This window comes from Hippocampus zosterae, chromosome 20, assembly GCF_025434085.1.
Source record: "Hippocampus zosterae strain Florida chromosome 20, ASM2543408v3, whole genome shotgun sequence".
In the NCBI taxonomy this organism is placed as follows: domain Eukaryota; kingdom Metazoa; phylum Chordata; class Actinopteri; order Syngnathiformes; family Syngnathidae; genus Hippocampus; species Hippocampus zosterae.
Genome location: NC_067470.1, coordinates 3,410,350 through 3,548,396, shown reverse-complemented (window position 1 = coordinate 3,548,396; position 138,047 = coordinate 3,410,350). Strand labels below are relative to the sequence as shown.

Here is a 138,047-nt window from a genome sequence, read left to right as displayed (position 1 = left end):
GAGGTCCTTTTTAATCCACCCACAGATTTTCTTGTTTTCTTTTTACCCCCACCCCCCTCCGTGGCCATCCCTCCATCCCCTCCCATTACAGAGCATTAAAATGTATATTACCCACACAACTCCATCATCATAAACCACAGAGTCCGTAAGGGGGTGGAATGATGAAACTGTGGAAAGAAATCCACCGAGAGAGAGGACCATGGGAGAGAGTGCAAAGTAATTAAGGGTTAGAAAGGTTCTCATTAAGAGAGAGCTGTCATGGCTCAATGTCCTTCCCAAAAGCTCAGCCGCTGCAAACTTGTGAGTTTTCACTCTTGGCAAAATAAAACAAACCTAATCAAGATAGAAATCCTCGAGTCAAATTTCAATGACGTGACGTGGACCATTTTGGAGATCGACCGGTGCACGTTTCCGCTGTGACGGTTTCCAGCTCGCTCTTGAACACTTTCCAATGTCCTATAAACCGTACGTAGGAAGTAGCTAAACGCACAAATACGACGCAAGTCATATTTTCAGCAGATGGCAGATGACCTAGTTTGAATAATGATTTTCCCAAAAAATTGCATTCACGCAGGAGTGACTGTCATTTTCCCATTCTGTTCATTGTCTGGATTTTTTATTTTTTATTTTTTGACTCAGTAGCAGGTGTTCGCATGCAACAAACTCTCTGAATAATCAAAATGGATATAAAGCATTCGGAAAAAAAGAAGAACCAGCATCCATCTGGTTAGCAGTAATAGTGAAACGCTCTATTCATGTTTGAGACGTGTTGTATATTGTTTTGTATTTATGGTTTACGTATACAGTATCACCAGAGACGAGCAATCTTGTTTTTGCCATTTGCTATGCTTCGGTTGTATTTGTTTCACTCGCATCCTCAAACCGTAAATCACGGGAAGCGGTATCACTGGGGGAGCTAATCACCCACTTGTTCATCTACCTTCATGAATAATACAATGAGCCACACAACACTTTGTTGCCTGTCAGGCAAACTGCAACCGTCCTGTCAGTGCCCACTGCAACGTTGGGGGGGGGGGGGGAGTCAGTAAAGCAGCAGCTATCTTATTCCCTTTCCCTTAGCATAATTTATACCCCGATTGCTATTTTGTTATGTTAGCTTATCAAATGCTAGCATATTAAAAGTTTATAAATCAGCACTTTTCAGAGCACCAGGCTCCATGTATGACAATACCCGACAACAGGAAAATAAAGAAAGTCCTTCTCGATCGGCCTTGGCGCATTTTCTCCAGGTTTTGCTATTATAGTAGCATGCTAACGTGCTACTAAGGAGTTTTGTACCGTTAAATCCTACGATTCTGCTTTAACATCTTCATTTGAACGGATTTGCATGAAGTCAAAAGGTTCAACGGCCCTCCTTTCAAAAGCCGCGGGGGAGAATCAATAACTTATATTCCTGGAAGCTCTACAACTAATCCTCTCACATTCGATCACGTCTTATAATAAGCTTGCAGAATAAAAGGCGATAAGTATTTTCTCCTGTGTCACACTAAATATACGAATGTTTCAGGGAGCTTATAGGGATTGGTTTGACCGGAGCTGAGCTTGTAGCAGGTCTTATCCTTCTACTGATTAGCCAGGACCGCAGTCCTGAGATGTACAGTTATTGTCATGGCTGTCTGGGGGTACCTCAATGGGCTGTTTCATTAGATGGACTTATACTGGACTCCGGAGACTCTGAGGCCATCGGTCTCTCTCTCTCTCTCACAGCTTTACCTTCTTTGTCTGGAGAAAGACTTATAACTGATGAAGAGACCTGGGTCGCACAATCTGAGCTCTTGCACTTAAGGTTTGCTGTTAAGCTGGTTTGTGCTGTCCTTGAATGCTAATTTTTTTGCAAGGGGGCCTTTTAGAACTGATAACAAATAAAAATAAATCCCAGCATGTGGTTGTTGATTGCCCAGTGCTGCAGAGATGCAGTTTGCAGGTATCACCCAGATGCTTCCTGTGTTTTGCTTTTATTATTTTTTTTAAAACAACCTTTAAGCGTTCCAGCACAGGAAAATTGAATTTTTCATCCAGAGTGCACATCTAATATCGCCTGCGCTCCATACGTTGTTATGGCAACTACCGCGTGAATGAGTGAGTTGACGGAATGAACTACACACGCTTCTTGAAAAGCGATCAGGTCCTCACCTCTCATTCTTTCCTACGGTGGTTAAAAAGTCACCAAAACTCATTCAGACTGCAGCGGCTGTAAGCACTTGGGCTCTGAAGCTGGCAGAGTCTGCTTCCCGAGGTGCCCTTTAGCAAGGCAACGAGCCCACGCAGACATAAAGACTCGAGACGTGTCTTCTTTCTGCTCCATTTCATTCACTATTTTTTTTTCTTTTAGAAATAAAATATTAATCATATCTTAATATACTTTTCTTCCATCATCTTCAATACCTCCTCTGAAGAAAAAAAATCCCCCCCCCCACCCCGACCCTCCATTCTTTTTCCATCAGAGGCAATACATTTTGACTGTGAATTCTTCACCTCCAACTTTGGTGAAGCAGTAAGTAATGTGATTTTGTTGTCCCCTGCTGCGAATGTGTATGGGCAAGTCACGCTGGGTTGGTGTCATCGCCGTCCTCGTTCCCCTGCCTGCACCCCCCCCCCCCCCCCAACCTTGTCTGCCTGCAGGCCAGCGGTGCCCTTTGCACCGCAGGTGAGCTGTCACTGCCGATCTGAGCTGCATGACATACTGACCTGCCAAGAATAGACTTAACTTCACTCCTGCAACTGATACACATGCTCGCACTTGCGTATTGACATTCACACCTGCCGGGCCAATACATAAAAGACCAGTGAGTGTTGTCGTTTTTGGAGGGGGTGGAGGGGGGTGTCGTCATTGGGGATGGGGGTGAGCTGTAATTGTTCAACAGATATACACCACGAGGTTTGTGAGTGTTGGTGTCTTGTTGGAAAACTCTATCATTTAAAATCACATAGCTGTTTATTTTAAAATGAAGATGATGATACTTTCATAAGAAGCAGGTATACTCCTCCCACATTAAGGAAAAACCAAACGCGAAACAATGACGTGCTGTAACCTCAAACGGAATGGAAACTCATTAACAGATGGGGAAACAATGTGGAGAGCAATAGATGCTGTGGTAATTAGCAATAATGAAACATTTCTGACATAACAACCCAATGGCACAGCTGGGCCTTGAGACCCACGTTTAGTTCATTCCGCTCTTGTGACTTAAGACACTTTGACGAAATCATATTTATATGAATGGAAATGTCTCTTTTGGCACATTTTTGTTTCATTTCAATTGACATTGTGCTGCTCCGTCGACTGTGTATGCCTGCCCTGGCCACCCAGTGATCGTGAAATACAGACAAACGGATGTAACTGGCCAAGACTCTTCAGTGGGCTGCAGTCATATTAGTCAATCTTTGCAGAGGATAAAGAAGATACGCCTGCGGGTATTGCTATATTGTGGGTCTACGTGTTGCTCCATTGTGTGTATTCAAACACTTGTTGCCCATTAAAGCGACACTGATGATGTCGTTTTGCATTATTTGTCCACATCAATCTGTTTTCTGCTCACTGTTAAGCAAAATTTCTGTTACCAATCTTCCGCCGAGATACCATCCCCAAATTCCGGACACCCTCACTAGTGTATACCTTTTATTTTTTAAACAATCTTTACCCCCCTGTCATCACTCATTTCTCCGGCATCCCTCAAAATGTGTTAAAACCAACATTTCTGAAGTCCCACATCCTAAACTTCATCCGTGCGGCATTGCAGAGAAGGGAATTATTCATATTTATCACTCTTCTAATGGCTCTCCCTCCCAGCCTTGCTTAATTCTTTCCTTTAGTTCGCCCGCCCATCCCTCGACTCATTTGGCATTAACATATTACTGCTGTGAGCCCAGACACGGACACAATGGGGAGGCTCACCGTTCATGCATGCCGCTGTGTAAACTGCGGTGACTTTGATCCGATAAAAACCTCTAATTTGTATGGTTGAAAGAGTTTACATTCTCCCGCTTTTGCTCTCGACTCAGGCCTTTCTTTGGCTACGCATTTACATTTGGCTTCAATCCACAGTGTAAGCCCAACGTGGATGGATTTGGTGCTACAAAAAAAACATGTATTTTTTGCTACTCCTTGCTTGACATTTTTTTTCATCCACTGCAACTGCCTAAAAGCAGCAACAATTTTTCATAGCGAGGTTCAAAAAGGAAAAAGAAATTTTAAAAGGGAGGGGAAAAAGGCATATGTTAAAACACATGACTGAAACCATGTGGTTATTTGAGTTCCAATGTCATAAAAGTGCCGGGTAGCTTTGGCGGGTCAACGAAATAAAAAAAAGATCACATTTTTGCTTTTTGCTTTTCTAAGAGTTTGCTCGACCCATGATGAATGAACAGCAATGTTGAAGGTTGGATCGGGAATGGGCAAAGCTTAGCGATGCTCCGCTTGGGCTCGATGAGAGTCTTCACTCCTCGCACATAAAGGCCAGGCTGCCATGTACAGCCTGGCACTGGACTCTCTGTGATAGAATCCAGTCAATCCAATACTTTTAAAATATTAAACACGGCACTACACTGCAACCGGCAATTTCCCCCGAGCAACCGGTCAATGTGAAGCCTGCGCAGTTTTAGCCGGGGAATTTCCCGAAATGGATTGCTTTTCGGGGAGTTGCTTTCATGTGTACTCATCTCTCGGCGGTTATCTGATCGGAGGAGTGAGGGGTATTCATTCCTCCTTCCGCCCTAAAGCGTATCGTGGTTCTGTTCACGTCAATGAACGTATCTCCGGAAAACGACTGGAACAGATACACAACCGCAGGAACGGATACAGACATACAAATGGCAGCAAGGGGGAGGACTGGTTTGTTGTTCTTGTTCCGCACTGGGCATTGGTAGCGAGTGTCCAGAAATCCAGTGAAGAATCCAAAACATATGACGCTCGTTCACGGACGCAGAGCTCCGCCCTCATCTTTGGGATGATCAAAGATCAGGTGCCGTCTTTCTTCAAAGTTGCGACTGTCGGCGCTAGTGTCGATATTTATGAACTGACTGCCGCCGGCCAAATCAAACTGTGCCCTGAGTAATCCAATAATGGAGTGAATCTCCATCCGATTGCTGGAAGATGAGTGAGCATTGAAACAGGAAACCCGGGCAAGTCCCAGAAACTGGAAAATCACATTCAAATGCGCCGATGTGAGAGGGGTTGTGAGTCTGCGCAGTCCACTGAGGCCAGTTGATATTATTTAGCGGACTGCTTCAAATGCGAAAAAGTAAGATCCGATAATGTATACTTCAAGCAAAGCTGATTTTACATTCAAGATTATATAATGGCAAAAATGTCGTTCTCCAATCATATCATTCCCCACCCCCCACGCCCACCAATTGACATTCAAGCCGCATTGCAAACGTTTTTCTGTCAATGACAGTTTTTTGGGACTTTTGGGTGCTACGCATTATTCATTCAATCGAAGCATCAAGCCTTTTCCGCATGTCCTCACAAGGGTCGAGGGTGTATTTCATCCAATGTACGTTTTTTTTTTTTTTTCTGGACATCTTTTAGGACACCTCATATGTAGGGTTGGACTGTGTCACCCGTCTTGGGGGGTGGGAGCGGTACTATAATGACCATATGTAACTAAAATGGAATTCTGTCATTGTGTGTGTGTGTTTCGTCCATCTGTTTCTTAATTAGCAATCTCGCTCCTGATTAATGACGGACAGGCGGGTGGTGTCATTTTGTTACTCTGAGGCGGGTGGACAGTTCCATTGATGCCATAATGAATTTTTAAGAGTGATAATACAATCCTTGTATTTGTACAATTTCCAGATAATCATCACAAAGTGTCATGTTCTTTATTGGTACATGCACCACCCTTCTACAAATTTGAATAAAACACTGGAGGGGTTGTTTTTTTTTCTCCCCCCGCACATCATCACACTAATATGTCCTACTAGTCACTGTTTTCCTGTTTACGGGATACATATTTGTTCCCGTATTTTGGAAAAGGGTCATCAAAACAACATTAGATTTTTTTGCACGGCCGTCTGTCAGACTCCGAGAGTGTAAAAAGAGTTGCTGTAGCAACGTCGGTGCTTTTCATGCACATGGCAAAAGCAAATGCTGTCCCCATGCTTTTCTTCGTCGTCGCAAAGCAATTGTTTTCCATTGTAGAAATGCAGAGCTGTGTGGCATTTTGAAGTGTCAGAGACCCCATGCTGAGTGAAAAAGACTTCTTTTTTTTCTGGAACCGAATCTGGCCTGCAGAAATGTAATTAATTAGAACAGTGGTTGTTTGGATGTTTATCAAAACATCGCAGTGTGTCCCTACATTCTGCCTCATTACAAACAACATGGAAAATCGGTTGCGCTTTGCAGACACAATACAATGAATTCACACGCAAACAAACAGAGTTTTTGAAAAAGATTATCGATTTGAGTCATGAGCCGCTCTTCAACGACAATGCAGAAGGGAAAATAAAAACGACGTGAGGCTAATCTCAGATGAGCCGCTCGAAAATTTCAAAAAGGCATTACGGCTCATTTTGAAATGTACTACATGTATGGATTTCTATTTTCTATTGTCTCGGTTAACTTTGTGTCAAAAATAAAAAGAAAAATGTGTCTTTGTGTGGCACAACAATGTTTACTTGCCTCTGATACTCATCCTTAGAAGCAGATATTTTTTTCTCGGTGTAAAATTATTTGGCAGCAGGCCAATTAGAGTTGCACACGCACAGCATGGTCATACTTCGGGTGAGCTTTCATTTTCATCTTCAACTTTTCATTTGGCTTTTTATTCATACAGCGCGTCGTCAAATAATTCTGTCCCGCTGGCTTCTTGTCATGCAAGTTGAAAAGATGACCAAAAAAAACCCACCACAAAAAAAAAAAACAGTTCAAGACGAGACTACAAATGTGGTGTTCCACACATTTGCACGTGTTACTCACATTCTGGATGTCGCGGTGGATTAACAAAACTGACACGCCTTTCATGTTCATGTTTACATTCATACGGTTTGTTGTTAAAATACGAAGCATACCATTGATACACGAATAACTTTAGTAGCACACAGTTTGACGTTGGACCCGACCTTGTTTCATGTCCTTCGGGCCTTTAAAATGGACCGTGACACTTTTTAGCATCATGTCACATAATCGGTTGTCACACAAATAAAAGTCATTTGTTTGCGTCATTCTCTCTATTCAACTGCATTTGTGTCAGCTTGTACGTTTATTTTATTTTTCTCCACATGTTCCCTTTTGTATATCGTCGTCTGCGCAGAGTGTGGGTGGCGCATGTGTGTGTTTTGCATTTGTTTGCAGGAGATGGGCTGCAATATGAGGCCTGAGTGGCTCCCTCCAGGCAGATGCATCAAAATGCAAATGGAAGAGTCAGCCATTCAAGACTTCAATGTACTGATATATTCTAATCAACCAGACTTTGCCGGCTCTTCTTGTCTTTTGATTGCATTGCTTTTCCAGCACCGCGCGTGCTGCGCCGGGCCACAAGTTCGAATCTCTTTCCAGTCTCTGTACTGAAATGTGGATGTCAATGGGATTTGGAGATTTTTGCATCGCCGTTTCGTTTCAAAACAGAACATGAACACGTCAAATAGCCAATGAGGAGCTTCGCTTAAGGGATAAAATGGAACTGCCAAATGTATGCTCGCCGCAATAGGCTTACGTATGCTAGGATGTCATCGTTGTCGAGCGGAAACCTCAAATTTGGTCCGTTTCATGTCGGGCTTGGCGTGACTGCACACTTCAGTGGGCACTGCCGGTGGCTGAGAGATGCCCGTACACTCGACAGAGACGACATATACATCCAAATTTCCATTAGCTGTTTCCCAAGATGATGCATAGTGAGATTGATGAACGGATTGTCACAGCAACCGCATTCCCTGAATGATTTACTTCTGTATGTGACCATTTTTTGGGTCTCAAAAAGCCCAAATCATTCAATCAGTGCCCAAGGACGTTCCCCAGGAACTTGATACCGAAGCAATTTCAAGGTATTTATTTATTTAGAGGAGAGCGCTGTGCCAAAAGGCAAAGCTGGCAATCACCCTAACTTGATGATCACAAGCGTTGAATGCTGACAAAAAAAACAAACAAACCCACAAGATTGTAAGTCACTGCCCTAATGAGGTGTTTGGAGCATATCCAACCAGGAAGAGACTTGGAGGCAGTCGAACACGATGCCGGGGGCGATGTCTCACAGCCAGCCTTGGAACGCCTTGGGGTCCGCCTCTAGTGGAACTGGAGAAAGTGGCAAAACAAGCTTGCTCTCGATCCAAGCGACGTTTGGTGACATCACCTTCAGTGCCAAGGCCGCCCCACCTCTGGGGCCTCTCTCCCGAATGAAATTAACAATAAAAGCCTCTCTGGACGTGTGGATTTTTTTTCCACTCAAGCGCCTCTGTACACCAAAGCATACCTTGCATTACAGGACGACATACGTGCTCACTCACCGACCCATTTGCAGTCAATGACATTGCGCACTGACAAATTCACATTTTCCTCACCTGCACTCCAGCCACTCAAATTGACTTGGACTGGAACCTCACTCAAACTTCTCCAGAGAGAGAAACCCATTGATATGTTCTTCTCCTTTTCTATTCCTCCCGTGAGACTTCTCGCTCCGAGGGTATAGGAGAGAGCAGGAGCACAACCCGGCGATACGGCCGAAACGACACATCCTATGGCCGCATCAGTACCATGTGTATAACCCGGACTGATTCTGCTGTCGCAGGAAACTCATGAATAGCATTAGGAATGCATCAGATGTATGGTAGGGCTGCTCGGACAGTGAACAATGGCTTACTTATTTGGGAGGAAAAATCAACCGTGTCTGTAAATTATTGACGCCGCCGCTTCAAATGAGACGGGCAAGTAGCCGGCACATTGAAAGTAAGCCCACTGAATACACACAGTGAGGGGAAGACCACGAAGTAAAGCCGACCATTGCTGCTGTTCGGTGCAGGAGGAGAAAATCTGCAGCCGACTCGCTTTTAAATTAGACTGACAAGTGGATACTGAATTAGCCGTAACTCTTTACTTTGGATGATGACATGAATATTTGAAGGATGAATGTCCGAGACCTTTAAGAGATCTTTGAATGGTTATTAACTGTGGAAAAAAAATTAAGATGTCAATTTGAAGAAAGACGGCACCGATCAAGTTAGTGCAAATCAATCACTGGACAATTAACTCTGTTACAGTCGATGGCAAACTAAATAAATAACGACTACTTTCACGAATGAAACCAGGTAGCCTACGATCGGGTTATTGTGAGGTTTGAGGAGGCCACGCTAAATAGAAACACAAATGCAAACGTAGCTTTTGGGGTTGCTGCCCTGCAGTTTCAAATGCCATGTTGATATCGACGGTTCTAAGGATAAAAGAAATGAACGCGACGACGACATCCCGCTGCGTGCCGGCTACTGCTCAGCGGCACAATTAATATTGCGGAGTGCTATATTGTTTCAAATGTTGCCCACTGGGCCTCCATTGCAGCCTGGTCATCCTGGAAAGGGGAGTCTCCCATCTGCGGCCCCTTCTCAAGGCTTCTCATTTTTTTCCCCCCGGATGGGCTTTTTTTGAGTTTTTCCTTTCCTTCTTGGGAGGGGGGGGGGGGGGGGGGCAGGATAGCCAGGGGATGTGGTGAATACTTGTCAACCGTGATTGAGGGCTATAGAAATAAATGTGACTTGACCTGACCTGATTGCACCACGGCAATCAGAAATTGCAATTATACCACGACTGAATTTCAATCATAATTTACGAATGGGGGGGTGGGGGGGTGAAAGCTCCGTTATTTTGAATTTGTATGTTGACGAGATCTACAACATTTGATACTTCTATCTAATTGGCATGACACTATTTATTAACTTCCCCAGTTGACTCCTGTCAGTATTGATCGTCAGGGTTGCCGTGGGCTCAAAAAAGTTACGAAACTGCGTTCCTGTTTTGTTTTGTTTTTAATATGCAGCAGCCGGCTGTGATAAGTATCACTGCTGTGAGAGAGAAAAATTATGGACCATGCTGAAATACACCCTCTTGAGCCTGCAGCCTCTAATACTGGGCACATAATAGCTCGTGTTTTGTTTGGTCCTAAAAATTGTGGCAGCCCACACAATTCAATTTCTTATTAAATGAACCCAAATCCTCTACAGTATATCTTCAACATAGCAATGTATCAGATCAATGTTTCCTCAAGCGGCGGCTTATAGTTTGCAAAACTTTGAGGGTGAGGCTCTCGTTAATCATGGTACCACTACCTGTTAATTTCGTGGTGAACCTACCACATGGCAGCCCTTATTGTGTGTACACGGCCGAAGAAGGAACACTGATTATTCCTATGGCGTTGTGGTTGGAGCAAGGAGTCACCGTTGAATAAACTAAAATCAACATTACTTGAAAGTAGAATTTCTGGCTTATTTATTATTTGCTTGCTTAAGTCCATAGTGTGAGTCGGGAATAGCTGCGGGGAATGATTTGGTAGACGAATGAAGGCGAGACGCCGGAATGGCACAGAGCCCCACTGTTTAACTGTTTCGTCGCGTGGTGTGGGGGGCGCTTGAATGGCAATAACAACAAATTTGATCAAGTACAGGGTAAAAGAACAGACGAAAGAATGCAACCGCAAGGTATGCTTTTTATTAAGAGCTTCGGGCGAACAGATTAGGTGTCTGCAATTTCTGCCAACGCTGCCAGGTAATTCTGTTCCCCGTCGATTCACAGGTTGACACTAACTGCCAGAAGCCCAGTCATGCCGGAGCGTTGCTATTGAATTTAAAGCCATACTTGGCCACTCCAAACATTTTGGTTTGTTTGAGTTTCAGGTTTTTATCCTGCTGCATAACTAAAGTTTGGTTGAACTTTAGGACACGAAACGGTAGTTTGCTCGACAGAATTCACTGTTTCATTCACTAGAGTATTTCTTTCGTCCAGGTTCTGAAATGGCAAAGCAACCCAGACCATCACACTGTCATCATCTTTTATGACAAATGTGAGACTTCTTGCAAAATGTGTTGTTGCACTTTTACGATCATTTTGGTTGGTGGACCAACCCTGGGAACCTTAAGCATTGTGTCCCTGTTTTCTATCTATCGATAATGGTTGACGGTTTCCTGGATTTCCAAAGCCTTGGAAATTTCTTTGGAAAGGCAGTCACTTTGTCTCTCATTTGTTCAACCTTCTGCCCATCTCCCCGCCTCAGTCTGTCCTAAACCTCTTATGATATAAAAACCTGGATGACATACAACCCACTCATACTCGACGGCAATAAAACAGAGCTTATGGTTGTCGCCCCCCAAGGCATTGCTCGGGATGGTGGAGATCTGCAACTTTCTATCCATGGGTTTACCATCTCATCACCCCCCTCACCCCCCCCCCCCCCCCCCCCCCCCCCCGAGGCCTGCAACCTGAGAGTGATCATAGACTGCACTCTCTCGTTCCAGTCCCATATTAAATCAGTCACCGAGTCAACCTTCTTTCATCTCAAAAGCATCTCAAGAATCCGGCCTTTACTCCTTCACCCAGTTGCTGGGACTGATGCCTTCATTTCAAACCGTCTTGACTCCCGCAATGGTGTTCTGTTCTGGGCTGGCCAAAAAAAAAAAAAGCCCTGGACAGACTCCTGTATGTCCAAAATTTGACTGACAGGCTCCTCGCCCATCAAGTGTTGCATCATCCGGCCAGGTTTACTCCCCAAGCATCCCTTGAATTTAAAACATATTTTATTTTTTAAGGTGATGAGCTCAGTTCTTTTCAGGCTGGATGAAACTGGTATCAGTAAACCCCCCAAGACATGGGTGGATGCTCCTTTAACATCAAGCATCGACCATAAATGTTGAACCACACTTGGCTGATCGATTCATTTCTGATTTGACTGCAGAGTGCTCAGAGGAAGAAAAGTCACGCACAAGCGCTTCCATTTCCGAGGGAGCCTGCCGGGCACGTGGCTGTGGAGTAATTCTTAGCGAGTAAGAGATCAGAAACAAAGCAGGTGCAGTCAAACAAATAAAAGCATAGCCAGACTCATGCGGGCACGTTCACGCTTGTGGTTGCGCATCGTTTGTAATTGGGATACATTGATGTACGCGGGCAAATCAACCGTGATGAATGTAATCACTCACCTTCAACTATTTCAAATCGTTAACGGAGTGAAATGAGATGTTTTTTTTTTTTTTACAGTATTGTTCATTTGGAAACATTACGAGTGAGCCACGTTTTCAAGGATCACTTAACTGTCGCGGTTGCTGCGATCGAGAATCACTGCGTACTCATTCCCAACCGTTCCGTCAACAAATAACTACGGGTCTGCGAGCCCAAATGGGAATTGTTGACCGAAGTCTAAGTTCTTGCTTTATAAAGTTCTGTGACTCATTAGCAGTAACCCGTTAATTCCTTTCTTGCATTTTAATGTGCACTCTGTCACTCGCGTGACTGAGCGGCCACGTAAAAATAGAAAAAATGCCAGCAGAGTATCATCTTTCTTTTCAAGAGCTGAGTAGATAATTCTGTATTATGGAGTATTAACGCTGACACTCGTCACTTTTCCACAAGACGGCGAAATGTTTTTTGTTTGTTTGTTTGGTTTATTTTTATGTCAGGATCTATTAGGATTGGTGGGTGGAGGGAAGATGAATTCCCTTTGAGCTTAATGCCCGTTGCCTTTGCAAAAAGAAAAAAAAAATCAATATTTATAATTTCACCAGATCAGGACAAATCTGCTTTAATGCAAGCAATATGATAACAATACAACACAACAACAATAAAAACTTCACATAGACAGGTACATTTGAAATAACAGTCATTCTACTGATTTGCTTTTTCCCCCCCGTTTTCCCTCCTGAGCAACACACTCCGCTCCGCCTTGTGATATGCCGCTGTAAAGGGAGTGACGATGGCTCTTCTTCAAAAACACCAGCAGATCATTTTAAATCATGCCTGAAACGCAGAGGACTTGTTCTAGATGATCCAACATTTTCGCATGGGTCTGTCTGCTTCATTTCACTCACTTATATTCCACTTAAATATTAAAATGAATGTGATTTTCAGGATGTACCTTATAACGGCATTCGAAAGCCCTTTTATTATTTTTTTTAGTGCCACTCTACCCAAGCTCACGTCGAGTAACTGCTGCTCCCGAAAGGCAGACACGGCTTTCAGTGAAGTAAAGGTCACGTTCATATCATTTCTGATCCCAGTAAGGAGTTAATTGTGAAAAGCGCTGCTTCTTATACCGAGGTCATGGAGATCTTTTATGTTGTCTTCCTCCCATAAAGAAATTACCGCTATTTAAAAGACCGAAAGCTGATGGCGGCGAATTTGGCCTTTGTGAGTGCATTGGTTTGACGAGAGCGAGCCGAAAAACCTTTTGGTGGATTGACCAAAAAGACTTTAGAAAGGCAAGGAGGCATTTCATTGCCTGACATTTTGGGTGACAAAGGAATACTGCCCGGCACGATTCTATTCTTTGACCTTGGCCAGTATCACTTTGAGAGATCCGACTATCGTGTGTGCCCATAACTTAGTTGGCTTGTATTGGAGGAAGCCGTTGCTGTCTAAAAACAGTTTTACATCTTTGACGTTTGCAAAAGAGCAGCGGGATGTTCCGCAGCACTTGGAGCAAGCTATTGTGTGGACAGATGAAACCAAAGTTAATTTGTTTTGAAAAGAAAAGCGCACAACATGCCAACATCAAAACCTCATCCCAGGGGGTATGCTTTGCTCTATCAGGACATGGACGCATTGTTGCCATGGATGGAAAATAATCACAATAGTCCCAAATTGATCAAGAAATGTTGCTATCTGTCTTATTTGAACCTCAACAGAGGATGGGTGATGCAACAGGACATTGAATCAACAAGTGAATGGCTTCAGAATAAATTATACCTTCTGGAGCAACCCAGTGAGAGTCCAGAGACAGACACTGGTTGAGGTTATTACTCCCCACGGAAGGCTCACCTGCTCTGTGGTATAATTTGTTCGTTAAAAACATGAAAACGTCAATTGACTTTGGATATTAGTAAGAGAACATTTTGTGGGCCGACTGTTTTGCCCAAGATCCACTTACATTGTTTTTTTAAATATATGTAAATTTATACAGAGTCAATGTACTATATGTAATCGTGTTCTCTACTTTTTTGTGGTCTGCCGGCATCACTTCTAAGAATGTGAGTACATTTTAAAAAAGGCTGGTAAGATGAGGAACATTTGAGTTAGTGGTCCCTGAACAAATTGCTCTCAATCATATAAAATCACCCTCGTTCTTTTTTTGACACTGCAGTCGCAGCGCTTGCTGTCACAAATAATGTTTCGGTTCATCTTTCATTCCATTCTCCATGAATTGATAAAACTACGTTTCGCTCTTCCTTCTAATGCGGAACGCTTATGACATTGCAACATATATAATGTACCGCGTCCATGTGTACCGGACCGTATATGCGTCCGACATAAGCTCCGTGGTATCAGTGAACAAAGTTCAAAGTTCATCCCATACCTGCAATTGAAGCTCGAAATACATTTCACAATTTTAGAAATGCAGTTTTTTTTCCATTTCACTCACTTATCACTCGTTTTCAGGGGTATTGGGATATAAGTCATATTTGCTATTCTTAAGGTAGATTGGGGTAAGGAAGCGGCATTTAAATGTAATATTCTGCAAATCTTCCGCGTGTGTGTTTGCAAAGTTTTTGTGCAAGCTTTCAGATGAACATCGGGACGTTAGACCATCCAGCGTCTCATGTCAGCCTGAATCTTGTTATCGCCGCCAAGAGACCTTGGCTAACGGGAACCTAACAACTTCCACTAATGATATGTAGCCATGGAGATAACCAGACATCATCAGGGAATTGTGACTTATGCGGCCTAATGATCCGAAGGCTTCGAGTCTTTTTATGTCCACAGACTTGCACTCCGGCAAACTTGCATTTGAGGAAGCATATCGCTGGCGTCAGGCGCAATCCGTGTACCGCCAAAATCAATTTTCAGGAGACCCTCGAAACAACGGATTTGTTCATTGCATCGTCAAAGACCATTTCAATACCATAAACTAGTGTTAGCAAATTACAGCATAGGAGGTTTTGTCTCGACACCGGCAACATCCGGACAGGACAAATGATGCATGATGGTGTCGCATGAGCGGCGATGAGGAGTCAGTTGTGGTGAAAAAAAAAAAAAAGAAGTGGCCAGTTGATATGGACGAGAGCTCTGGGTTGTGACCAAAAGAATGAGATCACGGATACAAGTGGCTGAAATGAGTTTCCTCCCGAAGGGTGGCTGTGAGTCGAGAGACTCTGTCATCTGGAGCATGGATGGATGGAAGGATCATATTTTCTCTCCCTCAATTTTACCTACACACACATTTCTGTAACCATCATACTTTTTTTTTGGTGTGTGTGAAGGATACCTTACGGACTTGTCCTTTGCGGCACGTCTATTAGAACTATCAGGAAAGTACGTGAAAAGAAGGATTTTAGAAAAAGCACACTTCTGTTATGTCGCCGGCGTGACAAAGAACCTCTGCCGAAAGCTCAAGCAAAAATGTCAGATTTCAAAGGCATTATGTTGCTGGTGCTCATTAACAACGGAGAGCCTTGAGGAATATCAATTGGCGCTCCGATCCACATCATCACATGTCTCTGTTCACGTATCGGGAGGAGGAAAAGTCGCGTGAGTGTGAAGAGAGTGCTCCGTGTGATTTAGGCAGTCCTTAAAATCAGACATTTTTTTTTCATTAATTTATTTATAAAGTGTCCTTGGGTGTCTTGAAAGGCGCTTATAAATAAAATGTATTATTATTATTATTAAGTGTTGCTTACTAAGTCGACATCCGCCACCCCATATCTTTGCTACGCAGGGTAATTAATCCAATGTACACATCCAATGTTGTCTCAACTCCATATGTTTTAGCAACTAACTTCCAAATGAGAGCGTCGAGATAATCACCTCCTCGCTAAATTCTCCATTGGTGATGTGAAATCGACCTTGAGATTCACCAAAATGAAATGACACCTTGGCTTCAGACGTACTCTTTAATTAACCACTGACTTGGTAAACAGTCAGCGCTGAGCTTTAATTAGTCATCTTACGGGACGGCGGGGGCGCTTTTGTCAGCTGCGACTTACCATGACTGCCGGTGTGGCGAGGCTCGAAATTGACTTTTTGCCAATAAAAGGTGATTCGTGACAAATAAGGCAGACAAAATGGCGGCCATGTGAAAACTTGAGAAACATCTGGACGCCATGTTTATCTGATGGATAGCGATGGATGGCTGATGTGAGGAGTTTGTCTGTTCATTTTCTGTCCTTTGCGCCAAATTGGAAGTTGTGTTCGGTGCTTTTGTTGAAATGCGTGCAATTTTGCGAGGCTGTTCTCCGGAAAACGTTTCCATCACACATCACCCACCCAACCGGAACTTGAAGAAATGTAACTTTAACCTCACCCGCAGTCATCTGACCTCTCGCTCGCTCTCTCCCAACGTATTTACATGCCTAAGGACTGATCAGCTGAAGTCAGCTTCTATTTCTATTCACGCACTCTGCAAAGGCTTATTCAAAGTTAGAGCAGATTCTTCTTCTCGGAGACTGAAAATAAAATTTCCTTTGTTGTGTGTTCACAAACACTCCCATGGAATTTATTTTGTGGTTTCCTTGCTAGATTTTCTTCTTTTGGTGTAATATTTTCGATTTTCCTTGTGCCATTAAAGGTACCATTACTTTACGTTTTTCGGAGGCGGTCTTTGAACGCCTCTCCAGCCGAACGCGGAAGGTTCATCACTTGGCCGCAATTGTAAGAAAAAAAAGTAAAGCGTACTTATGATTTTCCAGACAAGATTGACTGAAGACAAAGTTTCGCAATGCACTCCTGATGAAATCTAAACACTGAATAAACAATTATCGTATACAACACAACTACTGTATAATGCATGCAGGGTTAAAAAATCAATGTGACACACAAACGCACACGCGCGCGTGCGCATTCTTTTGAGCGCGATGAAAGTACTAATTAACAATTCTGTTAATTAACTGACAACATCTGCAGGTTTTTCCAGGTCAAAGTTTTAGCGGAGGTTTCATGAAAGCATGGATTTACAAAACACTAATTATGTGCTCTTGTTTGCATGTTTGTTTATGAAACAAAAAACACAAACTGTTCTTCCATATTGCCATCCGTATTTTTCCCAACCATTTTCCGCGTGCGGCGTCAAGAATCTTGCGACGTAGAAAGAAGCCCCCGCAAAATTAACCAGTGTGATTGCGAGTCGGTTGAAGTTAAATGTTGCTGGCAAACGATGCTCAAGGTCACATGGACACTGGAACAGACTATTTAAAATTCCAGCAAAGATGCAAGTTGTTGTTGACGTCGGATGCGTCACTTTACAGAACGTTTGTGTTATGACATGAAAACAAAATGTCGAGTTTTGTTCATTGTAGGAAGACTTTTACAAGAGGACGAACCAGGAATACTTTTGTACTGAGAGCGCAAGGAGAACGTGTTTGTTAATAGTCTTCCGAGCGGCTCGCGGAATGACCAGAAAGCACAAAAAAACAAAACTGGATTCATTTGTGGTCGAGATAGTCTCTGCTTTTTATTCAAACATTGATCTTGAAGCAAAATAGGAAAATGCTTGATGTGAATTCCACTGGCCCGGGTGGTCAAGTGGTTCTCAATGAAATTTAAATGAATGGCCCCAGGCTGTATTCCCCCAACCAGCATAAGGTCATGCTTACAGCTCCTGTGTGCCAATAAATGTGTGTGTATGTGTGTGTGGGTTTTTTTTTTTTTTTTTTTTTTTGCATGAACATGACAAAGAAAAGTTGCCCATCTTTATTCGGCGTTTTTAAAAGAGTCATTGTCACGACTGGGCTGACAGACACTTTGGGACTCATCTGATGCTGTCAGCTACATTGAGGTGCATCTTTTCAAGCTTCCCTCAGACCATGCAGCTGTTTGTACGCATGTCATCCCTGCGAACGTGTACGATTAAAAAAAAAAAAAAAAAAAAAGGGCCATTGCTTCTTTTATTTTCTTGCAGTGATGCCTAAGCGGCACGAAGCCATAGTTGTACGTGATAGAAACGAGCTTATTTTAATTCCGCAATTGTTGTTACAATTAAATCATTGTAAGTCCGCGGCATGTACATGTAGTTATCCCCTGGGAAGCTCCTTCAAGTTCAAAGAGGGATGGATTTTCATGTTTATGGATTGGGGGTGGGAGGGTATGATCAAGTCATGTGTCTTCAACTGAGAGCAATTCAAAAAGCCAGTCAGCCAATCAGACAAAGAAAGCTTCCAACCTCGCTTTTGCATGCGATTAAAGACGTCACGCGCGGATGAGCTTGGAATCAACTCTGACGCTAAAAAGAATGCGTTTGATCCATTAAGTCAGCCCGGTGAGCGCACGTGTTTCGCTGTTTATTCAGCGGGTGCGGTCTTTCACTTAACTCCATCCGTAAATGCGAAACATCACATCTTATTTGCAAAATAACAAGCGCCTTTCGAACCAGTCTGTCTGCCGCCTCGTCTTCTCTTTTCAGGCATAAAAATGTTTCGTTTGCCTCGATGAATGGAGAGCTGTTGAAGTGCGACAGGCCGGGTCCTGTTATTGTTGCCGTGGTGGTGCTTTAGCAAATGTTGCGTGCACGAATCCCAATTTAAGCGTGAGCGATTATTCAGAGGTGTCTGAGCTTCGATCCGTGATGAAAACGTTTGTTCGTACAACACACTGCTGATTCCGATGAAAGTTTAGCGAATGCGGTCATCATTGATGCGGTTAATTTCACTGTTCAGAACCAACCGTAGGTAGCTTGAACATTTTGGGTGTATCTTAAATGACTACAGTGCATTCCTCAGGTGACCAAAAAACACCCTACATGACTAATTAGAGTAATTTCCTTCCAAATAATCGCATCAGCAGTTAATTAGGGTCTCGGCTTGCACAGCTGTTGCCGTTTCAAAGTTTCACAGTCAGTCGGAAGACTCAGACGTCGATAGGCGGCGGGGATGATCGCGCGGTGGTAGGCGGAAATTTGGAAAAATGGAAACAAAAATGTGAGAGTCGGACACGAAAGGATCCCAAAAATTGTTTATGAAACTGAGCACATTACTGCAAAAGTCAATCAAATATCATTTTGATGAAATTATTTTCCTTTTTAAAATGAGTTGAGCAACACCCAAATGAAATTGTGTTCATGCGAACCAGAAGCGCGGTCCCAGCTCCAAATGACAGACAAAACATTTCGACAGCTCAATGATGGCGAGTAAAAAAAAAAAAAAGACTATTTAATAAGCAATTTGGTTATATGTATGGTCGATTGTGATTCTGCCCGGTTTTTCTTTCACCACCCCCCTCCCTCGATGAAATGCGCGGAAAAAGAAGCGGCGAGCTTGTCACTGTGCGGTTCACAGCATGACTCCCCTTCCTCATTATGCACACCGGTTACACAGTTTAAAAAAATAATAATAATAAAGCAATCACAATCGGAATCGCCGTCATGCTAATTGAAAAGAAGCGGCTGTTATGCAAAGACGTGCACTGGGGAACTTACGAACTTGATTTTGCCGCTCGGCTCCTTTTTGAGGAAAGTCATTTTGTCCAAGAAGCACTTTTGAGGTCAAATTAAATTCACCTTGAAGGTTGAGGGTGGGAGGGGGAGGGGGGGGGGTTATCCTGAATTTTGTAAACCTATAAACACTGTAGGCATTGCTGATATGTCAAATAATTCCAAATGTTGTGACTTTTAAGTCAAAATAATGCAGATGCCGTTTGGGATGACGAGTCATGGAATGTTTCATGCTGAGGCTGAGAGAAAGATCGGGTCAAAATCTTGTTCTTTGAACTCACTTCGTCGACTCGTTATGTACTCTTGATTTGTATCAAGTTACAATGCACCGCAAACTTTGCTGCTGCTGCCCACACAGGTGTAATCGAGTTCCCGGTATCGGCAGTGGAAACTTGGCTAATGAGCTCAACCTGGGCTGGCCGGTTAACTTTCCCAAGCAGCCGCATGCAAACCGGACTTGTTGTCTGGGGGGGGGATTTACCCGAAGGGTCAACTCACTAGCGCTCAGTATGGATTTTATAACTTGGCACAAAGCGGTGCTGTGTATTATTTGATGCATTGCACTGGGTGTTAAAATGAGGAAGTCAAAATGTTCAAATAAAACCAATAAATAATTGGACATTCAGGCTACTGGAAAAAAAAAAAAAAAAAAAAAACGCTGAACTTGTATAGCCACAAAGAGAAATGGGAAAAAATGGTTTAAAATAGTCCAGAGAGATCTGAGTTACGGGAGGGGGCAACAGGGGTAAGGGGGGTGGGGGGGTTGCCTCTGACATCAACTCTCAAACGTTGGAATATTATCAGCCGCGCAGCTTTGCTGGTGTTGTTTTCTCACCCAGCTCATATTTGCATCGCTGCGGTTTGCATAAGGCCCAGACCACCTTTTTCTTCATCCAAATTAATTGGCACTTCAGATCCCCGCACTGCCGCCAAGCCTCCCGCTTTTATCTCACCAACGTATCCCATTGACAGCTGCTGCAGTATCTGAGAATGGAACACAAGAACGTGCGTGGTTAAAGCCGGCGTTGTAACGGTTGGCGGACACGTGATCCGGAACTTGATTTTTGGCTTCTTTCGAGACATTCTCTAATCCCCACGGAGTGTTGCGTGGGCATTTATCTGGCATCCCCGGATCACCTACCGCACAAATAATCTCCGTCAATATGGATTGTGGATTAAAAGTGGGACAGATGTAAGATCATATACAGACACACTCCGTTTGATTCGTGCTGGATGTGAGTGCCAGATATGGAGCCTCCAGGCTCCATCTTGGCTTTCCGAATCTATCGGAAGCCAACGCTGATGAGTCTTCTCGGTAATACGGCGACTGAACATGGCATGGCTTGGAAATAGCGGATCTTCGACCAGCCCGGCTGCCAAGTCACGCTTGGAGAAACACGCAGTGGTGGCGGCGGCGGCTGCGGTGGGTCTTATGTAAATTAGCGACTGCTCTTTAGATTGGGTTGTTGATCATCAGTCGAGCGTCGAGTGTGAAATGCACGCTCGCTCAGCCACGCGATGGGGAAAGAGAGCAAGAAGCGGAGCGTTCAATAGGCCCGTTTTCTCACGCCTGCCAAGCTGCCATGACTTATTGCTTTTATACAGCATGGCACCGGCTTGATTGACGTTGTTGTCCTCAACTGCTCCACTGATCCATGGCAGCTTGTCCGAGCCCCGGTTATTCTTGTGTGTGCGTGCGTGCTTCACACAACTACATTTCATCTTCGCTCGAATTGCACAGCTATACTCCTCTCACATCTTCGGCTATCTATTGATTTTCTGACTATGTTATGTTTTAAGATACATTTGGAATTTTTCCACTTGGAAATTCAGCTGGCCATGTACAGTATAAGGCGGACTTGAGAAACTCGATACGGCAGGGTTGAATTTTCTCAACCGCTTACTTAATCAAATCTCGGACTGACAACCCCAAATCCCTGTTGCCTAGCCGCATCGATGGCAGTGAACAGCTTCTGGTTGGATTGGAAAGTTTATCTTTTTTAGTTTAAAATGACTTACCTTCACTAGAATCCCATGTGTCACTGCGGCCAAAGGGTAGAATCTTTTTGGGTATTGCACCTTCTATTGCTGTAAACAGTAAAAATTGTTGTGTCCAACGACTAAGTCATATCGACACCCCGAATTTTGACTTTCCTTTATTATGCTGAGTTTTTCTGAATTTACAGCTCCATTCACCAAACAGGTTTTTAAAAAATCGTGTATATCATGAAAATCTCCATTTGTTGCGAGAATAAAGACAAGTAGGGAAAGCTGACGGGCAAAACCAGCGGTGACAGAAACAAGGGGCCCTTTGTGTCCATGCAGGTGGACATCTTGTCGGTCTTCCCGCTGGGTCCGTAGTTTGCCACCACAAAGCCCCACAAGAACACAAGAAGTACAAGAGCGCACGTAACAGCGCAACAGTGGCAAGACTTTCTCCAAAAGTAGCTTTATAAGAAACGACGTGGGTGTTTGTGTGCACTCGCTCTTAACTTTCCCCACTGTTGACACAGATTGCCTCATTCCACATCAGCGTTAACGCCTCACACAATAGTGAGCAGCCTGCCGCTGTCTTCCTTCTCTCGTCCGTACTTTGTGAAGGTTACTTACACCTACACGTTTCCCCCGACTTAATATCCCTTATAAACAAAGTCAATTAGTGGAAAGTAATGTTTACAGGGCTTAACTGCCGGCTTTGCCAGGGGGGAGGGTGGGGGTGGAGGGGGGAGGGCAGGGGGGGGGGGGTCGTCAAGCAAACAGCTGCTTTTAATTACCTATGTTTTCAGATTGGTTGGAAGGAGGTTATAATTGGTGTTGCTGTGACAGCTAAAAACAACGCCGCAGATGGCCCTGAGTGACAAAAATTTGCTGATGGACGACCCCAGGCAGGGGAGTGTTGTCTTCCATCATTTAATGCCACTGACAGGAAGTAATTGACTGCATTTATGCCGCCCCCCCCCCAAAAAAAATGAACCCCTTATCATTAAAAGTAGAAGCAACCCTTGTCAAAGCTTTTTAATTAATATCAAATCAATCAGTCATGATCATCAGCCAGAGTCACCGAACGGAACTTGTTGGAAAACTCGACCGCACCGTTGCTCAGCATGGAAAAGCATCCAAGAGAAGAATTTGAAAAGTTTATCTCATCGTCATCCTTTGAAACCCAAATGTCACCTGCTATTTTTGGTTCTGACGTATAACAAACCTTCATTTTCATCAAATCCGTTGAGCGGTCGCTGCACCGATGCGACCGTGCCACACATCCTGCCGGGGCGTAAAAAAAAACAACACTCACCCGAGGAAGGTACACTTGGCGCCGTGACAAGGTGCTCATAACACTCCGCAACGCCCTGAAGCAGGAGAGACGCAAAAAAAAAAATAAACAACAACAAGCAATTGCACAGGGAAATAACACCATTGATTAGATTTGTATGGGGAAGGAACAAAGCCACAACACAAAGGCCCTTATGGTCCCTTATGAGGGGAAAAAAACCTGCCGCTACCTCAGGTTGTCCAGAGAACCGGAGGCTCGCGAGCGGTGCTGCGGTTTGAATTCATCATCCCTCATCGAGTTGACCCTCCCATGGGAAGAGATCCGCAAAACGGGCTTCGGAACGGACCGAGTGCTGTACGAGCCAATCAATCGCGCAATCAATCTGTCCGTACGTCTATCTCTTTATGAATTCTTGATGCCTCTCATTAAAACTCATAAGCCGTCCAAACAGGACTAATTTGGCCCCTGCTTTATCGTTTCTCGTTAACAGTAAATAGTATCACCGGGTCCTGGAGGTGAAATTACACTCTATCATTGCTGAGAGCTCATTAAAAATGGATATAAGTGGTTGACAAACAGTGTCTCCCAGGCTGGAAAGTGTCAACGAGCCGACTGCTCTCCTTCCATGTTGTAAAAAATTTAAGCTGATGTGACACAGCGGGCATGTTGGTGCCAGCCGCGCGCGGTGATTTATGCCTCTCATTTCCAGTAGGGGACATTTTCACCGAATGCGGCGAGGATTTGCCCGTCTTCCACTGAGTCGCTACAGAGGAATATGGACAACGTGATTTTGGCTTTGTTGATAGGAAAAACAAAGCGGCATCTGTCAAGGACATGCTCACAAATTACCACTTGGCACTGACTGACAATCATCAAGCGGCACAAAGGCAAAACAACAAAGGACGACTTACGTAGCCTCCATCTCGGTGTGGAATAATTCGGCTTTCATCCGCGACGCTCCCCGCGGAGCGTTTCCTTCTTGATCCAAGTATTCATTCCGACTTGAATAAGAATTAAAGGTCATGGAGGCACGCTATCTTTGTCTATATCGCCGCGTATCATTCAAGTCATCCGTATTACAAAATGCAAGATGATTTAATTGAATGAGGGAATGTGAGGAGAAAAGGTTTCCTGAAAGCTACGATGCTAACCGCTAGCAAATGAAGCCAAAGTGAAAATGTTAGCATGAAACCACCAGTCCAGCCTTCTTCATGCAATGAGATCTTTTTTTATTTTTTTTACAATGAGCTCTGGGAGCCTTGAAACTGCCGACATTCCCTAAATGCGTCCCATAACCCGGCCCAAACGGGTTGTTCGTCTCATCACGCCATTAGTGCCCATTTGTGAAACACCAGGTGGCGGGCAAATTAACACTTCTCCTGATACCGCAGTCTAGCGGCCACCGCTCTCTGCTTCTTTTGTGCTCCAGATATTCGTGGCGGTTTTTGTGTCTATAGGTTGACTTTGGTTCTGGTCTTCTCATTTAAATGTCACAAAAATTATGAATTAGATGATCTCATCGAAATGTAATCACAAACGGGCATTTTTAAATGAGCGCTAAAATAGGAAAATGATTTGTCCCTAATGCAAGATGATCCAGGAGGGTCGAGACAAATTTGTTGATCATGTTACATAAATCATTATTGAATAGCGCTTGGAGGACAGCTGGGCCATTAGTCTGCCCATACAGCATGAGTTGCATTCAAGTGGTCACTCGGTCATGTATTGAGCTTCCCTTCGGGTGGCCACACTCCTGGCAGCAGGTCAGTCACAGTCAGAAAGCTGGTCTTGCCAATTTTGCGGGTAATTTGCACAAATTTGGCCAGTTTCAATCCGCTTGATCAAATATTACGTGTGACCAGTTTGTTTTTGGTTATTTTTGCTCGTGCGGGGTTGATTTTTCAAAATAAAATAGTCAGCCGGAGTGTTGCACGTAAGCGGAATAATGGTTCCAATTTCTAGCAATCGTTTCCTTGTCGTTTTCAGTCATCTCGCTGATCTTGATTTGCTCGAGCGCCGCCGTCCTTCGTTCCACCTTAATTCTGGAACACCGTCGATGTCATCACGACAACGGGCCATCGGCCTGTGCACTTGAGCAATTGTCGAGCTGCCTCCAGAAGGGAAAAACATCTGAAAGATGAGCATTTGCTATTACAGCAGCCTCATTACGAGCTGGCCTTCAAGTGAGCTTCTCTCGTATTGATTATACGAACCGCAGCGGAAGCTGTCCTTTCCGCTGAATTCAGTCTTCCCAAGAAACCAGTGATTTGGTCGGGCCATAATCATCAGAAGAGCAGCATCGGGGCAATTAACCTCTTCTCCTGGCGTCCATGAGAGAGGAGTGAGGGATAATCAGCAGCAAACAAACAAAATGAACAGGACGGACTTTAGTCGACCGTATTCTTCCTCCCCTCCATATCGTCACAAGTCACTCGAGTTACAGTCAGATGATCCGGAAATTGTACCGATTGCTGTATTGTTTTTCAGCAGTTATAACTACTGGCAATGACAGCGTAAACGGTTCTCAGAGCGGACTCTAATAGAGTCACGGGCTGTGTCTCGATTGATCACTCAGCAGCACATTTGGTTAGTCTGATAATCGCATCCACACCGGAACTCAAAAATAATCTGTATATACACACTTTGGGTCTGAAGGATTTTTGGAGGTTGTTGTCCCGTCTCTCTTTTTCGGAAAGGAAAGTGAAGTGGGTCATCTGTGTCTTTTTATGATTCATGTTGAAGGCTCTTTGCTTCCATTGTTTTGTTGAATAAATGATCCATGGAAAAAATATCAGCCCTGTTTATTCTCTCTGCCTTATTAAGAACCCTCTGGAGAGCCTTCCTCTCTGCATGGGTGGTGTTTTGATACCCGACATTGATTCCGGCAGTGAGGATGCCCTCCACCAATCCCCACCGGGACAGTGTGATTTGGCTACAGCTCAGATCTGCCTTCTGAACGGCCTGATCACGTAAAGCCATCTTTTGGGTTTTTTACGTGGACAGATCGCCTCAAGTTGGGTGACACTTGAGGGCGGAGCTGCTTGCGGATGTCCAACCTCTCCACTTCAGGCCCTTTGATAATGAAAGGATGGAGACGGGGGTGTCGTGAAAGTCAATGATCGTTTTGGAAGGTCATTGTCCTCTCCTCTGCAGCTTGCCTCAATCCAAAGCCTGTTATTAGTGCACTTGAGGAGCGACCGTCACAGTAATGTGCACAGAGGCTGAAGATTTTACAACCGGCTCTGAAACACTTTTGGTCAATCAGAAACGACAGAATCCAGTCGCAGGTGCCAGTCAGCCTCATTGAAAAGGAATCGAATTCACAGTCACTGACGCAGACTCCACTCTGAGACCACGGGGATTGAACGTATTCGTATCAGGGGTGTCACGATCCTGTCTCGTTTAGTTTGGGCGTGGGCGGGGTCAGTCTCCAGCTGGAGAGGAGGCGTCACTAACGAGTCGCACCTATCCCGCATTAGGCCTCGTTACCTACTAAAGCCGCGCTTCGTCGTTAACTGGCAGTCAGATTATTAGCCTTGCTCACGACTCTGTCCGCTTGTACGTCAATTCTCGAGACATTCTCGGTACTTTTTCTTCCTTCTTTTTCTTTCTCCTTCTAGTTTGTTCCCGCATTTTTCCTTGTTCTTTGTTATCGGTGTAATTCATTGTACATTGTCTGTCTTGCATTTTTCTAAATCCATATTTTTTTTGGTTCAAAGCGTCTTCTCTCTTGTCCATGCTTGTGGAACCCTTGTTCTGTCCGGAATCCTTCCAGACACCTTGACAAGGGTGTCTGACACCCTTTCACACGGTCCCCCCAAAAAATAATGCCTTCCCAAATCTGAATTCTGGCTGTCCAATGGACTGTCCTCTCCAAAATCAACAACTAGACTAAACCAAGTTGATTTTTGTCATCCTATGTGTCCACGTGTGTTGTTATTACTCTGCCTGATGTTTGTTCCTCATCTTTTATGAAATCCCTTTTATTCCTTTTGAGCAGCACTTTGTGCAATGGCTGTTTATGACCAAAAACAAGGGTGGGGGGGAGTGCCATATAAATCAATTTGGCTTCATATTGGCGTCTTCAATAAAAGTGAAGGATTTTTGGAATGCAGTCCAATCATCCAAGACGCTCGCTTACAAAGTAAAAATTCTTTCCGAAAGCCCGTTCTCAGCCCTTTTTGGACTACTTATGTGCTCTGCCTAAAAGCTGGCTCCCTGCCAGGAAGCCAACTAATGTACAGGAAATAAACGCTAGCAATTCTGCCAATGAAGCGCTTGAGCCAAAACTGTGCCTGAAGATTTTCGATTGCGACAAAAAGCACCGTAGGTAAAATTTACTAATGGACAGTGTGTGTGTATTTTGTACCTGACATGATGGTCCAATTTTTTCCAAAAAGCGACTATATATGTTGCATATTACTACCCGCCTCAAAACAACAACCGCTGTCAACAACAAATTATTATACCCTGAGCACACACACTTTAGCTGATACTAAATTACTTGCAGATAATTGTCATTACATAAGCCACGAACGAGCGAGAATTCGAAGACGGTGAAACGGGCATCTCTGTCTTACTTGGTCTAATTAAACGCTTGATCAATGGACTGACCTTTCACATTCAGGGTGGAGGGAAGAAGAACATGCCAACACCTTGATAGTGCTTGATAATAAGAAGACCTTAATAGGTGCTACGGTGGGTTTTTGGAAAGTTGGAATGGTAAACAGGAAAAGAGAAAAGTTGCTGCGATGGCAGTTATTTAAAAAAAAAAAAAGAAATGAAAGGAATAAACTGCTTTCCTTGCAACGTTTTGATTTTGTTTTTCCGCGCTGCAATACTAGCTCGTCTTTTCCTCTTTCCTCTAATTTAACGGCAAGATTCACATTTAATCCCTTCCCTTCAAAACTCTTTGGTCCTTTTTGACGGCGTTGTCTTTGAGGGATCATCCCGTCTCTTTGAAAAGCAAATGTGTTGCCCGACTCTGGACCCAGAGAGATTTCCTTGCTGTGTTGTGTCATGCGTTTGTGTAGGCGAACTTATTTGGTCTCTCCAATGTAGAGGTCACGACACTCCTCGCTACACTCTACTGCAGAAACAACATTGCTGAGTTTCTCTCTCGGGATCTTGCCCTTGGGGTGAACCATCTTTTGTCTGAGGGTGCTGCTGGGCTTGAAAGTATGTTCAAGTTCGCGATTTTTTTTTTTTCCAGCCACGGTATTCCCGCCCAAGCCGCCCAACCAAAGTAGAAAAATATTACCGTGACTTGATCGAGTGAACCTGAAAAATATCTTTGAAGAGAAAATAACTGCGCAGTTGATTACCCTTGCGAGGATGCCAAACAACAGACGTACAAGCATCGTGTCTGGTGAAGAGGAGGTGTCTAGCGTGGCGTCAGAATGAACGCGCAAATCTGCTCATGCCCCCTCAAACTGTCCAACTGCCCCGTGCGAAGCATCAGGACAGTCCGTTCCTGGGAACTTCAAATCACGTCGGACCTGAAGTCGCAGACAAACATCAACTTCATCCTCAAAAAAAATTCAAAAATGTGGCCAGCTGAGGGAGCAAAGTCGACCTTTTGAGGCATTTCTAATATAATGAGTTCTGGTTTGTCCGTCACATTCTGGTTTGGTGCGGCGACAAAGCAGGAGACTGATCCCACCTTTTTTTCCCCCACCTACTTCCTCCCTGTGATCAGTGCTATCAAAGAAAATTTTTTGTTGTTTTTTTTACCTGTAATCAGAAATTAAAGGAAAAAAAACCCTCATTACAATTCACCGAAAACTGAAATGTCCGCTTTTGTGTTTGAATGCTTCACTAGGTGCCTTTGGGGCAAATGTAAACATGTTGAGGCATGTTTGTAAGTAGCAACAAAAAAAAAAGTGACCAAGATCCCAGATTATGCGACGAGATTGGCCACGCCACAAGAACTTCATCTCACTGGTGTGTTTTTCTGAGCACAAAAGCTTTTTTTTTCATTTCCCACCAAAACTATGCCGCCGACATGATCCTAAGGGTGAAAACTTATTGTCGCTGCCCATCGACGGGGACCGACTCAAAAGCGCAAGCTCGCAACTCCCCCTACATGACATGAAGCGCAGATGACATTTTGATTTACCGGTAATTAGTTGTCACCGGGCGACTATGTAAAGATCACAAGCAATTTGGCAGAAAGTAGCACCATGATTATCTCGAAAATTGTAAAGGACACGCAAACACACAGAGGCACACTTCATTACCATTCGCGCGCGGCAATCAAAAACACAAATAGGCCCATGATCAAACGCCGCCGCGTGGAGTGGTTAAAAAAAATAAGCGGCCGAGTGCTAAGAAGTTGTCATCGCGTGAAATGCCTTCCCTTGAAAGTGCGGCTTCATCTCTGATACCAATCTACCGCTGGGCAATGCGGCAAATCATCTCTTTTAAGAATGTTTTTACCCCCGTTCATCACTTGTCACCCCACCGCTCCCCTTCCCGGTTGCTCTCATCATTTTTTTTTTTTGCCAAGAACTACAAAAATGATCGTCCAAGCAAAAGCTCTTTTTCATGGTTCTAAGAATCCCTCCCTCTTTTTTCCCCCCCCCTTTACACTCACATCCACTAGTAAATCATGGCCTGACACCATTTATTATCGGTGACACAGAGAATGACATACTTTATCGGAGCTTAGTGGCTAAGCTCCGGCAGAACACATTGTCCCTGGGTAATGACCAGGAAAGGATAAATTGAGAGACTTTGGGAAACATTTGTACGCGCCCCTGTGACCTATACCAGAAGAGAAACTCTGCAGGGAGTCCTCACTTTGACAAACTCGACTTCAGGCCACTTTATTAAAGTTCATAAACTGAAATGAATCTTGCTAAACAGCCAAAAATAGATGACGGAATCTTCAGGGGTGACATCACTCGAAGTTGATTTTAAAAAAATGTGCTGCGAGAGGGTGGCAAGAAGTCCGTTGTGTAAGTTCACATGAAGCAGGCTGAAATCAATATACATTCCACGTGCGCTGTTTGTCTCTTTCTTTCACTTTCTCCTTCCTGGCGCACAAAGAAATCGGACTTAGGGAAACACAAAATGCTCTGACAGAGAACGAAGGTGCATGTGCATCTCGCTCACGTGGTCAGAAGCTGTTGCACTTTGCAAACGTCAACGGAAAATAATGCAGTTGCAGTATTTGGGGTTTTCACCATAGGATTTTATATATATATATAAAACTGAAATCTTTTTAAATCTTAAAATGTTTCCATTGAAGACGCCAGAGTTTCGGGTTATGTGTGTGTCATGTTCTGTCTTGATGGTGTTTCAGCTTGGGGTGGAGTGAAGGGCGTTCCCCTCCAGCAGGGGCACCTGTGCCGCGTTTCAGTGTGCTATTAAACCTTAGTAAGCGCTTTTTTGTTCATGGATTGTTTTTCTTGACTCCTTGTGACCGGCGATTTCAGTTTATACTCTGTCGGTGTGATTTTTCTACGATTCATTTTTATTTTTGTCGCGCTTTGAGCCCGCATTTTTTGGAATCCAAAATCAATATTCGGTTGTGTGTGTGTGAGGTTCACTTCACTTGCCTGGTGTGCGCTAGTCAGTGGCTGCCGGTACTTTTTGCCATGATTCGCTCCACGGGAGACAGGCCATTAAATTAATTTGAAATTAGACGCGCCAAGCCAGTTGCTTAAATTCCTTTTCCAACTGGTGTAACAGAACCAAACGGCACTACCATCTTCGATTTGATTGTGACATTGTGAATTACTGTGGTTGTTTTACCACCATGTCTAAACAAGTCAACAGGATTTATTTTTTTTAGATCCAGTTCCATCACTATTATTTAAAACAGCGTCCACATTGATTTCCCTTTCTATTTTCTGTCATCATTATGCCTCTGGAGAATGGGGTCTCCTCACCCTGATCAAGTCATTTGCTGAGCGTCAGAACATCATTTCAGCATTTACCGCTGTCGAGCGGATGGGCCATACAGCTGTTATTGCATCGATTTTATTTATTTTTTTGCTGTCGTGCCGCCCATGTGGAAGAAGGCATTATAGAGGATCGGGTTTGAATATTCCGACTATGATTGGTGCTGGGCAAAGGTGGCCGAGGGAGCTCACCTTGTTAACTCAAGCAATTAAAGTGCCGTCATACATACAAATCCGGGCTATTACAATACGTGCGGACAACATACAAATGAGCGGCAAAAGGAATGCGGCTCCACCATTGGTGGGAGCCATTTTGTTTTCAGCTATCCTCGAACTTAGAGTGTCGTCATTTGTAATCAAAGACCGAGAACGAGACAATTAAAAATCCTATCGATACCTCCAGTTGCGGCTGGGCAGGTACATAAAGCTGCAGGAGAGAAGGGCAAGGGAGTCCATCTAAAGATTTAAAGACAAATAGAATCTTAAAAGGAACTCTAAAATGCACAGGGGGCCAGAATTGGAATTATGTGCAGCGATAGCGTGGCCTACTCCGCCTCCTCACATGACTATTCTCGAATTCCCCGGTGGAGGGGGTGAAAATGTTTCTCTCTTTCGGACCATTTCCTCTGGGAATCATAATTTCCCACTTTGACTAAAATGAAGAATAAGTACATTTATTTTTTTTATTTTATTTTTTTTTAAGTGGAGGATGTCTTCCATCCATCACTCCCAGAAGTCACAACTACACAGAACAAAACGCTCGTACTTCTCACCAATGTGAAGCTCTTCAGATGTAAGCGATGTGTGTGTGGTCAGACTGTAATAGAGCATAAAGCAAATAATTACGGTGACTCCATGCGTAGTGGTTTTACTGTGCCATTCTTATTTCGTTCTGTTCTAAAAAACTATACTGGGGGGTGGGGGGGGGGGGGGTAATGCATAATACACTACACATAACCTTTGCAGGTGACCTTCTCTAAACGTTTGAATGCACATTGCTCGCGATAAGGAAGACTGATGAGGATTCAACATCCCTGCAGTCAGATACTATTTGTAATGAGAATAGTAACACATTGCACGCTAAGGACATGAATCAAGAAAGCAAAAAGGCAGGCCCGTTAGGAATATGCATCATACTTTGTAGCGCGGTGCTAAATGACGACACGCTAAATCATAAACTGTTTCTCCCTTACAGAGTATATCGTATCGCAAAAATAGAATCATTCTATATTAAAATGACAAGCAAAATATGCCTTAAAGAAAAATGCTCCATCGTTTTCCTCAACGTTTCACCCCCTTTTGACTCCAGTCAGTCTTATGGTGAGACAAATAATCCCGCAGAGCAGCAAGCGGTGTCTTGATCCCGTGTATTTTGCATCTTTTCCGAGGCAGGAGCCCCCCGACTTACATGATTAGCCTTTCAGTCAAGCTGGATGTTTCATTAAAGCGTGGCGCTACCCTCAGTGGAGGGCCGCACTTGATCAATGCAGAGGGGGGGATCTAAAGAAACATTCTTTCCGTGGTTTTCTTTTTATAAAGACGGAGCAGAAAAGAAGAAAGTTGATTCGCGCTATGGCTAGGATTTGATGAAGCCCTGGCCCTTAAAAAAAAAGAAAACGCAAAAAAAATCTATTTACAGAAGAAAGTTGATCAATGTATTATGGTTTTTCATATCAAGAGCATCCTAAATCGTCCTAAAACGAGCATTAATCTATCCTGAGGTATGTGTAGGAGACTGAACTGGTTCAGAATTGTCTATGTTGATGTTAGAAGAAAATGTCCAATGTTATATGTTCACAAGCACCCCCATAGAGTTTATTTTGTAATTAACTTGCGAGATTTTCTGTTTTGGTGAATTGTTGTCGATTTTCTTATTGCCATTGAAGGTACCATTAATTTACGTTTTTTGGAGGCGGTCTTTGAACGCCTCTCGAGCCGAACGCGGAAGAGAAGGTACGTTGTCGGAAAGACACGCGTCTGTGTTGGTTTGAATATTGACAACCTTGGATTCTGATGCGATGCATCAGAATCGCAGATTTATTTTGCTTTTGATATTTATGTACTTGGGCATATTGAAGGGTGTTTTTTGTTTTTTGTGAGGGCAGGACTGTTTGCCTCACTCTGACCTTGCACGTGTGTGACTTGGGTCTCTTTGCCTTTTACGACACTCGATAATACATCAGAGTGTAAATTAAATTGACCCCTTTGAGGATTCTAATCAGTATAATGAATGGATTCACAAGTGAACAAAAACAACACTGCAATAACTCCAAACATGACGGATCAATGTTTTCACCTTTCACGCTATTGGGCGAAATGTCATTTTTATGATCTCACTTCAGCCGACAGGATGTCAAAATATGCTGGAAAACATCAAACAATAAATAAAACTCTTTGTGGATGCTGAATGTCATTTCATTCCAAGGCACGTTGCTGTAATCCAACACGTTGCTGGTCTAAAATGTGCTGATGCGCACAAATTTGTTAGGATGCCGGCTTCCTCGCCCATAATATTTAACAGCTTTCCTGGATGCCATCGCATTTTTATGACAACAGGTCTGCGGCTTCCAAATTATTCTTTCTCAATACAACGTGCCGCACACTTGATTTAATCATCAAACATTATCAGGTGTTTTCTGCTATGCCGCTTTCAGACGCTTTGGATCGTAATGATATGGAAATGGGTCATTATTTTGTCATACTCACTCGACTTCTATCGAATATGTATTCATAAGATTGAAGAAAGTGAATATCTTTCATAAACAATTTGCTTAATATTGCTTTTTTTTTTTGTCCCCTCACCCCTCTCCGATGATTTGTGTGGGCCTGAGGCAGAATGAAATTGAAACATCGGGTATTAAGTTTGCAAAACAAAAAACACATTACGAGCCAGTGTTGTGACTTGATGCTGATTGATGTCACTATGGATTACTCTCATATTGCCGTACCGAAAAGGATATATGGTGTCGTAGTCTTTTTTTTGTTTGTTTGTTTTTTTCATTTTTTTCAACCACAATGGCCTGTTGATTTCGCTGGCCTTATTTGTATCGGGCTAACCTCAAATATCGCCCACCTTTCCGGAATATAATCGGCCATTTTTCAGCTGTCGCGGAGGTGAATACAAAAAAAAAAAAAACAAGACATGTGATGAGGTTGAAGGCCATAAAAGGGGGGGGGGGGGTGGAATCAGTGATTTAATTGCACTAAAGATCACGATTATTAGGAGATTTGAAAGGCTATTACCAGGAGCGGCGGCAGCCAGGAGTCATTTCAAGGTCCTCAGTCACCATCCCCGAGTCTTAAGTGCGCAATGTTCAGCTAGTAAACCTCATGCCACTATTGTCGCCGCTCGACAAATGAAGACGCGCAAGCTTTGATTATTGCTTTGGATGTATATCACTCCGACATGATCCCCCCCCCCCCCTTTCATAATCCGAATTATCTCAACATAAATAAATGCAGACATTTGTCTTTGCAGTGAACGGGGGATGTCGACAATCTTCTTTCCAATAACATGTTCCGCGCGCCACCACTGGTATAAACACGTTATTGTGATTAATAACCGCCGTTGTGGAATACGAATGAAACACAAAATCCACCTGATTTATCCGCCACTCTTGCTGTCGACAGAAAAAAAAAATGACATCACGGTGCCCTAAGGGCTCATTTTTGCAGCCGGATCAAACGAGTGGCCACTTTGTCTTCTGAACATCCCTTATGGACAATTTTTGGTTTGAGTTTCCCAAAACCATTGAAAACATTGTTTATGATGAGTATCTCCAGTCATTGCCTCACCTGACTGATGAACACTTACAAAGTGAATGGGGAGCAGAAGTATCGGAGATGAGGGACCGGACATTTTTATTTATTTATTTGTTTGTTGGTTTTTATGGTCTCTGATGGTCTCCTTGGAAATATTTGCTCAGACTCAGGATCAGGTTATCGGCGAATTTTTTTTGGACCGTTGGTGTTCTGGGGCAGCAAGTAATTGATGCCTCCAGAGGTGCTTGAAGAGATTCCACACTGAATAATGGACAATAGCATCAGTTCCGCCGTTATCTGCCTTAGGCGGGGGGGGGGGGGGGCATCGTCATGCACCCAGAACAGGTTTCCCGCAACACCAGCTTATGGTCCGGGTGCGGCTCTGATGATCTCATCCAGAAACTTGACAGCAGTCGGGGTAGCGCAGGCCCTGCATGAAGATGTCAGTGTGACCCCTCCCCAGAAAATCACTGGCATTAAAGAGGTCATGCCGGACGAGAGAAAGTTCTCCAGCGTTCATCCAGACTGTCTGACGTCTGTCACAAGCTCTCCGAGTAGGCTTGCTTCTCATCTGTGGGGAGAGCGGTGCGTAGTCTCCGCTTGTCTGGGCTCTCACACCACCCTGTCTTCTCTGACACTTTGACAGAAACATACGCACGCTTGGTCTACGCGAGGAAATTAGTTGGGATCTGCCAGTGCACCTCCTGTTTTTCCTCGCGGGGTCCAACTGCTGCTTTATTATTCCTTCTTCGTTGTCCTGTCTTTTGGTAAACTCTGCCCGGGAGACACGGCAAACCTTCTGGCCATGGCGATTACGGTTGAGCACAACCTGAGGAACTTGTTCTATGGGGCAAGGACGATGCAAAACTGGCCGGGAATTGAATATTTTCTTGTATTTTTATTCCGCAGTGTACTAGACACAGCTATCAGAATGATTCTAATGCGGCCTTGAATAAAGAAATACAATAGTAGCTTTCCACGTGAATGACGGACTCCGTTATATTTTTTTATTGCGGTATCCTTTTCTTTGAAATGAGACTTGAAGACGACAGTTTGACGAGATTAGCTCACCAACCAATTGAACAAAGGCACGAAATTGTTTAATGAAGATATTGAATATGGAGACCGTATTGTGTTCCATAGGCTTTGACTTAATAAATGTCGGAGGTAAAAATGAAAGTCATCCATTAAGACACTTCCCGCTATTCCATTGGGGAAACAAAAAAAAAAAGGCTGGCGACGCAGACGACGGCAAATTTAAAAACTAATTAAAAATAAATAAGCGCAAAAGCTGCAACTCGAGCCATTCTGCAGGGAAATGCGAGCAGGCTACCAAAGCGGAGCGGACCAACGGAACACTTCCTCTTCCTGTTCATACTGCCGTTGGGTCCACGTCAGTGAGATTCTATGAAGCTCATTCCAGTCGAGACAGGTCAGGCCCTTTCTCGGGTTAGACTGAACGGTTGGTGTTTCACCTTAAAATAGGACCGGTCCTCCAGAATAATTTTCTGAAGCGCACACCAACGATCGCCCACCCCAAAGTCAAGTTCAAGTTGTGTCTCCTGAATACCAAAGTCCAAAGAGTGCAACTCAAGTCCGGAGTCAAGCCATGTGACTCGGCTCTGGTCCTCTGCATCCAACAACTTGAGCAACAATTTTGCTTTTTTTTTTTTAAACCTAAACTCCAATGTTTATTTAGAGCTGGAAATCAGTAGAAGCTCTAAAAGGAAAAAGACGCTGGAATCTGATCAGCTCTGGTGACAAAGAGTTTATTTTCACAAGTGGCAGAACAAATTCATGAGCATCTAAATACACACACAAACACACACACAGTACATTTATGGGTTTAGACATTGATATAAAATCCAAATGCATCCGAAAATGGATTGAAAAAGACACCAGAATAATTTTACAATCGACTCTGTTCAACTATGATATTTACAACATGCATTCCATTCACCCTCCTCAGCGAAAGATTCTGCTGGATCAATCATAATAATTGTATTTATTTGTTGGAAATCTGTAAAAGGGGAAAAAAAAACATTTGAGTTTTATCAGGCAACGAAAATGAAACAAGAAATTTTCATCATCGCTTCAGTTCACGTTTGTGAGCCATAAGACTGCTTGTGCTTTTTTTTTTGTATCCAAACATTATGAAAAGGTCAATAAACACCCCCTACTTACACGAAATGAAAGTTTATTCCTAATGTAAAAAAATATATATGATGATCGTCATAAATGTTTTGTAAGTATTCTTCAGCAAGGTCTGCTGAGTGGGCTTCTACTTGGAGTTGAGTGGACGACAGTTTGAAAGGCGCATCGCAGCCACTTAGAGCACTCGAGTGAATTAGCATCGACTCGTGATCAGACGGTTGACAGGAGTCTGAACGCTTGGAGCCATGCTTTTATTGTGAAAAAAAAAATGCAAGCTCAGTTGTGCGCTGCCCACTTATTCGGAATCGGTTTACAAAATGCCAAAAAATGTAGGCCGATTTTCCAAAATGAATTTTGTTTCTTTGTTATTAACGGTTGGGCGGGGAGGGGGGGGGGGGGGGGGGGGGATTGAACGTGATTGAATCAAGGATTGTCATTTGAACATGGGTGTGGTTCGCAAAAAAAGTGACTTCCTGTGAAGGGTTCCCACCTGCTTTCAGCGGCTTCCATCTGCATCCATTTCCATCTGGAAAGTGTTCTTGTTTCACGTGTTTTCAGAATTCGCTGCGGTTTCCTTGACGTAAGTGGTTTCACAATTATTTGAAATGCATTTGTACACATAAAAGCTTGCGCACACAAATCTCAATATTTTTTAATGAATGAATATCCCGCCGCGTCGTCCCCCCCCCCTGCCCCCAATGGATTTTCCATTGAATTCTAATTTCCCTAATTGTCTGGATTCTAAAGAATTGTGAGCCATAAAATTGCCTCGGGTCCAATTCCCGCTGAGCCTGCGTCCTATTTTCCCACTGTGATACTCAATAATTAGAGAGCAAAGGATTTCATGTTCATTTTCTGAAAAACAAAAACCCATTTGAAAGCAATATTTTGTCACTCTAGAGCGCCCGCGTACACCACAACAGTAATCGAAAATCTGTTATTTGACGCGGCGTTCTGAAAACCACTTTTTCAAAGATCTCTCCTCTTCTGGTGAAGTGAAGTTATTGAATGCGATTTTTTTTAACAGTCATGCTTTCTAATAATCAAAAAAGATCAAATTCTTTCACATTGTCGAATTCATAATGACGCCAAACAATTTGTCATTTTATTGAAACAATAAAATTGCTGTTTAATTAATGACTGACGCGTACATCACGGGAATAATTTGTAATTTGCAGCAGCATTATGAGAACTGCTTTTGGCACAATTGACGTGGAGAAAAAAAATGTTGTTGGTCGTGGTACGTTTTATCAATTGGTAATTTTTCTGAATTAATTAACAGATGGCATTCGTTGTTACCACTCATTTTTTTTGTGTGTGATATGTTTAGCAGTATTTTGGATAATCACACAAATGTAATTATTATTTTTGTGAAAAATGTAAAACATACATTTCTGTTTTGAATTTGTTTGTGCAAAAATGTATAATGACAACCATAATATTTGGGGGGGGGGTCGGGGGGGAATAGAACCTTGAACAAGAAAAGGCCTAATTATTTTCACAAAATTAGCATTCGTTTGTTTTGGAAAAACATTTTTCGAATCTGAATTCCAATTAGAGTCAGAGTCAGTTGCTTTTGTTGGGGGTTTTTTTCTACACAGATTTATAAATTTGTTTGAATCACACAGCTAAAGGGAAGAACATTGTCACATAGGACTGATCCAATATTGTTATCCATTCTGAGAAGCATGCGAGACAATTGGTGATCAATAAAAGTAAAGAAATGTCAAATGATGCACCTGCCTTGAAGTGTGTGCTTTAATTGACCCTGTAAAGTAAGACATATTAGAAAATGATGCTTTCCCCATAAGCTAATAATATAGGGGTCAATAGTGGTACCCATAACCCCCCCCCCCCCATCACCACCACAAGCGCTGATGAGTGAAAAAATGCCATTCAGAATCCATTTCAAATAAAGCAGCTGACTCAAATGCTCCTCACAAGAGGCATTTATTATATTTTCAGGACTTGTTGACAAAAAAAAAACAAAAAACAATACAATATGAATGGGCACTGGGGGGGAAATATGATAATCAGTGAAATGCATTCCGAAATGCTCATTCCTATTGAGGTTGAATAGGAATTTATCAGCTGCCGTAACAGCCCATTTCGTAAAGAGAAGTAAAATTGCAGGCACAACCACATGAATCGCAACATATCTCGACTGCCTACGTCAGGAATACTGGGGGGGAAAAAAACGATATAATCAATAAGAAAAAAAATGATGCTGAATTGATCATCTTGGGCAATTCATTTGGCATAAAAAGCAACAAACAAACAGAGAACAGACATTGAACTGAGACTGGGACACCCTGAACTGATTGTCAGCCAATCGCAGGGAGGACATTTTAAAATAAAAACAATGAAAACATGTATAGCACTCCTGAGACACAATGTAGCTGTCATATCAAAAGTGGTTCCTAATTATTATTGAATAGACTCTAAATATTATTTCAATTCTCTAAATTTGGTTTCTCATCATTCAAGAATCCTTGTTACGAAAACCTTTTGAGCCATCTGCAGGAAGAGGGAAAAAAAAGGGGAGCAACATGACTTGGCAGAAATGACATCATCAAGCTAATTGCACATCAGTTTGTTACATTTTTTTCAACCCTGTTTATCATATCATCAGAATAAAAGATTAATAATTTTTATTTTATGCATTGCGAAATTTGACCAGTTAGCATAACGGCTAACATGGCTAGCATTTACTCTTGACTAATTCAGAAATTACAGGATGAATTCAGCAATTTTAATAAAATGTGTTTTTGTTTGAGCGAGTCAAAATATATGATTATGACCTATTATTTTATAAAACGTAAAAAAATGTACGTAAAATAGTGCCTAAATTGTCATTCAATTCTGGAGGCCTAGCAGCAGACAAAGCCATAAACACAAACAGAAGGATATGATCGCACACATTTATCTAATCTATTTCAATCTAAACCAAAATATTTTTTTTAACAAGTGCAAAATGCTTTTCATTGGTTTGCAGAGTGATTTTTTTTTTTAATTTCAGCATTCTTTTAGATCCGAGCAGGCCACTACATTTATTCTAAAAGCACTTTGTACTATTTCAATTCTAATCAGACATGATAATTCATGTAGTATTGTTTTGTTTTGTTTAGTTTTGTTGTTTTTTGAATATGGTTGAAAAAGATTGCTTTTCTTGGTTGGGTTCTGCAGAACAGCACCGCGGCAATTAAGATCGCGAATCAGATTTTAGTTTTCTTCAAAGGAAGCGTGTGAAAATAATTTCTTCTCGCTCAGCATGATGAGGAAATCTCCAGCGTATCGTCACGAGACGTGACATGTATGAGGACATGACTGTCCGACTCAAGTTGATCCTATTATGAGTTTAAATGGATTTCACATGGGTGTTAAGATTCAGATTGTCCAATCAGACATGGAGGGTGGAGGGGAGCAGGGGGGCTGGGACCATATTCATGGTGCATTGATGGGTCACAAACTGTCCCGCTGTTGGTTCTAGACCATTTGAGCAAGAAGTAATTGTATAACACCTCGTTCTGCAATGCATAAATTGAGCTGTCCAACAGTCATGGTAGATTTTGTTTTCCCATTGAGCGCATGTGAGCGTGTTCCTTTGCGTGGCTCAGCAGAAGAAAAAAAAACATCATGCAAGTGTCATAAACCTGACGGAGATAAATGGCCTTTGAGCGGCCATTTGCATAAAAAAGGGGAATAAACGGGCCAGGAACGGGGAAACTCAACTGCATCTTAGCTTGCCTCACTACGACAATAAACGTGCACTGAATTGAGTGGAATGAGGCGAGGCTCTTACGCAGCTGCAGTACATGCAGGCAGTTCATCTGCTCATCAGAAAATAATAAATTAGTATCTATTTATATATGTAGGATTCTGACTACAACTGATATATTCGAGGGAAATTATATTATAATCATGCCCAAAAATGCCCATCTAGCCATTTTCTGTACGTATTGTTCCTGTTAGGGTCATTAGGGAGCATGAGGAAAACACGAGTGCTGGAATGACTATTTTAGTGTACTTCCAACAATAATAATAAGAAGAACTGGGAATAAGTATAAGAATATGGTTCTGTGTATGTCTCGTGCCCTTTGACTGAATGGCAACCAAATTCAGGGTGTAATCGGGCTTGCACCCAAAGTCAACCCCAAGCACGATGAGTATCTATACTGTATGTCCATCCATTCATTTTCTGAACCGTTCATCCTCACCAGGGTCACGGGTGTGCCGAGTCTATTTCAGCTGTCTTCGAGCAACAGGCGGGGTACACCCTGAATTGGTTGCCAGCCAATCACAGGGCACACAGAGATGAACCAGCACACCTAGGGACAGTTGAGTGTTCCATTTGGAATGTGGGAGGACATCGGAGTACCCGGAGAAAACCCACGAAGGCGCAGGGAGAACATGCAAACTCCACATAGAAAGGCCATAGCCGGTCAGAATTGAGCCCTGTACCTCTGCACTGTGAGGCTAAACTACTTATAAGTCGAAGTTTGGAACCGAGCCGGTGATTTTTTTTTTCTCTCATCATTTAAATTGGGCGGGGTTGTTATCGACACTCTACTTTGTCTTGTATGAAATTTACAAGACATATATTTTCACAGTACAGCACAGATCAAAGGAACTGGTTGGAAAGTTGGGTGTTCTGCTACGTTGGTCATCTCAGGAAAACAAAGGCTGACTCAAATGCCATATTGATGTCATATTAAATAAAATCACCGCTTCTCCTTATTGCGGCACATACTGACCCTGTGCTCAAATCTCATTCATCAAACAACCTACCAAGCAACACAGCAGACAAACACACGGAAAGGAAAACGGACACAATTCTGCCCACCACCAAAAAGACAGATGCATAAAGGCAGGGAAAGCAACAAATTGCAATGATTTCAAGTTCAAGGAACAGCCACCCAAAATAATTGTCCTCCCCCTGGATGGATAGGGTATTGGGGTGAGGTGCGGTGAGGTGAAGCGGGTGGGTGGGTGTCGGGTGTTGGGCGAAGAGAGGACTCTCCTCGACTACGCGTATTCTTAAGCAATAACAACGTGATCCGTATTATCCACCCAAGAATACCCGTCACCGAAGAGAGTCTTTCAACATACACAGGAGGCTAACCAGAAACCATGTGAGCAGTTCCACTGCCATTGCATCATCATCCCCACCACCATGGCCATCACTGCTGCCATCGGCAGAACCTTCTTCATGCTCCAGTGGCAAACAGACACATAAACAGATTGCGAAAAGGTGGCGGTTGCATTGATTGAAGACGCCTCACTGCAGTGTGAGGCAAAGTTCCATCAATGGCTCCTCTGCGAAGGAGAAAATTGACAATGGTGGCAGTTTCAATATGAGGGTCATTCCAGAATTGGAAGACATTTTCTGTGTCCCACCCCATGAAATTTTCAAATAAGCCAGAGCACAAAATATAGAAGCATCCTCTTATCAGCTGTCCATTAGAGTTGTCCTGAGACAAAATACTGTATAACTGTAGTTGCAGTAAAAGTGATTCCTCAATATTTGAAAAACCAAATAGCTCTTGAGCACCCTTTCAAATGCAATTACATGATTTTCTTGACTTCTCTTTGTTCCTGTTAAAAGGTTTTGTTTCTAAAAGACATTTATTTGAAGAGTAGTAATTACCCTCTGAAGGTCTACACCCAACTGCGTCTAAATGTCTTAATCCATCTAGAGAAAGTGAAAAAAAAAGTGAGCTCCATGAATTACAAATGAAACGAAATCACGCTAATGGCTCTGATAATGTGTAGACTGAATGTCAGTCGTTGCTTCTATTTTTATATTTTTTCCAATGTTTTAAGCCATAATGTCATGTTCTTCTTAAACAAATGCAACCACGTGTTTGGGATTGTCAAAAAAAAGAAAAATCATGATCTTTATGTTCCTGTTCTTTACTCGTTAGCACAGCTGCTAACAGAGCTACATGTACCCGTTAGCAAAAACGCTCACATTAGTATTGATTTGCAGCATATTACTTGAAATCCCGACTCTACAATTAGTTTTCTTTTTTTAATAATCATTCTAAACCTTTAAAGCTTCGCGGCTAACATAGCTAGCATGTGCACTTTAGCAAATTAGTGCTAATGCAATAGGTTTTTGCTCAAGTGTTCTGAGAATCCTGTAATTGGAATAATTGACAACTAAAATCGAATTTGTATTCAAATGAAATGGAAATTATCTTTACTTGATTGTAAAGGTTTTGCTCAATTATTTTCTATATGTTTTTCAGGCGGCACCTGGAAACAGGGTTGGGCTCGGGAAAAGTATACTTTTGGTGCCTACCTCTGTAGAACATGTATAAGAAATGTTCAATTTTTCAAAAATATTGGTGCCTAAATTGTCCTCAAATTTTGGAATGACCCATGAACCAGCAATGTGTGTGGGGCAGGAACAAAAAATGGAGCAGAAAAGCTTTGGTTAGATTTCATGAATTTCTCACTTCTAGAAACAAAACTGGAGGTGACAATAAATAAGGGACAAGAATATGATAAAAATAAAAATGCTAAATTCCCACAGCAAGGCACTTACCTCAACCACAACCAGGTCAGCTTCCATTGGTGACTTTTGGGGTTCTTGGCCACTGTCGTTTCCACTGTAGCTCGGCCCTGTCATAATGAGAACTGGGGCTGTGGGTCGGAGTAGGGAAGGTATTGGAAATGGGGGGCGGGGGGTGAAGGGGGATTTCACATGTAGGGGGAGACGTGAGGTTAGGGAGGTCATTCCGGGAGCTGCTGCGTGATGGTGGGCCCATACGATCCATTACCACCAGCAACCCCCTCCCCTTCCGACTCCCCCACCACCACCCTCTAAGACCCCACAACGCTGGATATTAACACATGGATCGAACAACATAAGGGAGGGTGCAGCACACGGGGTGAACAAATTAGTTTGGCTAAATAAATACATTCACAGTGCTCTTTGACTCGTGTGTCAGAATTGAAGCACAATGCTTCTTTCACTACGTGACATTTATTTTAGTTTTTTAAAAACAGTTTTCAATGACGAAATGTTGATGTAATAATCATTATTGTGATCACCTCACATCCATTGTCCAATTAGACGGGGATTTCAATGAAGAAAATTAATGATCGAGCACTAATTACTGGAAAGGTGATTTTTTTTTTTCAAAACGAATTAGCTCATTTTAAAAGCATGTTCCAGATGACCAATAGTTATTTAACCACCTCCTCCAAAACATAATGTACTCATTTTTTTCATCATTTTTTCTTTTTTTTAATAAGACATATTTCCAATATCAAATTAGTCAGCATTAAACCTCTGTAAAAATGTCAATGCTGAACCTTACATATGGGATCAACAGCTCAGACGTGTTCACGGGTTGGACTGCTGGGAGGGTGAAAAACTATTGTTTTTTTTTTTTTTAAATAAAACCAAAAGAAACTAAGTGTTTTTCTCCCTCTCTTTGTCTCCCTCCACTGTTTAATTTTCATCTCTCCCTCAGCCCAAACAAAATCATGCACACACACACTAAAATGTTACAAATTACACATGCATATCGTGAGCCAAAAACAGTGAGAAACCCCCACCCACCCACAGACTGCAGAGATAAGATTTACCACCCGCAGCCATACAAACACATACTCAGCTAGTGTGGCCCAACCCAGACCATCTGCAGAAAAAAAAAAAAAAAAAACTAAGGGCGCCAGCGCACAGAAGCGAGAAATCATTTCACTCTCTTTCCTCTACCAAACAAACACATAAGCACGCATACAAATTCAGGAGTCGTCAATGCCAAGTAGTATTGATTATTCAGTGGAAGCACCCAAAGACTCATCAGATTATGCTGACAGCTAACGGCTAAAATCAAACACCAAGAATGATCCTTGCCCCTTACACAGAATAATTTCACGATGGAAGCACTACAGGTTGACAAATATGCCGCAATAAAAAATTAAATAAAATAACCCCCCCCAAAAAAAAAAACAGAAACAAGTTGAATGGGAGTGGCATGTCTCTCATCCAGCTGTTTGTGCGTGCGCGTGCATGGGTATGTGAGTGATTTATTGGCTTTCAATGTATGGGGCACCCAGCCTTTCCTTTTTGCATGTTTTTTTTTTAAGGATGACGCCAAAGAATGAATGAATGAATATATCCTTGAAAAAAAAATGTATGAGTGGGTTGCCATCACGTCTTTGATATTAAGGAAAATATATACTAATATCTTAAAGTTGGATAAAATAAGGTAAACGTGTTACATTTTTCTTTTAAGATGCTCCACGGGAGGAGAAAGACAGGCAAAGTCAGTTGTTGGCCTCTTACCCGCTTTTCTTCCTTTTTCTGAAGCCCAGGGTGTTGCCTCTCCTGGCGCACCTCTAAAATTCCCTCCCCTTCCTGCGCTCTTTCAGCCTGATGCCTTCCTGAGGGTCCGTAGCAAACTGGGAGGTGGTGATCTCCCTCCCCCTCCCAGTTGTAGGAAGAGCTCCCTGAAAAGAAGGAGGAGGTTGATCCCAGTAGGAAACAGGAGGATGCGGCGCTGAACGAATTGGTACTGATGCTGCCGAGGAGGGATGGCAAACAAAAGCTCTCCTCTTCCGCCTCCTCCCGCTGCACTTCTCCGACCACTCTTGCAGCTTCCCTTCTCGGGTCCATTCAAGGAAAGGAAGCCTGTCGTTTCTCGCCGCGGCAAATGAAGTGAGGAGCCGGCGGGGCCGACGGGAGAGCGGAGGGCAGACGTGTTGAGGGGGGGAACGAGAGAGAGAGAGAGAGAGAGAGAGAGAGAAATGGAGAGCATGTGGTGTGATGAGGCATAAGAGAGTGATGGAGCGGAGAGAAAGGGATGCGGAGGTAGAGATGGACAAGGGGCGGGAGGATGGATGCAAAAGAGGAGGAGAAAGACTGATAAGACACGATGCGGGGACATATGAGGGAAAGAGAAAGCAGACAGGAGATCTATAAAGAGAGAGAGGGGGGTGAATGAGGGGAGATTGCAGTACCAACAGTTATTCAATAGACTCTCTCTCTCTCTCTCTCTCTCTCTCTCTCTCCCTCCCTCTATCTCTCGCACACACACACATACAATAACTGCACATTTAAATTGTATTCTTCCTCACTCATATATAGTCACACCCTCTTACCCACCCTTGGACCCAGTAATGGTGCATTAATTTGTGTATCCTGTTTTGTGTCCTCAGTCAACATGTGCATTATCATTTAAAAAAAAAAAATCCGGTAAAGGAAAATAATGACCATGATGATCATGATGAAGAAGAGGATAAATAGGAAAATTGAGTTATCCCCAAGTGAATTGTGGAAAACACACAATGAGCCATGGGTGGGGGGGGGGGTTGCTGCAAACAAATGCTGCCGCAATTAAGGCTGGTGGTGGGGGAGAAGGCGCTCACATTTTCTACTTATGTGTCATCGCCGGCGTTAAATAAATAAATCAAAAAGATTTGCATATCTTCGGTTCACAGGGGCCTATACAGTATTTGTCAATTGATTCAGGTATCCGCGGGAGTTAAAATAACCTGTTGGCTGAGCAGGATTAGACTGAATCAAATGCACACACATTGACGCCAATCAATAAATAGATCAGATATTTCTGACAGTGGGTGAAGAAGTCTCAAGGGAGAAAGAACTCATTAAGAATCCAAATAAAAGATAAATAAGTCGCAAATGTGGCCGCAGAAAAGGCTTCTCAACCGCAACTATAATTCCCTGTGGCGGTGGGCACCAACATCACTCACAATCGCACATACAGGAGCAAATCACTCGGAAATGCACGGGTGATGGTCTTACTCTTTTTTGTGTGTGTGTGAGTAGCGTCGAAAGCTGTGCACGCACATCAAAGAAGCTTTCATGCTCTCATTTTTGCTTCTTTTACATCAGCTATTCTGAAAGGCAATAAGACACAGTTACACAATGTCACCTTTGAAACACACACATATATATGTGTATATATATATATTTATATATATAGAGAGAGAGAGAGAGAATGTGAGTCTTGATTATGAATTTTGTGACAGCACACCGAAAATTTATCCTGAAATTGTGAAATAGGCCTACAAATCATGAGCTTAACACAATAATTATCTAAAACAAAAACCCCAAACTTTGTGCTTGCTAAAAAAAAAAAAAAAATGTGTGTGCTCTGAATAGATTGTCAGTCATCGTGGTCATTGTCATCTCCAAAGATGGCATCAAGTCAATTGAATCTGTTGTGTTGTTGTGTTTTCCGAAAATTCTTTTCGACACCCCAACTCACCCCCCCGCCCCCCGACAACCGCCCCCGCGCATAAAAATAAAATCATCCTGATATTTGTGAAACAAAGGAATCAAGCTGAGGACAAGAACTGTTTCATGGTTGTGCACTGCCCCCTAATGGCAGCGTCCAGGTTGTTGTTGGATGGCTGGTGCAACTGGTGCTTTTATAAGTCGAACAAGAGACGTAAAAACAATTAGACAAAATGTTTTTTTTTCTCACATATGGTCATTCCAAGATATTCATATCCGAACGACTGCCCAAAGACAGCTGGGATAGGCTCCAGCACGCCCGGGACCCTTATGAGGATAAAGGCAGTTCGGAAAATGGATGGATGGATGTTCATCCAGTACACCCATTAAACTGTACATTTTTATGCAATCTTTTTGTCATATATTTTGTGTGTTCGGCACAACCCTATTACAAATACTCGCCATTTTATTTGAATACTGATTGGGTTTCAGGACAGTATAACGGTAAATAGAGAAAGACAGTCCGGTTTTGCTCAACGATACACATTAGCTGTGTTTGCTGCCAAGCTACCTGATCAAGAACAAGCAAAAGAACATTCTGATATGAATTCATCTTTTCCTGCTCATCTGGGTGACGGGGTTACACTCCATTATGGCTGTGAACGTTGACAAAATATGTAACACAAAAGTTTTAAAATAAGGCTTCTTCACCTTAAAACTTTGGTAGCGCAAAGGTCAGACCAATTAGCTTGACATTTCTGCCGAGTCATCTTTAGATGGCTAGAAATATTTCAGGAACCGGGTTGCATGAATGATGATGCAATTTCGGACCATAAGAAATGTAAGACCATATTTCTTAAAAAGATAACTATTTCAAACATTTATTGTCACTTTTAACTTGGCTCAGCGATTATTGGAGTGTAGTTAGGGGGCCCTCTCTGCCTCTTCTTCATGTTGTTAATAACACTGCAATTCTTCCCGTCGACCACAGTGCTCTGAGGCGTATTGTGGCACAACGTAGTACTACACTGAAGGTCCATCAACTCACTACTGGGATATGATTTCTCGCGGAATGTCTATTGTATGAAGACATACAATAGTATGGAGAAAACGACTTGAATGGGGGACCTGTGACTACCTAAACAAATATCATCCTCCATTTAAGTCAACAGAAAGGTTTTCATTGACAGGTTGCATAACAAAAGGTCAGCGATAGGCTCAGCACTGCTAATTAAGTCCAATTGTTGAATGTCAGCTCCACAAAGGGCAATGCTAATCCACATCACTACCTAAATAAGAATCTTTGTGTGTGCGTGTACGGTGTGGCAATACAATTTCTCACTACCACAATTTGGCATCAAAAGTTGAGAACACCTTTTACTTCAACAATTTCCCTGTGCAGTTTGTTTCCACCTAAATAAATGTAAATGCTTGTTGAAAGACGAGACTGATCATGTTTTTATTGATCTAAATTACACTACAGAATGACGGTACTTTGGTAATATTTTGCGTAATGTGGTTCTTAAATCTATGAGGATCCTGATAGCAAGCTAATCAAGGATTGTAGCCTGACAAATCTGCTGCAAACATTCTACAGTGCAGTAGAGGGCGCTGTAGCCTAGTCCCTTCATTAGGCCTACTTATATTATCGGACAAAAAAATAAATCAACAATTTAAAACCGTTTTTCAAGACAAGCTGCAGGGTTCATCTCAGATCTTGAAAGACTGCTGGCATGACTACCAGGTCAGTTTTACAGAGTTGTGCTTGCTACTGTCTTCACTTTTAATTTATTGTTGTGCGAATTTTTGCTTCATGCGTAGTACGGTGGTTGGTTTAAATTACCCTACAAATGCAGTTAAGAAAAAGTTGCCCAACCCTGGCTTATGTCTATCAAGTGTTGATTTCATTTGGTTTTGCTGACATCAAGATGCCAAAATCCCCCGCAGGACAAAAAAACCGTATTAGGTGTGTGTAAACCACTTTAGCCTCTCTCCTTTTCTTGCACCACCTCGTTACTTTCACGGCTAAAGAAAATGCAGTCACACTGAGTCTCGTAGGAGTTGAACCTTTGAAAAAAAACAGACAAACTGTTATGAAATGACAGGGAGATAATGTGATGGTGTGGCGTGGTGACCTTTAAACACAGGCTGCTGCTACATCCCAACCAGTGAAAACCCTGACCTTTGTAAAACCATTACAGAAGACTCTAATCTGAAAGGTTAGGGAGGGAGACTTGCACACATCGAACGAACCCAATAGTGCACATACAACTTCATCTCCGGATGCATGTATGCATCGATGCATACATTTGCATACATATATGAATGGAGGGAAAAAAAAGAACTAAAATAAAATGTTCTTTCCATCTTGAAATAAATTAGAATAAATGAATGAACAAAACCGAATTCATGAAGGATGTCACTTTTTTGTTGGCTCGTCAATTAAATCATGCATTCCTTTTCATTTCTGCACCTGAAAATGGCTTTTTATGCTTACCTGGCCCAAAATGACAATCTGGATGCGCTGGCATTTTCCTGGTGGGCCTGGGTCACTATTACATTCAGCAGAATAATTTGTCCCGTTGATTCAAAGCTCTCAGGATATTACCTCCTGGCCTAACTTGCAAGTGATTTATTGAAAAACAAACAAACCCAAAGCATTCCTTATTTTCTGTTCACAATTTGTGCTCACTGTTAATAAAATACGCCTATGTGTGGAGCTCGATTATGAGAACTAATATACAGTAGTAGGTAATTCTTGATCCTGGTCTCCATTATCTCCATTATTGTTTCTGTTCTGTTCTGCTTCGAGCAATGATCCCTGCCACGCTGCCATGTTGTCTTGATTCAAAACAAAGAAAGTGATGATTGTCCCCATATGATTTGATTCCAGCGGTGATTTCGCTCCAGCGTCACGGCAGCCTGTGGGAGAGGCCACGCCTCCGACACGATACCACGTGTTTACATAATGACACAACGTGATGATGATGTCATGGCTGCAGACCGCAACATCAAATGACGACATCACATCTCTGCCTCAGCCGTGTACATGCGATACATCAGCGTGACTATGGCAGCGGCCGCCATCGGAATCAGCCAATTGGGCCACCAGCTGCCAACAACAAACAAGGTGACATGAGTGGATTTGTACACATGATCGCACGTGTGTGAGCGTGTGTGCGGGTACCTTGGCTGTTCCTCCAAATGAGTCGCTAGACTTTCCTGGAAAACAAACAGCTATTCGTCATCATGACACCCCCGATGATGTCATCAAAGAGCATGGCAGAGTTTCTGGAAAACTCACCGAAGGCTTGGCCACTTTCTCTCTGTCGTCCTGCACACGCATCCACACAACAAACACATATGCATAAAACACAGCGTCACATGAGTGCACTTGTGCGGTCGGCGGCGGCGGCGGCGTACCGGGTGCAGCTCCCCGACGAACATCTGCTGGGCGATGGCGCGGGCATCGCTGGAGTGTCCGACGTCCTCAAAGTTCTCTGTGGCATCGCCGCCCGCGTGCTCCCTCAGGACCTCCTCGCCGCCCGGGTGCTGCCAATGCACACGGATGGACCTTGAACGGCTCGTAAAAACACTGGCTTTGATAACGCTTATCCAAACACAAATACACGCGATGATGAATGGCGCTTACTGATGTCACCGCAAGCGACCTCGAGTGACGCCGCGTCACCGTCCGAGGAGGCCCGATGACAACCTTGAGCAAATCCTTCGACTAGCAGCACTTGTGTTCTTGGACTTGTGTTGTTGCAATTGTTCTAAGAAAATATGAAGGTACACTGCACATTTTGTGCTGTTTTCAATTTGTTATCTAGCTTCAAAAACTATGCCGGACAAATTAAAAAAAAAGACAAAACATGGATGGGAGCACATTCAAGCTTGTGACTAACTTTGTGAGGTCCGCAAAATGAATCATTATATTTATTAACAATGTGAAAATTTGAAGATTGTCATGACAATGTTCACAATTAAACATGTCAGGCCGAAACAGGCTGCCTTAAAAATATTTGTTTTGTGAAGTCTAGAAATACTTTTTCTGAATGACAATTTTATTTTGTCAAGTGAAATCCATAGACATTTTTTTCAAATCACAACAATTATGTTAAGTTTAAAAAAAGTTGTCTTTGTTGTAATGAAGTGGTTCCGGAAATTGGTTGAACTCCATTCTGAAATGTCACTCTTACAAATGTGTACTTACAATTCAGTATTGGCAAAATTAGTTGTCAATTTTATGTATCATGGTCTTGTCGGCATCTATTGATAGCACCTAGTAAAGGAATTTGTAATCTGCGTTAATTTTGATATCAACTCATTAATAATTTTACTGAGTTACTTTTAAAGTCAAATAATCGGTATGGTATGGTGCTACAAGTTACTTTTTGTCGAGATTGTCCTTCTGGAATTGAAGTTGTGTTGTTAACGTTGTTTAGGTTTTATTGTATTCTTGTAGATGCCTAGATTTCACTCTTGTCATTTCGGAGTTGTTGCTGCATTACCAGTCAGTAGTTGTGTGTCGTGTTGTTTTTTTTGCGTCAGCGCTCGCTCACCTCCTCGAGGAACCTGGTGACGTCATAGACCTTATGGCTTATGACGATCCAAGTGGACTTGGCGGAATTGTGCTCAGCGATGTCGTCGAGCGTGAAGTACTTAACATCTTCCGCCGTCATCTTGCGTCTTTGTTGCTTCGAGGACGAAGGTGCACCTCCAATTTTGACTTTGTGGATGTTTAACTACTCCCAAACCGCGACATTGCACCTACTTTCGCCGACCCCAAACTCATCGCGATCAATATCCGCTATGAACTTTCAAATTAAATTAAAATGTCCAAAACTTACTTTCCTTTCTTTAACTTTGAAAGAGTGTGTCCGCTGAGGTTGTGTACGCTTCGTCAAATCACAACACTTCAAACTTTCACCCAATGTTTCTTAGCACCGCCCTTTGCCGGACCTCCGTGTTCTCGCTGGTTCACGTCTATCAGTCGGCTCAGTGATATGTCGACCAGCTTGTCAATCATCCGGTGCTCAAGGCGGGGCGAGAAGTGAAGTTTGGTGTGCGGCCAACACTTTAAATCCGCAGCTTTTTTTTAACTCCTGCATAATGATCATCATTAAGAACAATCACATCACCTGGAAATGGATTAAAAATGAAGATTCCAAGAAGGAAAATTTGGCCGTCACTCAAAAGTATTTTTTTCCCACTCAAACACGTCTCAATTGTGCGGTTTGATGATTATGACGATGATCTTGTAAATGTAGACACTTAGTGTTTTGCTTTGGGTTTTCCAACATTATTTTCTTCGCCTTTTATGTCATCACCGGCGTTTGTTAAGATTGTGTGTTTTGGAGACGGGTTGCACCTTCTCTTGACGCATGGGAAAGTATCATTTATTGAACATTTATTAAATTGACATTAACGCAATAATAAAAAGGAGCAACGCTAGGTGAACTTAGTGCACGCTAACCAGACAACATTAGGGTCATCTGTCTGCTTTAGCGTTAAAATATCACCGCCCCCTTGTGGCCCAAATTGTAGCTACGGGGCCACACACATACAAATCTTCAGCTACATTTTGGCAAAATCGCCGCACGCATTTGTGCGTGCACGGCAGGACTGTAGTAAAGTCACATTTGAGGATGCAGGTGTTTCCAGATAACATGTACAAATTTATGACACAGTTAACCATGCATATAAGCATACGAATCAATGTAAACGTCTGCAAATGTTTGTTACGCATTTGTGACTTCAGTCACACATCAGCAAAGCAGCCGCAAATACCCGCAAAGTGGAATGGACTTGTAGCCGTGGTAACAAGAAGGGGGAAGTGTAGTCGTGTGTTGGTCTTGGGGTGAAGGGCTTACCTGCCTCAAGAACACAACGTAGCACACACACACAAACACACACACACCCTCAGCCTCCCATGTGGGGGCGCAACGGGAGCAAAAAAGGGTAAGTCACCTCCGGGGAGAAGGAGGCATGCCATAACATGCACACGCAATCATACATGCGCACGGGAAAGCCGGTTTGCAGCATTCCAAGGCAGCCTGACAGTCTGCACTGCGGGTAAAAGTCAAGGGTGACCTGTGAGAGCATCCTCTGACCAAGTTGTGGTTGGGGAGGAGGAGGCAGAACATCTGGGCGGTCTTGCTCCAATGTTCTCAGGAATTTTGGCTCTCAACGCGAAGTTCCTGCTGTTGCTGCACATTACACAGGAAGAACCTTAAGCTGTAACTTTCCAGACCAGGACAAAATGTGGAATGTCACCGCTGGAATACATGGCGTGGTGCGCTGGACAACATTTTCTGCTCCCCATTTGACTTTGTGACAAGTGGACTCGTCGAGACCTTTGGGGGATGTTGGTGAAAGCAAACCTTCAGATCACAGATCTTCTCGGTGTTCGTCGAAAGCTTTGGGGGGAGGTCACGACCCAACACAACTCCTCCCGGTTGTCATTTGTCTGCCTTGGCGAATCCGACCCATCCCGTCAAGTGGCAGAACCTCCTGGTCTCGTTCGGTCACCTTCTTGGAACCCGAGCAGCACGCCAGCACGAGAAGATGAAGAAAACGTATCGTCCACTGGCGTCCATATTTTACTTCTTTTTCCCAAAGTGAGTGCGGCCAGCAGGTGGTGGTTGTCGTTCTACTTGAGGTCCTTAGAGAGAGAGCTGATGTGCACGCTCCGGCTTCTCAGCTTCACCTTGGATCGCTCCCATCTGCTTCCCGACAGCTTTGAGCCCACCACACAATTTGATTTGGCCGGCGCTTAATCTTTTCCCCCACTTTTGGCCAACCACAGAGACTCCGCTCTGCCACAAAGAGCAACAATCAGATGGTAATTTGCTACCCCTCCCCCCAAAGAAAGGGATTTAATTGCCTATAGATATCATAAAATTACAGCAAAGCAATACACTCGCATCTACATGATTCTTGAGACCCAGATGTCACAAGATGGAGGCAAAGCACTACTTTTCAGTAACTGAAGCTCCTGAATTAATTTCAACGTAGTTTCGTGACACCACAATATCTCTAAATGACAACAAACCGCTAGTTATCGTCTAACCAGACGCCGCTGAACCTGCTCATCTCTCTTCAACACAGAAACGGGCGCAGCGCCATGTTGTCGGTTCGCGTTCGCTGGCGGCGCGTGACCTTGGCATTGCTGCTGGCTTGGTTGGTGTCATGGCTGGTGCTCAGCGGCCTCCTGCTTCTGTTCCATGTCGACTTCCTCTCTGACAGCTGCACCGACACCGCCAGCAAGGAGATCCTGCACCGACTGGTGAGTCCCGCTCATTTGCAAAGACCAGTAAAAGTCTTCTTGACTTCTTCTGTCCTTGGAAGTTTGTTTGTTTTTTTCCTACTGACAGCATGACAGACCTTTGCACCATTGAAGGTTAAATGAACTCACAAACGCTCCTATTGGTCAAATGGCATCCTACCATTGGTTGCCATGGATGTCGATCTGTTTTTTTAGCAGGTGGGCGTGAACGAGGGTCTCACCCAGTTGGTTAGGATCAAGTTTGTCAAGCACTGTCATAATGAGCAGATACCCCTAGACGATGACATGAGAGATCAGCACAGCTTTTGAGTGGAAGAGAAAGATCAGGAGGTGAAACTCGGCTCGTCGACGAGTTAAGCACCTGATTCTGACAGAGTATATTATATGTGGGATATGAAGCATGTGCAGCTGAAAGTAGTAGAAAGAGCGTGTCGCGGTCATAAGAACAGATGATCACAATAGAAAAAAAATATGGGTCAAAAGTCACTATTTTAGTTTCTTTTTTCCAAAAAAAGCTCCTTTTGTCTGTTTTTTGGGTGGGAAAGCGCTTTTAAAGAACGGAGAAAGCAAGAAGCCAACTTTTGTTTTCAGCCTTTCATTATTGGTCTCAGTGCATCCCTATTTGACCAAAATAAAGAGCCCAACCCTGTGCACGATCCAACATGTTCTTTGCAAGGTTGTTTGTGTTCCCCCCCCCCCCCCCCCCCCCCTCACTAGTTCCCATCTTCCCTTGTGCCTTGACCTGAACTGAACTTTCAGGCTCTCTTGAAAATCGGACAAAGCTTTTGATGAAGAAGGCGTCGCTCTGAAGGAATGTTGAAGCATCCTCTCGGCGCTCCCCTTCTGCTCTCAAATGGCACATGCAAGTTGAGTACGCAAGTGCCGGTCGCCACAGTTTGCCGAAAATTGTTCACACAACTCGCACAACACGAGAAAAGGTCTTCTCTCCCAAATGTTCCCGAGTTGAATGTTTGTAAGCAGTCTAGCATCTGTATTTGGAACTACATTAAGTCGTATTGGAAGAGGAGGCTGTCAGAAGGTGGCCGCTTGTCTATTGCGGGTGGGAAAGCAGCAGCTGCGTCTTCCTTTGCTCTGTCCCTGCACGTCTCTGACATTCCAGACTATTTATGGCGCACATTTCATGGCTTCCACCTTCATGTCTCCACATGACGGAGCGCAGCAGACCCCGCGGGGGCCACCGGACAGAGCCCGGCAAATGGGGAAAAGTCCCGCCGGGCGTGTCCGTGTTTTGCCATTGACGGACGATTGAAGCGGATGTGTTGACTGGGGACATTTTCTGTTTCCTTACCTTGATGTGTGACTCAAGACGAACTCAAGTACATGTATTGGCTTTAACATCAAATGTGTAAAAAGTCCAGTGTGGTGAATACATTCTCGCAGCTGAAGAGAAAATGTTGGCCATGACATTCCCCCCCCCCCCCCCCCCCCCGTTTTGATGGCCACCGAGTCCAGCTGTCCAGGCTGCATGTGCGCTATAACGGCTTCTCTGGTGTCCTTCTTTGTTTTGCGGCTCAGTGCGGAGACTTTGCGGCGGGCTCGGCGGCGGGTGACATGTGCGCCGACTTGTGCCTCGGCGGCCTGGTGGAGTACAAGCGCTGTCTCTACTACCGCAGCGGCAAGAAGGTGATGGAGGTCCGCTGGAGGGGGCGGCCCGTCATCCTAAAGTCCAAGCTGGAGAATTTGTCCTCCTACCAGCCACTCGGAGCTCTCAATTACCCGGTAGGATAAGAAGATGACAAAGAGGAAGTGGTCCACGGGGGCTAAACATGTCCGTTTCTTGTTTCCTGATAGCAAGACGCAACTGAGGACTCGTCTCCTCTGGACATTCTACTTTCCGCCACGGTGGAGGTACATGGACCGTAGCACTCACTTTCATGCGCAGTGGGGTTCAGAACAGAAACAGCATGGTGTTTTTTTTTTCCATTACACATTCCAAAAACATGCAAATACAAGCATCTGGATCTGGATCCAAATACCTTTTTTAAGTAGGTTAGTAGGGTATCCAGAAAACATATCATGATCCAGATGCTATGATTTCATCCAAGCACTTGACGAAATGAAACAGTAAATTCAACACACCATATTTTTTTTTGTCTTAGTGTGTTAGCATGTTAGCTTCATGGAAGGACAAAACGAGATTGCTGGTTTGTCTCCGTGCGATTGACTGGAAACCAGCCAACACTCTACCAAGTCATAGTCAACAGGTCCAATCTGCTCGTGTTGACTGTCTGGTCAGGTGCGTCGCTGGCTGGGACTGACCGAGGAGGGGGAAGATGATAACGACAAAAGACAGGAAGAAGCCAGTTCCCTGGTCAACCTGAGCACCTCGGATAAGGTTTACTCGAGAGGCGAGCTGACCTCCTTGTGGTCGCTACTGCAGCAGGACGAGTACACCTTCCTGAGGTGCTCCGCCGCAAGCCGCGTTCGCCCGCCCATTCATGCCCAACTTTTGACCTTTCTCCTCTCGTCTTTCTCCTGGCGCAGAGTTTTGCAGGACCTGAGCGCGCATGTGTCCAAAGTCTTAGGTTCGTGCGGGCACTTCTACGCCGTGGAGTCTTTGTCGGCGGGCCACGCCTGGGATCAGAACATTTTCTCCTTGGACCAGGACCAGACGGCGGCGGGGGTCGCTCGGTCAGGCCGTCGGGGGGCGAGGGCCGCCCGGCACAAGGTCCACCGCATCGCGCTAAGCTTCCTGGACATGGTGCAACACTTCGACCACGACTTCACGCACAAAGTGCATTTGTGTGACGTCAAGCCAGAGAACTTTGCCATCAGGAATGATCTCACCGTCAGCATTCTTCTTCTGCTTCCACTTCTTGTTATTAATATTGTCATTGTTGTGCAAATGCTGAAATCATCAATAATCAGGACACATTGCAATGCTGACATGTGCTGTCGATCAGGTGGTGGCCATTGACGTGGACATGGCCTTCTTCCAGCCCAAGATGGAGGAGATCCTGGACCAGAAGTGCAGCAGTGACGACGACTGTAACTTCTTTGACTGCGTGTCGTCGTGCGACCTCAGCACGCGACGCTGCCGCGGACAGCGCGCCAACACCAACCTGCAGGTCGCTAATCGCTGATCAATCGTCAGTCGTCGTGTACAAACTGATCAGGATGCCGATCGGATGAATGTGGAGTGAAAACGATTGGAACCAACAAAGCCGACAATGACCATCAGCAATTTTGCTCTTGTTTTCATCGTTGATCAGGTGATTTGCGAGAAGATCTTCAGGCTGTGGTTTTCTCCCACACTGCTTGGCGCCAAAGCGGGGCTCCCCCTACAGGTGGTTGTGCTTCTCCTCCTACTCCTCTCTTCTTGATCATCTTCATGCTCAGCATGTTCTTCTTCCGTGCTGGAGCAGGTGGAGCTGCAAAGGACGGTGCAGGAATGTTCTGAGTCCGGCGGTGTGGACAAACGAGGACAAGGAGAAAGTTGGAATATCCACCGGCGCCTCTTCGATATCCTGACTCGCCTGGTTCATGAGGAAGGAACAGCAGACGAAGGACAGGAGGAGAGCAAAGATCCCACGCCACTCAACTTCTGACAAAAACTCAATAACGCCTGAAAAACAGAAAAACAAAATTAAGAAGAACCTCTGGAGAACTTCTAAAGAGTTTTGCTCACCAGACAATGATTCAGCTTTTGCTACCTCAAATGATGTTTTACCTACTGTTGAACCCGCTGGTGCAAGCAAGAAGTGTGCCTTGAAGACTGTCCATGATGAGGGGATCATGTGATCATGGGATCACATTCCAGAAAGTCAACCTTTGACCTCCAAACGCTTTGAAGTTTGATGTCCTTCTGCTTCATCTCCTTCAAACTTTGAGAAGGCTTTGCGTCAAATATGATTTGAAATAAGAATGAAAATGTTTGTGTTTATAGTGTGTCTGTGAGTGAGAGCGTGTTGTAAAACTTGATGTCAGATTGTTTATGTCCACACTCAACTCAACATGCCTGCACTTGAACATCCCGCCGAACTGCAAAAGCCTGAAAGAGAGCCAGTCAGACAGAGAGATTACAGCGCCCTCGTGTGGACCTTCACTCCAGCCATCTGGTGTCAAGACGGGTTTATTGTTCTGTTTGTTTTTTGGCTGCCTGTCTACTTGAGTGTTGGCTCAACACATCGCCATGTTTAATACAAACAATAAAGAGAATGTGTCTTGTTGTATTTTACGCAGTTAAAGACAAAACGCTTAAGTTTTGCCCACAAAACAATAAAAACTTAATACATTGTTTTTCTGTTTCTAATTTGTGAAATCCCTCATGTAACATTTCTACGGTAGTTTGTGGAAGTGGGTTGCGTAAAACTGAATTAAATATTATCAAAAGAGAAGGTGTACCCTGTTTCCGTTTCCGGCGGATCTTTAACGCGGACGGACCGAGACTATGGCTGCGCCGTAGCGGGAAGTCCAAACAAGTTGACCGGCAAATAACAATTTGAACTGTGACGCTGGTTGAAGTTGACTTTGGGAACATTTTGGAGTGTTAAGCTGGCCATGAAATTTCGAGGGAAGATTGTTGACGTGGCCTGCCTCAACCATTTCACGCGTAAGAACATTTGCTTGGAAACTAAAAGCCCCATTTGCTTTTTACTGGGCTCCTATGTTGCGTGGGTTTTACGTTTGACTTCAGTTCAGGCGTGTTAAAGTCGACCCAAATTTACTACTTACAGTATTTCGGAGCCCCATTGAAGAGTTAAACTAAAAGAATCAACCGACAAGAGGCATTTAAGTAGTGAGGAAGCCAATGCTTTGCTCAAGACCACACTCACTATTTATCGAGACCAAATAGACGAGTAAGACCAAGTACTTCAAAATGTGCTCTCAAAACCAAGACCGGTTCACTTGATTGTTAACTTGTTCAGCATATTGACAATACTGTATGGAGAGGAACTCGTTCATGCTCACTTTGATCTTAAAGAAATAAAACAGAAAAAAAAACAGTGACGGTGCAAAAAAAGAGCCACAATGATCATTCGCAATGGCGTTTACAGGAGGCACAAACTCACTACTTCAATCAAAAACATTCCAATTTACATATGTGCTTTCTTAAACAAATCATGTGGAAAGCAATCTCCCAAAAATGTATTTGATGTTGTTACAGGAGTGGTGAGCACGATCTCCAAGCTGACCAAGACTTGCGCGCTGCGTCTGACGCCCGATCATCTTTTCTTTGTCCTCTGCGGCAAAGTGGCGAGCGGAGGCGTGGCCATGTGGTGCGAGCTGGCACAGGTAATGGCGCCCCTCCGACTTGCGCCCCCGTTGGCGCCCCCCCCCCCCCACACACACACACACACACGCGTGTCATCCTCCTCCCAGGCCAACATCTTTGACGAGTACCAGATGGAGGGCGTGAGCTCCCAGGACAATGAGATTTGTCTTGAGGTGACGCCGGAGAACATCTTCCGCGCCCTCAGGACCGTCCACAATGCCAAAAGCGTCAAAGTCAAGCTGACCAAAAAGCACTGCCCTTGCCTCACCGTCGCTGCCGAGCTGGTCAGTCAGTCGCAAAGCAGCATATACAATACAATACAATACAATACACACGTATGACAAGGATTAATTTTCTTGCAACCTCATTAATTAAATGTGTTACACCACGCAGTGCATTCTGGGAACCAAAACACAATACACAACTCTAGTTGCCCCACGGCGATAAATAAAGTTTTCTGAATCTGAAAAAAAGTTACTTGAGTTTCCAGCAGCCGGCAATTGTGACAGTTGACTGAATTAACTACACGCAGCGTGATCATCAGGCCAGTAACACGATGACTTCCCGCCCATGCAGCCCACCATGTCCAGCGTCAACCGTGTGGTGACGCATGATGTTCCTGTGGATGTCGTTCCTCGACGACTGTGGCACGAGTTCAAAGAGCCCAGCTTGCCTGACTTTGACGTGAGTGCGCGACCGCCCGCCGCTGGGGTGCGTGCCTTTTGGCGTTGGATTCCCGTTTGACGTGTTGTGCGGTTGCCAGGTCAGTGTCTACCTGCCGCCTCTCAAGACCATGAAGAACGTGGTGGATAGGATGAAGAACCTCTCCAACTTCCTGGTGTGAAGGAACACCACCGCTATCATTGCTGCACACACACAGAAGTTAACGGCTTTGTGACCGATTGTGTCTGTGCTTGCGCGCATCAGGTGGTGGAGGCCAACTTGAGCGGCCAGATGACCCTGAAGATCGAGACGGACCTCGTGTCCGTCACCACTCACTTCAAAGACCTGGGAAACCCTCACTGGGGTAAAACCGCCAGTGGAAATTAGTCTGTGGTCACATGACCCATGTTTCACCTCTTTTGTCCTGGCAGGTGACCACACCTCCCAAGATGGGGGATCGCGGTCACCTCGTGACCCGGATGCCATGGCGCAGGCCCGCGTGGACATCAGGAAGCTGCAGCAGTTCTTGATGGGTCAGCAGGTCAACCCTAGCAGGGCCATATGCAGTAAGTAGAACTTACTGCACCACCATTGTCGTTCATTGTCTGCCCATCAATATCGGGTCGTTTCTGTGCAGTTTCTTTGTTTATCTGTTTTTAAATGGGTCTTAATGGTACACAAGCAAGTTCCAAGTTTGAGTTACACAGATTTAGTGTTGCATCATGTTGTGCCACAATAAGCCTGGCAGGTCTGAGCTTTTCTTTCATGAAAAGCCCCATTAGAATTTGTAGTTGTTGCTTTTTGGGCGGAGACTGGAAGGAACGTATGTATGAATGTCAATTTCACGAGAAAAGGCCCAATTACTAGGAGGGCCGTTTGTCTGTCCCACAGACATCGTCCACCAGACGGTGCTTCATCTCATCCTGCTCCACCAGGACGTGTCTCTGCAGTACTTCATTCCAGCCATGGCTTAGATGCTCACAGCCACAGAGTAAAAAGCAAAACAAAGCACTTTGAGCTGCACCAACACGTACTTGGCGACGGAGCCCGTTCAGGTGTTGACCACAAAAAAGGCGTGGAAGGTCAAGGCACACCGTCTCAAAAAAGATCAAAGAACTTTCATGTTGATTCTTTGTAATATTTAGATGAAATGAAATGTGTGCAGTGGTCAGTCAGTTGTTGTCTGATGTCATGTATGGAAGCATATCTGTGCCATCAGATTCTCAATAGAAATTCTGAACGCTGAATTTTGTTGCCATTAAAATGTTTTAGTACATACTTTTCAGCTGTGAATTTAAAATCCATCCACAATTTGGGGCGGAAAAGCCCCCTTGCGTATCACAAGGGTTATAGACAGGCCGAAGCATTCGATGGAGGACCCAGCCAAGCAAGGGAGGAGCTGTCACCGAGCCCAACGACCCTTTCCTCGTCTCTTCAACAGGCCAGAAGAAATTGCAGAGCGACAAGCTTCGTCACCAGGTAGGCCCAAATGAACGCATCTCGTGTTACGTGCACGTTGCTTTGCATTGAAAGCAGTTTCCTTTGTGCCTGTGTCACCCCAGTTTTGTAAAGCAGCAAAACATTTTCGCAAATTTAGCTCCATACGTTAAAAAAAAAAAAAGCACTCAGAGGACATCGTGACAAAAGGTCAATAAAACCCCAAACAAGCTGCTGCTGTTGTTTGCTGCATTTATGCTTTATTCTCTCAAATCACATTCTTGCTCAACTCAAGTCGCTACACGAAGTGCCGCCGCTGCTCCCGCCATCTTGTTCCCGATCATTCACATGCATAAAGCAAGTTCTTGTCAATGTCAACACACAAGCCTGATTAGCTAAAGACTGTCCAGAGAGTCACATGACCTCAATTGTTCTGCCAACTTTGCGCCCCCAGCAGGCTTGCCGCCACTACGACAGCTGTTTCATGTCGTACACGTGCACCTCCCCCTCCGGCCGGGGTTCATCCGGGGCGCCGCGCCGGCCCTTGGGCGGCGGCACGGGCGCAGCCGCACCGGCATTGTTGTCGGCAGCGGGGTCGACCCCCTCCTGGCCCTCGGCAACAGTCCTGTCCTTCCTGAGGACGTTCTTGGCCAGGGTCTCCTTGAGCCGCTCGCCCGACTGGCGGATCTTCTGGCGCCGCTCGGCCGTCACGATGCGCTCGCCCAGTTTGTTGACTTTGGTGCCCAGGCTGTCTCGCGTCCGGCTCATGTTCTCCCGCGAGAAGGTGGCCTTCAGGCTCTCCATGCGCGTCAGGCCCGTCTTCTTCTTGGGACGCCCGCCTGCCGCCGCCGCCGTAGCGTCGGCTTCCTCCACCACCATGTACTCTTCATCATCTGAGTCTGGAGGACACTCCAACTTATTGGACTCCTCGCTATCCCCCGGGACTTCTCCGTCCACGTCATGACCTGGCGTCACTGCTCGCACTTCTTGCTCGCCCTGAGACACCACAACAAGAAAAATATTTTAAAGATATTTTTTTGTAGCCAAGTATTGACATTTGAACATGCTCTCATACAGTCCAGTTGCAATCGAGTCATTGGCCCGAGAATTAAAGGACCTGGACGAATGCCAACATTGACAAGCATTAAAAACGACGTCGCCGTATTTTTCATGTTCGAGAGAACACGATGTTCCTCGGCTCGCAGCTTCCATTTTGTATGGCCACGTTTGCAAATGGGGATTTTGGTGTGAAGGCTGGTGTTGAAAAGCGCTAAACCGGTTTGGCCTTAAATTGGAGGCGCTGGCACGGAGCAGCGTGTCAGGTGGCGCGCACGCCTCCCTAAATAGTGGACGGCACCTGTTGGCAGAGCTCAGTGCCGCAGCCGGCAGGATGCTAAACATATCGCACAAGGCGATCGGGTTACCTTCCGCGCTTGCCAAGTTTCGGCGAGCAGGGATGATGACGCTTCATGTGAGAGGTCAAAGGTCAGCAGGCCATTTGAACACCACTAATTTTTTAGGTCCGAGATGAACTTTTGGTCTTGGATGTGCGCTTCCATCAAGTGAAGACAATTCACGAGGGGCACTTCGATTCCGAGCATTTCATTTCAACTCGATGGATTGTCGCAATCAGAAACAATGCTGAGGGCAAGGCTGAGCTTCATTTGTATAGGTCTTCGGTCCCTAAATTTGCCTCTCGGGCAAAGTGGGCTGACATCGCCTCCAGCTATCCTGCCACCCAAGTGACAAGAAGCTCATAAAAAGTGGCCGTGGAAACATTTCCAGGCAGAGTTTAGGCTTATCGGATGCGGCCATAGATGCTCTTGTAACTTTGTATCTTCGGGAAGACAGGCGCTCACTTGAACACTGTCTCCTCATTTGACCAACTGAGGACGCAGTATCGGCTTCTTACCCACCCGAGTCGCTCACCTGGTAGATGACTACCCGGAACTTGTTCTTGGCCAGGAGGTCCCCCTGCGTGGCCTCGACCTTCTTGACGCGCAGGTTTTGGTTCTCCACGCGCACCCGCACGTCCTTGACGTGCCTGCTGACCTTGCACGTCTTCTCCAGAAGTTTCTCCAGGCTGGTGGCGCTGCTGGCCTGCTCTGTGGCCAGCTTGGCGACGCCGGCCTGGATGGCGCGTACGGTGCTCTCCAGCTCCAGCTGCCGCTCCTCCATGCGCTGTTGCGTCGCCTGCACGCCCTCCATCAGGCCGGCCACGCGCGCCAGCAGAGCCGCCACGCCGGCCGCGTCCTCGCCGCCGCACACCGAGCTGTCCGCCATGCTGCCTCCGCGCGATTGCAGTGCCAATCTGGCAAGAGGGTGAGACGGTAGAGAGGGCACGCGTCGCCACAGTGGGACAGACGCATGCTCACAGACTCCACCACCTGAGGGGCCAAAGTGGGTGGGGGCACTGACAACCCCAAAGAGAGAACAGGAAATGACATGGGCTCTTTTTACAGCAGGAGGAGGTAGCGCGCGTATGTGTGCAGCTATTCTGAAGAGTTTTGCTGTTGCGACAAAATTCCAGGAGATTTTACAAGTTGAGAACTCTGTGGGAATTTACAGGAACATTTCAGCAATTCACCAGGACTCAAACAATCTATAATTTTTAAATCAATTTAGCTGATTTTGAATTCTTGTTTTATTCACATGAGACCATAGTTCCCTCTCTCTTGCATTCATCAATGTTCAAAATAGTTGTTCCTTAATTTGACAATGGGTTTGTTTTCCATGAACAAATTGGTTGTGGCTCTTGTAGAATTTACAGTTTTGAAGATTGACTGATAAACTCTGAGCCCTTGTCAGAGAGTTGCCCTTCTCCCCAGCAGTTTCAGAGCAGCACGTTGCTTGAGTTGAATGTCACTTGCTTGCAGATCTTTATTCAATTACTTTTTCTCAATTTTGACATGCTTAGTCCCGTTCGGACAGACTAACCGACAACTCAGAGGTCGAAAATTACCCAGATGACACATATATACCCCCTACCCCCACCCAAAAAGCCCCTGAGCGTCCATCTATCAGCGGCACCTTTTCCCGACTAATCCCCCTCACCCCCCTCACTGGCCATTTCCTTGGGTGAGTGGACTTGCTGACCTGGTCTCCTTCCAGATGACTCAGAGACAGATAAGATGATGAAGATGAATAAGAATACCAAGAGGAATCCGGGGGGGGGGGGGTGGAATGTTGACCATGGGGAGACAGCCGGGGGGACTTCCCACACCAGCTGACACCTAAAATTATCCGTCAACCCCCCCCCCTCCCAACCACCACCACACGCACTCATCTTTGACCTGCGAGGAGCGCTTGCGTCATCCTCTTCTGTGGGCCAGAGATGTGGCCACTCATTTCAGCGACCAATCAAAGCACATGTTGATGAGTTACCATGGTGATTTAATTCAACAACATTCTAACCACAGCGACACTCGACGGCAGCATGCAACAACTACAGTGCGACCACAACCGGGACCAGGACCGGAACCGCTCGCTAACACATGAACACAAGCAACAAGGACACTTGGTACCGACATCGAAAATTTCCAAAAGAACCAACAACAAAAAGTGGATGAAAAATCTTTCAATTCTCATCTTGGCAAAACATGGAAAAACACATTTTCCAGAAACCTGTTGCAGTTTGGACCTGAAGACTGGAAAATGTAGAAAAACCAAAGCTGCGTGTTCATGTGACATGACAAGAAAGTTGATGAGAGCACCCCCTGGAGCACGTCAGCTGCATCACTCGTGTCCCCCAACGAATCACGGTGTCTTTTAGCAGCCGCTGGCACTCGTGAATTCCAAAAGCGTGGGGGGGGGGGGGGAAAGCCTTATAAAGTTGGAAAAATGTCCACATTGTGAGCTACAAACATTCTAAAAGAGACTCACAAAAATGCGCCACTTCTTTCAAAATGTAAACAAAAACCAAGAGGCTTGAGCGCGCGAGCTAACCAGAAAACGAACAGTTCCTCGGCACATTCCAGTGTCTGAGCTCGTCTGCGCTTGCCTCTTAGAAGAAAAAAATTCCAGAAGGAAAATCAAAGAATCATTTTTTTTTAAATAGAAAAGAAAATGATACTATAAATTAAAAAAGCAAACGCAAAAAACTAAGGCCCCTTTAGGAATTTAAAGTATCGGACGAGGAAACAAAAGAGGCACCACAAGTGGAGTTATCAAAAGTGTCCGTGGAAAAAGTGGATCAAGTGGAAAAAAGGAGCGAGCGAGGACTGATCGCTAGGCTACGCTATGCTACATCATCCTGGACGACGTTCCAGACGGGAAGTGACCCAGATGTTGTTTCTGCCTCCTCCCTCGCTTGGCCTTGTTGCACCTCCTGCAGGACACACATGCAAAGTGCATGTTAAACCCAATTGATGTTTTTCATTTCTGGACATTTGCAACCATGGCTACCACTGGTTTTACTAGTTAGTTAAACTTGGTCAAGTTGAAGCGTGCACTTGCCTGGTAAAGCACATGACGAGGGCCACGATGATGGCGATCTGGACAGCGCCGATGATGCCAGCAATCAGGACGTAATGCAGCTTCTGGCCACTAGGGACCACATAGAGGATGTTGAAATCCATCAGCTGGTCACAGCGAGGACCGCCATAGGACGCCGAGCACCTGGAATATTTAGCGCAACGTGGGCGTCATGTCATTTGTTCGGAGAGTGGATCATGTGACACAATTACAGTACGTGACACGATTTCACACGTGACACGTTAGATGCGTTAACATCGGGGTCACGTGACAGTTACCTGTGCGTGACATGTTCATAAAAGGAATAGTATGTTGGGATGCGATGATGCATCTTACCTGCACGTTGCCTGGTTGCTCCTCATCTCACATTGGCCGTGGACGCAAATCAGGGCGTGGTCCGGGGGGCAGGAGGCGGAGCCTTCTGCCAAACCTTCCCCCTCACCTGACTTGCCTGTGGCACGAATTAGAGCAACTTGATGATGGCGATGATGATGATGATAGGAAACAAAAAGCAGGAAGACGTACCAAAGATGTCTGTTTTCGTCTTGACGCTGTCATCCTTCCTGCTTCTGTCTGAAAGGCACAAGAAGAAGAGAAAGACGCTTACGAGAATCTGCAAAAAGCCAAAGCAAGCCGCCCAACAATGTGGAGAGAGGCTGAGATTGAGGTCGGTATCTTCTTCTTTCATTGCATACACACTCACAAGCACACGCACACACACGCCGAACTCCTAGACACGCACTTGCTCTGTACACAATGATCATGGCGCACAACGAACGTGTTGTCTGGTGCGACGTTACCTTGGCAACGTCCCACGTGCCGGATATCGATCTTCATCTGTTTGAGGCAGGATGCCTCGCGGACGTGACATGGCGTCTCGTACGTCACACTGTCGCTGCCGCACACCGGGTTGTCATTGTGGCCATTGCACACAATGTTACACATGCAGCTGTTCACACACACACACACGAGTAGGTCAATGAGCCATATGCGATTGAGTGTGTGTGTGTGTGTGTGTGTGTGTGTGTGTGAGCGTGCGCACTAACAGCATGTCCTCGGAGTCTTCATCACACTCGGCACCAAACTTGCAGTTTTCACATTTGGATGTCTTTTTGCCGTGGCTGCTGCCAGAACCATCATCATCTACACGTGCACACACACACGCACGACTTGTCATCACGTGGCGTTCCACATGCACACACAGTGTGTCGCCGTGCGTGTAGACAAGTGTGTGATGTTAAGACATTTGAGTGCTCATGTACCTCCATTTCCAGATCCCGATGCTCCATCTGCTAGTCGGATAGAGGCAACCAATGAGCCGGAGACGCCACCATGAGCATTCTTACTCACATGCGTGGACATGTGTGTGTGTGTGTGTGTCCGTGTTACCATGGTCACAGGCTCCCTCGGCCACGATGCTGATGGCCCGCTGCTTCTTGCAGGCGGCCCGCCGCAGGAAGCACTCGTTCTGGTAGGTGTCTCCGTTCGAGGCGCACACGGGTAGGAACTTCTTGTGGCACTGAAAGACGGCACGCGCACGCTCGGTTGCCCGCACAGCCAAACAAGCCAAAGGTTTCGGGCAATGGCACTAACCTGGAAGTGACACACACACTTGATGTCGGCGCCGTTCTCGCGGCACGTCCCACCAAAACGACAAGTGCCTGCGTCGCACACCCGCAGGTCGCTCTTCTTCAATGACGCATCTGTAAAAAAAAAAAAGAATACAAGCACAAGTCGTTAAACAGTCACTCCTGCCACAGATGTGTGTGTGTGTGTGGATATGATTGGCTGTTAATGTTAGGCTTGTGAGCTCAATCGCCTTGTAATGACCCAACGTGCACCGGAAGTGAGCAAAGACTACAGGAAGTGAGTTGGCGCCCTAATATTTTTTTTGTTTTCTTGTAGTTCTCAACTCGACTGTATGCAGCGATGGCTGTTTGAAAGTGCTCTATAAATACAAAGTGCTGTACATGGAGCAATTCAACATATACAATAAACAGTAAACAAATCCGTTTTTAAAGTTTTTTTGTTGTTGTTCAGATGTCAGGTGGCTGCCACCAAAGTTCTTCAACACCATCAAGATGGGCGTTGTCTCCTCACAACATCTGCACGAGGCTGTGCCTGTCACGTGAGTAATGCATCTTTTACACAAACACCCATAGAAATCCCTCTCGCTTCACACACACATAGCCTCGCCCTCTGCATGTGGAGCTTGTAATTATCTTGAAAATAGCAAGCGGCAAAACAACATGGCTGACCTTCAAAATCCATGGTCGTCATGACGACCCAGACCCAGGTGACCCCCGGTCACCTGAACGTCTTCGGACGCGACCGGGTTTGCGTCTCCGATTTAATATGTGCGCGGTTCGGCATTTATAGATGCGTGTGTGCGTGTTGGTGCGCGCGTGTCACCTGGACACTCGGCGTTTTTTCCCGGTCCACATTCGAGCGCGGCTCCTCCTCCTCCTCCTCGAGGAGTCGCGCTCGTGGCGGAGGGAAGGAGCAGCAGCAGGAGGACGAGAAACGGGACGGACGACGATGATGAAGACGAAGCTGGCGAGGGCATGATGGACGAGCACGAGATGACGTCAGAAGAGAAGAGCAGGAAAATCACGCGCTTTTGTTGCCAAAGCGCCAGCAGGAGAGCAAAGATGGCCTTCAACGCCTCATGTCGCCGCCGACGAAGAGGAGGAGGAACCCGAGCACAAAGCAGAGCCGACGGCGGATTGCGGCGACCCCCTCACAACCCGGACTGAGCCTCCATCCCCCACAAGTCCAAACATCCAAACGAACTTGGGCTTCCACGTCCTCTTCGTCTGGTTCGTCTGGCTCTGACACTCAATTGCAAGGTTTCTTTTTTTCTATTTTTATTTTTTGCGTCTTATCGTGGTCGTCTTTCTTCGCCGGACGGGGCTCATCAACAAAGGGCCGACTGGCTCACGTGACCAGCCCAAGACTCCGCCCATTGTTGCCGGAGAAACAGACCGCGTGGTGACGTCACTGCGTTGCTGCGCTCTGGGCGTCCCGTGCCTACGTCACGACTCACGTTTTACTACGCACGAAACTTTAGCTCGATAGCATTACAAAAATATCGCTAAAATTGATATTCTTTCCGCCTTTCATGGAAATGGGGCATTTAGAAAGAGTTTAAAGGTTGCTTTGAAATCCAAGATATTTTTACGTATGCAGAATTTCCCAAACAAAACAATGTTTAATAAACCCAGAAATCATCAAACATGTTTCAAACTGACAGGGACTTTTAGAAAAACGAAAAATGTGTCAATAAAACAAAACCAAAAAAAATCTCCCTGATGCAGCTGAAGCGTGTTATTATTCAATTATCCGGCAGAGAGCGCTCGCTCACCGCATTCAACATGACTCCAATCCGTTGTCAAAAGGAAAGTAGTCTAACCATCGTCGACTGAGGTTGAGCATCATTTGGAGATCTATTATTCACCTTTGACTGCTTCAGTCGTGATGGTTGAAAAAAGGAGCAAGTTTAGTAATCATTATCCTCATCTTCATCAATTCCCTCAAAGGGCTGGGAAAATATTTGCAGATATGTTGTGCAAACTTAACCGAACGCCGGCATTAAAATGAGCAATTTTCACACAACAATCAGTCAAAGACGCCTCAGGACGTTCAGCATTCCCACCATTGGCAGTATTGATCCGCACGCATTGTTGCTCCCGATGAAGATTATCAAGATTTGCTTGGAGATTGCAAACTCGAAGCGTCCTTTGCATCAAGCCGGTTGGGCTCATTAGCAACTCCCTCATCTTCGCCATCTTCATCACCTCGCCTTATCATCTTCCTCACAAACCACGAAGGAATTTCCTTCTCTTGCATTATTGTTTTTGAACCCTTTTTCATCACGCTCAGCTTCATTGGCTTGAGCTAGAGACAAGTGACCCGGACTGGTCCCCAGCCATTGCAAAGGCATGGAAAGACAAACAGTTGACTGTCCGCCAGTCAATTGCAGGACACACTCGCCCCCTTTCCACTGCAGGAACCCTTTAAAGAACTTTGTTTTTTTCAATTTGCCGTGGTAAATTGAATTGCCCCCTTGTTTCCACTCGAAACGATTTATCAAGGCCAAGATATTACCCGGGGATCGACATTTGATGGATTGGTCGCCAGTCAATCTCAGGGTTTACATAAGAAAGAATTGGCTAGTCGGTAAATCACAGGATGAGTGCAATATTTTTGTCCAAACAATATTCATCTACTCTCGCCCCCATCACGCAAAAATATTTCAAGAAAACTAATGGTCGGTCGATAAAAAAAATGACATATAGCATGGAATAGCATGATGATGCCGTTAGCATTTAGCATCCAAGCAGTGACAGCTCGAAGTGTTTTTCTATTACGTGTCTTGCATGACATTCCACTTATGAAAGGAAGCCAGGTGTCAATCAAAACAAACACACATTCACACACCCACTGTAAGAAAATGAGCGAGAGAGGGCGGGATGGGGGGGGGGGGTGCGCGCACGTATGTGCGTGCGCGCGTGCAGGTTTTCACACCGTGGACGAGAAGAAGTTCCTGGCTGGTCCGCGTCCGTCGTCGTCGGGTTGCGCGGGTCCACGTTGGTGGTGGTGCGAGTCCCGGGAAGGCTTTTAGCGGAAGCGAAGGCGCGCGCTTGCACGTGAAGATGTGCGGAGGCGCGTCGGACTTTTTGCTTCTTGCTGGCGTCCGTCCTTTTTCTCTTTTGCTTCTTATTGTGGTTTTGTTGCCGGACGCCCGCTGCACGCCAACCGACAGGAAAGGTAACGACGAGCAGCCGCTCACATCACCTTACGTTACTTGACGTTACTTTCGAAGCTGAACATGCACACACGGGTTTGACAAGTTCAACAACTGTCTCCAAATCATTGGCGTCACCATCGAGTACCTTGGCGGACGTGAACAATTCCCAAAAGGCAAACATCTCTTGCCCGTGATGATGAGTTCTTCGCATTTTTGCCAAAACGGCATCAACATGACGCTCACATCAACTCGCGTCGTGTGTGTGTGTTTGTGCTTGGCTGACCAAAATATTAGGAACCGCGCCATTGTGACGCAACACCAAACGCAGAAATTCATACGACTATATTTGTCATAAAGTGAGAGTGAATCATTGGATGGTTTTGTGTGCCTTGACATGCAAGTGGAATTTGATACTCGTACTGTATGTCAAATCATCTTTTCTATTGAAATGAAGGGAAAGTCATCAATTGCATCCCAGCTCCAAAACTCCCCAAATTCATTTCCAACTTGTTAAAAATAATTGTTGGTGTCCTTTTGGGTTCAAAAAGACCCAGATGGTCGTTTCCAATCTCTTCCATTTGCCATCTTAAATGGGCACATTACTCATTAGGATGCCATTTGTTTAAAAAAAAAAGGTTCTTGCTCTGATTGGATCACAGTTCTTCATTTGAGTACAGTTGGAAGGATGGAAGCTGACATGATGGAACGGCCAGCGCCTTCTCCAAGCACTTTTGCAAATCGCAAGGGCTTCTCTGAAGCCTTGAAAAGCTTCCACCGGCTGGGAAGGACCTTGAGATTCATGTGTGCGCTCATGTCTGCCTATGTGTGTATAAACAAATCCATATAGTGGGGGGTGGAGGTTGTTCTGTGTAGGTGTGTGTGCGTATTTGTTTTGGTCTGTGTATGTACCTTTTGTGTACACATTTGTTTTGGTCCTTATTACTGATTCGTCTTACTGTTGCTGTTTCATGTTCAGAAGTGTGGCTGAGATACGTGTGTGTGCGTGTGTGTGTGTGTGAGAGAGAGACTGTGCACGCGTTCTGGCAGGTGAGCTTGCAGCCTACGGGACTGTTGACTTTGGAATTCTGAGAATGTGGAGGTCAGTGCGCGTCGCCGGGATTAAACATGTTCAACGTGCTGGTGCACAGGTCGAAGGTCACAATGTCAAGGCCTAAAGAGAAGGTGTGTGTGTGGGGGGAGGGTGTGGGGGGTTCTGTCTGGTTGTGTGCATGTGTACGTAAAAGCCTTACGTCACAGCACAGGTAGCTTGAGAGACGACTCTCACTGACATGTGCTGACACTTTCTGTGCGCTTATGTTCATGTGTGTGTGTGTGTGTGTGTGTGTGTGTATTGTGGAACGTGTCGGAACTAGTGCGACGTTGCGAAAGTGAACAAAGTGTGTGGCTAATCAGAGTTGCTCATACTTGCATGTGAAATGTTAGCTGTCATGCTAGCATGCTTAATGTGCGTTTTATTGATTAGCTGACATTGTGTTAGCATCAATGCTAATGTTATCTGTCGTTGAGTCGTGCACAGGAACGAGTGTGTGTTTTGGGTGGGAATCTGCCCGTTGAATGTTTTCAGCTGGCTGACACATTCCTCGCACGCGTGTGTGCGCAAGTGTGTGTGTGTGTGTGTGTGTGTTTGTGTGTGAGAGCGAGAGAGAGATTAGCACACAAGTCCATTGTGTTGTTGTTTTTGTGACATGAAGTGCGCATGTGACCTGTGAGCCGCTTTAAGTGCATTCGATAAATCAATGAAAGCACTTTTAGTCAAATGGTGCCAATCGATGAATTTGAATTTGATTGGGTCACCTTTAAATGTTTTGTCTGCTGGCAAGGTCAAAGAGGCTGCATTAGCGGTGACTCACGTGGTTGCCACATTTACCCCAGAGTCTGGCGTCCTGGGTCGGAACCTGGTCATTAAGTTTTCTCAATAGAGTATCCCAAAACTGGACTCTTAATCATCCACTAGGAGGTTGATTCGTCGAGCTTCTCATTTCATTCGGTACGCGGAAGCCTCTTGAGCTTCAAGCGACCCGTTGCTAATGGATCACATCGATAGTTGTGGCTTTAGAAGCAACGGATAATTGAACGCAAATAGTGTCGGCACACATTGACACATAATGGAACTAAACTCACAAGTGTATATTGATTTGACATCAAGTGTGTGTTCTTTTTCATTTGTGTGTACATTATAGTGCCTCCCTGTGGCCAAGGCGAGCAGCCACATCGGACCGAGCAGCACAATGAACTGTTTGCAGCATGAAATCATGATAGTGAATTATTTGTTGGGCTTAGAAGTTTTTCATAAAGTGCAATATTATAAAACGGCTTTGTTTTTGTCACTCAATTGACAGGCGGCCAGTCCAGCTCGGCATGAATGGATGATGGACAGATGAACGTGTGATGACGTTTGCCTCGTGTTTGTGTGGAGGAGCATGAGCGGGTTCATGTTAACGCACGTAACACGCTCACCCGCACACTGACACAATTGGATTTGATGATGTAATCAGGTGGCATGATTGTCAGTCATGGGTGGACACTGACAGGCTGTTGACTGCAGCGGCTAGCTTGTTACAGCTAATTGAACACGCGCGCGCACACACACACATGCATTGATGAAGCACTTGTTGTCATGACTGCGGCATTCACGCTGAATTTGGGCAAGTGCCTGCGTGCATTGTCCGCTCTGTGAAAGGCTTAGCATTTAGCATTAGCATTGAGCTGGACAGCAAACAGAAGAGTGAAGGGCATTCTTCACTTCATCTGCACACTTTTGTGTGTGCCTGTTTGTGGACATGGGTGGATGGATGTGATTGCATGCGTGTGTACATTAGTGTGTTTTTGTCTGTGTGTGCATGGCTCTGTTTATGCTTTTGCACGTGTGTGTGTGTCCATTTTTTTTGTTTGTCAGACCTCGACCGAAGTTCAGCCGATCGATTCTACGAAAGCACATTGTGTATTTTGCGCGCCTCTTCTCGGCAAACATATGAGGCGTGTCTTCTCCCGTGAGGGGCGTGTCTTCTTGCTCGAGAGGCGTATCTTCGATGAGGATGGGATCCAGAAAGATTTCATTCCTCACGCTTAACCTGCCACGCAGCGACCAAACTGCTTCCTCCTCTTCTCACTGCCCAACAATCCACTGTTCACCACTCCATTCCATTACACCACAATGCCATCCCATGGAAGAGCTTTTTATTCTTCTCCTTTGCCATTTGACATCTCCAATGTTCAAATTCATATTTTTGGTGAATCAAATATTTGTGGCACACTTGAGACACTTTGACATGGAATACAGAATAGTAATGTGTCATGGCACACAGGCCGGCAATCGCCGCCCGAATCTAGTGGTTGTCATTTCCAAACCTTTTTCGCATGCTCGACAATAACCTATGACGCTCACCACACTGAACTCCAGTGACATTCGACTCGCCTACACGACAGTAACAAACATACACCGCAGTGCACAACACAAATAAAAGTTTATCAGCACTTGAGCGCCCCTTGTGGCCACCAGAGAAAGTGCAATGTTTCTGAAAGAGGCTTGGGGGATGTTTCTCAATTTACGAGCGCGGTCGCCCGACAAGTGAAACTCGTCCCTTAAGGCAACATTGTGTAGCATACGGGGAATTTTCTTGCTTTCATTTGAACGTTGTGAAGCAGGTTGTGAACGACTGCATTTATGTGTGTGTCGTGTGCCAGTGTGTCAAGGGATGAGCAACCAGCTGACACTGCTGGGCACGCGTGAGAACCACTACGACAACATGGTGCGCATGTACAGCAACTGCGCGGTGGTCCTGGACAACCTGGAGGTGACATACACCCTGAACCACCAGAACCTCTCCTTCCTGCAGGTAGGTGGCGCCGTCGGAGCCGATCCACACCGGGACGTCTCCTCCATACCGCTTGTCTTCAGTCCATCCAGGAAGTGGGCGGCTACGTGCTGGTGGCCATGAATGAGGCCCGTACCGTCCCGCTGCGCAACCTGAAGCTGATCCGAGGCCAGAACCTCTACGAGGGCAAGTATGCCCTGCTGGTCATGTCCAACTACAACCGCAACCACTCGGCCGCCGCGATCAACTTCACGGGCGGCCTCGAACAGCTGCAGCTCAGCAACTTGACCGGTGAGGACCTGGTTCTGAATGGTTCTGGCATACCTGTGGGGGGGGGGTGATGGTTTCCAATGGTTTGGGATGGTTCTGGGTGATTTGGGTTTGCTTGTGAATGCTCCTTCTGTGTGGATGTCGTCGTTCAGAGATCCTTCGAGGAGGAGTGAAGATGAGCCACAACCCTTTGCTGTGCAACGTGGACTCCATCGAGTGGGCGGACATCGTGGACCAAAGCAGCGATCCCAGCATGCTTTTCAAGCGGGACGACTTTGCGCACCAATGTACGTCTTCTTGTTGTCGTCGTAGTGTTCTCGCTAAAGCGTTTTGGTCTTGTTGTGTGATTGTTGGTCTTTTGTGCAGGCGAGCCCTGCCATCCCTCGTGTGTCAACGGCTCCTGCTGGGCGGCTGGAGCGGAACACTGCCAGAAATGTAGACGTATTTGTTCTTTGTCCTCTTTCTGTCCGCATGTTTTTCCGACATCGTGCAGCCCTATTTTGACGAGCAAAAAAAAGTTTCATGTCATGTTGTATCTACTCTAATGGTCTCGGTGCAGTCACCAAGTTGTCGTGCGCCGAGCAATGCAGCCGAAGGTGCCGCGGTCCCAAACCCAGCGACTGCTGCAACGAGCACTGCGCTGCGGGCTGCAGCGGCCCACGGGCCACCGACTGCCTGGTCAGTGTCCACGCGGGGGCGCGGGGGGGCAGCGCCGCCGCTTCCTCGGCCGGGCTGGCGAACCTGGCTGACGTCGCTTCCGCGTTTTCTCTTTCAGGCCTGCCGGCTGTTTAACGACGACGGCACCTGCAAAGACGCGTGCCCTCCCGAGAAGCTCTACGACCTCAAGACGCATCAAGTGGTCCACAACCCCAACGCCAAGTTCACCTACGGCGCCATGTGCGTCAAGGCCTGTCCCCGTAAGACGCTGCTGTCCCGCATTTGCACGCTTTTGGAAACAGACGGTACGTTCACGTGTGCGTGCGTGTTGCGTGCGCAGGCAACTACGTGGTGACGGGAGGCTCGTGCGTGCGCACGTGCGACGCCGGCATGTTTGAGGTGGACGACAATGGCGTCCAGCGATGTCGCACCTGCGAGGGAGCTTGTCCCAAAGGTAAAGAGGGGAAAAAAAAAAAAAAAAGAAAAGGCACGCAGACACGGCAAAGTCAATTTTGCAAGAATCTGTACTTTACCCAGTATGTATTTTTCCCGCCACACATTACTTTGTCTTGCTACATTTGAAAAGAAACATTGATACTTTTTACTCCTGATATGTCCTGAGTACATTACGATTCAATTCAAGTTCATAAAAGTTACAAATGCTATAAGTGGGTGCACTTTTTTTCAAGCCTTGACTCAAGCAAAGGCGTTAAAACATTCCACATCCAAGATGGCGTTGTGTCGGTGCTCTGGTCCCTTCCAGCTTGCGACGGCGTGGGCGTGGGCTCCCTCGTCAACACCCTCGCCGTCAACGCCTCCAACATCGAGTCCTTCCAGAACTGCACCAAGATCAACGGCGACATCTTCCTCATCGAGACCTCCTTCACCGGGTGCGTCCGCACAGCCGTTAGCCATCGCTGTTAGCGCTTGCTAGCTTCTGAATAAGTTGAACGGAGGCAGAGACTTCTTGCCGGTAGTTTCTCATAAACAACAGAAGGCGTTTTGGAGACGGTGTTGTGGGCCGAGTGCAACAATGTGCTGACATCTCCACCTCCCCGAAAAGCGAACGTGGACACTCAGGCGGTGTTGAGTCAGCTAGTCGCATTCAATATGCTCATTCATGAGACAAAATGTGACACAACCAACAACGAGCAATTGCCTCCGCTCAACTCGAATGGCCGACAGTCGACACACACGTGCCAGCTTGTGGCCTACACGAGCACCGGGCAGGTCACATCACACTTTCTGATTGGTCCCCGCAGAGACGCACACTACAAGATCCCGCCCATGGACCCGGCCAAGCTGGAATACTTCCGAACTGTCAAGGAAATCACAGGTAGTTGAAAAGCCCGATTGGGCCAATTTCTTTGGCGCGGGCCAGACAGCGACCGCTTTGCGCGTCCGCTTAACCCTTCCGGCCTGGAGTTAGCGTAGCATATTAGCCCGATTATGTGCCCATAACCATGGAAACATTTCACAATATCATTTTGACCTTTGCAGGCTTTCTGGTGATCCAGAAGTGGCCCGAGAACCTGACGTCTCTCTCCGTCTTTGAGAACCTGGAAATCATCCGCGGGAGAACCACGCGAGCGTAAGTAAGCGCTCGGCAAGTCGGCAAGCCCGAGGTGGCGCGTCCGACCGACTCCTCTGTCGTCCCCGTGTGGTCAGGCACCACAGCCTGGCCGTGGTGAGGGCGCACAACCTCCGCTGGCTGGGTCTGCGCTCGCTAAAGGAGGTCAGCGCCGGATGGGTTACGCTCAAGGACAACCCTCAGCTGTGCTACACGCGCAGCGACCAGTGGACTCGCCTCTTCCGATCCGCCGACCAAACCGTCACGCTGAGGAACGTGGCGTCGCCGCAACTCTGCCGTGGGTTCACGTCGCCTTTGTCGTTTGACTGATGATTGTTCAAAAATTTGTCATATCACCGTTAGCATTTTGCTATCTACCTATATCGCTAGCTTGCGCTTTTGTACAACCGACTACGAAGGATGAACACGGTAAGTGAAGAGAGCCTAGCACAGGTGGTCGAGACACGATACACACGATTATCAAGCAAACGGGAACAAAAAGAAAGAGCGAACAAGCGCGTTCATCCACCGGCCGCAACTGACGCGACGATTGTGAACAAATGACGATTGTACCGATGTGTTGTCATGCAGAAGAGCAGAATCGTACGTGCCACCCTGAGTGCTCTCAAGAAGGCTGCTGGGGGCCCGGGCCCGCCATGTGCGTCTCCTGCCGACACTTTGACCGTAGCGGGCACTGTGTGGACTCATGCAACCTGCTGCATGGGTAGGATCAATGAACCCCTTCTCTCGACACACACACACACACACACACACACACAGACCCTTGACCCTGCCAGAGGCTTACCCGGCCACCGTGCCATCCGTGTGTGCACAGGGAGCCCAGGGAGCTGGCGGTGAACGGCAGCTGTGTGGCATGTCACCCCGAGTGTCTCGCTACAGATGGGGCTCCCACCTGCCACGGACAGGTCACACACCCTTCACGTTGATATTCTTAACCGCTGCTCTGATTTGCTCTCGATTTCAACTGCAAGTGCACGGAAAAACGGGCGCGAACATATTTGGGGGAGGAATTGTATATTTTTTGGGGAAAAATGTGTCATATCAGAAGAGATTATACCGAAAATGATTTATACTTTGAGGGGGGGGGGGGGGGAGTGCAAGATTTTCAGGAACTCAAACTCGATTCACTTGGGTTGTCTAACTGGGTGTGGCTTGTCGCGCAGGGTCCCGATCAATGTTCCCGGTGCGCCCACGTCCAAGACGGCCCCCACTGCGTCCCACGCTGCCCTCATGGCGTCATGGGAGACGCCGACATGAACGTCTGGAAATACGCAGACGGCCAAGGCCGCTGTCAATCGTGCCACCGAAACTGCACTGAGGGGTAGCCAGATCATGAAATAGCATGCTAACAAAATGCTAAACAGAATCAATGTTTACTTGAGATGTGACGTTTGCATATGTGTGTGTGTGTGTGTGTGTGTGTGCAGGTGCACGGGGCCGGGAATGTCGGGATGCTCCGGGTAGCGTGATGACGTCACGATGTCCGCCACGCCCGCGGCGTGCAGTCTGCCGGAAAGAAAAGTCTCAAGCTGTTTTTTTTGGTTTTGTGTCCTCAGCGCCGCCCGGAGTTCCACGCTGGCGGTGGGCGTGGTCAGCGGGCTCCTGCTCGTCGTCATCCTGTCACTGGTCGTCTTCGTCTTGCTGCGGCGACGACAAATCAAGAGGAAGAGGACCATGCGGCGCCTCCTGCAGGAGAGAGAGGTATTTTTGGGGTGGTGGGCAAAGTATGGCCCACGGCCCACAATTGGCCCAGTAGGCTCTTGCAAAAAAAAAAAAAAAACTGCAGATGCCACAAGATGGGGATAGAAAAAAAATACCGTTTTTTTTTACTTTTTTGAGAAAAAAAATGTAACCAACATTTTTCAGTGGACATGGTCCAACTAATAAATAACCCAACAGTGACACAAAGAGCATCAAGTTTGATGCTCCCGTAAGCACAAAAACAATCAGGAAAAATAACGTGTGTACGCAGCTGGTGGAACCGCTGACCCCCAGTGGCGAGGCCCCCAACCAGGCTCTGCTGAGGATGCTGAAGGAGACGGAGCTGAAGAAAATCCGGGTTCTGGGCTCCGGAGCCTTCGGAACAGTCTTCAAAGTGAAAGAGCACCTTCGCAGGTTAGCGGTCGACATTTTAGCAGTGAGGGTAAGCGAGCGCCGTTGACCTTTCAGGGTCTTTGGATTCCTGACGGAGAAGGTGTGAAGATCCCGGTGGCCATTAAAGTTCTCCGAGAGGCCACATCACCAAAAGCCAACAAGGAAATCCTGGATGTAAGTCCACCTCTTTTTCCTCTTCTGTACTCCACGATACAGTTTGGACTGATCGCAGTCAACGTTGCGGCGATTCGATGTGTTTGTGCTCAGACCAATGCCATGTGGAATACATCAATTTTTCTCTGGCGCCATCTTGTGGTCGACGTGGATTTGTGTCTGGGTTTTCGCAGGAGGCGTACGTGATGGCGAGCGTGGACCACCCCCACGTGTGCCGCCTGCTGGGAATCTGTCTGACCTCGTCGGTGCAGCTGGTGACGCAGCTGATGGCGTACGGCTGCCTGCTGGACTATGTGCGGCAGCACCAAGAACACGTGGGCGCTCAGTGGCTTCTCAACTGGTGCGTCCAGATCGCCAAGGTAGACGAGACCGGTCGCGGGCGCTTGCGTTGTGCAGTCCCCCCGTCGCCATCTTCATCCACCCGCTTTCGGGTGACAGAGAAAAACTCTTTTTGGCAGGGAATGTGCTACCTGGAGGAGCGCCACCTGGTGCATCGAGATCTGGCGGCCAGGAACGTGCTGGTGAAAACGCCCAATCACGTCAAGATCACAGACTTCGGACTAGCCAAACTCCTGACGGCCGACGAGAAAGAATACCACTCGGACGGGGGAAAGGTTTGTCGTGCGAGGCTAACACTCGAGCGTTCGGTTTTTGCCACGTCAAGAAGAACATTTCAGATCCCCAAATGCCTGCAGAGTCAATTTTCCGCCGACTGATGATGTCACGTTAGCCGTTTAGCCCCAACTCGCTTCAATTCAGGATATCAACATGTCTCTTTTCGGATGTCTTAGATGAAATTCTCACGCCGGCTTCCTTGAACTTCCTCTCTGCTCAGGTTCCCATCAAGTGGATGGCCTTGGAGTCCATCCTCCAGTGGACGTACACGCACAAGAGCGACGTTTGGAGTTACGGTAAAGTTGCCTTCCACCCGGCTGCCCCCTCTGTCTGACTACCCCGAGGTGTCAATCAATAAAGTCTGACGCCCCCTATAGGCGTGACGGTGTGGGAGCTGATGACGTTTGGGTCCAAGCCGTACGACGGCATCTCGGCCGGCGAGGTGGCGTCGCTTCTGGAGCGCGGCGAGCGCCTGCCGCAGCCGCCCGTCTGCACCATCGACGTCTACATGCTTATGGTCAAGTGTAAGTACTCGAGCACAAGTAACCGATACTAACGAGCGCCACTGTCTTCCTGACTCCATGTTGTGCCAACATGTTTTCTCACCTGCCGATGTCGGGGAAAAAAAAAAAAAAAAGGAACCAGGCCATGAGAAAGTGCAAAAAAAAAACTGCTTTCAATTGTCATTAGGAATCGTAAAAAGTGGTCATAAAAATACATAATTGCGCAAAGACCACCTGAAAAAAAACAACTCCAGTCCAGTAACAATGTATTTATACTTGATTACTTGTCAACACCGGTAAGCAAGAATGGAACAAGAAGTGCCGATGGTGTTTTTCTCAGGTTGGATGATCGACCCGTCCAGTCGGCCCAGCTTCCGAGAACTCATCGTAGAGTTTTCCAAGATGGCGCGGGACCCCAGCAGGTACCTGGTCCTGCAGGTAGGTTAGCCTCGACACATTCTCTCAACCCTTGCTATTGGCAGAGTGGATTAGCAGCGCGACCGTCATCGAAACCTCGCGGGCATAAAGATGTTTTTGTTTTGGGCGCCAGTGCGAGCCGCCCAGCCCGTCCGACAGCAGGTTCTACTCGCGCCTGCTCAGCTCGGACGAAGCCGACGACGTGGTGGACGCCGAGGAGTACCTACTGCCCTACAAAGGCTCCAGTAACCACAGCGACCATCCCTGCCGTGCCGCGGTACGAACCTTTCGCTTGGGTTGCAGTCATACGACGCCGTGACGTGGCTGTAACGCCTCCTTTTGTGCGTCTGCAGGCTCATCCCGCACGAGCCAATAGTCTCGCTATGCGCTACATCAGCGACCCCACTGGAAACGTCTTCGACAAAGACCACCTCCCTGGACACGGTAAAGATCACAACTAACAGTTTGGCAGAAAGTCAACAAATCACTCAAAAAGAGGCTTCCGGGCTGTTTTTTTTGCAACTACCAGTTGAAGTTTACTGGGAAACTAATCAGAAAAAAAGATCATTCCAACTTGTGCCTTGTGTGGCCATTTTGTCACTTGTTGTGTACTGACGATGACATCACAGTTGCGCGGGGCTCAGATAACGACCAATCACAGCCCCGTTACCTGGGCCAGCACACTGTTTAATTCTTTTATTTTTAACTTTATGACTGTTTTCATTTCAGTAAAATATCATAGAATGATATCTTCCTTATTTAAAGAAAAACACACACAACTAAGTCTTTTTGAAGGGGTTACGCATATGTGACCTCATCCGACTTTTGGGTTTGACCAACGTTTGAACAAAATGTTTGCCGCAGAGTACGTTAACCAGGCTGAGGCCGGTGGCAGCAGCGCCCGTTCAGACTTCCACAATCCCAACTATGAAGACTCCAGTGCATTTTGGGGTTCCTCCTCACCGCCCTTCCCGCAGGAGTACAGAAAGATGGGCCCTCGAGCCCAAGAGGGACCCGAATACTTGAACACGGCGCAAAATTCGCTGCCCCGTGCCGCCGTCTTGGACAACCCCGACTACCGGGCCGACTTCCTGCCCGAGCCGCCCGATGCTCTGTCCCGGCCCGCCGCCCAGAACCACGAGTATCTGGGCTTGGCCGCTGCGATGCAGACATCCGCCTACTAGGGAGAGCCGCACACTCTCAAAACTGCAATATTGACTTCATGAGCCTCTCACAAGTTTTATTTTTTATTTGTATCTCAGAAGAGAATTCAAGAGCACACTTTATGTAGCTTTTTAGATTTAACTTAATGTAAAACCGTCATTGTTGGTGTTAGAAAGAAGCACGTGTTCAGAGTGTTGTTGTTGTTTTTTTTTATATTAAATCAATGAAGAGTTTTACTTTAGAACCTGTGAAGATCAGTTAGATGCAGTTGAGCTTCTGTCCACAGGGTAGCGCTGCAATGCTTAAACATTGGACAGTCATTCAAATTATTTTTACATTCGGGACAGAATTACAGTCAAATCAACAAAAGATAATCTCAGAGGAGCCGTTTAACTTTTTCGCATTTGTTTTCATAATAAAAACAAAGTAGACCAAATTATTTACTGATTGCCACACGCAGTTTAAAGATTGTAGCAATGTTGGCATTCAGAGTGGATAGAAAAAGTTGAGATGCCATTGTTCACAATCATCAGATTATAAATGGCCCATGTTTTTGATGTCTAGTTTTGGTACCCAATTATACAGTAGTTTGGGTTTCAGGATATCTGTACGCACCAAACCAACGCACGTTTATTTTCCCCCCACTGATGTTTGGCCTACGTTGGGATGTTCTGCTAAACATAAATAAAACCTGAATACAATAATTTGCAAATGTTCAACCGATATTTAATTAAATACACAACAGATATGTTCAACGTTCAAGATGATCAATTGTTGTTTTTAGCAAATATTCGTTAACTTTGAATTTTGAGGCTGCAATACATTCCCAAAAAGTTGGGACAGGTGGCGAAGACGCAGAAATGTGGTGAACGCGCTAATGTATCCCAGCAACTTGCCGATGTTGTTTGCCAACCATTTCTGCACACACAACACTGAAAATCTTGGCCCGGAAGTGCTGTCGTTGAATGTTCCGAGTGAACATCGACATCAACTTGACCGTTAGCATTAGCAGCGGTCAAAAGAGCGTGGAATTGCAAATGATGTTGTTATTGAGCCTTTGGTCGCAGAAGGGGCTCCGGGCATCCTGTTCGACGAGTTTGGCGTCGCTGTCGCCGGGGAGGAGGAGAAAGAAAAATTGGACCGACGGACGGCGGCTGTCACAAACCGCAACAGGTAGCACGAGCTAAACATGCAAACGCTGGTGTAAATGCTTGGCTGGGTGAGTCGAATCGTTCAAATTGTCCCCTCGCACATGGGCCAAAATTGACGCTATGCAAACTTCATTTTGGTTGACTAAACCCATTCACATTGTTCGACATTCGAAATTGTAAACGGGTGTCAAGGCAGCAGTATTCCAAACGCTTTGAGTTTTCATGGGCGTTTCCTGTTCTTTCAAGTTACTACAATTAATACTAAAATAAAATGAAAACGTTCTAGGGCCGCACGATATGGCCTCCAAATAAAACCTCTTCACGTTTTAACGTGGTATGGAAATTTTAATTTGCTCGCGTTTTTTTTTTCTGGCGTGGCAGCAATTGGTTTCCGTTTTCGTGTTGCTGATTTCATTGGAAGAGTATGACATGCGATTCGTCTGCAGGTGATGACCGCCGCCGGCCACTGGAGGGCGTCAGAGTATTGGACCTGACCCGGTAAGAATTGAAGCGGCTCTGCAGGTGTGCAGATTGTATGGCAGAATGCATTACAGCCTATCACTAACCGCAGGCATAGTCAGAATTACAAAAGGAATTTTAATGAAAAACCAAGAATATCGAACACTCCAAATGAGAACACTAACTGGTATATCGCTACCACAATCAACCAAGCAACTCCTGTCATGTTTTTTGGGAGACGACCACTCTACCACTGAGCAATGCCACCCTCAGGAGTGGCTTGATCTCAAGCTTGAGCTTGCTCCTTTGCCTAAGATTCTGCCAGTGCCATGCCTTCCTCATACGACGGCTTCCTTGTGCGGGCTTGAGCACTCAAGCCAATCTCAACGTCATCTTTTTTTGCAGCATCCTGGCCGGCCCCTTCGCCACCATGCTGCTAGGAGACCTTGGAGCCGAAGTCATCAAAGTGGAGAAACCAGGTGACGCTTCTAGCTTCACATCTTGACTTCATGTTGGACGCGTATTCAAAACAGACTGGCTGATGTGTTTTTTTCCCCTGAATAGAAATCTGATTCCTCTGCTTTGCTTACAAAAAAATAGACAATTAGCGTCATTTCTTTTGTAAAATGTGGCTTTTTTTTAATCATCAAAAATTGCAAGAACAATCGAATCAATGAATTGATGTTCGGCGCGTTGAAATGTGTTGTGTTGTGTTGTATTGCATGCGTGCCGGTCTGCAGGTGCAGGTGATGACACCCGAGCGTGGGGTCCTCCCTTTGTGGGCTCGGAGAGCGTCTACTTCCTCAGCGTCAACCGCAACAAAAAAGTACAACCGCAAAGAAGCTCGAATGACGGCCGCCGCAGTGAAAGCGGCGGCGGCGGGCAGCCGGATGACGCCGGCAATCTGCCAATCGTCATCTCGTCTTCTTCACTTGCAGAGCATCGCTGTCGACTTCAAACATCCTCGTGGCGCACAAGTCATCCACGAGGTATCAATCACGTCGATGACGCAAGTGTGTCGACCACGTGTCAACATTTTGACATGCTAACGCGTTGACGACAAGCCAACGCAATGACGCCAAGTTAACATGTTGAAGACCGTCACAGTGTTGACATGCTAACTTTGACGACATGCTAACACGTCGATGACGCGCTAACATGTTGCTTGTTTGCGTTGCTGTCAGTTGTCCGGCGTGTGTGACGTGCTGATGGAGAACTTCCTGCCGGGCAAACTGTCTGCGATGGGTTTGGGATACGACGAGCTCAGCGGACGAAACCCGGCGCTCATCTACTGCTCCATTTCAGGTGCACAAATATTTTACCAGTTCCTTGCGCTTGTTGCTCTTGTTAGCCACCAGATGATGTCAGCCTCTGGCCCTCCATTTTTCTTCATCCGCACAAACTTCCATGACTTTACCCTGAAGGCACTGCAGGCTAGTCAGAAATCACCTCAAATGTCGACTCACTCTGATTGGTTGATCGCCCTCAGATGTAAGACACCACCTCACGTGACTTCCCCATGTGTGCGTGTGTGTGTGTGTGCAGGTTACGGGCAATCGGGTCCTCACAATCAAAGGCCTGGTTACGACTCCATCGCCTCAGCTGTGTCCGGCATGATGCACATCACCGGGTCAGAGGTCAGACAGGCTCCCGTGTGCGCCTGCGCGCTCCAGACGTCCCACGATGCAACGTTTGCGCCAACAGGACGGCGATCCGGTCCGACCGGGCGTGGCCATGACGGACCTGGCGACCGGTCTGTATGCGCACGGCGCCGTCCTGGCCGCCCTGCTGCAGCGCCATCGCACGGGGAGGGGCGCGCACGTCGACTGTGACCTGCTGTCCTCTCAGGTAGCGTACACGTGCGTGTTGCGTGATGGATGATTCCCGAAGAGTGCTCCGTGTGTAAACGAGCGCTTTGGGGAGTCTAAACACACCGATCAACTTTGCTGCACATCAAAACAAATCAGGGCTTATCGTTACTTTCCCAGACGCCGATGTCGCCCAGGGTGCGTTGGATTTGTAGCGTCGGGGCATGCCCTTTGTGCGACTGTGTTGCTTTTAAAGGCTCGTTTTATGTTCCAAGCCGGCAACGGGGCGACCCGCACGTCTCGCAGTTCTGAGGTTTAGCGTTGAAACGTGACCTCTGACCTTTGCATCATCTCCCCACATTTGCATGGGAACTTCTTCCCACGTTCTAAAAACACGCATGTTAGTTTTATTCCAGAGGATCTTTTTTTCCCCCCCTTCATATTTCAGCTTTGCAAAGCCGTACTGTACTCATTGTCTCTTGTAGGAAAGTACTTTGAGGATGAGCGGCTTGAATAATGGATTGATGGATCCTTTGGTGCCGTCTTGTAAGGCCTCCAAGGAACCAGAGTGGAATAGTTTCGGATTTTTCAATGTAGTTTTTTTTCCCCATTCATTTTTAGTTTTAGTAATTATTGTGCAAGATGGAAAAAAAACCCCAACATGGTAAAATGAGAAACAAAACATCATTTTAAAAACATCCACAAATCACATCCAGGTACTTTATAATTGTCTCCAGACTTTGAAGAGCCACAATAAGTGCAGTGCATCATAGCGCTTCTAAAATAAGAGTCACCACCCACACATCTTCAAGAAAGCTAGCATGCTCTCGCTTACCAGCCTTTGTTTGCCAAATGGGCAACTTCTAAAAGAGGACTTGTGGCTTGAATCCTCCTTGAGAAGTCTTCCACGCCACGTATTGCAAGCCGCTTCCCCGCTTGCTTTGATTTGTCACTCGGGCAAACTGGCGGACCGACGGATGATGGATGGATCGAGAAAGATGAAAAGTGCTTGCGGTTTATCGGGCAGGAATTTAAAACCCCCGTTGCGCTTGAGTATTTCTTTCATACATGAACCAAAAAAAAGGAGAATTTTTATCCAGTGTGACATTGTGGACTGGTGGCACTTGTTATTTATTATTTTGAGTCGATATATATATATTTTTTATTATTACTGTGGCCGCCACCGGCCAGATGACGTCGCTTGTAAAAAAAAAAGAGCACATCTGTTGGACCTTCTGTTTTGCGGTGAATGGCTGAGCAGTCAACTGAAATAAATACCTCTAAAATCAAGGCCAAAACCTCATATAATTGACCAAAGAGGAAAACGGAGGACATTTTTGCTGTAATTCTAGTCCGCTCTTGTTGTCTGTTTGAGAGGCTGGAAATTTCATCTGTGCTGTATGTTATCCAGCACATTTGACAATAAAAGTTGGACTTGATACTTTTGTTACTGACCGTCAAATGTAGTTGGATATTTATCGTTGGGGAAAAAAATATATATATTTGACTTTTTTTGTTGAAACTATGTTGAAGTGAGTTGAGGAACGTTTTCCCGAATGCTTTGCTGCCATCTCACAGGGCAGGGAAACCCGAAACCGACTATTTTCCCAAGAATGCGTCATCATGGGTCACATTCATAAAGTTGGATTTAAAAAAAATAATTTTTTACAAGTACACGTCCTACTCGATACCCTTCATTCTGACAAACACATCTTTATTCTAAAAAGAAACCATACGGTGTTGGCGCTATTTTTTAAAAAATTGCTTCTGGAAATTGCTTTTTTAATCACAAAGTTTTCTGTTGTCTGTGTTCTTGGCGTAAGTAGATCATGCGCTTTTTGAGACGGCGTAACACAAGATCTTGCTCTTAACTCATTCACTCCCAAAGACGTTTTTAAACGTCTTTTTAGACTTGGTATGGAATTGATAATTGGGCCTTGCTTCTGGTTGTCAACCTGATTGGCGACCAGTCCGTTGTTTGTCTACATGTACCCCTGCTCTTGCCCAAAGTCAGCTGGGAAATACACCAGCCCGCAGACCCAACACCCCCGCCCCCCACCCCTGCCCTGCCCTCCCCTGTCCTGTCCCGCCCCCGCCTCCACGACATCCAAATAAGATCGAGCGATGGAGAAAAAAGAGACAGCCGGACTTTCCTCCGCGTTGAACAACACGGACGGAGTGCCCCCCCCCCCCCCCCCCCCCAAATTGTACTTCCAGCATCAAGGCCACGCTCGTCATGTCATTTCGTCGCCGCAGCAAAGACACCGCGCCGGGCTTGGCTCCCATGTCACATTCAAAGCGGCGGTTTGTTTCACATGTGGTATCGCGTCCAGTCAGTTGGCATGCCGCACGCAGGCCTCTTCCTGGTCTTGTTCTTCTGCTTGCGCGCCAACACGCGCTTGAAACGCGAGCCGCTGCAAACGCAAACCAGACCATTTGTGTCCGCGTTCTCAAAACAGAACCAGCGGCTCCACTCCCGCCACCTCTTCCCCGTTTGTCGTCATGAAGTCATTGGAGGGGGGGGCCCCCCCCATCACCTCTTGGCTCATTCCCGTTTCCCCGAATCTTTCAGATGGGATTTGTTGGGCTTGGCTGAGGTGTTTTTTTTGTGCTCGTATGTGCTTGGCAGGTGTCGTGCCTCAGCCACATTGCTGCCAACTTCCTGAACGGCGGGAAGGAGGCCAGGCGCTGGGGGACGGCCCACGAAAGTATCGTCCCCTACCAGGTGAGGTGCCCTCAATCCTTCATCTTTTTCTTTTGTATTATTATTTATTTTATTATTATTATTTTTTCTTTTGCGAATTGCTGCTCCAGATCGTTCCTTGTGTGCTTATGTTCCAGGGCTTCAAAACCAAAGACGGTCACGTGGTGGTCGCGGCCGGAAACGACCAACAGTTTGTCAAAGTGTGTCGGGTACGTTGACGCTCTAGGCGACCTCCACGGCGCCACGTTATGTCGTCGCGTGACGCTCGACGTCTTTCCAGGTTCTGCGGCTCCCGGAACTCATCCAGCAGCCTCAGTACTCGACCAACAAGCTCCGAGTCCAAAACCGTCAACGGCTGGTGCGCGCACTGGCGCAGAGGTACGGTACCGGCGGCCGCGAAACCCAAAATGATCCGATTTTAACAACGAGCTAATAGCAAAGTGCCTCGAAGAATTCAACAGTTCAGGCGCTACGAGCGATTCATTGCGTCTCCTTCTGGTGCCACGAGGCCGGCGGCGTAATACAGTCGGCGACTGAGAGTTTCGCACGTTAAATCCGAACGCGCTCAACTGGAAGTTAACCGCAGAAACCATTGCGGAATATTGACGCCGCTCGTCATTCATCAGGTTTCTGCAAGAGACCACGGCCGATTGGCTGAGGCGATTCGAAGGCTCGGGCGTTCCCGTCGGACCGATCAACAGCATCCGGGAAGTCTTCTCTGAGCCACAGGTGAGTGCCTGCGTGCGCGCGCGGTCATCCCACCGTCCCCCCGCGGGCGAGTAAATCTACGCGAAAAACACTTAGACACGTCAACGTTTGCGTCGTGTCGAAGCGGAAAGGTTACAATCAACGGCGTGCTCGTGCCAACGAGTCAGTCGGCCAACTCCAGAATGTTCCCGAATGTCGTGAGACTCGCGACGAGTTTGACTTGAATGTTTTTGGCGGACAACAGCTCCCGCTGCCACCTGGCATGGCGGGCGCCGTCATATAGAGGCTGTGATTCAGTGTGTGCGTGACTGACCGCGTGTGCGTGTCGCCCAGCAGCTCATCTGTCTTCAAGAAGCGGCCGGCTTGCTTGTTTTCTCGTTCGCAAGGTTGTTGTTTTTCTTCCCGTCGTGGGTTGAGACACGCCGAGATGACTTGTGATCCCCCCCCCCTCCCCTCGCACCCCCCACGAGTTGCGTCTTCTATTGCGATGTCTCACGATAGCGACACGACCCGGGTCGTGCGAGAAAAGGTCAAAAGGCCGCTTCTCGGCTGAAAGTGGAATCTTGTCAATTTGGAGTTACGTCGGCGCCACTCGCCCGATGCGCAACCGTATAACCGGAAGGATTTCAAACGTGCGGTGACCATTTGTTGACGCGTAGCACATCCTGATCACGTGCGTCTTGATTTTTTTATTTTTTATTTTTTTTGGATTATGGTTTAGGTTGCGGGGACTCGATGGCGGTCGACCTTTACTCACCTCAAAATGGCCGCCAAGTCGCCACCATCGAGAGTTTCTACGGAAACGATTCCCAACATAGCCGGCGTGTGAGCGCGCGTGTGGTGAGTTTTGGCGGCGGCGTCGAAGCTTCTGGCGGTCGGGGAGGACGTGGCCGCCCCAAAGTAAAGTCTGGAAGTCATTTGGCGAGTCGTCGTCGTCTGGCGTCACTGTTGGCCGCGCCGGTCTTGCTCTCGGCTTCCTGCTCTTCGCTTTCATCCGCCTCTCGGTGTCGGACATTTTCTTTTTTCCATTTCTTCAGATTTTGTGCGTTGGAGCGCGGCCCCCGGGCTCAAGCGGAACCCGTGAGCCTCGACGCATTTTTTTTTTTGTCATGGTTACTGTATTGACAGCCTGGGGCGATTAATGTCCGAGGCCAAATTTGGGATGCAACAGGGTGCATTACTCCGCTCAATTCATATTCCTTCAATGCAATATTCATCAGAATTCCTGTTTGTGGGGGCACGTAGAGCATAACATCGCAAAGCCGACGTTTGCCTGGAGTTGCCCTTTATTTTAAAGAATTTAACCAAGTTTGACTTTGTCATCCTTCACTTTTCGCCCCCCCCCCCGCCCCACCCCCTTGGGGTCAGCGGCAGCGACTCCGTTTTTACGATCTCAAGCCCTCCATCCAGTAGCTGTCATCTCAAATATGCGGCTAAATATGGCTTTAATATCCCGACGACTGGAGGTGCGCGTGATTTATCCCGGCTGAAAGCTAAACAACCCTGAAGTGGAAGTTGGACGTAAATCAGCCGCCTTCTCCGCGCAGCGAAACTAGCAAAGAAGCGTCCACACTCGCCCTGGGCATCGCTCATCCCGTCTCTCTGCTGGACCCCCCTGAGATGACTGCCTTGCTCAAGGGCCGACGGTGCTCCTCATGCCTTTTTAGGGCTCGTCAACCTGTGACGAGCTCCAGCGTGCGCATTTTTGCTCCGTCTCTTGTTTGAAATACAGTCTTTTGCTCTTCTTCGTTCGGACCCTCCTGCTGTAAATAAACTTTATTACGGTCTGGAAACTGTCAAATAAAGCGAAGTCGCAGTAAAATGTTGCGGCGGTGGCTTCCAGCGAGCCCCCGGGTCACGGGGACCTCACACCGTCAGCTCCGCGCACGGTCTTCTTCGGGGGTCAACGTCGCAGCTTCCAGACGACTCGTGAGGAAGTTCCAAAAAGAACACGCTCGGAATCTCGGCTCCCGACATCGCAGAACATTCTTGACCTGGTCATCGGGCAACGGCGGCGATACCTCAGTCCCCTCGCCGCGGTGCGCTTCGTACGCCGCTCAAAAAAAAGTCCTGAGCTGCCGGGTGGAATTCTTCGGATGAAGGTTTTTGCGCTCCCCCGCCGTTCAAATGGCTCAATTCCCAACAGGTGAATTACATTGTCTGCATTCTAAACGAGCGGCCATTCATCATTCCCTCCTCCTCCCCCGATCACTGTGTCGGAATTTTGGGGAACAAAAAAAAAAAAGTCCTGATGGGGTATTGTGAGAAGTGGAATGATTGAAGAACCTTCCAGAAAGTCAAACGGAGTTCACCTCTCGAGCATGGCGAGCATTTTCACTTCATCATTGCATTTCATCTGAAAGCGCGAGCGAGCTTTTTGTGACTTCATGTGTATCACATGTCAACCCCCCCCCCCCCCCCAGCCCACCCCCAGGCCCCTCCATGATCTTGCAAAATAAAAAAAAAATGGAACTGACGGGACCTGCAATACAACTGCTGACAATTGGTCACTTTCCGCCTACACTGTTGCTCCTCCCACTTTGGATCAATTGTAAGAAGAAGCTCGGAAGATGCCCTCTTCTTCATCTCGGTCTTTTGTCTGCCGACGGTGAGGTAACTGCGCTCGTTCACCTTGTCAACGCTCGGCGTTTCAGGAGAAGGAACAAATCATCTCGGTGTCATTTTTTTTTTTTATTTTTTTGCCTTGTTGGCTCGCCGCTGGCGGGCTGAACAACCTGTTCTCTTTTCACACTAATTGGAGGCAACGTGTTTATTTCCAACGACACTCGTACTTCAATTAGCTCCTGGGAGAACATTGACACTGACGTGTTCATGAGCGTGCGCTCCTTCAGGAACCGTCCGCGTCACGCCGGGGGGCTTATTTAAGGAAAAACGTTGATCTTGGGTGATGCCTGCTCTTCTTCTCCACTTCCCGCGCTAAGCTAGGTGATGGGTCACAGGTCACCTCGGTTAGAACCCGCGCATCTCCGGGATCTTGGCGTTCGGCGATGGACTTTGCGGTCGAAGAAGAGTAAGAAGTGTTGTAACAGCTGGACGGCGAAGGTCACGTTCAGAGCCGAGTGAAAACAAGAGAGGCTTACGGGGCTGATCCCGCTCCATCAGTTGCCATGGTGACCCCGGTCCGCCGGAATCCACAAAAGCGGCTACGGGGTCACAACGAGGCCGCGCAAGTTGGGTGACACGTGCGAGACGGCTGAGCCAGTTGCACTTGGCGATCAGCGTGGAAGGAGGAGGAGGATGTGATGTCAGAAGATAATGACTTCCTGGAAGGAAGCCAATCGAGCGCTGCCTCAGATCGTCTGCTGGTACCTGCCATCCTTGTAGCGACACATTCCTAAGGAAATCGTCGCCGCTTAAAGTCTCCGGTGACTGGAATATATCCCACCGATTCACTCTTTGGCCTTCTCTCTGTGATTTGCACGCACTCGTGCTGACAACGAGGCACACTAAAAAAAAAAAAAGCCTGCCTTCTCTCTGTGATTTGCACGCACTCGTGCTGACAACGAGGCACACTAAAAATCCGGATCCAGGCACCGGCTGCCATGTTGGACTTTTTGGGGGGGAGAAAAACAAATAAATCCGCCCTAGTATCGTGAATGCTGTCTAGGGTCCCGCTGGTGTCGCTCCTGTCAGCTGGTTTTCCACCTCATAAGACCCCAAGAGCCCAGTCTGTCAATCAGTTTCAGATCTCAGTCTCGGTTCACATTCCGTCTTTTTAACGTTGTTGTCATTCATGAAAGCGGAAAAAAAAGTAACAAGCCTATTTTGCCAAAGTAAGGGGTGGAAAGTGCAGGTCTCGGGTTTCACATGGAGGGAGTCAAAGTGGTCCAAAAAAATAATTGCTCCAAGTACAAAAATCTCGATAATTCTGTATTTCCAAGTACGCAAAGAAGAAATCGGCCTGATGCCAACATCTCCCAATTGAGGCAGGTTGTCTGAAGAAGAAGCTTCCTCGCAGTTTTTTTTTTTTTTCGCGGAAGCCCACAAGAAGAAAACAATCCAGTCGCCGGGAGTGCGGAAGCACCCTGACCAATTTTGAAGGATTAACTCTGTTTTTCGTCAAAAAAAGTGCTCGAATGAGACATTTTTCTCTGAAAAGGGAAAACATCCTTCCATGAAACTTAGGCCTGATCCCTCAAGCAGACACGTTTTGCGTCAGGCCAAGCAAAAGCTCAAGAGTTGAGTTCATGTTGACCTTCACGCTCACTTATTTATCTCCACCCTAAAATAAAGTCAACCTGCTTTTTCTTCAAGCCCCCCCCCCCCCCGCCCCCCCGAACGACAGCCACTAATCCAAAGCAGGAAACCAAACAGAAAAAGAACTGACACTTGGATAACAATTCACGAGGAAGAGTTCACGCACCCTGGGCGACGCCCCCGACGGCCTTGGGCTCGGAGCGCCGCGCCGGCGCACCGGCGGCGGGAATGCGCATCATTGAAATTGAAAACGTGTCTGCATACTTTCCCATGGGGACGCCGGAGGAGGGAGAAGGCTCCAATTAAAGGGTGACAACAGACAACGGGCGGCCGGACGGGCATCCCGATGGCTGAGCGGCGCACAAAAGCACTTTTGGGCTGTTTGTATTTCACGTGTTATTTTTGGGATGTTTCAAAGATGTTTGTATGTAACCGCAAGCTGCTAACGAGCTGGAATACCGAAATACAAAGAGCGGCGGACAAAGGAGAGTCTCTATTTTTGACTCATCCGCCGCTCGTTAAGCAGAATACCAACAAAGCCGTAAGGTGGCGACGTCACGTGACGGCCGGTTTGATGACACCACTGTGAGGACACCGCACCCCCCCCCCCCCCCCCCCCCGGTGGCGCGGTGCCACCATCTCTGTAAAAGCTTGTTGGCTTTGAATGGTCCATTCACCCGTACGGGTTGTCTGCGTCTTTGCCGGGTTGAAAGCGGGGTCGGTTTGAAAATGTGGGACCAACTCAGGATGCGCTGACGGCAGTCTTGCGAGTGGCTTTTTTTTTTTTTTTTGCTGTATGGTTTGGGTGATTTCGAGCATCGGGAGAAGCTCGTCACACGCGAGCCGGCTCGCATGCGAGCGATCTTGTTGTATTCGACATGATGTGCTCATGCCAAATGTTTTACGATGATGACACTCCAAAAAAAAAAAAAAAACATGTTGGTCACATAGAAGCACGACATCAGTCCAGCCGAATGAGCTGTTGATGATGACCAGATGCTCATTTCAGCTGAACGTTACCAAAAGCCTCTTGTTCTTGTCACCCGCTGGATGACATTGCTGTGAAGAATTAGACTCGTAGTCGCAATCTGTCAGGCGTGCTCCGCTGCGGCGTTCACAAAGCCCGACGTCAGGATGCGGGACGAGCCCCGGTGGCCGCGACGGGCCGCCGAGGTGATTGCCGCGCAGGTTGGCTTGTTGTCAACGTCGTCGTCTTGACGTGACATCAACTTGTTTTGGCTCAGGGGCGGCTATAAAAGAATTTCCTCAAGGGAAGTTCTCTGCCTTTTCTTACTCTCCCTGCCGATGCATCTCTTCCAGTCGAGCTCACTGCTGCCCCAGTCATGATGTGGCTCAACGTGGTACTACAACGCAGGTGCATGTTTCAAAATTCAAACTTGCCCGACGACTGTAAAATCCCATGAAGAGCGATGGCTTAAGACTCGGTGGGATGGGAGGGGTGGGGGGGGGGGGGGGCTGAACAATGAACCGCTATGAGCGTCGTACACAAGATTTTAAAGGCTACTTTGGAGCAATGCCTTCTCTGCGTTCCTCACATCTCTGCAAATGGATCTCAACTGCAGTTCCCAAGGTGACAACGGTTGAGAAGCAGAAGACACAGGATGGAAGAGTGTCGGATGAGGGGGGGGTCAAGGTTCACGTAGGAGGTGAAGACGGCAGCAGCAGCAGCAGGACCGGAAGTCCCGCTTGGCGCGCTGAAGCGAGCGTGTGATGAAGAGCATAATTCATATGCGCTTTATGCAACACATGCAACACGCGCGGCTGCTTTGATAGCCGGGGTCAAAGCCGGAGCAGCGGGTTCAAGCAACCTCAGATCTTCTTATTCGTCGCTGCGCTACTCGCGGCACCCCCCCCACCCCCGCGCCCCCGCGCCTTGATGTTGCGCTGACGTGATGTAACAGCAGGCCCGCACGCTCCCGGGGGGGGCTGCTTAGTCGACTTAATGGACCGCCACACTTGGCTTCAAAGGCTCCCAAGGGTGTGGGTTGGGGGGGGAGGAAGAGGAGGCGTGAAACAAGACGAAGGTGAAGAAGTTATCGTCAGAGTTGGCCTCGGTGGCAACTGGATGCGTCGCCCTGTTCGCTCCTTCACCGACGTCCAAATTTTGTCATTGGAGTTGCCCACCTCGCCGGCCGCACGCTACGACGGCAAGCGATGAACGCACGCGCTCGCTCCATAAAGCCTGACGGCAGCCGTGGAAAATTGCTGTGAAGCAACCCCCCCCCCCCTCCCCCCCTCCTTCATCCTCCTCCTTCTCATCATCATCATGATTTCCATGTTTCACCCTCCTTGAAGAAGAACATTTGCTCTTCGTGTTCATGTCTCACATGTCTCGCGCTCTTCCCTTGAATGACTTTTGACTTGTTTGCACGATGAGCTGCAAAAGCTGTGAGGAGACCAAAGTTGTGTTCGTGCATGCGTGTATGCGTGCATGTGTGACGGGAGCGTCGATGTGTGACGGCCATATGGCCGTAATGATACCCTGCATAACAAGCAGCTAGCATGTCACACACACACACACGCGCATGCTTGTAATCACACACACACAGACTTGAAACTTGTGAGTCATTCTCGACTAAAAGGCGCGCGTGTGAGTGTCAAAAACATTTGGTTATTGTCATCTTGCGCGCATGTGAAATCTCCTTCTGGCTCTGGATCACATCTGGAACGCATCTGGACGTGCTCCCGTTTGACACCTACAAACTGTCAATCGTTACTTTTCTTACAGTGCAGTCCTGCCCCGCCGGCATTTCGAGTGACTTCACGTCGGATGTGCTCACCGTCGCTTGGTGCAGTTTTTGGGTCACGATTCCCAAGTCCCAAGTGGAGTGGGGGAGTGGGGGGGGGGGGGGGGGGGCGGAGCCAAAGTCAGCGAGGTCATCAGACCAATCCCAGTCAGTCAATGGCGAGAAGAAACAAAGAAAGGCCCGTCCAACGCCAGTCCAAAATTTAAAACTTGCAACTCAAGATTCACAAATGACAACTCTAACATGGAATGGTGTGTGTGTGTGTGTGTGTTTGAGTTTAGGTGAAGCACAACGGACTCATGCAGGAGATGAAACATCCCACCGCAGGAAACATCACCGTGCCTGGTCAGCATCACACACACACACACACACACACACACACACACACACACACACACACACACACACACACACACACACACACACAGTGTGAGTTGAGCTCATTAGTACCGCTCTTGAACGTTTCCTTTACTGGGGGAATAATAAAAAAAAAAAAAAACATTTGTCTGTCTGTAACGGAAGCAAAGTGTCAGGCAGAAAATCCGCCGATGAAGAATGAGGAGGAGGCGGCAAGAAAGGACGCCGCCGCCGTCGTCCGCGTCTTTGCGTTTTGTCCGCGCAAACTTTGTTCGTGAGCGTCGACTCACGACCGCGTTGGTTACGTTAAGCTCAGTGTTGAGCGCAAGTATTGCGGGGTTACGTTCCAGAGCCACTCGCAATATCACAATCCAATTACTATCTGAAAAATACGTTGAACCCCCCCCCCCACCCACTTATGCTGTAACCACATTTAAACGTGTTAAATTAAAGTAGATCCCCCGTTATTTGTGGCATGGGTAAAATCCACAAATTATTGACACTCATTAGTGTCTTTGAAAAAAAAATTATTATTTTTTTTTATGAACCCACCCAGGAAAAAATGAGTAACCATGAGGTTGGGGGGGATTACCATGACTAAGCGGTGGTTTTCGCAAACAAAAGGGGATGAGTTCCCTCCCAAGATTCAAGGGGGGGGGGGAGTCCACCACCGCACTGCTAAACGCCCGCCTGTTCTCACTCACTCTGTCAAGAAATTGATCGACTTTTCACAACATCACTTTGAGAATAGGAAAATACTTTCTCACTCGCTCCGTCTTCCAACTCGAAGAAAATATGTGCTCGCGTGAATGTCAATTTGACACGCAAAACACCCGCACGAAAACATCGCTTCCAAATCATCGGCTTGAAAAGCTCAAGTATGCTATCGTTCGGGGGGGGGGGGGGGGCTGTACATTTTACGTGACTCGTCGCGCCGTGTCGTTGTGGCTCAGGTCCAGCGGTTCGCTACAGCAGCTTCTCCCACAACAACCCGACACCCCCTCCTGTGATTGGCCAGCACACGGTTCAGGTGCTGCGGGACGTCTTGGCCTACAGTGATGAGATCGTCGGGGAGTTGCTGGAGTCGGGAGTCGTAGCCCAGAACCGAGTGTGTTGAATGGTTGCTAGTGACGGACGGAATAAAGAAATCTGCACTTTTTCGTTCTTACTTTGTCAAAATAGTTCATTTTTTTTGCCAACCCATGACTGATGACAATGAAACAAAACCAAAAAAAAAGCTTGAAAGCCAGATGTCGATCGATCTTAAAAGGCACCAAGTGTGATTTGCGGCAACTCTTGCGGCTTGTGCTAAATGTTTTTTTGCTTTTGTTAGTTTCTTTGTTTTCCTCCTGAAGTGCCAAGTTATGGAAAGGGCTCCGGCGCACGCAGTGAACGGGCTTTCTTGACACGGATAGAGTCTGACGTCTGCCGCAATAATCGTCAAAAAGTGCTTGCAGATTGCCTGAACATGCCCCGACACGACAGCAGAGCACTTTGTTCTGCACGGAACTACTCAACCATCTTCAACATAGTTCCTTGCCACGGGAGTCAAACTCGAATCGGCTCGAGCGTGGTAACGTCATCGTGCGCAAACCTGGAAGATAGGCGAGCGGACGTCTTGTGTCGTCACTCGAAGCCGTCGACCTCAAGTTTTCATCACCAACTTGATGATCAAATTTCGTTTTCACGATCGCTGCGTCTATCGTCATTAGTTACATGTCAAGATAAAGGAATGGCAAAGCTTGTGGTGTTTGTCGACATTTCAACGTCCTACTAAGGCTTTCTCAGAGACTCAAAACCATACTACTTTGACCAGTTTCCCACAACTATTTTACTTAACTCCATTCACTCCCAAAGACGTTTTTAGACGTCTTTTCAGACTGGTCTAGAATTGGTACTGAATGACTTAAGTGCAACGTGTGTCAAATTTGACCACCGACTGGATGCTGCCGCTGAAAAAGCCGTGCAAAAAGTGAGTGCCTTCTTTTCAACACAAGGCCGATCTGCTCCAGATGGCTGTTAATTTTGCATTACGATGGCCGGAGGCCCGAATGCTAACGCTAACTCTCATTCCGCTAGCCGTCACAGCGCAGCCAGGCGGTGACACGTGCGGACAGGAAACGGCAGCGAAGGCGAGGCGCCGAGGCCCGAGCGGCCGGATGGCTGATCCGTGACCCCTTCGGATGTACGTAAGTCATCAGTCCTTTAAATGTCCCTGACTGTCTCACATCTGGAGCGCGTGCATGAACCGGAGGCTTTTTTTTTTTTTTTGTGTCCTGATGCCGATCGCAGACACGCTGACATCAATGATACTTTTATTTTGAAGGCTTACAGCTGCAGCTGGAAAGCCACTCAGAGACTCGCAAAAGTCAAATCCAAACATTGAGGTGGGGGGGAGGGGGGGGGGGTGATTTGAAGCGTTTGACACCACCGCTGCACCCTTCGGCCCAGGGGCCGTTTGCGGCCAGCCCTCTGTCACAAGTACTCACAGACTGTACTTAAGTACAAGTTACTGTTTGGTCTGAAATATGTGCCATCGCAAACTGGATGTCAATTGAATTAGAATAATTGCATCACAAAACATATTTGAATCGCATTATTTACATTTGTAATAACGCATTGAAAAACTGAATCTGAGTAGTGTCGTCTGAAATTGAATTTATTACTTTGGAGTGGAGCTCAAATCACTTTCTGCACTATTCATAAATATGTATATTTATCTGTGTATCCCCTCCGCAACCCCCATTCTGGTGGCACATATTCCAGCCCATTTGAACGGGTTTCACATCACTAAAGGTGAGGAACGTCAACGTGGTCCGTGCAAGGCAGTATTTCCATTTTGGGGTTTGTAGCCCTTCGAAGAACACGTTTGGACACCCCTGCTGGCTTTGAATGGCAGCATTTGAAAGTCCTCAACGGGTCTTTCATGTTCAAGACAATAAGGAAGGTCGGCGGTGGCCGTCCAAGTAGCTGCGCTCCTGCCAAACTCGGCTTCACACACGCACACATGCGTGCGCGCCGGCCGCAGGGCCGGGACTCCCTCATATGACGTCCAGCGGGAGTTTCTCTGGAAACACTTCCTGGCGTTGCCTGTTGGGAGGGAGGCAGGGAGGCGGCGTGCAGCTGGAGCAGCTGCATTTCACATTAAAACACACCTCAAAACACGCACGCACACGCGCACACCTGCTCGGTCCAGTCTGGACAGGATGTGTACTCCGGGTTACCAAGGCAACCCGTTCTTCTCACAAGGAAACAAGATGGATCCAACAAAGCTGTTGGTACTTGCCGTAGGTGTGTCGGCCATGTTTGCAAAAAAATAATAAAAATCACACGGCCACCGTGTAGCCGCCGGCGTTGGACTAGCACAGGTGTTGCAACCGAAATCTTTCCGACGACGACGGAGAGAAAAAAAACCCCAAAAGTTTTGACATCTTAAATGAGGATAATGCCCATTTCCCGTCATCAGAAAAAAAAGCGCGTTCGCAACATTAGCGAGCGTCGCTGCATGTGTTTACATTGAGTGCTAGCAGGCCGTCACAATACAGCTGCGCACGCTCAGCACGGCCGAATGAATCATCATCTTTGTTTACTGTGTCTGAAACCCGTGATGTCTTCGCTGCAATGTTCTGGAATCAAGCCAGGCAATCCCCAAATGTACAAATGGATTGGACAGAGGTGGGGTTTGGAGAGGGGGCGGGTGCGGGGGGGGCGTGACCCGGCCTCTGTTCATCCTTTTAACCAGTTCAAAGAGCAATCATGAATCCGGGTCTCAATTAAAACTCATTCAGTACCAGCCAATTCTGAACCAAGTCTGAAAAGACGTTTAAAAACGTCTTTGGGAGCGAATGAGTTAAGATGGCGATCTTCTTTCCTTCGGATTGGCCGCCGACGTGGCCACTTTAGAGTGCCTCTGCATCCGCCCCGAGTGCACGCACGTCAAATAAAAAGTCTGACGTCACTGCCAGCATGCCAGCAGTGCCTCGTTCTCCAACCCCCATTTCTCATGGAAAACACTTAATGGTGTTCCTTTCCCACTTATTGATGAATTTGGGGGGGGGGGGGGTCAAACCCTTCCACGTCACTTGTGATCAACAGCGAAAGTCAATCAAAATAATCGAGTCCAAGCAAGCGGTTGCGACCGCTTGGCTGGAACATGAGTGAGGCAGAGGCACCTGCGGGAGGTGTGAAAGAGGAAGCTCCCAAAGTTGTTGTGGAGTTGGTGTGGATCGCGGCGTGTTTGCGCGCCGCTTCCCCAAGTCTTTTCCCGATGTCTTTCCCAGACGTGCAAGTCACGAGCGGGTCAGCCAGAGTGACTCAGCGCTCCCGCCGGAAAAGGCGTTGGGAAGCGGGAGGCTCGTCTTCCTGACGACTTGAGGGGAACCTTGCGGAAGAATTGGGGGGTGGGGGGGGATCGATCGTTCTTGGCCGAGGACAGGCGGTCCCTTGGCAAAGGCCGGTAGGGAACTCGGCACTCACCCTCATCCATTTGAGTCGTAACCCAGAGCTTGAGCGGCTTTACTTTGTGTGAGGCGCCGTTTGTCTCACATCAACTTACGAGCGGTCCATTGTTTGTTTGTATGCGGCCAAGATGACCCATCGTGCAGAGAATGTAACAAAGTATCCAATCTGCTTCACTCTTGCCCATGTGATTCACGCGGTGAGTCACTGCGAGCGTGCACGCGGGACAACGGCGCACGTGGGCGCACCATCGGGCGCCGTTGGCGTGAGACGGGTCGCCGCCTTGATCTGCTTTGCTAGACGACTGACGAGACGCCGCCGCCGCCGCCGCATGCTCTGATCATCGCACAGGCGTGTCTAGACGGACCACGCGCACAGATGGACGCTGGCGGTTCTCCGACGACCAAAAGAGTTGAACGGGATAAAGTTTTGCGAGCGAAACGGGGACGCGCGAGGTCATAAGAGGTCACGGCTGCGCGTGTTGACGTACTGGTGTCATTTCCTTCTCCGCGAAGCACTAATCCGAATGCCGAGCAAGATGAGTAAAATGAGCAGAACAGGAAATTAAAGACGACGCCGGTCGAGCGCGCACGTGCGCGCGTCGCTCCGTCCTCTAAATGGAGTTGGCGTGATGCGAGTCCAGTCGTGGATTGCTAACGTGGCTACTATGGCGCTCGTCGTAGCAATGCGCGGTGGTACTTGGACCTCAAGGGGAGGAAATTGCCACCCGATGCACCCACTTTTTAGGTCTCTTGGGCATCTCTTGTACTTGTACTCACACATGATCGGCCTTTTCACACTGCACTTAGCAATGATGGCGCAGCCTTGCACCCTTTAAATACCGTTCTGTTTTGGAGTCAAGGGATGGGAAAGTGTATAGATTTATAGATCCAGCAAAAAGTAAAATAATATAAATAAAATATTTAAATATATATATATATATATATATATATATATCTAAATATAACATTTATATAAATAAGTATATTATATAATATATAATTTATATAATTATTGTATTATATAAAAAATTATATAATATTTATATAAATAAAATAATAATCGATTAATCGCGATTAATCGATGAATCGATGATCAAAATAATGGTGAGCACCCCTACTTTTAACCTTTAACCTCCAGTCATTGAGAGCCCCCTGTCACAACACCGGATTCAAAAGATCCGGATCGCGATCAGGCTCCTGCAGAGCTTGCCGGTGAAATGATCCTTTGAATCAGGGGACGAACGAAATTTTGAGACCTGTGATCTAAGGTGCCCTCGAGCGCCCTCCATCCAAAAAGGCCTTGTGGTGATTTTTTTTATTTTGCCTTTGTAACATGCAAACGCCTTCCATTTGGCTCTCTTGCGTCAAAAGTTTCCATTTGACATAATCATACTCAGACGCTTGCGTTTGATGTTTGAAACTTTAATGTGAAGCAGAAAAGTCCAATAAATTAGATCAGAAAATGTCACAAGCACATTTGTACATCAAAGCCATCATTTCCATATTTACAGAATAAAAAATAGGCTTTTTATTCTTTGTCGTCCTTGTTCAGTGTCAACAACACAAACTTTTCCTCCGTATTGTCAATTCTCTCTTGTGTGTTTTTTGTTTTTTTCATGCCACGCGGTCCGGGAAGCTGGGAAGCATCCGAGAGCAGTCCAAAGAAAAAGGGACTTTTTGGTGAAACTCTGGGAAAAACTCCAACCGTTCCTTTGTCGCCCCGTAACACAGGTATGTGGAGGAGCAAAGTATTGTGGGAAATTTAGGAGGAAAGGGGTCATCAGCGGTCACTCTTTTGGGGGTCGTCGCAAATGTACATTTAGAAAACTTTTCACTCACACACACACGCGCGCGCGCGCGCACACACACACACACACACATACGCACGCACGCCCTCCAGCCTCTTTGGTGTCTGAAAAGAAGTAAAAGTGAAAGAAAATTTGACCAATCCAAACCGTTTCACGCACAGCTAGCGGGTGGTTGCTATGCTAACGCGGTCGCAAGTGAATGTCGGCAGACATTTTGTGTGTTTTTGAAGGCAGGGATCAAACCCGTGACCTGGAGTCTCGCTATAGTGCAAAAAAACATTTCGCAAACAACAACACGTAACATTATCGTCATCATTATGATCAACATGGGCAATAATATTATTCATATTTAGTAACGTAAACATCAGAACACGGTAACCATGGTAACAAAGAAGTGTTTGGTTCCAGCAGCCAAGCCAACTTGTTTCATTCAAGTAAATCTCGACACGCACGCACGCACGCACGCACGCACTCGCGCACGGAGAGTCCATCTTTCTTCCCGGCGCGTTTAGAAGACTCGGCGAACAAAAGGAAAAAGAGGAAGTTGCTAATACAGTGAATCCCCCGAAATATCGCCGCTCGGTGTCGACGTCACGGCGAGATGTCAAATTTTCAAGCGAGGTTTTTCAGGGTGGGCAATTTTTGCGCCGAATCGTAGCGTGGCGTTTTTCAAGAACATGCCAGGCGGCACGGAGCTGGATATCGTTAGCCCGTCTATGGCCTTTCACGTCCTACGCATTGCGCAAAGGTGACATTCGTTAGTATCTGCGTTTGGTTGAACGTTTTGGTGTTTCAATGCAGAAGTCATAACTCCGCTTTGTTCCACGGTTTGACCGTCGCTCGTTCGGCGGCAGTGACAAAGAAACGGCAAGAGGACTCGCCTTAGTTTTTGTCCCCTCAAAGTTCATTTCTTGACGGCGCCACAGGGCAAATTGGCACGAAGCGATACTTTCAAATAGGAAACAAATGTGCGTTTGTAACGTTCTTTCTGTACGGTAGATTTGCCCCCCCTGATCGCAGGGGTCGTAACCAATCCCGCGCGATATCGGGGGGGTTTCACTGTATTCAAACAAGTTGCATAGTTTGTGGCGTGTCGGCGTGTCAGCCGCCAACGTGGTCTCAGTTAGGACTGGCAAAATAGGCCACGCCCACTCCATTCTTAACAAAAATATATTAATATTCTTTTTTCTTCTTCTTCTGTTTTTCTGAAAGTGCCCCAAGGACGGACGTCGAGCCGACGCGGCGCGGCTGTGCCTGACGCGAGCAAATTAGCGTTCAGGAGCATCCGCACTCGTCCACGATCATGTTGTGGATGTCCTTCTTGATGATCTTGTGCTCTTCGTTGTAGTATAGCATGGACATGGCTCGCAGCCGCGTGGGCACGCAGCAGGAGCGCAGGTTCTCGAAGGGACTGTAGCCCCGCATGCGGTAATGGCTGATGACGTTGGAGTGGAAGGACAGCGCCGAGCCGGTGATGCTGGCCACGTGCGGCGGGCACTCGCCCTCGCAGTAGTTGGCGTGGTAGCCGCCGGGCGCGATGATCCAGTCGTTCCAGCCGATGTCTTTGAAGTTGACGTAGAAGTGGCGCTTGCAGCACACGCGCACTTTGCCGTCGCACTCCAGGCCTCGCTTGCGCCGACGCCGCGAGTCGCCAGAGTCCTCGGGCCGCACGGCCGCCATCAGGAAGGGACGGTGCGACTGCTCCCGTTGGGACGGCTCCCGGCGGTTGCCGCGCTGCTGCTGCGACGATCCGCCGCCGGACACCAGCACGGGCGTGGCGCCCGAGTCGGCGCACAGCGGGCAGGACACCCTGATGCTGAGCGCCGCGCCGCCGCCGCCGCCTTCCAGAAGCGCCTGGACCGCCGCCGACACCGGGAAGGTGTGCCAGCCGCTGCGGCGGGTGTCCACCGTCTTCTCGCTCAGCAAAGCGTCGTCCTGCGGCGAGGACGAGGCGGCGCCGCGCTGGAACAGGCGAATGGCCACCTTGGTGCGGCTGCGGTTGTTCTTGGCCAATCGCAGGAAAAGCCACACGTTGGCCTGCTCCACCAGAGACGCCTCGCCGCCGCCGTCTTTGGAAAGGACGAACTTCACCGTGTCCCGGGCCTCACCTGCGACACACAAGACGCGCAAAGGTCAGCGGCAGGTAACCACGGCAACCCGACAGGCACGTAAAGTCCCGCAGAACCGTTTTGGACAAACTGCACATTGGGAACACAAAAGCAAAGCACCCGAAACAGAGAATCCACATTTAGCGCGTTGCAAATACCTTCGTACACTTGAGAAATCTTTCGAGCCATCTCAGAACCTGTGAGAGGTCATTTGGACTCCCAATAACTATTTAGAAGCCACTTAAAACTTCTGATAGGAATTAGGATTTTGTATTTGGATTGAAATTTGTCTCCGGTTGTTGAGCCAATCGGGATGCAGAATAATTGCACTGTAAAAAAAAATAATCAGGAAGTCAATGATGACACAATGCGGGTTGTAAACTATATAAAGAAGGCATATAGAATCGCACTTTAAAATTTTTTTAAAAATTCAGCGTAACAGCAAATTCACCAAAAGTGAACTGCAATATAGCAAGCTTTGTTACAGCTGCCGCTGTTGTGAAAGCGCTATATAAATCAGAATGTATTGTATTGTATTGTATTGTAAGCGAGCACTATCCTGCAAAGGTTTTTTAAAAAAAGGGACGCATACCTCCGCCAAAGTCCTCAACCGGAAGAAAGCATGCGACTTCTTTGTTTTGCCCAACGTGCGAGTCAAACTTGAGTTAAAGCGCATTCATCGGCGAAACGTATCGTGACGTGAAATTTCCAGTAGTGAGCCTGAAGTTTGTTTTGTTTGTTTTTTTTCCGGTGCGGCAGCTGTCCGCTTCCCATATGCGGCTTGAGCGTTTGTTCTTCGCCCTCACTGGGAAAGCCAACCACATGAAAAGCAGCATCCTGTTGCTTTTCACCGAGCGTATTCCCTCCTTGATGAGCGTCACGCTCAAAGGATGCGCAAACATGTGCGCTGGAGGCCACGCCCCTCTCTGCCTGATTGGCACCACATGGAATCTGCGGGCGCGCGCACGCACGCATCCGCGCTCCCCGTAGCGACATTCAAAACGCAAAGGAGAATGGGCGTGAAACAGCTGGTAAATAAAAGCCGCTAGCGTCCGCTCTTCTGACGAGAGGGGAATGTCCCGCACGCCAAATGACTCAAACGTACTTGCCGTCGTCGCAGGGAAAAAAAAAATCGGTGAGGGGGGGGGACGGGGGGAGAAAAAAAAACATCCATCTCTCTGCGGCTTCTTTGCGCCGGCCCAGCTTTTCCACTCGGGTGGATCAAAGCTGACTTGCAGACGGGATTATTCCCAGACAGGAAGAGAAAACAAGTTGCCAGACACGCCCACCACCGCCAATCCCATCCCTCCTCAGTCCTGTCAATCAACTCCAGTTGCACGCACGCATTTTCCGTCGAGCTCTCCCCCCTCATCATGATGGAGCCCCTCGAGTGCTCGCCGACCAATTACGGGGCACGTGCCGCTAAACAGGCTGGTCGCCATTCGATGTCCGAGCGCGGATAGACAAAGAACGGACCGGTCACTAGTCGGTGCGGGATCTTCGGCTGTCACGGAGCTGAAAAATTGTCCGAGATGGGGTGCGGCCGTCACGCGCTGAAACGCAATCGTTGAGGGAAGAGGAACGAATGGCTGCTGGCAGCCGTAAACGCCAAGGACTGGCCAGGAAATACACCGGCCGTTCTGGAAAATTCACATATTTCCCCCAAATTCCCGATGGCCACCCCCCCCCCCCCCCCCACCCCCGCCCATGATAGCGTGTCTTTTCCGTGATCCCGATAATGGCAAGACACCAGTGTGGTGGCTTTGAATGAAACCTTGGGCTCACCTGAGTTCGAAGGGCAACACATTAACTCATTCAGCACCAGCCAATTCAAGACCAAGTCTAAAAAGACGTTTAAAAATGTCTTTGTTAGTGAATGTGACACCGTAGCCCCCAATTGGCCACGCCCCCCACCTGCCTTCGGTGGCACGTGATTGCTTCGGAACATGAGCGATGTCGTTTGCTCCGAGTGACCGTGACGTTTCCTGGCATCGATAAATCGCCCACAAAAGAAAGCATAGGACAAAAAAAAAGTTGACAGTTTGAATCCTGAGGAGCAACAAAGAGTTCACTGACGTGGCCGAACCGTGAAAGTGCTCCGAGGAATGTCGCTAATGATGTGTACAATTAAGTCCAATTAGCTGAATTGTCCTCTGTGTGCCTCTCACGGGCACGCGCGCGCGCCCGCCCAACACGTGCACACGCACGGAGGCAGGTTTTTGTGTGTGCTCCACTGAACGGACGCGCGGGCATCTCCGCCAAAGAATTCCGCCGCGCCTCCTTTGCTGTGGCGGCTCGCTCGCTCGCTCTGTCCAATTAATTAGCGAGTCGATGAACGCATCGCTTGTCGGCGACAAAGACGCGAGCGGCAGGCCGCTGCGTCTTCTCACGGTGTCGCATTCAAGCGCACAACAACAACACTTTTGATCGGAGGCTATTTTGGGATCGCTGTCGAGCAAGGCCCCGGGATGTGGGGGCGCCCTCTGGTGGCCGCTGGTGGCACGGCGGCGCGACTTTTTGTCACGCTCTTCATAGAGTTAATTAGCGAGTCGATGAACTCTACGCTCCTTTTGTCGGCTGAATGGGATGCGTCTCTACCCTCTTTTTTTCCTGCCTACTTGAGATGATCAAACCTAATTGAGTGCTTTTCAAACTTTTTACACCACCTCAGAAAATACGCAGTCATAATACCACACAATCGTTTTATGAAGAGATACATCTTACTTTTTTTTTTTTTTTTGCTGAGTTGATGATTTGTTTTCCAAATAATACTATCCACTCCACGACTGACAAATTAACAGTGCAGGAAATGCAATAAAAATAAACTGATGATGATTGAGTTAGATCTTTGGTCGTTAAGATGTGCCAGAAGTTCCGCTAAAAAACGTCGTGATTGTTTCCCAAAGTCAAAGCAGATGTTTAAAAATGAAGAAAGGGGAAAGAGAATTGGCCTGCGTTCATAGACAACCGCGGGAAGCGGAAAAGAATGAGCCACTAGGGCCTGGAATGGTGAGGATTTGGACAACTTGAAGTTCGACACGATCTCAAAAACAGTTTATCGACTGTCAAAATAGGTGACATTTATTCATTTCTGTACCTCTATAGCCAACCAATGTAAAAAATAAAATAAAATAAACAATTAACACGGCAGTGATGTACTGTGGGCCTAAGTGCTCATCACAAATGGGACCCCCTCCCCCCAAAAAAGAGTGAAAATGACTCATGATTCTCCCTCCCACCAGTCAAAAATTTGGAGACACGAAATTGTTCAATCTTATGATTATAATGAGATCATATTGTGCTTATTTTGAGCATGAAAAAAGAAAACATAACTCATTCACTGCCATTGACGTCTATAAGCGTCAAGTGGGTTGGCAGTGAATAATTTATTGAAGCCGTTCATAAATGACATCGGTCAACATTGGGGGTGGGGGGGGGGGCAAGGTTGTCTGTTTTGTCTCGCATAGCGTGAGAAGGACCCGTCGTAGCACTTGGAGAATCAGCGCACGAATGAGCACGCGGTTATCATGTGTTAGCGCCCAGCTAGCCAACGTGGCGCGACAGCCACACACTCACCGGGCTCGGCGAAGGTGATGATCTCGGTGGTGTCTTGCTCGTCGTCCTCGTCGCGGGTCCGGGCGGCGGCCGGTGGGGTCGCGACCCCTCCCGCCCCGCCACCGTCGCCCCCCGCTCGCCCCCTGCCCTCGGCCTCCCCGTCGATGTGCACGCTGCCGTCGTCCGCCACCCGTCCCACGTGCAGCTTGCGCAGGGCGTTGAGCAGCGCGGCGCGGGGCACCGGACGGGTGATGTTGGGCCGCGCGTGGAGGTGCAGCATGTTGAGGATGTGTCGCTTGACCGCCTCCACCACTTCCCGCTGGGCCGCCTCCTCTTCCTGGCTCGCCCGGGCCGTGACGCCCAGGTTCCCGCGTATGTCGGCCAGGGCGCAGGAGGGACAGCGCCCGGCGGGCTCGGCCAGCTCCGAAGACGACTGGCACACGTGCAGCAGGAGCAGCACGGCGCCGCTCAGCGCCGTCAGCGCGGACATGTCGGCGGCGAAAGGGGTTGACTTTTCGAAAGGTGGCAACTTCCAAATCGGTCCTGCCAGTGGAAACACGCGCACAGGAATCAAAGCGAGTCAACTTGTGGTGCGGGCGCTCCTGACGATCTTTGCAAAGATCCTTGCGGCTCTCCGCTTCCTCCCGGCTGAGTGATCCTTGAATGATCCTTGGCGCACTAGTTGAATGCTTTCAGCTGGGTGGGCGGAACCGCACTCGCTCGCTCGCTCTCTCTCTCTCTCTCTCCGCATTTCGCGCTGCGCTCGTCCCTGGACGCCAGACTCCCTCCCTCCCTCTTGCTCCCGCTGTCTTTGTGACTCACGCGCGTCCAACTCTTTTTACCTTCTCTGCTTCTTTCCCAGCACCACCCTGCCACAGCACCCCCCCATGATCAACCAACCCCCACACCCCGGGCTTGGCGGTCCCCACTTTGAACTTCCCTCTTGACTTTCCGTGACTCTGTCTGCATTGATGTAGACATCATCTTTCCTGTCTGCGTCAGTGCCAGATGATGCGGTCGAGGCAGACGGCCACCCACCCTCGACCTCTGCGCTTTTTTCGTTATTTTTTTTCTCCTTCTTTTTTCTGCCCCACCAGACCTGAGAACCCAATCCTGGACCATTTCGGACTTTTCTCATGTTAGCTCATGTGAGTTGGGATTCACCCTCCTGGGTTTCCCTCTGAAGGCGAGCCCAAGTTCGAGGCTGCTTCCAAAGACTCCAGGAACAATCAAACCCAATCAAGGCCTTCCGATGCACACCAAAATATCGTCCGTTTGGCATCCATGTAAAAAGATTCTAAATTAGTTCTAATGACCCGTCCATGTTTGTTAGCTACTAAAAGCCCTTTCCAAGATCTCTAGAATGGTTCTCTGTAACCTCTGATGACCTATAGCAGGTTCCAATGTGGTTCTTAAGAGTCTATTAGGATGGGTCTCAAAACCTTTGAACGCTTCATAGTTTCTTCAGACCTGTTCCAGGTCTACCAAAGTTCTAGGAAGCCCAGCCTAGGGCAGCTCTAAAGATTTCAATTCAAAGGTGGCTCTAATGACTCGGCAGATTTTGTAGAGCAATCCTATCTGAGGATTTTATGTGTATAAAGTGATTCTGGTGACCTATCAGAGGTTCTAGTGTGGTTCTTAAGGCCTATGAGAGGTTCTAGTGTGGTTCTTAAGGTCTATGAGAGGTTCACAAGGGTTACTGCGTGAGAGTTTGAGGAGCTCAGTCATCCCGGAGACTCTTAAGTCGAGCCGCTGCGACTTCTCCACATGAAGACGAGTACCTTGATGTGGTTTTCGTGACCGCGTTGTCTATTTTCGAAGCTTTGTGATGTGTTCCCAGCAAATCCGGGAAACACCACCGCGTTTGCGTGCGTGTCAAAGGTGTGCGCTATCGGTGCCGACAAGTTCTGAAGGGAAAGGGCTCCGACATCTGCTCTGACGTGGTTACGGCGTGACATCATCGGCGTGTGACTCGTTACTCGTCTGCGCGCTTTTCCTCATTCGCCGCCGTAGCGAGTCATCGTTTGACGAGCATTTCCGTCTTCAGATGCCCAATTCGCTTTTTCCCCCCTTGCACCTGTGGAGCACATAAAGTTGCCATTTTTTTTTGTGGTTGTGAGGGATTCCCAACCCGCAAACTAAGCAACTTCGAGTCACATCACTGCGCGTCCTCAGTAGTCGTCAGGGAGGCCACAAACACTGTGTATGTGTATGTGTGTGTGTGTGTGTGTGTGTGTGTGCACGCGTGCGCACGTCTGCATGTCGGGGTAAAGCCCGTGACCTCATTGAGTACGCACACCAGAGCGCCATATGTCCGATGTCCAAACAGGAACAGGAAATGATGGGTGACAGCCAGTGGGGAGGAGGCGGGGCTTGGCCACTCCAACAAGTTCACGCGTTCCGTGGTGTCTCCTAACACAGCTACCGTGTGTGTGTGTGTGTGTGTGTGTGTATGCATAAGTGCCTGCGCTGACTCAGCATTTACTGGACTTGTTCGCAACACAAACATTCGCCTCACATTGTCTCTTTCCGATTAAGTAACACTTGGTGTGAGTTGCATGTGTGTGTGTTATTGGTTTAGTTTTTCGTATGTGTCTGCGTATTTGGTTTTGTGTGTATGTGTGTGTCTGTGTGTTTGTGGTGATGCAAAAGTTGGTGTTCACATGCAGTTGATGCTAACTCCTTCCCTGGAACCGATGTGGGCTATTATTGATGATGATGATGATGACGAGGATGAGGAGTGTGGCTGAGGAAGGTGAGCAGACGGGTCCTGACACATCAAAGTTGACGGGTGACGTCATCACACACACGAAGGCCTCGTCTGCGCCGTCACTTTTGCTCTCTGAGTCAAGCACGTGCGCATCATCATCATCATCATCATCATCATCGTCGTCGGCGTCTGCCTGACTTTCAGCAACAAGCAGATGACCTCGACAGAGTGTTTGTTGTTGTGGCTGTTGTATTTTTTTTTTTTTTTCCTCTCACTTTCTGCTCTCCAGACATCTACACACAGGACACAAGTCAGAAACCAGCAGTGAGCGATGCTGACCCACCGCAAGACTTGAGGTGAGTTTGATCGGCCACACGATTGCGACACACGCGTTTTACTCCCGACGGCCATACGTACTCTCTTTATACCAAGGGTGTCCACACTTTTGCATCATGCCAGCGACTTAGAAAATGACCGAGTCAGCATGATCTGCTTACAGTAAAAAATTAAAAAAAAAGCATAACCTCTATTTATTTGGAAATATATTGAGAATTCATTCTACGTACAGGATATGCATTACAGGACTGTGTGAGCCGGTATTGCGCAACACAGCTGGTTTACATTTTTTGTCCGTACTCGGCTCTGATGACTCGTATTAAATTTGCAATCAGCCAGGGATGGATACATCCATGCATGCAACTGCTGATAGCGAGTCGTACGCGCGCTTTCAAATGCTCATCAGTCATGTTGGAAGGCTACTTGGACATATTCATGTTTTTATCGTCGGCCCGAAGATTCCGCTCCCCATTTCCTTCCTTTGGTGTTACAACAGACGAGGCGAACCTTGGAAACATTCATTCATTCATTCATCTTCCGAGCCGCTTGATCCTCACTAGGGTCGCGGGGGGGTGCTGGAGCCTATCCCAGCTGTCTCCGCGCAATAGGCGGGCGACACCCTGAATCGGTTGCCAGCCAATCGCAGGGCACACAGAAACGAACAACCATTCGCACTCACACTCACACCTAGGGACAATTTAGAGTGTTCAATCAGCCTGCCACGCATGTTTTTGGAATGTGGGAGGAAACCGGAGCACCCGGAGAAAACCCACGCAGGCCCGGGGAGAACATGCAAACTCCACACAGGGAGGCCGGAGCTGGAATCGAACCCGGTACCTCTGCACCGTGAAGCCGACGTGCTAACCACTGGACTACCGGGCCGCCACCTTGGAAACAAAAAAAAAAATGTTTGTATTGGTGCAGCATATCATGGATATATTGCTTTTCAAGGCCACCAAATAGAGGATGACCTCACTGCACAGTTCAAATGCACTCCAAAATGGCCGACAGTACAGTATGGGGCACTATACTGCGGCAACTTAGCCAGTATGTCATCACAAAGTCAACATAACAGGTGTGTGTGTGTGTGTGTGTGCACGTGTGTGTGTGTGTGCGCACGCGTGTGTGTTGAGACATTCACAATATGGAGGTGAAGTCATATGGGGACATGTAAAACACACAAACGCACACACACACACACACACGGACATTCCTCCGCAGTGAGGGGAATGTCAATGAGTACGAGCGAGCGTTCTCCTGCGGCCCGAGTCACTCGAGCGCACGGAGGAGAAAAAGGAAGCGGAGGCGATGACGTGCCAATTAGATTTCGATTTGATGTGGCTCGAATGTATACGTGATGTGCTTTTGCCCGGCACCTGATGAATTATTCATACATTGATGTGTTTGGGTGTTGTTTAAGGTGAATGCACTTGAAAGCGAGGCAGAGCATCGATTTGATTGGCCGCTCGGCAGCTCTCAAATAAGCCCGAGAGTCGAGTTAGGACAACGGCACAGCGGACGCGCAACGCCGTGCAACGCTCACCTTAAACGCACCGACTCCTTAAACAGTCTTCTCATCACACTTTGGATGCATTCTTGAAAACAAGGCGCAAAAGCAGGAACTCATTCCAAGACAAAACAACTTTTCATTACCCAGTTAAAAAAACAGCTCGAGGCACTTTTGATGTATTACTTTAAAAGGCAAACGCAGCGAATAACACACCGAAATACGGATATATGACTTTCAAACACTTCATCGCACTCTTCATTTCAAGACGCATTTAAAGACAATCGGGTATTTATTTAACATGAGACATTTTGCGTTTGTCTTCAAGGCCCGCTGGTCTGACCTTTGACCCTGCCGCATACGGCGGCGCGTACGGATGAAGGCGCCGCCTCTTGTCATGCGACATGTGGCCCCTCGTGTCCCATGATGCACCGCAGCAGCAGCAGCGGGTCGCTCGGGGGAGACTCATTAGCATCATTAGCAGCATCATTAGCATCATTAACGCGCCACCCGACGCTTCACACGGCTTCAAACGCCCTCGCAAGGCAGCGGCGCTGCTAGTTCCCAGCGGGCCTGAACGCAGCAGTGTGCGTGCGTACGTGTCCTACATACGCTCACTGATGAACTTCACCTGAACTCTTGACGCTGCCTTGCATGGCCCGTGCGCGTAACCATGGCAACGCCCGACAACCTCACCATGCCATCATCCATCCATTTACCAAGTCCGTTTATTCATCCATCGTTCTTTCGTTCATCCCTTTCGTCGGCCATGCATTCCACCATCCGTCCGTTTGTCCGTCCATTCATTCTTTTTCTTTCATTCATCCATCCGTGCGTTCAGCAAGCTTCATGTATGCACATGTTCATATGTCCAGCCATTCCTCATCTGTTTAATCATCCAATCATTTTTTTCAGGCATTCACTCATCCATCCCTGTCAGTTCTTCATTCATCCATCCACGCATCCTGTCAAATCATCATCACGTGGAGAAACTCCCGTCGAGTGTGGGGGCGGAGTGATAAAACGGTGCAAACTTGCGAGGTGAAAGCTGATTGATGATGTAATCAACAAATTGTTGATTGATGATCGGGGTGTCGGAAAGCCTTCCGCGGAGAGCGCCGGGATTGTGGAAAAGCCTCACTTGACGTCCAAGCGAGTCAGAGGTGAAGATGACGACCACGACCGTGAAGACGACGTCTGGCGCGTGACGAGGCTGACAGCCCGTCGTCCGGATGGCCGAGAAGCGGCAGTGTGCAGGCTCAGCAAGAAAAATGTGTCTCACGTTTCATTTGACGGACGTGTCCAAACCTCTCGAGTGGACGTCACGCCGCGCAGCTTCCAGCGGACGGATGCTCGGCAGCTCGACGTTTCCTGACGTGCAAAACATTCCTGCGGATTCAACCTCGCAGCGGAAACTTTAGCGGCCCATCGAAACACCGCAGGAAAGGTCGCCGCAAAACACCCTGAAGTACCACAAACAAGCACAAGAGGCAGCGTGTGACGTGGACCAAGTCGAAGAAGAGCGAGAATGGACCAAGTAGAAGAAATTACAATGTTAGAAGAAAAACGACCCAGTAAAGGATGCAAGATGAAAATGGAGCCCTTGGAAAATAGCAGATTGGTCCAAGTAAAAGAAAATAAAAGGAAGGAAGAAAATTGGACAAAGTGGAAGATGTAGAAGAACATGACCAAGAATACATTCAATGGAAGCAATAGGAGTACGTAGAATTTCTCAAATGGACATCGGAGAAGGTGTGAGACGGATCACTGGAAAATGTAAGATGCGGCTCAAGATGAAGATCCAAGATGGCCAAGTTGGAAGGCCTTCTTGGTCTAAGTCCAAAAGGAGCATGCATGCAAATGAACTTGGAGGACCAACGGAAGGTGTCGAGCTGCCAAGCCGCTCAATGTGCAATATAGAAACTTTCCACCAACTTCTGTCAACTTCCATGCACGGCAATCATGAGCGTGGATCTCTACAGCAATCAGACCTCCCCTAATGTTTTGCTTTTATTTTTCCGTCAATTTCGTCCATTCTGCTGCTGCTTTTCTTCAAATGACTGCAACTTGCAAATTCAATTTTCAGATCATTCAGGGCATCTGGAAACGATTTTTCACGTTCCGGAAATTCCCACGTTTAAGCAATAAACTTCCCAAATTATGAACCGTTTTACATATTGGCATCCTCCTTCCACATTCAAACCACTGCAATTTGGAACGGTTCACCTCATTCAGTGGACTATTCATCTCACTTTCGAAATACGTTCACACTTGAATTATTTAGTTACAATATTTAACTGATGCATCTGATGACCGATTCAACTTAAGTGTCCCAGTGTACTTGTCAACCTTTCCTTCCACATAATTCCACGTTGATCTGGTTAAGGTTACCGACTCATCTGCTCGTGTTTTCAGTACCTCTCCTGTCGCTTATCAGGTCAGTGCTGCCACCTGCCGGCTCAGCGGGTGACCAATACATCGGCTCAATAACAGGAAGTGACGTAAATTGGTGAGCTAATCTTTTCACATGAATGTTTTGTAATTGTCGGGCGGCGTGTTTTAAACAGCAAGCGACGGAAGCCGTAAAGTGAACACAGAAGGACGTCAAAATCATTTGTGACGACTCGCTAACTTAGCAGCTATTCTTTTTGCGTCAACTTCCGTTTCCGGAAAGTGGCGGCAAAGATCGTGTCTTATAGAGTAGCGTCACTCCTCAAAGCAGTGTCCGAGAAGCTTTGTGTCGCTGTGAACGGCTATCCGAGTGAGTGTTCTTTGCACCCGAGCACATCTTCGGTAGCGTTGTTGACGTGAAGAATCGGAAAGCAAAGGAAGTAGGTAAGAAATTAAACATGGCCAAGAAACTCCCAACAAGCTGTTCGCAAAGACGCTGGAAGCGCTCACGTCGACCCATTTGACACGCGCGGTCCTACTTCTTTCACATGACGTCACGTAGCGTGACGTTATTGTGCTGAGTTAATGGCTCGAAGGCAACTTTTCTGACTCTATGATGTGACGTCACTCAGGTCCTCGTACAGGATGGCGGAGCAGAACGTGGAAGCGAAAGTGAAGAAGCTCCTGAAGCAGGACAAGATCCAACTGTGGAATGCGCCATACACCCTCGACGGGCAACAGCCCGGAGACGCGCACATGCAGGTACTACTTGGCACTCATCACGCGCTGACGCTCCTTTCTTCTCATCGTCGGCTCCACAAGCCATCCATCCATCCAGTCGCAGACATTCCTCCCAATCAAAATCAGTGCTGGTACATCTGGGCAAACAGGGGGCCTGTTGCCAGTCAAGGTCAGGACAAATGCAGGGCACAATTCGACAAACACACGTTCGCACCTTTGGACAATGTTGAGTCTTCTGAAGTTGCCAGGAAGTACGCACAACACAAAAACAGCTTGAGCACAGGTGTTCAGTGCACACAGGAAAAACAAAAGAGCCAAAAACAAAACTGACAATTATTCATTTATGCCTTCTCTTGCACGGATCAATAAATATTTGTATGCTGAATGTTTGTTTTACTTTCCACTTGGCGTTTCAGGAGCTAGCGGAGCGCTACGGGGTCCTGTTGCATATGCCCGGGTCAGAGATCGTGGGCACTCTGGAGGTCATCCGCGTACAGGCGCTGAGCAGAGGTCAGCGGAACAAGACCTTCAGGGAAACCAACATGGCCACCGTGGAACTGCTGCTCCCACGAGACTGCAACAAGGTACACTTGAGTCCTCATCCCTCCCCTTTGTCATCCTCGTACCAACCTTTTTAGTGCCGGTTTGGAACAGACTTTCTATTTGGCTTTACTTCCAATGTCTTGCTGCTCTGCGTGCGCTCAATTAGCAGCTGCTTACTTTCTCACTACCGTAACAAGGCACGAGACCACAGTCTGGTAGCTTTTGTTTGCTTCCCACTGGCCATGTATGATAACTGCACTCATTTTGGATTTATGAAACTGAAACATTGGAATTGTGGAATAAGGTCACAAATAACGACAAGTTTAGTTGTGTTTTAATAAGGTTGAATGTCCTAAAAGAAATGTAGGATGGGCAGAACTATATTTTGAGACTGTATTGGGAATTTTCATGGGTCCTGAAACTCTCCCCATGAATAGAGGTCCGCTGTAGTCGTCATTGTGCTCATCACGGTGTGTCCGTGCTGCTTCCAGGACAACAAGTCAAAGCTGTTCTTGGAGACCAGGCTGGACGTGTCTGCTCAGGAGTTGATGGACAGGTAAGCCGTGATTGACACCAGCTACTAGTACAATTCAGACCAATTACGGTCTGTCTATGGTGCTAACAAGCTAACTTTGGACTGTGCGGCAGGATCACCAATGAAGTCGGCCTCAAATCCTTCAAGTTGATTTTAAACGGGAAAACTCTGAATGGCGGTGAGTGGAAAAGACATTTGGTGATATTTGACGTTTGTCTCATTGAATATTCAAATAATACATCTTTTTCATCTCCGATCAAGCTTTTTTACAAACGCCTTTCAGGCTACTGGCTCTTAATATTAACCTGTACTTGTTTGAGTCCAGATTATGAAAATGTTCTCCAATTATGTTTAGTTCCCTATTAAGAGTCTTACCCTTCGCTGCTCCATCTTTCTGGTTTCTTTCGTCCATCCCTTCAAATTCCGACTCGGTTGATTTTGCAACCCGACTCAGGTCTGCGCCTGGACCAGCAGGGTGTTTGCAACCACAGCAAGATGATGGTCCTCAAGGTCAGCGCCGCCGGCGTCGTGCCGTCCACTTCTCAGGACGGTAGTGACGCCACTGCCGCCTCACAGTCCACTTCGCACGACCACAGCGTTCAACGCACGCATAGAGGCTTCCAGATCCTCTCTGAGAGAGGTAAACCTGGCCGCCCGCATGTGCTCACCCTTCCGGAACCTCCGAGAATGCTGAGAAACGCTTGCGATCGACAGACGGCAGCGACAACCTTCAGACCACGCCCTTCCTGGAGGTCGCCGACCAGAAGGGAAACCCGCTGAAGATCCCCCACAAGGAGAAGAAGGTAGGTGGGACGCTCATGGATACTGGACACGGTCATAGTTACATTTCTGGCGATTCTTAACATCTGTGTAATATTGTTGCTGTTGTCCAAAAGCAAAAGCAAGTATCTTGATTTATGTGGAACGCAATCTATGATCTGGTCATATGGCGGAGCCCTGGCGGCGGTCCGCGCAGCGCACGCTGCTTCCTGTCGCCCCTGAGCTCAAAACTCCAAATGACTTGCAGGCACTGATCCTCGCCATGGGCCTCCATGAGAAGGGGCGGGCCTTGTTGAAGAGGAAACGTCACGACGATGCACTCTGTCACCTCCTGCAGGCTGACCTCCACTTCAGGTAAGCTGAGGGTCTCGATGACGACGAGAACGACGATGAGACTGACGATGTTCTCTGTGGGTGTTCGTAGCGAGTGCGGCTCTGAGCTGCTGGGCGCCGTTGACAACTACGGTGTGCTGCAGCTCGACATCGTTTGGTGCTACCAAGCGTTGGAGGCCTTGTCGTGTCTGGACGACGGGCGGGAGCGTCTGCGGCTAGCCGAGGACTGCTTTCTCAGATGTTATGGTGAGCAGCAACAGAGGCTGCTCAGAATCAAGGTGCGCACAAACACACACACACACACACACACACACAGCAATTTCAGTGAAAATCCTTTTTGTATTCCTGGGGATGATCTCGTGCGTGCGTGCAGGGCAACACAGGGCGTGAGGAGGTGCTGTTCCTGCGCCTGCACCTCCTCCAGAGCCTGCTGGCCTTCGTGGACGGCAACGACCATCAAGCCCAGCAGCAACTCGACCAAGTAGGAAGCGCTCGCCGTCCAGTTTTTTCCCTGTGCCTCCCCAACAAGTGTCCGGTTGGCTCAGTTCGCCATTTGCAAGATGGACACCCGGTTGACCGTCGTGCGTTTGCATCAGGTGGAGTCGCTGTACACGCGCCTGTGTCCCGACACGGACAAAATGACTCAGCTGATGGTGCTGGGCTTCAGTGAGCGAGAAGCCCGACTGGGTCTGCGAGCGTGTCATGGCGACGTGCACGAGGCCGCCATGCTCATCAGCAACCAGAGACAGGTCATCTCTTCATGAAAAACATTTTTGAGGTACGACGGTGACTTCTTCCGCACGTCTCATTCATGTGCTGTTGCCGCGGCGATCAGGAGCGGGAGGAGCTTAGGCAACGGGAGCGTCGCAAGCGGCAGCAGACCAAGGCCGGCTTGGCAATCCTGACCGAGGCGGGCTACGCCGCTCGGGACGCCGCCACTGCACTGGAGCGGGCCGACGGCAACGTGGACCAAGCCTTCCAAGTCAGCGCGCTCGCCTAGCAAGTCGCCGCGGGATAGGACCACGAGGCGTTCACCTTCTTTTGCCGCTCGCTTTCAGATCCTGCTGGACGCCAGCCAGACACCCGCCACGTCCGACCGGAACGCCAATGAGAAGCTCCAGCAGGTTGCTCACCCTTCCCGCTGTCCGTTGTGTTCCGTTCCATCAATGCTTATAAACGGCGCACGTTGTAAATTAGGACTTTTCCCACGATCGCGTTCGTAGTTTCATACATCATCCGTTCGTTTGTGCAGTTGTTATATTTGGGCTTTGAGCGGTCGCCGTCCGAGGCGGCGCTGGCCTTGACCGGCGGCGACGTCCAGTTGGCCACCGAGCTACTCATGGACAACCGGGGAGCCGTCCTCTCGGCCGCCACGCCCCCCTCGGAGGAGGAGCCTAGCACCTCGTCCAGCTCCACAGGTAGGTCTTCGCCATTTTGGTTGTTGTGACACAGGCTCGTAAAACCGTCGCAAGGTCCAAAAGTGTCGACCTTGAAAACGGAATGCCTCTCACCCGTTTCAACATTTTTACGATTTGGGAAACGGATGCTTCAAACCAATGTTGCTAACTTCTCATTGGACAATTTCATGTTTCCTCTTGCTCGGCTAATGTCATGAAGCTTTTTACCTTCGGCGCCGCCATCAAATGCAGTAGCTTCGCGGGCCCAAGTGTTGGCCAAGCGCCGGGCGGGGATGTTATGCCCGACAAAGTTTATTTATTGTTGTTAACCGCCAGAAGAGCGCATCACCCCACGATCGCAGATTTATCGCGATCCTATATGAACAAGAAAGCCATGCTAAAATGAGAAATGGAAATGTGCGTGGGCCGCCAGACGACAGCGAGCTTGTGAACGAGGTTCTGGAGGACATCCCGCATCACGAGGACGACTACTTGGACCTGACGCTGGAGGAGGAGCTGCAGCTCATCAACACCATCAAGACGCACCTGGCGCGATCCCTCGCACACTGACTGGACGAGCGGTCGGCGCGACTGCCTCGCACTTCTCAGGTTCTGGGTTCAAACTGTGCCCCAAAAACGCGTTGCTTTGCTGAAGGTGGGATGGGCCGTTTGTCTTTGTGTGACCTTTGACCTACTGGCAACGAGGGGCTGATCAAGGGCGTCCCCCAAAATGGGCCCGATGATGAGAAGCATATGGACGGAAGGACTTTGAGGAGCTTAATTTTGTTCCATGTGCGCAACGGCAATTGGCGTCGGAGCACACATTGGTCTGGAAACAATGTCGTACTTTTATTTTGGTAAACCCTGGCAAGCGCGTCCGATGGCTCAGACGTGCGGACACGGTTGACATGGAAAAAAAAAAAAATTAAGTTTGCTTGATGATATGTGCTTGCTTTGGTGGGTGAGCGTGCGGCACTTCAGAAGTAGTCGACCACTCGTCGGACGGACTGGATGTTGGAGTTTTGCACCTGCCACTCGTCGGGGTCGCCGCGATCTAGCACAAACGCGCGGCTGCGGAAATTGGGCTCCTCGTTTATCACCCGCCTGCGCGCGGGACAAATGCATTAGAAAATCACATTGTCCAAGACTTCCAAGTTTGACACTGGTAGATCATAAGTCGAAAATATGTCCTCGTTCATGTGTCGGGCTGGTCACATATTGCACAAAATAGATTTTTTTTTTTAAGTCCTTTGCTTGTGGTTTTGCAGGACAACACACATGACTATTAAAATGGCCCATGGGGAAGTTTACATGTCGTTCTGTGATGTCATCATCTTGCCAAAAGCTGCCATCGAATGGCCACCGGCTCCAGCGTTTGTCCGATTGTGTTGCGTGTTGGATTTGACTGCAGGTAAAAAACTTGCACGGCATGGAATCGGATCAGCTGACCGTTGCATTGGAAAACAGGCGAAGGTAAGATGAATTGCTTTTATTAAATATTTCCAAGCAGTATATCATAAAAATGTTGACGGTTTAAGAGTGCGGGTTTGTTTTCTGTTGGTGGGGAATATAAAACATCACATTTTCAGCAATCACATACAAAGGGTCACCTTTCATTATTTTGATTTTTGTCATATTTTTACACACACGCACATACACAGTGGTTATGTGAGCTACGGCATAGATTTGTCTTGGACTACACATTCTAAAAAAAAAAACTAAATAGACAAAATTTGATATATTAAATGTTGAAAATCCTTCAAGTCTTCAGCAGCTTATACACAAAATGACTCCCATTTATTATTCGCCTTCAGATTGATGTGCCTCGTGCTACACGCGTCCTCCGGCTCCTTACAGGTTCTTGAGCGCGTTGATGTGCGCGCAGATCTTGAGCGCGGGTCCCAGTTTGATATTCATGCTGCCCATCAGATGTTCTTCAGTCAGCAGAAGCAACGCTTGGCCGTCGATCTCCTGAAGACGGAAAGCCGCCGAAACCTCTCCGCAGCCTAAAACGCGCACAAATGCACGTAAGTGTGTGTCTGTGTGTGTGCGTGAGAGGGGATGGGGGTGGGGGGGGCTTACCGGGCAGTGTGTGTATGAAAGCCGTGACATCCTCGACAGTCCACTGCGAGGGCTCAGGCTTAAAGGTGCTCGTGGGCGTGGACGCGGCGACCGTCGCCACAGCCGATGTCGTGGACGTCCTCGCTCTCTCTGACGCCGGACTCTCCATCCTTGTTGTCACGGCGACCGCCGGTTCCTCCGCCCCTTCGTCGTCCTGGTCTTCCTCCTCACCAGCTGCCTCCATGTCCTCCTCATCCTCTTCCTCCGTCGCCGCCACCTTCTTGTCCTCCTTGGTTTCCTTGTCTCTGCGTCCGGCGCTCCATAGATCGCGAGGCTGCGGAGACATCCAAAAGTTGTGTTTAAAAGTTGACTACAACCTGGACTGGCCACGTGAGCCTTGAGTCCAGAAGCTCCAAAGTGTGAGGCTGACGTACAAAGATGCTTCAAAGGCGACAACAAATCCAAAGTGCGGTGTTGCGTTTTTCTCACCAGTCTGAGCAGGATCGGTTTCCCCGGGACGGACTGCGCCCTGTTGAGGACCGGTCGAGGCGGCTTCTCGGCGCGGCTGCCGGCGCTCAGCGCTCGCAGGCGCTTGGTCAGGCGAACGTTGAACCTGCCGGTGAGGACGACGACGACGGCCCAGTTTTGTCAACGCCGACAGTGATGCCGAGGACGACCACGGAAAGCGAGTACGACTCGAGAAGCTATTTGTCTCACCCGCGAGCGCAGGAGGTGGAGCAGAAGCGTTTGGAGCGCATGAAGTTGTGGGCGTGGCCTCTCTTGCCGCAGAACTGGCAGTGGAGGACGGCGCGCTCGCAATGGGAAGCGCCTGAAACGCCAGTCAAGAGGACAACATCAATTGAACACAAGAAGAAGAAGAGGAGGGGGTAAGCTACCCCCCCCACACCAAGGGGAATTTTTTTCTACTATTTTCAGATGGGTTCTTTTTTTTTGTAACATATTAACTGCCAAGGCAGCTAAAGAATCTCGTACGCGTTGCGTGTTGTTGTGCGCCTTTGCCGTCCTCGTCTGGCGAGTCCGTCGAATGTTCCCAGCGTTCCGTCGATTCCTCGGTTACCGTGACGGGCGCTTGGCCGTCGCTCCCGTTGACTTTCTGCGCCTGCGGCGGCGTAGGAAGCAAAAGCAGCGACGAGCGGTTCACCTGGAACGACGCAAACGGGAGATTGTTGGTGACGGAACATCACTTGTTTTTCACGCAGCCGTTTGTTACAACCGCGTGTGTGTGCGTGCGTCTTTCCGTGTTGTGCATACAGGAAAGGGTTGCAGTCCTTCCTGTATGACGAAGCCTTCGACCACGTGCGTCAAGACGTCCCTGCCTTCAGGCCACGCCCTCGACTCCCACGGCCCGTCCGCCGCTCCGCCCTCCACCTCGTCTTCCGACCGGTCGAGAGGCGGCTCCGCTTCCGTCGGGGTTTGGCCCTCCCCCCGACTCCCGTCGCCCACGGCCCGACGCGATTGGCTGAGGTTGAGCGGCTGGGCGGCGGCGTGAGAGGCGGGATCGGTCACCGGGGACGACGGCGGAGACTGCGACGACAGGCTGGACAACGCTGAAACGACAACAACAAACACGGGTCACCTCAGGACAAGGTCACAAGGTCACAAAATCAATATGGCGCTGCAAAGAAACGTTTGTTTTTACGCGATACACTTTGCATCATCGCATCAAGGACACGCGTGCACTAAACACCACAACACACACAGGAAGTGTTACCTGAGTGGTTGTCGGATTGCGCGGACACGTTCTCATTGATGTTGTCGTTTTTATTGTCACTGATGTCATCACAGAGTTCCGCCTTGTCTCCGGGAAGCTCCGGTAGTCTGATGGCGTTCACGCCAGGCTCTGGAGGCGGATGTGGGACAGGAAGCGCTTCCACATGCCGGACGGGAAGTTCTTCCGGAAGGAAAGTCTCTCTGACGTACGATTTTGCTTTTTTTCCCTCTTTGAGTGTTTGTGGCTGACTGTCGCCTTCCTCTTGGAGCTCCATGGGGTGTTCCCGGTCGCCGTGCGCCGTTGCGCCGCCGCGACCTTCCTCCGTCACATCCATTTGGCCTCGCTGCAGGAGGTCGGCATCCTTCCGCGCCGCCGCCGCGTTCGATTCCTCCTCAGCTTCCTTTCTTTGGTCATTTTCAGCCACTTGGATGTCTCCGAGGCCTCCCGGCAGAGCGTCGCTCTCCTTCCGACGGGGAGGCGAAGCGGCGATTTGAGGGGGCGGAAGAGCTTCCCGTCTGCTCAGAGTCGGCCGCGCGTTTTGGGCGAAAGGCGGCGGCGGCGGCCAAGCCGAGGAGAGAGCGATGATTTGTAGTCGCCGGGATGCGGGCGGCGCCGTCTCCGAGGACGACGCGGTGGGGAGAGGGGCGCTTGCGGGGAGGATGCTGACCCCTGTCTGGGGCCGGCTGGCCGGCGGCGTCTGGAGAGCGGAAGGAAGGCGCGGCGACGGCGCTTGCGCGGACTGAACTTTGGGCCGCAGGGGGACGGCTCGGACCGGTGAGTAGAGCGCTTTGGACCAAGGAAAGACAGAAAAGACGAGCATAAGCTGACAACATGAGCACTTTCTGACAACTTGTTTCATCATTTAGAGATGTTCGAAGATACTTTTTCGTGAGCTTTTTTTTTTGCTTGACAGATGTTCCGAATGAAGCAATCGATCATTTTGCACTTCTCGGTCCCGACTCAATGGAACCACGCCTGGCTTACTTGGAGGCGGCACCGACAGGTGTCGGCCAGGCGCGGACGGAGGGCGCGGCCTCAGAAGAGGGAAGAGTGCCGTCTGCGGGCGAGAGAGTGGAGGTGGGGCCGAGGCAGGGGGCTTCAGGCGCAGGGAGGGGGGCGCGGCCAGGGCGGCAGGCAGCGGCGGCCTCGGTGTCCTGCTCTGGAGCTGCGTGCCACAAACGGACAGAGGACAAGACGAGGCCACGCGGCCGCCGCTTGCCGTGCCCGCGTTGCTCACCTGAGGGGGGGGGGGGGGACAGCCCGCATAACAGATGTGAGAATCAACTGCACGCACAAGAAGGCAACCACTTCCCTCACCTTAACTAATACAGCCGTTCCCAAAATTTAATTAGCAAAAGTGCAGATTCCAACATTTTAAAGAGCGTACCTTGCCAAATGAAAATGTCACAAGAAGTACATTGAGCATGTTGCACTTCTATTTTCGAAGACAATTGCATGTTCCCTTGGCATGAAAACTGGCATGTCTTGATTTTTTTTTTTTTTTTGTGCCGGAGCAAGTTTATCGAGGGCCTTTCGGTTGATTACACATCCTCGTTGCACGAGTTAATTCACTTGACCTTAGTTTGTGTATTTATTGTGGCACTCGTAAGTCACGATGCCACTGCGCATTATACACAACTGTGTGTAGACTGACGGGAACTAGAAACCTCCCAGAGGCTCCCTACACTGTCACCATGGACGCGGCAACATCCCCGTGGATGTGAATGTGTGTGTGTGTCTGTGTGCATGTTTACCATCTGAGCTCTGAGCAGCACCTGCTCTTGTCCAGGGCCTTTGAGACCTTTTCCCAGGAGCAAAGTCTGCTGGGAAGTCCTGTGCCTGGCAGCAGGGGGGCCCAGCGAGCTCGCCGGGTGAGGCAGCGCCGCCTGCACACAGCCGGGTTACTGTTAGCTTTGCATAAATGTTTGTCAATTGAGATTATCATGCTGACGCTACTACAGGCATTGAACAGAACAATAACGCCGGCTTTGCTTCTATGGTTGCCAAGATAACTGTAATAAACCAGCATCTCCAGGTTGTAATACTGACATGTTCCTGCAGGGGACAGCATAGCGCTACCTGTCTTCCAGGTGGACTAGCGGGTGTGTGGAAGGGCGTGATGGTGTTGCAGATGGGTGTGGGAACGCTCCTTGCGCTCCCATTGGTCAGCGTGCTGGACGTCTTGGGTGACAAGGTGGACGTTGATGAGGAAGCAGAAGAAGCGGCGTCTTCTGCAGAAGACGACGAGGTATGCGGGGTGGTTTTGGAGGCGCAGGGAAGGATGGGGCGAGGATATGTGCGAAGGGCAGGGCTCGCCGTGGTGATCAGCTTGGGGGGTACGGGGACCAGGATGTGAGGAGAGGAAGTCCGAGCCGCTGCCGCCACCATTTTGGGTGCGGAGATGGAGGGCGCTGGGGTGAGCGGTGGTGGCGGGGAGGAGGTGACGGGCGTCTGCAGGGGAACCGGCGAGTCCAGCAGCAGCATGGGGTTAGGGGTGAGGCGGGGTGGCGCCGGCGCACCCGGGGATGGGGATGTGTCAGAGGAGGTCAGTCCACGTTCTGATGTGCTCGAACCAACTGCCTCCTTGTCCATCCTGCAAAGCTTTAGCGGCCTAGAGATAAACATGCAATTACGAGCAAGTACTGAGTACCGGTACTGGGTGTTTTTGATTAAGGAGAATAGCACTCTAAATATTTTACTTGATATAACAAAGAGTAACACTATGATGACATTTAATGTAAGAAATTCAACAGTGCATCATCACGCTTCAATTCAATGAAGATACTCGTTACTGTGTTTCTGCTTTGACCACCAGGAGGCAGTGTAATACAGTCATACAGACCGGATCGAATATGCGTTACCACTGCTCTGGGATTCGGGCAGCTGCGATATTATTCGCTTCTTGTTTTGTAGTTGTTGTTTTTCCCCTGGATAAAAATATGTCTGGAAGTATTGCAATATTGTTTGGCTTCATGTGTTGCTCCAGCATTTCTGTTCAAATAGCTTTTGCTCAAAGGGTTCCGGAGTCTAATGCTCATCTGTCAATGCTGTTTTCCATGAAGTGTTAGCCTTAAAATAGCGGGGACGTTTCGACGGCAAAGGCTCAGTTCACCGAGCTTTTACCTTTTCAGCAGTCCTTAACTACTTGTAGAATTTGTCAATTTTAACATTCAATTAGACTTAAATTGGTTCATTTAAACGTGTTTGTTCATTTGCCCTCATCACTCTCATTAAAAAATGTATTTATCGCAAACAATTAAATTGAGAATACTGTATGTTCAAACGTGTCTGGTTATCATTGTCAGCGACGTGTAGTGTCAGGCAATTAAATGCTCTTCCAGTAGATGGCAGTGTCGATAATAGACATGTGAAGCCGCTTTTTCGGTGTTGTGCCGTGACATTTTTCTCATGTTAAATATGTGCTTTGGCTCAATAGATCTTGTAATGGGAAAATAATTCATTCTGCTCATTGGGCGTAGTCGCCACGCAAGCAGGTGCGCGACCACGCACGACATCCACATGTTAGCACAATGTCATTATTATCGTATCAAAAATGATGAGCATTAGCGCCGTACACTCTTGTCAAGTGGATTCACGCTGACAGTAGGCGCCCCCCCCCCAAAAAAAAGAAAAAAACGAAAGCCAGGCCTCAGCTAGCAAAGTGTCCAGCTAACAACACGAGTGATGCTAAGCAAGTGTCAGCTGGCTCGGTTCGGCGGGTTCTTGCCTCCTGGCGTCAGCGTAGCATTTCGGCCCGGTCCATCCGCTGCTCCATCCGCCCCACGGAACATTGTCACCACGACAACGGGCGAGCAGTGTCAGCAAGACAGCCAGCAGTAGAGAGAGATGAGAGTGTGCCTGGCTCAGCCCACCATCCGAGCGGACTAGTCGAGGCTACTAGTCGAGGCTGAACGAATGTACTAGTGCAGTCTCGTCGCTGTCAGCGGTGACTTCCTCGTCACAGCCACACTCGGCCGAGACTTCAAATAGATAGATTTAGGCCCCGCCTTAGCCCAGAATCGGACGGAAACATCGGCGCCATATTGAATGTGCAAAGTGCTATATTGACGTTATTACATGTTTAGTTCGTGCCGTGCTCAAGAACGTAGAAATTCTCCCAAATTAAAAAGGAAATGCCATTTATCTGTTCCCAACCCCCACCCCCCAAAAATTTACATTACACGGGTGAACACATTTCTATTAAATGTTATAATCGGAGATGCACTGTTCATAATCCCTTTTAAGGAAAATTTAACTGGCACAAAGTTTCGTATGTTGTTTCTCAAATAGATATGTGTGTAATTTGTCGATGAGACCCATTAACTGTGTAGTCCTGCCGCTTTCTGGGGTTCAGTCCATTAACTTACGTTAGTTTACGGTCAGGATTGACACATTCAATATGGGGACGCGCTGCCGTTTCGAAGCAACGGGCTGCCCCACTTAAAATGGGATCTATTTATATCTCGGGTCTATAACACGCACGCTTGCTTATGCGTGTCTGGCATCTGTTAGTTCGCAGGCAAAGTTGATTTGTCGTGTTTTGTTTCCTTGTGGCCCGTCTGTCAGCCATTCTGTGTCCATGTTCGCGACGGAAAGGGAGCCAGCCCAAGCCCACTTCAGGTGGCTACGAGTTTGACGCCAGCTCGTCAGCTCAGCGGCCCGCTTTCGCTCCACTGACGACACACTCGTGTCAGTCCCACTAAAGCGAGACAGCACCACGCGCAGCGCTGGATGACTGCTTAGAATTAAAAACAAACCGGATAAAATCTTTTTAAATCGCGCAACAATTTGATACTGGAAGTTAGTTTATTTATTTGGGACAGCGGAAGACCATGACATTTGATTTTGTCCTCTTGCTAATGTCATATTATCAAATTTACAGTTCAATTGACAGTTACATTTGCACGCAGTCACAGTACATTTATTGGTTTATTGAAACGACAATAATCCTAAGATTGGAGTGTTTTCTGTAACATTTGACTAATGTATTTCACTCACGCCTCCATGTTCTGCTTTTGCACCGGCCAACCACCCAACATGGGTGACAGTTGTTCAAGTTCCCATGATGTAGCAGTTCATTCGAAGAGAGCCTTCTCAAGTGAGGGCTCTGATTTCATGCTGCCAGCATCACTTTTCCTGTCACCCGTGTGCAACTGCATCGTTGACACCGTGGATAGTTCCTTGACATTCTCAATGCCTGAGCTTGAACCACACATTTTTCTTCATATTTATTTTTCTCAGCCACTTCCATCCCCATACACCCACAATCCAGTGTTATTGCAAAATAAGTGTTTATTTTCCCCTCCCTTGGTCAACTTGGTCTTGTGACACTCGTGGTCTCGAAAAGTACAGTCAGATTTTCTGCCACTCGCAGTCTGTCTCTGTTTCTCAATTTGCGATAAGTGTGAGAATCGCGTCTGCGTTAGGAAGAAGTCGTTCTGGGTCACGACGTTGCCAGATAGTGAGAAATTGCGTTACATTTTGGCTGGCTACACATAAATGCGTGTTTTGCGCCAGGATCCCGGTACAGGGTTCGGAGAACCTCTCAAAGAACAAACTTCACTGTTGACATCGACCATTCAGCGTATATTAATGCTCTCAGTATAGTGAATCGTGTCTCGCAGGGTTCGGGTTTACATTTCGAAAACGCGAATCTGTGTACGAAGAAGTTTTTCCGGGTACGTCACGTGTCATGTCCGACGCGCATGCTTGAAAACTTATTCAGGCGATGGCGGCCATTGTTGTAGTCCCACCGCAATGCCATCCTGTGACGTAAGCGCTGCATTCAATGACTGCTTCGAATAACCGACGCTGATCTTCACGAAACGGAGAGGCAGGTATTTAAAAAGAAGACATTTCACAGGGCGTCGTTGGTGGAATATAATTCCACTGCAATTAAAAATCATAAGTCACCAGTTTTTAATAAGTATTTTGAGTGTCCTTGTTAATATTTTGTTCAACTGCACAACAAACCAGATACTGCAATTTGTGTTGAAATTGCGTGTGAATCAAGAGATGATGCTGCACTCAAATATAATTGCTGAAAAGTGAGAATGTGAGACTTCAAGCTGCAATGGGTTGAATTGGTATACACGCATGAGGAGGAAAGATGGGCCGATTTTTATGCTTGAACGTCTCGCTTCTCTTCACTTGAATGTTTTATTGTCGGGCAATTGGGTCTTTAGGGGATTCCGTTGGCATGTTTTCAGTCTCTGGGCAGGTGTGGCGAGAGTAGAACGGTGAAAATGGCGGAATAGTATTGACTGCTATGAAATCAATGTTTACCGAGGGGTGAACTGTCGGGCATGCTTTTACTTGAGTTTGCGTCTGTCGTATTTCTGAGTGTCCCCGAAGGCAGCATGAATCGGCGCTTGCTGATCTGATCTTTGTGCGAAGCAGAGCGAGTTAGCACTTAGCTGCAGTTGGCCACCGCACTTCGCAGCATTAGCGGCGGGTTAGTAGCGGCAGCGACAGGAGTAGCTGTTGCGAGAGGACACGACCGCCACAAACCACGATTACACACCGAGCGCCACGGCCTAGAAAGATGGTAAGGACGCATGGTTTCCCGTTTCTGTCCTTTATTTTGGCTACCTCCTTGTGACAATTCCGCAACCTCTGAGCTAGCCGGCTAATGCTAACGACTAGCGGTGTGTTTTCCTGACTCATTATTGAGGACCTGGCTGCCATTTTAAACCCTAACGCAAGCACGCTAGACGACCGGCTTTGGAGCACCAAAATTCATCGAGCGGTACCGAAGGCGTTGACACGGCCGATTCGGCACGAGTCGTGATGCCGCTTTTACTCGAATCGCATCCTCGAAGGCAGCTCGTCCGAAGCTAACGATGCTAATGGAGCTAGCCCACGAGCTAAGGGGCTAGCACGATGGCGTAGTAGGTTCCGACTGGGGAAAACTCCGATGGCACGTTACGTTTTCGCCGTGGATTGTTTGACATGGTAGCCGATGAACGAGCCACCTGCCAGACGTGAGGGAAAGAAAACTCGGCGATCGTGACAGGGCGCCTACGAGATCACGATCTCCTCCAAGCCACTGGTTCGCTTACTTGCTCCGATTTGGATCGACTTTCGCGTTCTCATGTTTTCACACGAAACGCTGACAGAATCGTTCAGCGAAAGTGGTCGATTTTCGATGGCTCAAAGCAAATCTACACGGTCAGGTGTTGAACTGGCGTTTCATTTCACGCCGTGAGGCGGAGATGATTTTTCTGGTTGCTATTTATTTCTGGATTTGGTGTGACAGTGATGGCAGCGTCTGATCCAAGAGCGACAACGCTTCGCCTCAAACACTCAGAGATTGGAAGCATATTCTGGTCCTTCAAGTTTAATTTTTTTTTCAAGAGGCGTCATCATCTCCAAATTAAGTCTCGTACTATAATTGTTCAGGGTGATCTGATAAAATGGTTTGGTTGATTGTTTTGATTTTAAAATATAGAATTTTTAATTGTCTGTTATCTCACGTGTCGCTTTTACAGTAAACTTGAGCAAGGACTGACAAACAGATTGAAGTAAGCACGCTTGGATTCTTTTTTTTTGGGGGGGAAGCAAGTAAGAGTCATCTGCTTTTCCTCCAAATGATGTAATTCAGTAGTGTCCCATATCTTGTCAGCGAGCGAGAACGGCTGCGAAGGAATTCTCCAAAACAAGTTTTTTGAATTAGTTGAACATGTTCAGGAGGGGTCCAATTAATTAAAATGAGTCTTTTATCTCTTCACCGTCAATTTTCAACGATTGCGAGGGAATCCTTCACCCCTCTGCCATCTTGCCTTGTTGTCATGGTAACGGCTGCAGCTTCTCCGTCTTGTCTTCTCATAGACGCTGGCTCACATGCACGTTCTTGACAGATTGAGGAAGATTGCGGAGTGCCAAACGGAAGTGGTGATGACGCGGCGTTTAGTGGACTAATCTGGAATTAGCTGCGTGACGGCAAACAGTGAAGCCCATCGCGTAACTCCTGCGCTCTTCGGTCGCACCGGAACAACAATTGATCCGTTAAGATGTTGTTGTTGTTTTTTTTATCCTTTACCAGCATCCTTGGAATTCTTCTGTGAATTTCCACTTTTAAAAAAGGGCCTTTTCCTGCTGTTTTTTTTTTTTGTGAGGGAAACCTTTTATCCTTTTATGTTTTGTATGTGTTGAAACATGTTCAATGGCGCTTCTTTGCTGAGTTGCTGTGTTTTTTCCGAAAAGGCCCTAGCTATAAATGACAACACAGGGTCAAATCTATATTACTGAAGCTTTAATGCTACGGCATCCAAAAAGAGTTGTTTAATTCAATCGATATTTTTGGACTTAAACGGCCCACAAATAGCCTCTCACAAAGGAATTCCGCCGAATATCCGAATGGCCATCAGTTGACCGTTTCTCTCCCCAGGTGTGCTGGTGACGAGCGCGGAAGCTCTGCGGTGTCGGAGCGCCCCACAGCGCCACCTGCCCGTGCACAGCGGGAGCGCAGCCCTGCCCCACCCCGTCGCCAACGCCGCCCCCCCATGGAGCGCGCACTCTGAGAGCCGCGTGCCGCTCCGCCCGCATTCTCGCCGGAGAACGGCCCAGAGAACGCTCTCGCCGGAGAACGCCGCCGCCGCCGCCGCCATGTCGTCCAACCGGACCCAGAACCCGCACGGCCTCAAGCCGATCGGCCTGGACCAGATCTGGGACGACCTGCGGGCCGGCATCCAGCAGGTCTACACCAGGCAGAGCATGGCCAAGTCCAGATACATGGAACTCTACACGTATCCGCAACCCATCTCGCGCTCTCTCTTATTCTCTAGCTCATGCTTTGTCAGTCTGTCCTCTTCCTCCTCATCCTCCTCATGCTGAGTGAGAAGATAATGCCACGCATGCGCCCGCACTGTTTCCTTAACGCCTCCCGTCAGGCACGTGTACAACTACTGCACTAGCGTGCACCAGTCCAGCCAGGGCAGGGGCTCGGTGCCCCCCAGCAAGCCCTCCAAAAAGTCCAGCACTCCGGGCGGAGCCCAATTTGTGGGACTGGAGCTTTACAAGAGGCTCAAGGAGTTCTTAAAGAACTACCTGACCAGCCTGCTGAAGGTGAGTCCCCGCCGCCGCCGCGTCCCGACACCCGGCTCACCGGAAAAGACAGCGAGCGCTCGCAACACAACGCACGTCTCTGGTGTGGCGCGGCAGGACGGAGAAGACCTCATGGACGAGTGCGTGCTCAAGTTCTACACTCAGCAGTGGGAGGATTACCGCTTCTCCAGTAAAGTCCTCAACGGGATCTGTGCCTACCTCAACCGCCACTGGGTCAGACGGGAGTGTGACGAGGGACGCAAGGGCATCTACGAGATCTACTCGGTCAGAAGGAAGCGCCGTTCCGTTCCGCGGCCGGGGTTGGGATCCGAGGCCCATTCGCTCGTCGGGCCAGCCCGCCTGTCACCTGGCCACCGTGACGTGCGCTAATGAAGCAAACTGGGGGGGGAAAAATCATTTTATTTGCGCGCCATGTCACAACAAAATGGCCGCTGAAGCACATTTTGTTCTGCTACGTCAATCACATCATTCATGGCCTTGAGAATGATTTCGTCCGTTCATCCCGGCAGTGGGATTTATTTATTTTTTGTCATGTTGCGCTTGATAAAAATCTCTTCATTGGGGAAGCAGTCAAAGATTCCGCCCTTATTCCACTTCCTTCTTGTCCTCTTCCTCAACCGTCCGCTAACCGCGTCCACCGCTCTGTTCTTGTTTGCAGCTGGCACTGGTCACCTGGAGGGAGTGTTTGTTTCGACCCCTCAATAAACAGGTGGGTGTGTGTGTTGACTTGAGCCGCTCGCTTGTCACGTGCCGTATTTGGATCTGGAATTTGTGCGGCAGGTTACAAACGCTGTGCTGAAGCTCATCGAGCGCGAGAGGAATGGCGAGACCATCAACACTCGCCTCATCAGCGGCGTGGTCCAGTCTTACGGTGGGTTGGCTGGAACAGCGGCGCCCTCAAGCACTCGCACGCGTGATTTTGTGATTGTGGCGATCACAAAATCACGTTTGTTGGAAAAGTGTGTGTGTGTGTGTGTGCGCCACCTTAGTGGAGCTGGGCCTGAACGAGGAGGACGCCTTCGCCAAAGGCCCCACGCTGTCCGTCTACAAGGAATACTTTGAGTGCCAGTTCCTGACCGACACGGAACGCTTCTACACGCGCGAGAGCACCGAGTTCCTGCAGCAGAACCCCGTCACCGAGTACATGAAGAAGGTAGGCGCGCACTTCGGCGGCGGCGGCGACGGCGGCGAAGACGTCAACGCTGGCCTTTTGACGCTAGGCGGAGGCCCGGCTGCTGGAGGAGCAGCGGCGAGTGCAGGTGTACCTCCACGAGTCCACGCAGGACGAGCTGGCCAGGAAGTGCGAGCAGGTCCTCATCGAGAAGCACCTGGAGATCTTTCACACCGAGTTCCAGAACCTTCTGGATGCTGACAAGAACGAAGGTAAGCCGCGAGGAAGGGGGCGGGGGGGGGGGGGGGTAGAACGATATGTTGTCATCTACTCGATGGCTCTTGCGTGTGCGTCAGACTTGGGCCGCATGTACAACCTGGTGTCCCGCATCACGGACGGCCTGGGAGAGCTGAAGAAGCTTCTGGAGACTCACATCCACAACCAGGGCCTGGCGGCCATCGAGAAGTGCGGCGAGGCGGCGCTCAACGTACGACGGCGCACGTCGGCCCCGCGCGCAGGCCGCCGCGCTCACGCCGCCTGTTCTGCTCCGTGCCTCGTTGTGTCCAGGACCCCAAAGTGTACGTGCAGACCACGCTGGACGTGCACAAGAAGTACAACGCCTTGGTCATGTCGGCCTTCAACAACGACGCCGGCTTCGTGGCGGCGCTGGACAAGGTCAGCCGGGGGTCGGCCGGCGGTTCCGCCCGGATCGGGCGCCTTGTGACGCTTCTCGCCCCCCCCCCCCCCTCAGGCATGCGGCCGCTTCATCAACAATAACGCCGTGACCAGGATGGCGCAGTCGTCCAGCAAGTCGCCCGAGCTGCTGGCCAGATATTGCGACTCGCTGCTCAAGAAGAGGTGGGCGGACGCGCCGCCGCCCGGGCGGGTTTTCTTGACGCTCTCGCTCGTGTTTGCCGTTTTCTCGGCTTCCTTCCCACCTCGTTGTCGTTTTGCTCCTCAGCTCCAAGAACCCTGAGGAGGCGGAGCTGGAGGACACGCTGAACCAAGTGGTAAGGCCGTCGCGACCGCCGCGCCGCGCTTCACCATCCTTTGCAAAGACGCCTTTGGCCCCGTCGCGTCTCGCAGATGGTCGTCTTCAAGTACATCGAGGACAAGGACGTCTTCCAGAAGTTTTACGCCAAGATGCTGGCCAAGCGTTTGGTCCACCAGAACAGCGCCAGCGACGACGCCGAGGCCAGCATGATTTCCAAACTCAAGGTGACTTGAGACCTCTCGGCTCGCGCGCGCGCGGCGGCGGCGGCCATCTTGTCCACCCCCTTCATCGATGTTTGTCTTTGCGCTTTTGCAGCAAGCGTGCGGCTTCGAGTACACGTCCAAACTTCAGAGGATGTTCCAGGACATCGGCGTCAGCAAGGACCTCAACGAGCAGTTCAAGAAACACCTCACCAACTCGGAACCTCTCGATTGTCAGTCACTCGATCGCGCGCGCGATTTATCTGACAATAGTCGCACGTTACAAATCGTTGTCGAGCGAATAGTTGTTGCTCCAAAGTGCTGCTGTCGTTGTTTGCAGTGGACTTCAGTATTCAGGTTCTGAGTTCCGGCTCGTGGCCTTTCCAGCAGTCGTGTACCTTTGCGCTCCCCTCTGAGGTAACAAGCACACGTGCGCGCGCACGTCAGTCGAGTGGCCTGCCGACTTCCTGAGCGATGCGTTGCGTGCCTTTGTTCAGCTGGAGAGAAGCTACCAACGCTTCACGGCGTTCTACGCCAGCAGACACAGCGGCAGGAAGTTGACGTGGCTTTACCACCTGTCCAAAGGCGAGCTGGTGGCCAATTGCTTCAAGAACAGGTGCGTCCTCCGTTCCCCCCCCCCCCCCCCCCCCCGCCTCCCCTCTCCGTCCCAACAAGACTCACAACCCCCCTTTTTGCCCCAGGTACACGCTGCAGGCCTCCACCTTCCAGATGGCCATCCTGCTGCAGTACAACACGGAGGACAGCTACAGCGTGCAGCAGCTCTCCGACAGCACGCAGATCAAAACGGTGCGATCGCAGACTTTTGCCCCGTTGGGCTGTTCACGGGGGGGGGGGGGGGGGGGGGGGATGACATTTGTGTCATTGTTTGTTTGATTGTCAAGCAAAATGTGATGCCTCATTTGTTTCAAGCCTCTTCCTGCTTTCAGGAGATCCTCATTCAAGTTCTACAGATCTTGTTGAAGTCCAAACTGCTGGTGAGTCGAGCGTCGGCTCTCCGGACTCTCGCGCCGGGCTCACGCGCGTCCCGTCTTTCCATCAGGTTCTGGAGGACGAGAATGCTAACGTGGACGAGGTGGACTTCAAACCCGACACCGTCATCAAACTCTTCCTGGGATACAAAAAGTCAGAGCGCGTCGCCCGCCCACTTTGTGCTCGGCCGCTGCCGTCTTTGCTGACGCGCGCGTGTCTGTGTGTGTAGTAAAAAGTTGCGTGTCAACATCAACGTGCCCATGAAGACGGAGCAGAAACAAGAGCAAGAGACCACGCACAAGAACATCGAGGAGGACCGCAAGCTCCTCATTCAGGTCAGCGTACGCGCACGCGCCCGTTGTCCAACTTGGTCGGGAAGGAAATCAATCACATTTGACATCCAAATCAATCTTGCTGTAATGCTCACGTGTGCACATGTTTGTATCTTTGATTGGGTGGGTCTTTTGCGGGTGTGCGTACATTTTTGAGTGCGATAGTCTTGATTGCTTTGTGTGTGTGTGCGCGCACGCACGTGCATGGATTTTTGCTTGTGTTTGCGGTTTCATATCGATGTTAATTTGTTGCCGTGTCTCCGCGTAGGCGGCCATCGTGCGCATCATGAAGATGCGCAAGGTGCTGAAGCATCAGCAGCTGCTGGCCGAGGTCCTCAACCAGCTGTCGTCTCGCTTCAAACCTCGCGTGCCCGTCATTAAGGTGCCCGGCGCCCACGCGGCTTCCCGTCATCATGTCACGTCCTGGCGGTAAATGCGAAACCCACTGACGGCCATCTCCCCCTTGTGGACAGAAATGCATCGACATCCTGATCGAGAAGGAGTATTTGGAGCGGGTGGACGGCGAGAAGGACACATACAGCTACCTGGCTTGAGACCACAAGATCAACACGACACGCATACAGACGCAGGCACGCGCACGCCCCCTACATGGCCTCAGTTTTATTTTTATGTGTTCTTGTTCTTTTTCCTTCTGTGAGTAACAAAGTGTGGCTCATGATCTGTGGCGGAAATGTTGCGCGTGTGTGCCAAACCACACCGAATCTGCTGAGCATCTGCCCGCCAACTGGAGGCTGAACTCTGACCTCTGCGCTCGACCGCCAGTCATGAAGGAACTCATGCCCCTTCCGCCCACGATCGGCGCACGTTGTAAATAGGCGCAGAGTTTTAAGGAGAAGAACGCCTCGTTGTTCTCATGGCAAGCCTTCAGCCAATCAGAGAGCCATATCCAAAGGTTTCTGCATGTTGCCGCTTCTCTCACGCAGGAGGACATTTGTATAGTGGGCTTCATTTTCTAAATGTGTGAAAAATAAACAACAAAAAGGTTTCGTAAACATCCTCTGACTTTTTATTGCGACTGCATTGCGCGAGTAAGAAACTTGGACATTTATTTGAAGGCAGTGGTAGACTGGTCCTTTCCCCCTGTATAGACCATGTATAGTAAGGGGTTTTTAGCCGAAAAAAAACGACCATGTATAGTAAGGCGTTTTTAGCCGAAAAAAACGACCATGTATAGTAAGGCGTTTTTAGCCGAAAAAAACGACCATGTATAGTAAGGCATTTTTAGCCGAAAAAACGACCATGTATAGTAAGGCGTTTTTGGCCGAAAAAAACGACCATGTATAGTAAGGCATTTTTAGCCGGAAAAAACGACTGAAAAAAACGATCATGTTTATTAAGGCGTTTTTGGCCGAAGAAATCGACCATGTATAGTAAGGCGTTTTTAGCCGAAAAAAACGACCATGTATAGTAAGGCATTTTTAGCCGGAAAAAACGACTGAAAAAAACGATCATGTTTATTAAGGCGTTTTTGGCCGAAGAAAACGACCATGTATAGTAAGGCTTTTTTTACAGCCAAAAAAGACGGCCATGTATAGTAAGGCGTTTTTAGCCGAAAAAATCAACCATGTATAGTAAGGCATTTTTAGCCGAAAAAAACGACCATGTATAGTAAGGCGTTTTTGGCCGAAAAAAACGACCATGTATAGTAAGGCGTTTTTAGCCGAAAAAAACGACCATGTATAGTAAGGCGTTTTTGGCCGAAGAAATCGACCATATATAGTAAGGCATTTTTAGCCGAAAAAAAACGACCACGTATAGTAAGGCATTTTTAGCCGGAAAAAACGACTGAAAAAAACGATCATGTTTATTAAGGCGTTTTTGGCCGAAGAAATCGACCATGTATAGTAAGGCGTTTTTAGCCGAAAAAAACGACCATGTATAGTAAGGCATTTTTAGCCGGAAAAAACGACTGAAAAAAAACGATCGTTTATTAAGGCGTTTTTGGCCGAAGAAAACGACCATGTATAGTAAGGCTTTTTTTACAGCCAAAAAAGACGGCCATGTATAGTAAGGCGTTTTTAGCCGAAAAAATCAACCATGTATAGTAAGGCATTTTTAGCCGAAAAAAACGACCATGTATAGTAAGGCGTTTTTTACAGCCAAAAAAGACGGCC

The 138,047-nt window shown here is 47.7% G+C and overlaps 11 protein-coding genes and 1 long non-coding RNA gene across 24 annotated transcripts; 6 read left to right on the top strand and 6 right to left on the bottom strand.

Annotated features, from left to right (window-relative positions):
* Nucleotides 1-38,588: 38,588 nt before the first annotated feature.
* On the bottom strand, nt 38,589-45,693 carry LOC127592814 (uncharacterized). The gene is made up of 3 exons (XR_007960228.1): nt 44,965-45,693; nt 43,213-43,310; nt 38,589-41,978 (listed from the first exon to the last, which is right to left on the bottom strand). It is a non-coding gene; the product is annotated as an uncharacterized LOC127592814 (long non-coding RNA).
* A 3,802-nt stretch (nt 45,694-49,495) lies between these two features.
* Nucleotides 49,496-52,740, bottom strand: LOC127593409 (cytochrome b5). Its single transcript, XM_052054845.1, has 5 exons — nt 51,444-52,740; nt 50,302-50,430; nt 50,183-50,212; nt 50,066-50,100; nt 49,496-49,990 (listed from the first exon to the last, which is right to left on the bottom strand). The coding sequence occupies exons 1-5, from the start codon at nt 51,561-51,563 to the stop codon at nt 49,903-49,905; spliced, it is 402 nt and encodes a 133-aa protein (XP_051910805.1). The 5' UTR covers nt 51,564-52,740; the 3' UTR covers nt 49,496-49,902.
* Nucleotides 49,867-58,429, top strand: dipk1c (divergent protein kinase domain 1C). Of its 7 annotated transcripts, XM_052054834.1 has the most exons (10): nt 52,874-53,501; nt 53,621-53,725; nt 53,992-54,169; nt 55,706-55,909; nt 55,982-56,038; nt 56,427-56,593; nt 56,675-56,978; nt 57,094-57,258; nt 57,403-57,477; nt 57,556-58,429. In XM_052054834.1, the coding sequence occupies exons 3-10, from the start codon at nt 54,008-54,010 to the stop codon at nt 57,736-57,738; spliced, it is 1,317 nt and encodes a 438-aa protein (XP_051910794.1). In that variant the 5' UTR covers nt 52,874-53,501; nt 53,621-53,725; nt 53,992-54,007; the 3' UTR covers nt 57,739-58,429. The 7 variants fall into 7 exon arrangements, with proteins under 7 accessions (XP_051910795.1, XP_051910792.1, XP_051910794.1 ...); XM_052054835.1 differs by lacking the exons at nt 52,874-53,501; nt 53,621-53,725 and adding an exon at nt 49,867-50,008; XM_052054832.1 differs by lacking the exon at nt 53,621-53,725 and having other exon boundaries at nt 52,857-53,501.
* A 105-nt stretch (nt 58,430-58,534) lies between these two features.
* Nucleotides 58,535-61,346, top strand: hus1 (HUS1 checkpoint clamp component). The gene is made up of 8 exons (XM_052054844.1): nt 58,535-58,742; nt 59,298-59,425; nt 59,513-59,689; nt 59,982-60,089; nt 60,169-60,243; nt 60,333-60,432; nt 60,500-60,634; nt 60,960-61,346. The coding sequence occupies exons 1-8, from the start codon at nt 58,691-58,693 to the stop codon at nt 61,040-61,042; spliced, it is 858 nt and encodes a 285-aa protein (XP_051910804.1). The 5' UTR covers nt 58,535-58,690; the 3' UTR covers nt 61,043-61,346.
* A 394-nt stretch (nt 61,347-61,740) lies between these two features.
* Nucleotides 61,741-63,895, bottom strand: cavin4b (caveolae associated protein 4b). The gene is made up of 2 exons (XM_052054843.1): nt 63,435-63,895; nt 61,741-62,501 (listed from the first exon to the last, which is right to left on the bottom strand). The coding sequence occupies exons 1-2, from the start codon at nt 63,786-63,788 to the stop codon at nt 61,974-61,976; spliced, it is 882 nt and encodes a 293-aa protein (XP_051910803.1). The 5' UTR covers nt 63,789-63,895; the 3' UTR covers nt 61,741-61,973.
* Nucleotides 63,896-64,881: 986 nt separating this feature from the next.
* LOC127593405 (tomoregulin-1-like) lies at nt 64,882-68,544 on the bottom strand. Of its 2 annotated transcripts, XM_052054842.1 has the most exons (10): nt 68,391-68,544; nt 67,572-67,681; nt 67,368-67,497; nt 67,241-67,270; nt 67,025-67,121; nt 66,779-66,927; nt 66,504-66,551; nt 66,315-66,429; nt 65,961-66,122; nt 64,882-65,832 (listed from the first exon to the last, which is right to left on the bottom strand). In XM_052054842.1, the coding sequence occupies exons 1-10, from the start codon at nt 68,542-68,544 to the stop codon at nt 65,748-65,750; spliced, it is 1,080 nt and encodes a 359-aa protein (XP_051910802.1). In that variant the 3' UTR covers nt 64,882-65,747. The 2 variants fall into 2 exon arrangements, with proteins under 2 accessions (XP_051910802.1, XP_051910801.1); XM_052054841.1 differs by having other exon boundaries at nt 64,882-66,122; nt 67,241-67,267.
* Nucleotides 68,545-68,646: 102 nt separating this feature from the next.
* On the top strand, nt 68,647-82,753 carry LOC127593400 (melanoma receptor tyrosine-protein kinase-like). 4 transcript variants are annotated; one of them, XM_052054827.1, is made up of 27 exons: nt 68,647-68,827; nt 74,434-74,585; nt 74,648-74,855; nt 74,987-75,121; nt 75,201-75,269; nt 75,394-75,512; nt 75,610-75,751; nt 75,832-75,945; nt 76,255-76,381; nt 76,754-76,827; nt 76,992-77,082; nt 77,160-77,359; nt 77,653-77,785; nt 77,897-77,987; nt 78,246-78,403; nt 78,510-78,542; nt 78,639-78,783; nt 79,055-79,177; nt 79,252-79,350; nt 79,524-79,709; nt 79,809-79,964; nt 80,186-80,261; nt 80,343-80,489; nt 80,809-80,906; nt 81,019-81,162; nt 81,239-81,329; nt 81,750-82,753. In XM_052054827.1, the coding sequence occupies exons 1-27, from the start codon at nt 68,647-68,649 to the stop codon at nt 82,067-82,069; spliced, it is 3,612 nt and encodes a 1,203-aa protein (XP_051910787.1). In that variant the 3' UTR covers nt 82,070-82,753. The 4 variants fall into 4 exon arrangements, with proteins under 4 accessions (XP_051910787.1, XP_051910789.1, XP_051910786.1 ...); XM_052054829.1 differs by lacking the exon at nt 68,647-68,827 and adding an exon at nt 70,484-70,748 and having other exon boundaries at nt 74,434-74,498; nt 74,586-74,855; XM_052054826.1 differs by lacking the exon at nt 68,647-68,827 and adding an exon at nt 70,484-70,748.
* Nucleotides 82,754-82,998: 245 nt separating this feature from the next.
* On the top strand, nt 82,999-97,390 carry sugct (succinyl-CoA:glutarate-CoA transferase). 2 transcript variants are annotated; one of them, XM_052054830.1, is made up of 14 exons: nt 82,999-83,222; nt 83,647-83,698; nt 84,065-84,138; nt 84,400-84,485; nt 84,598-84,648; nt 84,844-84,964; nt 85,205-85,296; nt 85,364-85,507; nt 88,097-88,192; nt 88,309-88,380; nt 88,452-88,549; nt 88,798-88,900; nt 96,147-96,210; nt 97,176-97,390. In XM_052054830.1, the coding sequence occupies exons 1-14, from the start codon at nt 83,015-83,017 to the stop codon at nt 97,337-97,339; spliced, it is 1,425 nt and encodes a 474-aa protein (XP_051910790.1). In that variant the 5' UTR covers nt 82,999-83,014; the 3' UTR covers nt 97,340-97,390. The 2 variants fall into 2 exon arrangements, with proteins under 2 accessions (XP_051910790.1, XP_051910791.1); XM_052054831.1 differs by lacking the exon at nt 82,999-83,222 and having other exon boundaries at nt 83,660-83,722.
* A 6,235-nt stretch (nt 97,391-103,625) lies between these two features.
* Nucleotides 103,626-108,821, bottom strand: inhbaa (inhibin subunit beta Aa). Its single transcript, XM_052054840.1, has 2 exons — nt 108,175-108,821; nt 103,626-104,598 (listed from the first exon to the last, which is right to left on the bottom strand). Exons 1-2 carry the CDS (start codon nt 108,641-108,643, stop codon nt 103,766-103,768), a joined length of 1,302 nt encoding a protein of 433 aa, XP_051910800.1. The 5' UTR covers nt 108,644-108,821; the 3' UTR covers nt 103,626-103,765.
* A 6,444-nt stretch (nt 108,822-115,265) lies between these two features.
* On the top strand, nt 115,266-120,736 carry nub1 (negative regulator of ubiquitin-like proteins 1). Its single transcript, XM_052053670.1, has 15 exons — nt 115,266-115,541; nt 115,730-115,859; nt 116,255-116,422; nt 116,873-116,937; nt 117,030-117,094; nt 117,371-117,556; nt 117,631-117,719; nt 117,944-118,050; nt 118,121-118,307; nt 118,403-118,510; nt 118,626-118,778; nt 118,865-119,011; nt 119,088-119,153; nt 119,282-119,447; nt 119,860-120,736. Exons 2-15 carry the CDS (start codon nt 115,743-115,745, stop codon nt 119,994-119,996), a joined length of 1,761 nt encoding a protein of 586 aa, XP_051909630.1. The 5' UTR covers nt 115,266-115,541; nt 115,730-115,742; the 3' UTR covers nt 119,997-120,736.
* A 164-nt stretch (nt 120,737-120,900) lies between these two features.
* Nucleotides 120,901-127,208, bottom strand: LOC127592764 (polyhomeotic-like protein 3). 2 transcript variants are annotated; one of them, XM_052053668.1, is made up of 11 exons: nt 126,947-127,208; nt 125,269-125,830; nt 124,974-125,105; nt 124,204-124,456; nt 123,220-124,005; nt 122,760-123,055; nt 122,481-122,649; nt 122,205-122,316; nt 121,977-122,100; nt 121,509-121,821; nt 120,901-121,432 (listed from the first exon to the last, which is right to left on the bottom strand). In XM_052053668.1, the coding sequence occupies exons 2-11, from the start codon at nt 125,809-125,811 to the stop codon at nt 121,278-121,280; spliced, it is 2,883 nt and encodes a 960-aa protein (XP_051909628.1). In that variant the 5' UTR covers nt 125,812-125,830; nt 126,947-127,208; the 3' UTR covers nt 120,901-121,277. The 2 variants fall into 2 exon arrangements, with proteins under 2 accessions (XP_051909628.1, XP_051909629.1); XM_052053669.1 differs by having other exon boundaries at nt 125,299-125,830; nt 126,947-127,207.
* Nucleotides 127,209-129,597: 2,389 nt separating this feature from the next.
* Nucleotides 129,598-136,925, top strand: LOC127592793 (cullin-1). Its single transcript, XM_052053724.1, has 22 exons — nt 129,598-129,766; nt 131,609-131,966; nt 132,111-132,285; nt 132,382-132,549; nt 132,944-132,994; nt 133,066-133,156; nt 133,275-133,438; nt 133,506-133,668; nt 133,753-133,883; nt 133,964-134,071; nt 134,148-134,254; nt 134,358-134,406; nt 134,483-134,614; nt 134,706-134,823; nt 134,931-135,007; nt 135,088-135,206; nt 135,292-135,397; nt 135,538-135,585; nt 135,651-135,733; nt 135,810-135,915; nt 136,181-136,294; nt 136,386-136,925. The coding sequence occupies exons 2-22, from the start codon at nt 131,827-131,829 to the stop codon at nt 136,464-136,466; spliced, it is 2,331 nt and encodes a 776-aa protein (XP_051909684.1). The 5' UTR covers nt 129,598-129,766; nt 131,609-131,826; the 3' UTR covers nt 136,467-136,925.
* Nucleotides 136,926-138,047: the final 1,122 nt, after the last annotated feature.

Bases quoted from the DNA above. Each gene is read 5' to 3' on its own strand.
- LOC127593409 (XM_052054845.1), bottom strand. From the start codon at position 51,563: ATGACGGCGGAAGATGTTAAGTACTTCACGCTCGACGACATCGCTGAG. The intron at 50,213-50,301 runs GTACGCCGCCGC...ATGCGTGTGCAG, and splicing joins TCGTCGGGGAGCTGCACCCG to GACGACAGAGAGAAAGTGGC. The intron at 49,991-50,065 runs GTACCCGCACAC...TGTTGTTGGCAG, and splicing joins CATTTGGAGGAACAGCCAAG to CTGGTGGCCCAATTGGCTGA.
- LOC127592793 (XM_052053724.1), top strand. From the start codon at position 131,827: ATGTCGTCCAACCGGACCCAGAACCCGCACGGCCTCAAGCCGATCGGC. The intron at 132,995-133,065 runs GTGGGTGTGTGT...TTTGTGCGGCAG, and splicing joins TTCGACCCCTCAATAAACAG to GTTACAAACGCTGTGCTGAA. The intron at 133,884-133,963 runs GTACGACGGCGC...CGTTGTGTCCAG, and splicing joins GCGGCGAGGCGGCGCTCAAC to GACCCCAAAGTGTACGTGCA.
- LOC127593400 (XM_052054827.1), top strand. From the start codon at position 68,647: ATGTCGCCGCCGACGAAGAGGAGGAGGAACCCGAGCACAAAGCAGAGC. The intron at 78,784-79,054 runs GTATTTTTGGGG...GTGTGTACGCAG, and splicing joins GCCTCCTGCAGGAGAGAGAG to CTGGTGGAACCGCTGACCCC. The intron at 79,965-80,185 runs GTTTGTCGTGCG...CTCTCTGCTCAG, and splicing joins ACCACTCGGACGGGGGAAAG to GTTCCCATCAAGTGGATGGC.
- inhbaa (XM_052054840.1), bottom strand. From the start codon at position 108,643: ATGTCCGCGCTGACGGCGCTGAGCGGCGCCGTGCTGCTCCTGCTGCAC. The intron at 104,599-108,174 runs GTGAGTGTGTGG...TGTGTGTCGCAG, and splicing joins CATCACCTTCGCCGAGCCCG to GTGAGGCCCGGGACACGGTG.
- LOC127592764 (XM_052053668.1), bottom strand. From the start codon at position 125,811: ATGGACAAGGAGGCAGTTGGTTCGAGCACATCAGAACGTGGACTGACC. The intron at 122,317-122,480 runs GTACGAGATTCT...CTGGCGTTTCAG, and splicing joins CGCACAACAACACGCAACGC to GCGCTTCCCATTGCGAGCGC. The intron at 121,822-121,976 runs GTGAGAAAAACG...ATGTCTCCGCAG, and splicing joins AACCGATCCTGCTCAGACTG to CCTCGCGATCTATGGAGCGC.
- hus1 (XM_052054844.1), top strand. From the start codon at position 58,691: ATGAAATTTCGAGGGAAGATTGTTGACGTGGCCTGCCTCAACCATTTC. The intron at 59,426-59,512 runs GTAATGGCGCCC...TCCTCCTCCCAG, and splicing joins TGTGGTGCGAGCTGGCACAG to GCCAACATCTTTGACGAGTA. The intron at 60,433-60,499 runs GTAAAACCGCCA...TTGTCCTGGCAG, and splicing joins CCTGGGAAACCCTCACTGGG to GTGACCACACCTCCCAAGAT.
- dipk1c (XM_052054832.1), top strand. From the start codon at position 53,449: ATGAAGAAAACGTATCGTCCACTGGCGTCCATATTTTACTTCTTTTTC. The intron at 53,502-53,991 runs GTGAGTGCGGCC...TCTTCAACACAG, and splicing joins TTTTACTTCTTTTTCCCAAA to AAACGGGCGCAGCGCCATGT. The intron at 57,259-57,402 runs GTCGCTAATCGC...ATCGTTGATCAG, and splicing joins GCGCCAACACCAACCTGCAG to GTGATTTGCGAGAAGATCTT.
- nub1 (XM_052053670.1), top strand. From the start codon at position 115,743: ATGGCGGAGCAGAACGTGGAAGCGAAAGTGAAGAAGCTCCTGAAGCAG. The intron at 116,938-117,029 runs GTAAGCCGTGAT...ACTGTGCGGCAG, and splicing joins GCTCAGGAGTTGATGGACAG to GATCACCAATGAAGTCGGCC. The intron at 119,012-119,087 runs GTCAGCGCGCTC...GCTCGCTTTCAG, and splicing joins ACGTGGACCAAGCCTTCCAA to ATCCTGCTGGACGCCAGCCA.
- cavin4b (XM_052054843.1), bottom strand. From the start codon at position 63,788: ATGGCGGACAGCTCGGTGTGCGGCGGCGAGGACGCGGCCGGCGTGGCG. The intron at 62,502-63,434 runs GTGAGCGACTCG...GTGGTGTCTCAG, and splicing joins TCCGGGTAGTCATCTACCAG to GGCGAGCAAGAAGTGCGAGC.
- sugct (XM_052054830.1), top strand. From the start codon at position 83,015: ATGTTCCGAGTGAACATCGACATCAACTTGACCGTTAGCATTAGCAGC. The intron at 84,486-84,597 runs GTACAACCGCAA...CTTCACTTGCAG, and splicing joins GCGTCAACCGCAACAAAAAA to AGCATCGCTGTCGACTTCAA. The intron at 85,508-88,096 runs GTAGCGTACACG...TGTGCTTGGCAG, and splicing joins GTGACCTGCTGTCCTCTCAG to GTGTCGTGCCTCAGCCACAT.
- LOC127593405 (XM_052054842.1), bottom strand. From the start codon at position 68,544: ATGCCCTCGCCAGCTTCGTCTTCATCATCGTCGTCCGTCCCGTTTCTC. The intron at 67,498-67,571 runs GTTAGTGCCATT...GCCGTCTTTCAG, and splicing joins AGTGTGTGTGTCACTTCCAG to TGCCACAAGAAGTTCCTACC. The intron at 66,928-67,024 runs GTTAGTGCGCAC...GTGTGTGAACAG, and splicing joins GAAGACTCCGAGGACATGCT to CTGCATGTGTAACATTGTGT.